Raw genomic sequence first — 144179 nt, 5'->3', positions numbered from 1 at the left:
TCTTAGGGACAGAAGCATTGATACTTTCTTTTGGAAGTTTTTATTCTAAAAACTAAAAGAAGACAGGAGTAAATTCATTACTCTTTATTTGTGGAAACAATTTGAGGACTAATTTAAAAAATAAAATTAGTCCTGATGTAGCTCCACATTTATAAGATCTTTCTTTTCTGTTTCTATCCTTTTCAAACTTGATGAAGCTGCCACCAGGTAAATTGTTCTCAAGATTAGTTGGTTGACTGATCTCAGCACAGAGCAGAAGCATTTTCCACCAGAAATATCTGAGTTGTAATAAAATTTTACTCTGAATGTACTAGGAGAGTCCCACTAGGACTCCCACTAGGGAGTGTTAACTAGACCAGGATTTCATATCAATTTTAATAACATCAATAAATGAGATATTCCTGGACAGTCTACAAGTCTAAAATCAGCCTCAATTAATTAACAGAAAGGGAGAATCAATAGTAAAATAAAGTGAGCTAAAGGATAACTATATTGAGAATAACTTTTGAAAGAACAAATGTATCTACAGAACTATCTGCTAATATTGTATCTGATTTTGAGGATGGTATGGGATTCCTTTATAGCCTTGCAGTTTATCTCAAAAAATTATAAGTAATCTGATGGTTTGGGCTGTAATATAATTAGCAATGTGGAATGAAACGATGGATGTTTTATTTTTGACAAATTTCTGAAACAGACTCCAGTGTGATGTATTAAAACATCTCCACAAGGCTTTATCTTCTTCTCATAAGGTAGCAGGACAAACCCACTGTCATGGAATATATGTTGTTTACAGGGCAATATTCTTCTACTTCTTTGAAAAGAGCTAATGAAGGCTGCAAATTCACAGTGATTTAATTACACTTTAAATGCACCAAAAAGCTGTAATGAAAAGATTTAAGCATCTTAATTATGCTATTAGTATTATCTAATGCAGAGAGAAAAAGAAAACCTACTAGGCAGTAAGTAACTTAAATGGCTGAAATCATGTGAAATATCCAAATATTATCTGATTGCACTGTCAGCTTCTAAAAAGTAACCATAGAAATTTTCACCTTAATATTCCCTATAGCAACATATATTTTAAATTTTCAGAAAAAGTCCTGGACAACATAGCTAAGAGCTCAGTATCACTTAACAATGTTACAATGGTAGCACAAATATAAGAATCCTTGGAATCCAAGGTGTAAAACCTCTGAACACCAAGTAAACTATTATATATTTTTATTTTTTAACCTGTTAGTCTGCATATGAAGAAATACCTACCTTCTTGGTTTCTGTCTGTTACTTTCCTGAAGGTTTTGTATTCCCTTCCTTTCTGTTTGTTTCTATCACACTTTCTCCAGTTGCAATGTACTTGTCCCTGGCTACTTTCTTTGAGGTAAGCATAGCTTAGTTTCTACCTAAAGTAATCAAAATTCAGAAAGACCAGTAGTTTTGTAGTTTTTTTGGTTTTTTTAGTTAATGAACCAGAAAGGTGACAGGAATAAAATAGACTAGTATGGGAAAAGCATCAAATACTTCAATGAGAAGTGTTTAAAAGTTTCATCTGCCAGAGGTACACGGCTCATCACTATGCAGCTCGTTCATTAATGGTGTGATTTTGGGATCCATCAAGAAAACAAAATCAAAGGTAGCAGGACAGTTCAGTCAACTGAAATAGGTGGTTTTAATCAGTCTGGGCTGGCTGGGTGTCCAAGCAGTTCATGGGAGACTCAACAGGACATTTCATGCCATGGGTTAAGCTGTGCCATCCAAGAGAAGGCCTGACCTCTGCCTGATGTTTTAAATGTCAAAAGGAAAGAATGTGTACAGGGAACAAGGGAGATGCTTTTGTGTGGAGACTAATACTCCTTGCTGTGTTACAGATCTAAAAATTCTCCTCATTACAGATGAACCAGTGTCAGTCTGGAGCTCTCAGTGTGCTGTGTGTGGACAGAAAGACATCAAGAGCCCATATGTGGGAATGCCAGCTCCTCTTCCCTTGTCACCAGCATGCCTCATTCCTCCATTTAGTCACTGCAGGTAGGTTCAGCTGTTATTTCCAGGCACTCATAGGACATTTCTTCAATATTAAATGTAGTTGGAGCTTTTAGGGGAAAAAAATTTGAAAAGCTCCTGGCAGCCAAAAGTAGTGTCAACCTACTACATGTCCTATGGAATTAGCACTTTCATGTGCTTTTATCTTGAAAGGTAGGGCAGAATTTGGAAACAAGGATTTATATTCAAGGTTTGCTGTAACAGGAGATGCAGTGCATCTGCAAAGCCCTGCACTTGTATATGCCTGCCAGGTGCAAACGTGGACTCGTGAGAATGTATCAAATGCTTCCTATTATTTGCCAGTTCAGTGTTTTTAGCTATATGCCAGGGCAAAACCACCTTTTATGCAGAGCTCAAAACTGCTGGTGTATATTCAAGGTTTTATTTTGGATTTGCATACCATTTTTTTAAAATGCAAAGTAGGAACATATGTGCCCCTAGAACATTTCTGCAAGCGCTCATAAACAGAACTAGCGAGTACACTCAACTCTTCTGCCAGTGAAAAACTGTTTTTCCTAATTTTCTATTTTTCCTATTCTTGTGGGGGTTTTTTTGTCTAAAGGCATTCTGAATTCCAGATAATGATTTATCCAGATAATGATTTATGTAGTATTCCATGTTTCTAACAAATAGCTAGATTTGTGGAATGTATTAAGGATGTAATCATGTTGGTATTACATTTCTTTCCACTTTCCATTATAATCAGGAAAAAATTCCCTTTGATTTCAAGGACAGTTCTATCAGACCAGGAGCACTTAATTTTTTAAAGCAATGTTAAGTGCTGCTGTTCGCTGACATTGTTTCCCAAACACCAGCGATTGTTCACTGACCCAGATGTGAACTTGGTTTTTTTCTGCCTCTGTTTATAGACATCCTTTCTCTGTTGTGCTTATCTACACTGCTCAGAGACCTATTTGACTTGCTGGGATGTTGTGATGGACCAAATTAGAAAGCCTGTGAAAATTGTTTATAGCTAAGTATGTGAAAATCACTATTTAAAAAGGCACAAAATTAATATTTACATAGATCGGGGACCTCTACTTTACATTCCTGACATTACTCAACTGTTGGAAAGAAGCATGGTACTTGAAAGAGGAAAAAACCAGCCTACTTTGTAATGCCCAGATTCAGGAATGGATGCCATTCTCTGCAGCTCAGTCCTTCAACGTGACAAGGCAATGCACTGAGTTTCAGGAAATCCACAGTCTTTTCCAAATGCCCAAAGTTCCCTCTTGCAGGACACAGAGACCCTCCTGCCTAGCAAACAAATATCTTTTTCCCCTTTTTCCTTTGTTTCATTGGGGTTTTTGTTTGTTTGTTTTTTCAAGCTGACAAACCTGTGAAAGCTGGAAACAGAAACAAAATAGAAAGAGAGGCATTCCTATCTGCAGTCTGCTTCAGATGTAATGATTATGATTATGATTATAATCAACAATGACTTTTCACAGTACAGTATTTTTGACCACAATTGGGTTCTACATGAACTTGCTCTTGCACACATAAACACTGCTAATGTGTGACAGGAAAGCTGCGTGATGTTTCAAACTTTCCATGCCAGATGTGTTTGCAACGCAGTCGCAACACTAAAAAAGTTAGGTATACAATGATACTAAAGACTTTTCGATTTCAGAAGAGTTATATTGCCTGTGTAAATGAGTGCATGTTTTTTCTTCTCTATTATTCATTTAATGAATGTTCAGAATAACTAGGGACAAATAACACTCTCAGGAAATAATCAGTTCAGAAACCAAAGAAATTCCCATTTCTTTTGTTCACACTTTAACTATTTTTAAATGATCTCTGAGCTTTCTAACTAAGTGAAAATTTCAGAAAACTCAGAGCTCACTACCAGATAAGCGCTTTTCAGTCCAAGCTCAGCGCAAAAGGTTTTATCAGGAATGAGATAACAGACAAAAAATATATACTCCCTAGTGATAGATGATATGATATCACCTTTGAGATCTGTCCTGTTTTCAGAATACTATAAAACTGATTATCATTGTGGTCAAAGCTCAACAGTTGTCTTGAATTTTTGGAGGGTTATCTTCAATTATGAGTGTTTTCCTGTGACACAAGGGACACAGAAACAGCCTCTTTGCCTTCATTACTGCATGTAGAGTAGCAGTGGAAATCAAATCGGTGAAGGGTTTCATGGCATATGTATGGACAAACATTTAGGGTTTCTTTTTTACCCTACAAATCTTTAGACCAGACTAGTGCACACCTGGTCCTGTATGTTCACCAAAATGTATGAGGAAAAGATCTGGTGACTGTGCCCTACGCTGGTTCTATGAAATTACCGCATTTAGCCAAAATATATTTACTGGGAACATATATTTTAAAACATGTTGAGCAAACAGTTGAGCTGACATATTCGGATAGTAATCTCCAGCAGGAGAAAGGAGCAGACTAGAGGTGAACACTGAGAGAAGACACCCTCTTGAACTGGGTCTGCCTTTACATCACAGCTCTTTTTGCAAATATCAAATCACATCCGTACTGGCAGCCAATGTACGTGACCAGCTTGGAAGCATAAAAACTACAAAATATAAAAATAAACCTGGTCGTTGTCCTGGTGCATTCACTGACGTAGAAATCTGTGCATTTAGAACACACTTGAAGGTACATCACAGCTTGTGAACTTCATAGAGAGTGTCCCACACTCACTCCATTTTCTGTAGACTGCTATTTATAACTTCAAATATCAAGAAAAAGAAATTTAAGAAGAGATTTGAGAGACAAACGTCTAAAGTAATTGGAATAATTTTAGTCCTGAAGTATATCAGAGTGAACTATTTTCAAGTTCAATATCAGTAAATTCTTTGCTGAAGTGTTCAATGCCTGATCATTGGTTGCCTCTGTAGTTAGCTTCTTGATAACAGCAGATTAAAATCTGACTGATTTGGCCTGACTTGGTGCTCAATTGATTATACTTATTGCCTGCTTCTTCCATCTTTTTGAGATTATTTCAGGCAGATCTACTCCCTGAAAAATACAGGCTCATACCACTGTCCAGACTGTGGGGACAGGGACAACTTAGAAAGCTATAGCTCTCTATCTTCATGCTCAGGAAGGCCAGCTGCAGAGAGAACCCTTACAGTTTCATGTTATAACTATTTAAGTTGTAGTGGATGGTCCTTCTCTTTTCTGTGTAGCATAAAATGCATTTGAATACCACAGGAGTTGCATCTCCCTAGTCTGTCTTGCACTCCAGTTTAGAATTCTGTTTCTCTCATTGACCACAGAGAGTACCTTTCCCCTCTGCTGAGAAGTACATAGATGAATTTAGTGCACAGCATCCCCCTTGCCCATCAGATATGTACTAATACACTTGTAGGCAGTCACTGCATGACACACAAGGTTTGACATTATACAGAGCTATCTGGAAGGGGGTTTTAGCCAGGAAAAAGAATGTTATAATGGATTTCCATAGCAACTTTCATGCACAAAGGCTATTCCATGTGTGAAAGTATTGTCTTTAAAGAATAGGCAGGCTTACATTATATTTAGACTAGGACAAAGATAAATGCACCAGAAAGGCAGCATGGCCTCTTGGAAATTGTTTCTGTGTAGGCAAGAGGAGAATGTCATGCAGTGTTGTGCAACTGGACATGGGCTGTGCTTTGTGCTGTGCAGAAAATTGATTGCAGTCTTATGAGTACATTTACAATAACATTTGCTGGTAAAACCATTGATCTGACTGTACTGACTATTGTGCAATGTCTACCTCTTCAACATCTGTGAACAACACATATCATTAAATTACCGTGCTGTAAGAAACACTGTTAAAAGCAAATTTTAATGGTTATTTCTTAGCAGCTCTGAGGGAGCACTGGCAATCATATTGCTTCTTCACAGGGACTAGATGGCTTGAATCACTCAGAGAGGCTTTGCAGCAGTGGAAGATAGGTTACTGAATTTAAATGATCCAGTACAATCATTAGAATTCTTGAAAATGTCTACAAGTCATTGCACACAGGTATTTTCAGATTACCCCTTGAATACAGGAAGATTGGCAATGAAAAAAAAGAGATGGATATGAAAAGACTGCTAGGCAGCCTTTCACTGTTGCAATAATAGACCCAGTTCTGGAGTTGCTAACTACTTTTTGCTGCTATTTAGCAGCTACAGCTTCAAGAGAAATAAACAGCACATACCAAGAAAAGCAAACCATTGTTGCATTCATGACCTTATACCAAACATCCTTCATACTCAGCTCGACTGACTGGCATGCAGATTTGTTTCATAAACAAAAAGTAGTGTTTTCTCTCTAAACAATTCATTGTGAGCAATTTGTCATTGCAAACAGCTTCTGGCAGTTGACCAACTCCTTTCAGATAATCCTTCTTTAAACCAACTGGCCATTAAAATCTTGCCTCCCAACAATGGCACCAATTAGTTCCTAATGAATAATTTGTCTGGATTACTGCATTTGCTGGATGAGATGGAATGAAGCTTGTATGTCATAAGCAAAATTGTTACCACTAATTTATCATTTAATTGCCTTTCTCCTCATCTAAATAATCCTGGGTCATTTTTAATTCTCGCTTTTTCATGGGGCAGCAACCCCATGCTGAACCCATAACATTTATAAGGCCAGAGGAATGTGTTTGATGAGAGCTATTGATTAAGTCATACATACATATACTTCAGATTTTAGGTCATTTTTTTCCTTTTATTGTGTGGGAAAAAAAGTAGTCCACAATAAAGTAAGTTCACAGAAGCAGTAAATAACTATGATTTAAATTTAGTACAAAACCAGGGAAAGAACATGCAAGCATTACAATAAATGTAACGTAATGAATGCTTGAAAACAGGTAAATAGACTTTATGAGTCTAATAAGTTAATATTTCTGGAATGTGGAACTATTAATTATAGCTTGGAACAAAACAATATGAATATTCACATTTACAATGCATTCTTTAAAATCTTACATTTCTTTCTTTTAGCCTGTTTTTCCTCTCAATCAGCAGATTTCTTGTTTTTCTTTTAATGGCTGTAGGTGTGTTGAGTGAAATCAATTTATATTAGCTGTATGTGTCAATTGTCTCTGAAAAAAGACTGTTAAAAAAAAGGAGTTGGATTAAAAAGTAGAACAACTGAAATTCAACTCATATTGTCATGGTGATCAATTTTTGTTTAGCTTCCTGTGCTCTCTGAGGTCTGAAAGAAGCCACATCTGCAAGGTGTGTCTCCATTTTCTCCTCTGAAAAATGAAGACACTAATCTTTCTGATCTCCCAGGTGATGTCTGATGCTAACCTCATTGGTTTCTATGAAAGCCACAGGTAATTTGGAGATGAGAGCAACAGAAAGGTCTATAAATAAGATAAAATAAAATTCTTGAAGGAAGCATTGATTTTAGCCAGGACTGATAATATTTCTTGTCAATACTGACATATCAGTTTCATTTTCCATTATTTCTAGATGTTTTAGTTAAGCTAAAAAAGTATAGCCTCTCAAACAGAGTTTGAGAGGTCTTATTTATTGGACTATAACTAAGTTCCAGTGGCTATGTAACTCCAGGGTAAGTCACAAAGCGTTATATAAATATATGCAAGAGGTGTCTTTTTCTGTTTCAGCCTTCTAGACTACAGAACCAAGAACACAAATATCATAACTAGTAGATGATGTGAACCAGAGACCTCCCCTTCTAGAGAAATATTCACCACTCACTGGTTGTCCATTCCCTTCCTCTGTGCTCCATGACACTACAGCTTTGTTTACATATTTTTAAAGAAGCAAAAATTCCATGAAAGGTATATTGCCTGAGACAATTAAGGCTGTTGTAATTTTCAGACTTCTCTTGCATTGAAGTCAATAAGATTTTGGAAGGCTAAAGGGCTGGAGATGAGGTCAAGCCCAATGTTAATAAGTGTTAACAAGTGTTTCCTTGTTCTTCTGGTTTCATAATTTGTTAATAATTACTATGGAATGGATCAAAGTACCTGAAAAGAATTGCATTCTCACTGCCAAATACTACAGCAGTGACTACAGGAAAAAAATTAGAGTATGGAAATGGAAAATGTTGGTCCAACAATTTGTCTTTCATATTACAAGCTTGCTCCTTGATACATTAGTGTGCCTGTACCACAGGGACTATATTTTTATCCATGTCCATAATCCTTTCTAGCAACTCCACAAGGTTTTTGTAGTAGAACAGTTAATCAAAAAAAGATCCAGAGAAAAACACTGCCTTAAAGTGCAAGACAGCCTTAACTCAGTTTCAACAAGTGCTAATTCTCAGACCAAAAGGCAACCACAAATCTGCTGGAACTGGCAGCAGGGCTCACCAGGAAGCCAGTTGGCTTCCATGTTAGCCACAGTATCACTGCTAGGTCCTGAGGAAAACAGAGGAGTTACAACTTCTTGGATTGAGTGGCACTAATGTATCTTCATGCATAAGTAGTCTGAAAATCTTTTTCACTAAAGCCAGTAAAATCTACTGTGTGACAAAACAAGTTGGGAGCATTTGATCCCAGAGGAATTGCACAGGTTCTCACCAGAATGAATATGTGCAAAGAAACATACAGTCTTGATGCATTTGTTCTACTTTTCAATTTTCTTATATATTCCTGAAATTAAAGTCCTTGTGATTAACTAGAAATAATGTCTGTGGATACGGATGCATAAATGCATATATATTATGTGTATATATGTATATATAAGAACATGCATACCTATACACATATACATAATTTATATTTATGCTTAACTACATATGTGGCTTCTTTCTGTTATCCAGATACCAATCCTGTAAGCAACAAGACTCCCAGAAAGACACTACAAGAATAATCCTCTAAGAAAAAATATCCAGGAGGCATATCCAGGGCTAATTTCTTTCCTTTTTTTCCTGAGAGTAGGATTTCTATGATTTTGTAAATACTGTAGAGAGTTTCCTCTTATTTACCTATGTTGTTAATGTTTATTCAAGGATAAAAAGTATGCGCTTTTATTGATATTTATGCAACGTCATTGAAGGTGACGGTTTACTTAAATGTTAAGGACAATTGAAAGCTTTTTATGAGAACAGTCCCTTTTAAAATAGAATGCGCTTATAACTATTATATCCAAACACAGTCAACTGACAATTCAGAAGCAATTAGCAATAAAAGCTGATTATCATATGGTTTGTATCATGTCTCTGTGTGTTTTAAATCTCCTACTTCCTTCAGTATGATCAGTCTTTGGGGCTAATCTCTCCCACGTGAGTAATGCTATAAAATTGCCTTCACTACAGAGCGAAAGAGAAATTGTTTAAGTAAAGGTAGAGACTGTGTAAATCATAAACCACTCTCTCAGATAAAGGCCATTAGGTAGGTCTGTGTACAAATTTGACACTTTGTTTCCCTGCCTTTGACAGCCGTTTAGAAAGGCTTAAATATACAAGATCTGACTAAAGCTTTCAAAAATTCATCACGGAATATTTGTTAACCTTGTTCTCCGCGATAGCTGTAGAACAAAGATAATACTCTTCAAATGGAGATAAATTACAGTCTTTCAAAAGATTATCACCAGTCTTAATCGAGTTTGCTCCTCCAGCTGAACGGTCAGCGACCTTGTTGCTCGCACAATAAACATACCTGCTGCCTCACAGGGAGCCGTGTGCTCCAGCCAGGGGCTCACGGCAGCTCCACAGGCTTGCTGTGGCTCTACCTTCTGCAGGTAAGTCAGGAAATTCAGCTGGCTGAAGGACAATCTTGCAATAACTCAAATGCCACGGCCCGTGAGAGATAGCTGAATTTCTAACGGAGGTGGTGTGTACAGACCGGCTGCTCTGCAGACATGCCGATGTGAACCAGCATGGCCCTGGAGATTTCCACACCACACCCACTCCCAGTTCAGCTGGGAGCCTGCTGCCCTTTCCTTCAGCAACAAAGGAGCTCTGCACAGACAGCGAGGGATCCCTACCACGCAGCCATGTGCCTTTTCAACGACCTCTTTTTGGTTTTGTTTTATTTCAGCTAAGAGTACTTGTACACCTCCTTATTTGACATAAGCATTTCAGCACCCATTTTTCATGTTATAACACAGTGGCTTGACAGAAGCTGCACTGCAGGGAGCTGGCACTCGAGCCAGTTATGCCCTGGCTCTCTTTCTTTGCAGCGGTGTTGGGGTGGAGATTAGATTTTCATTATCTCCTAACGGCATTAGATCCAACTGTATCAATTTGGGACTGTCCGTACTAGCCCATATTCAACAGAATCGAATTAAACAGCACAGGTTTAATATGCAGTTTTTGCAGAGAGAGCACATTTTTCCCCCCTATTAGTGACATGACCTTTATTGGAAACAGCACCTCTTGATGTTGCACAATGGCACAGCATGGTAAAGGATGAAGCTGAGGTGAAGGAACAGCTCTGTCTTCTCTGAAGCAGCCTGTGCACTAGTGGGCAGAGCTGTCTGAGCACAGTTCAGTCAGTCCTGACATCAAAGTTAAGCCAAGGCCACTGTAAGAGAAAGCGTTTGGCATTACAGCCACTACATACATTGGAGCTGTGAGACTCTCTGCTTTCTTCTCTTCTTTTTAGTTTAATAGCTATTGGGTTTACTGAGTATTTTTTTCATGCTTTCAGGGGGAAAAAAGGCCCAATGTGACTGCTGCCAAGTGCTTCGATGTCTAAGTGACAGTGGAGGTCACCCAGCACCACACAGAATCAGGCCATTAGCAAAGACATCCTCAACAATTGAAGAAAAACTCCAAAATCGCAACACCCCAAAAATATTTATTAAAAAAAAAAAAAAACAAAAAACCCAAACATTTCTTAAAACTGCAGCCAAGGGAATACTAATAATTTGCTCTCACACTAGAATTTCAGAAATATTTCAAGGACAATAAAAACAATAATAAAAATTAAATGTTGTCACATAGTCCGATGATGAACCTTTAAAAAAATCTGTAATCATGTTTTTGCTGTTTGACACTCCTCTGCCCTCTTTCATATCTAATTGGTCTTCTCCTTCTCATTATTTCGTTTGCTTCTGTAATTATTAAAGTGCCCCTACAACTTTTCCTTATGCACTTCTACAGCAGGCTTTGGATAAAAGAAATAAAAAATTCTTTGAAGCCTTTCACTCATTTACTCACCCTGCTGCTTCATGAGTGGATTATCCCAGGAAATGGTTAATAGTGCTAAGTGTTTTTATACACTACAGCAAACCCCAGGATTTGACTGTTGCTTTTGTAAGTGAGCTCATGTGATTTTATTTTTTTAGGGGAGAGGAAAGAGTCTGTTTTAATCATACAGCTATGAACTGAGCTTCATTTTCTAAGAAAACAGCATATGAGACTTCCTTCACAAAAACAACAGTAAAACCTTAGATCCACAGGGTGGGTTTTTTGTGGGTTTGACACAAAATTACTTTGCATAACCTCAAAATTATGCTTACAAGGCACAAATAAGACAAAGCTAAGCAGATTCCAGTATTTATCTTTTTTTAAGCTATGCCTTTGTTGGGTTCTGCTTTATGAAGAGATAGTTGTGCACCCTCCTTCCCTTGCTTGCTGTGTAAAACAGCCCAGGGCCCTTGGCAGGACTGCTGTACTTACAGAGGTCACCATTACTTTGACTTGTTTTGGTTTGTAATTCCCAGCAAACCCCACTAAGCTCTCTGGGTCTGAGGATCAGACTGGATTGCGTGGCACCCATGCAGCCACAACAGCTTCACTCCACCGGGATGCAGGGAGCCATGGCACCAGCCACAGGCCCCTGGTTCAGCTGCTTTCCCGAGCTCACAGCCCCATTCCCCAGGGTGAAAACCTGGAACACTCTGGAACACTCAGGAACTGCACTGGAGTCAAGCAGCCCATCCACAGCTAGCCTTTGCTGACCCTTTCAGGCCAGTGGCAAATCTCTGGTGTGCTACTTGAGGACTACAAAGCTGTCTTAACACAGGGCTTCTGAGGGCATCTTTTTGTAGATTTTGGCTAGCAGAATTAGCCTGGTGAGGCATGTTAACACTCACATTAGTCTGTGCAAACAGGAACTTGCAGACCCTAACTAGGCTTACTACACAAATTCTGCAGGTATCTGGAGGCACGCACGTACTTTGGATATGCATCCAAATCAGTTATGCTGACTGCTCTTTTATATATACTACAAAAGTCTTCTGAAATTAGGTCACTTAATTTTACAGAGTAAAAAAGCAGAGCATTTTCAATTTTCAACCGAAACCTTCAGAAGAGAATCTTGAAGAGATGCCTCACATTAATAAGGAGCTGCTAGAGAAAGCTTTGTTTTCTTTGCAGAGATAACTCAGAGGATTTCGTCAGAGTACATCCGGGCACTGTGATAGTACACTAACTAACAGAGGGAGCCAAAAGAAATTGTGAAATCCTGTGTAGTGGTGAGGCTTTTATTATGCTGCACATCTATTGCTTGTGACACCTGAATTTCTGCAGGCTTCCAACCAATACATTCTCTTAATCAGTAACCACAATAGTGCTATATGTTTGCACTCCCATATAAGAAATTGAAATGGAGACTAGAATTGGCTTTGATCTCCTTTACCCTTTTGCTGTAATTTATTCCTCCATTGTTATTCTGTATGAAAGGCTTTCTACCTTGCTATAGCAAAGTATTTTGGGGCAGGTCATACACATGAAGGGTAGGACTCAGTGCTTTTGTGTCACCTGTAACCCCAGTGGAGTAGGTGATGGCCCAGATTTCAAGTTCCTGCCACTTTCTGGACAAGCTCTTCCATGATAAAATACAAGCTGATTGTTTTAAAGAGTCAGAAATAAATTGCACATGCAAGCATGTATGTTCTCTAAAAAAAGACTGATCATGTTAATTTGATATTTGCAGGTGGGGAGTTACATAATTGTCAGGAGAAAACTGCATGCAGCAGGACTGATCCACTCTCAGCTGTGGCAACTCACAACAGGTTAGACAAGCTACCACGCACAAGATTTTCTGCATGATTGCACATTTGACCTTTCAAATTCCAGCCTGAAATGTCAGTGATAAATATTTTTGTTTGTTACACAACTCTAGCGGTGTAATTGTTTTTAGTACTATTCTTTGTTTTTATTATTATATGTGGTTAACCCCAGGATTCTAGAGGAACCTTTGCTTGTTGTATTACACATGTTAATTTTGCTTGTTGTGCACATTTTTCCCTTTGCATTACTCAAAAATAAGGCACAGTGAATCTGTGGCCAGTAGCCACAGTTAAGAAAGACTCTATGGCTCCACAGAGCTGTTTGTTCAAAGGATAGCCAGGACAACATTGGTTTGCAGAGTTTTTTCTTTGACAAGATAGCATTCTTTTACATAAGTATTCTTGAAACCTGGACTTTAATCTGTCTCACGGAAAATGCTTGTTTGCTTGCTTGTTTGGTTGGTTTTGCTTCCTCCTTTGCTGCTACCTTAATCTCTTTCCTTACTGTGTCTTCTGCTAAGGGAGAAAACCCTTAGCAGAAGGGTTTTACTTTCTGAGAAGGGAGAAAACCTCCTTTTCTTCACTGATCTTTTCATACTAGGACATCTGGACCACACTAGCTTTTGTGTAGCATTCAAGTGGCTAAATTAAAAATGAGCTGGAACTTGAGAGAAGTTATGTAGAAATGTTATAATTGCCCCTAGAACTTGGATAATATTTATTACAATTGTCTACTGTAACAAGCTATTTTAGGCCTCTCCCAGTCCTTCCAAAAGTCTGCAAAGCAAAATAAAATTATTTCAGTGCATCTGTGGGAAAATTTGACCATTGTTCACGAGTTTCTTCTCGAAGAGTACCAAAAAAATAAAATGACCATATCATGATCCTCGAGGACAGCTTCTCATCTGCAATGAGCATATCTAGCTAGACATAATTTTACATGAAGACACACCCTCAACATTCCCTGAATCCTTGCAAATGCAGATGATAAACCATTTACCTAACTAGCCAATAAAATTGGAATCCTCAATCGGAAACCTGAATTTATATCTATAACACAAGAATTTCTGTATGATTTATAGCAAATGCATAAATTGCATTTGGGATAGCCTCATTGGTCATGTTATATAAAACCTCCATATACTTAACACAGTGATTTACCCAATAAGTTTTTCCTGGGAAAATATTAACATTAGGGATTCCTTTCCTCCACTAGAGTCAGCAGTGTTCACCCCTACCTGCATTTGCTCATATGCAACTATATTAAATGTTGCAGAAGAGAACACAGTTCTAATACCAAAGAGAACTTGTCTCCTACTTCAGTGCTGCTGCAGTATTATATTAACACAATTCCTAAACGAAATATGCATTTTCATAACTATGACTACCACTCTAAGATCAACAGGTCAAGCATTTTATCAACAAACCAACAATGGAATATCAGTAGAATCTAATTCCCCAAGGTGGCAGAGTTTAAGAGCAGTATTCATTATATACTGTGGTTTATTTCTTCCAAAAGTGCGTAAACTGAATTGTTGGACTTCAGTGGGTAAATCAGCCTGTTTAAGTATCTGCTTTGTCAGGCAGAACCTAATTTTCTCTGTTAGCTTGGTAAGGAATGTAGAGAAAATACCCTTCCAAAACTAAGTGCTTTAATTCAGGTTTTTTCCCCAAATTTTATCATGACACCTCTTCCCCAGATTACTTATGGCCAGATTTTCCTAACAGCTCTAGCCACAGCAGACAGCTTTAAATTGCCCGGGTGCTAGAGAAAGATCCTTGAGTGAGCTGCATGGTGTGCTTTGGGGGGAGATAGGCACATCCCAAAAGGATGCAGCACAGCCAGCACACAGAGTACTGAGGTTACCATCCTAGCCAGAGAATTGGCACAGCATCCTTCTTCTGAATCTCCAGACTGGAACACCCTTCTGTGGAAGGCTATCTGAAATCTTTCCTTTGAGGATCATTTCTCTCTCCTTTAAATAGGAAGTGTAAAACTTGCACAGAAAGTAATCTCATCAGGCTTCTCTCCAGCCAGAGACAAATTAAACCATCACCTCCCTCTTCTTTTTCACAACCCAAATCACCAAATGGTGGGGCATTTATGGTCTGAGGCACTCATAAGCCTTTTTTGCTGCAGCTATTTTATTTAAAACAAAACAATATAAGATTACCAGGACCAAAAAGTGGGAACAGATTGCCTAGAATTTTTCTGGTTCTTTCTTCTATATGCTGTGCACATAGGCATGGAAGGGGACAGACACAATGCATCTTATTAAACAGACAATTTTGTTATATTAGTCCACAAAGGCAGAGTTAGAAGACTGCATGGGACTATGTAAGTGCATGAAATACTAATGTTAAAAAGGAGAAATATAAACAGACAAAGCTAATTGCAAACTGATAGAGTACCAGGGAGCATCAGAAGATATTTAGTCAGAAAGAAATGAGGACAAAGAAAAAGTAGAAAACTGAAAAGAAAACAGACAAGCAAAACTATAAAGGCTGAAAGCTGTAAACAGCTCTAAAGAGAATAGAAGGGTAATTAAAACATTTATGAAAAACTATCAGGCCATTAGTGATTTCGCTGTTAAAAGGATTGGTTTGTCTGATAAAATGAGGCTTACATCCACTTGTTAAGCAAAAGAGCAAATGTGGATCATAATGAAAATTACAATACTTACTCTGTGGACGGATAATGATTCATTTTTTTCAAAAGTTACAAGAAAATTGTTGAAAGAAATTGAAGGAATACTTTTTCTCTCAGTGATTGTTAAAACTGAAGTTTCTCTTCTTGTCTTTCTGTCTCTTATATACTGAAGGGGGAGGAAAATTACCATTCCAGGTCCTTAGACTGAATAGCATCCATCGTAGACAAGTCTGTCTATGATGCCATTGAATCCAGGAGGTGAGGAAATCATGCCACAAGCTTGAATTTCTAAAAGAGCAGACCAAGCTTCATTGCTCATTGTTTGGTGTATTTTCAATTCGACTTTTCCTCATGAGCAAAGCATGGAAAATTTGAAGATGGCAGATACACTCAGACATTAATTGCTGTTTCAATTTTTTCTTGTTCAAGATGTTTCAATAATATCTTGTAAACAGCAGTATGGAACACAAATTCAATTCAGGACATTTTATTGGGAAAAAAAATTGAGCAAATCAACATAATAAATTCTACTGCAGTATTTTCAGTCTCAAGAAATGCTTTAAAGAGCCACTGAGACTTTCTTCAGCTGATGTCTCCAGCATAGATTTATTTTCCAAAAAGCAAAATCTCCCAGATTATATTAACTAGTTTAATTATGGTTGATTATTTACATTTCTATTAAGTAATGAAAAATAATAACAAAAATACTTAACAAAAAGAAATTAAATATAGTTATATCAAAATATGACCTACAAAAAAACAGTAAAATGAAATATATTAGTATTTATATAAATTTTATCTTTGTGTTATTCACTCATTGGCTTAGGGATTAGATGAATGTCCATTGAGTCTGAGAAAACCTCCCCCTCACATTCTGGAAGGCTCAGGATTCAATGCCCAGCAGGATACTATTGCCTGACATCCAAGTCACACTTTTGAGGAGCCATGCTGAGAGGCACCTCTGGCCTTTGCACATAAAAAGTGAATTATATTATTCCTGGATTTTATAAAGTCTTCAGAGGGATTTCATTTGGGACTAAAGAATGCTGACTGAGAGAAACCAGGACAAAGAAGAAGCTGCAGAAGTTTCGTCAGCCATATAAGGAGTCACTGAAAAGACTTCAGCATCCTTGCTCACTCCCTCTGAAGCATTGGCATGCCTACATTTATTGGGAAAAAAAAATACTAGTGTCTGTTCTCATGCATATATGGTGTTCATCTGGACACCACTCTTGCATAGCTTTTGCATTTTCCCCAAGACTTTTCTGATTCACTGCTTTTATTTCTAATAAATTAAAATCTTTTGTCCTGACAGATATTTGAGGTAACTGCACTTCATGGTGTAATAACTGAGCTGTCACTTATTTCTGTGGACTTCCATAATAGCTCCTTCAGAATTCATAACAATATTTTATTCTATAATTTGGGGAAAACAACCATATATGGAAATCCATTTTTGAAAGGTCATAACTGTTTATTAAGCTGGGCAACACCACCAGAGAAAATTAATCCAAACTTTCCTTGATATGTCACTTGTGAATTAATTTATTTAAAATGTATATTGCTTTTCGTCAAACAGTCTTTAATTAATAAAGATCTTACAAAATATGCTGGGACACAATATGCAGATTTCCCCTACATGCATTTTCTTCTAGGTTTTCATGGCACTTTTTCTCAGCAGTTCTCCGGATTCTTCATCCCAAAGGTAATCACTGCTTCTTTTACAGCAATGAATCTAAAGGTAATTTATCATCTAAATATTAGACATGCCCTCTAAACAGTAATGCCCAGCTTGCTTTTTTTTTGTTTGTTTAGTTTTGGTTTGGTTTGGTTTTGTTATTATTGTTATTGTGATGTAATTTCCTGCTTGTGTGGAAGTACAAGCAAGTAGCCAAGGATAGATGGAGAGAAGAACATCTCAGTTTGTTTCACCATCAAACGTGCAATGTAATGACAAGCTGCAGTACTTGCAGGTTACCCTGTCTGTTAACTTCAGTGAGGCAAACATGAGAAGACATGAAGCTGTGACTTGAAGCACTGAAATAAATGTTGTGACAGCAGAAGCTGGCCCATTTTCTATTTTAGTCTGTACAGTAAAGGTGGCACTTTGCCTGCTGACAATATACAGGTGAAATGGCAGAGAAGGATCAGTGTGAGGATATGCTGTTTATTATAGTGCTTCCAGATGTGCATTCTTAGAAGCTGTGTTTTCTTCCATGTGATCAGAGGTCAGGAATATGTTCAAACCACAGCAGCGGGAAATAGCATTGTTAAAGCAAGTCTTGATGGAACTTATGGAGATTGAGGTACTGTTGGAAAGACATCATTGGAGATTTAGGGATTGCCTACACTAAGATGTTTTGGAGTTATCCTTAAGGAGAATTTCACATCCTAGTTTTCTATAAGTTGTCAAGTCAGGTAAAAACCTGAAAGGAAATAAGTTCAGTTTCAAGAGCAGTGTCTGAAAATAAAAGACCTGACTTTGCAGAATTTTAGCCTACTAGTTTCTTCTGCACCCCATACTGTGCAGTCACTGCTCTTTGGGGCATGCCACAAAGTCCTTCTTATCTTTTGTAGGTATTTAGCAAGTCTGCAAGTTTGTAAGAGAACAAGTTGAAGATTACAGGAGACTTTGTTGATTTTTTATGATGTGCTATTGCCAGACCTCCTACAGGAGCCTGTGAGAATCTGTTAACAGGAAAATTCATAATAGGCAATTTAAGGCAATTTAATGAATAAGAGGTTTTACTGGGAAATACTACATTTTCTGATTGAGTATTAAATTTTAGAGGATTCCAAGAAGTCTGGAGAGTTACCAGGAAATAAAATAAAATGAAATTAAATAAATAATTCCAATCAGTAAGAGATGAAGGTACAAAACGAGGTCAAGTCTGGATTGAAATGTTTAACATTTTTTTAAAGAGCTCCATCACTAACTCTTCCCTTGACAGGCTTATTTCTATAGCAAATATTTTTTTAAATATTTCTTTCCATGTGGCACTGCCATATGTTTTATATTGCTTAGTTTTCCATAAACAGAGCACATACACACATTTTAAAGACTATTGATCTTTTTCCTGTTCTGAACAATGTCAATGAGAGCTTTTTTCCTGACTTTTATGGGAAAGTTTTTGGGGTTTTTTTTGTTTGTTTGTTTGTTTGCTGTTTTGGGGGGTTTTTAAAAGACTGAACTATATCATGTGCTGTTGGAGAGATTATTACTTTTCTAAGCTATTCCTTATAGTGAAGTCTAATAGACTTTCTTCCTTGGAAGAAGTATTTCTGTCAGTCAGCTATCCAAATGCTCATTTCAGTAAATGAGGTCTACCCAGATCTCTGCTACAGTCACTGAGGTCAGCGGGGACACCTCACCTTTCTGTGGCTAGTCTCCACATCAAGGCCTTGCTCCTCATCTCTTTCTGCACTGAGACCACCAGTTTGAATGCTTCCACTTTTTCTAAGTAGGATGCGCTTTTCCAAAAATACATTTCGTAAGGGATGATGAATCACAGCCGTGAATGTGTCTCTGAGCAGTGCTAAGGCTGTTGTCAGATACACTTAGCCAATTAACCACTGGATTTTGTTTGCTGTAATGTCAGCTTCCCCTAAACAGGGAAGAGTTGAGGGAAGAGATCACAGAAGTATGTCACAAGGTTAAAGCTGTACTATGAGGTCCATATGCCACTCCTGCTGCTCCAGAGGTCTCTGCCCTCTTAGCTGCTGGCTGATCCTCTCCAGACTGGTGTCACCTTGCAGCCAGAGCCACCACAAGTGCTTATGTGCTTGTGCTGTGAGCTGGGATCAGGAAACTGATACAGCTCAGAGACAGCCCATGTCTGTCTCCATGCGTTTCAGATGGATCAGTTCCCTTATCTGCTTTTAGTCTCTGCCTCACAAGTGCTGCTTCTGGCAGGCTGCTGGTCAGCACATCGGAGGGAATGGGCAGCACGAGGTGTGCATGGGAATGGCTGTGATTTTGGCAGCACTGCCAGCTTACAGGTGCCTAATCCTGCAGCCTAAGACTGTCAATAAATGATGAGGTTTCATGACACAGGGGTTCCATGGATTCTTTTGTCTTATAAATTAGACATGACTGAAAAATTCTGTATACTACTGGTAGAGAACTTATAAATAAACTAGGAATGGAAACACACAGGCAATGCAGACTTAGCAATAATTTATCGAGCTGCATTTTTTCTCCTTTCTGTCTCTGTTCACAGCATTAAGTCATTCAGTTAAGCCCCCTCTTTATTTGAAGTAATCTCGTCTTCGTTGTACAGGATGGCCTTTTCTTATGAGCTGTTATAATTACAGAAACAATAGAGAATAAAGATCATATATGGATGCAGGATCTCTTTTGTGAAGATTATCCCAAGTAATGCAGGGGTGAGCAATCATTATACCTGTTCAACAGAGAAGATTTTCATCATGTAAATTTCTACTAATTCACAAAAAGTCATCATGGTAGGGAAACATCTTCAGAAAGGGAAAACATGTATCTTGTCATATTCTGAAAGGACTGCGTGCAATTAGTAGAACAGTAATGAGGAAGTTAACATTTATATTCCTGTATCTTTCTCCACACAGACTATCTAGCTGATTATAATTGGAGGATTGTTACAGTGGAACATTTTTACAAATGCCTTATTTCCCACGACCTGTCCAGGAAAGACCAACAAAGCTCATTTGTACTTAAGAGAAGGGAAAAGAACAGAATTTTCCATTACAATACCATCCTAAACCTTCCTTTTAAGGCCACGTCTTTCACTATAACACACCACAATGATACACATTACAGAACTCCCACTTCATAATTATTCTTCTAGCAAATGGTAGCCACTGGAAAACAAACAGACAGACCAACCCAACCAAACAAACAGAGAACAACACCACCCACAGTTGCAAAAGCTGATGTGAACCATTTGAATAGCATTTGTCTCTAGCAGATATCACTGAAGTGAAAGAAAAAATGGTGCCAATTCGTACAACTGATTTTAACCACTGTTCCCAATTGGTAAAATGTTGACATGGCCAGGGAGATGTCAGAGCTGGTAGGGCTAGAGCAGTGCAGTCCACTGGGGTGTGAACAGCTTCCACCATCTAAACAAATCCCTATTTCATGTTGATTCAGCTGCTCTTGAATCCTCAGTTTGTTTTGCCTTGGTAGAGCCTAAGCTTTAGGACCTTGCCTAGAGCAATACTTTACATGTGATTTTTAAATGTTGGCTACTAATTGTATTGTACTTGAAGAGACCTGAACTCAAAAGATCTTGAACAAAATTTTATCTCTCTTTTCATCTTGCCATGCAACAGTAACACCCCCCAAAAAAGAAAAAAAATAATAATTTAAAAATAGGGTCTTGCTGCTTGTCATGTTTGATAAAATAAATATGTTTTTCAATCCGTTAGTGATATAGTGCTTTCAACAGAGGAGTGAATAATACCAGGTGTTCTGTGGGATAGAGACATTGTACTCACATTTCGTTTCATAGGAAACCATGGAATAAAGCCATGTTTGCACTCTATAGCTGGAAACAAAGAAGTGTATACTCTTGAAGTGGCTGCCTTCAGTGTGAAATGTGGAATGAGAGAGTCTTTGTTTACTGTGAGGAATGTCACTACCAAGTTTCTTAATCCTTTGTCAACACCAAGCTAATTCAGCTTTCATAAAGACAGGGTAGGGCAATGAGTAAACGGATCAGTTACATTCTTCTACTATCACACTACACTAACATTAGAGTTTACAGGTTGCTCTGCTGTCTAAAATTTATGTTTCACAGGGATTTTTTTTTTTTGCTAAATCTTTGGCAGACTACGTTTTAGGAATACAAGCAACAAGCAAGCTACAGAAGATGTCTGTGAAACAAACATGATGATTTTGCAATTATCTCAGCTGTGCAGTAATAGCAATTAAAAGCTAAAATACCTCAATGGTCACTACAATTAATGCCATTAAAGTAATTAGGCCCAGCAGCTGTAGGGTCAAATAAAGACAGCTCTGTAAATGACAATATGGCAAATGAAAATTACTGACATTTTCATCTAAATTATATTCCCTAAATTATCATTTTAACACTAAATAAATAAAGCTATGATAATTCAAAGACAGATTACAGATGGAAACTAGTGTAACTGCTTGCTCCAGTGTTGGCTACTGTTAAAATTTAGATGTAATTAATAGCCTTTACTCAGTGTCTCTGGTTATACATGGTGTTTCTCATTTACATTCCTTTGCAAGATGCTGACAGCACTAAACATCTGAGAAGAAAGATCTCATCCACCGGAGGAAAGTGGTTCTTCATGTTATAGTGCTTATAATGGACATGGTTGCTGCACTGTTCCAATAATAATGACCAGGAAAAGGAATGTGGGAGAGGGAGGCTCTATGCTGTTTTCTTTTCAGTTTTGTGTTCCAAGCCTTTCCTGGAGTCAACGTGAAATGTAATTGCTCTTTTGACCTCTATCTTCTCTCTCCCCAGGTCTGAGGAAGAGCTACACTGGTTGATTATTGCAGGAATGAAAGGCACTCTGACCTTGCCGACCGAACGCCTTGCTGCTTTCAATGTTGCCCATTATGCTGAAGGCAGGCAGCTCCTGGAGAGAGGCTGAAATCTACAGGAGCGCTGCTCGCCGGGCAGGCTGCCAGCCAGGGCTCCAGCACACACGGGGAGCCAGCTGGGGGAGGAGAGGGGGAGGCTGTATCAAAACATTGTTAGCACAGGGCATAAAGAGCTCTCAGATGCTGATCACAGATCGCTTCTTCATTAATAAGACTTTACATCACCCACCTGAAATGAAAAGGAGCAGAGACGTAAGGGAGAAAGAAGAGTACAATGATAATGTTTTTGCTGTGGAATGTGGCAGTCATTAAATTAAAAAAAAAAAAAAAAAAATCAAAAGCCAACAAACCAAACAAAAAAACCTGAGCCCAAACCCACAATTTTCACGAGAATAGACAGATTGTTGCTGTATAGGGATTCATTGAAAATACTCCACCAAGGAAAACGGGTCAAATATTCAGTTGTTATAACGATGCTAAATTGGAAAGCATTCACCATAAAATCTTCCATAAAATATTTCAGGAGCTGTAAAAGACTGGAAAACATACCAAATGCTATGTTTGACAGATTCTCTCTCTTTTCATGTGCGCATGTTTTTATATTTACATATATTTCAGAAAACCAAAACCTCAGAATTCACAGAAGTAATAAGATATTATTTGAAATTATTTCCTATTACTTTGACTGTAACTTTCATTGCTCTAAGCCAGCCACCATGACTAGCTGAATGAGGTCTGTAATTTGACCTGAAGATAATATGGAGACTCAGGTGGAGCTCTTGAAGGGCACTGATAGTTTGAAGACAGCCCATTTTAAATGAAGCTGTCCAAAAGATGTTCAAATAACATGGGCATTTCATTTGGAAGCTGAGTTAACTCCAGCAGGTCACTAGTATTTCAATGTCATCATGACTTGAAGACTGCCTAGTGACTCATACAAAATGAATTGGTGCTCTTTTGTTTGGCGGTTTTTGCTTCCTTTTTTCTCAGTCATTTATCCCTATCACAGAAAAACTCAACTAAAATACAGGCAAAAAACACACGTGTTGTTTCCCCAGGCTGGTGCAAGGACTGGGTGATTGCTAGACCACTCTTACAGAAGCTAAAGCTGCTGGCCTTAGGGCGGGAGAGCTGCTGCCTAAGGATGGCAAGCACAGCACACACCACGGATGCAGCAGTCACGGCCACATCCCCCAGCCCTGCCAGGTCCCCCTGTGTACTGCCAGCCTGCTGCTCCTTCTGGCAGTGGGGCCAGAATGTGCTGGCAGCCTCTGCAATGCCCCTTGCCATTCCCCATCTCTTGCAGAAAGCAAGGCACGTGCTTTGTCTCCACTGGCACCTTGAGAAGGGGGTTTTATCAGGTCAGAAAGAGAAGCCATGCACCACCCTGACCACACTGCTGACCAAGAAGCCTGGAGGAAGAAAGCCAAATAAATTGGCTGTAAGTCATGACCAGAACTAGGAATATATTCTCCTCATTGCTTGGGCCAGAGTATTCGGACCAGCAAGAGGAATCCATCAACAGTCTGCATATGGTAAAAATATTCCTTTTTAGAAGGAATGCTGCCTATCAACATAGCACTGAGGTGATCTGGGTTTATCTAAGTTTATCACCAATACATTCTATGCAGTTATAGCTCTAATGGAGCTCCATATCATCAAATTTCTGATTCCTTATAGGAATTTGTGACTACAAATCAATGGTCTTATTCAACTTCCCTGTGATGAATAAAACTGACTACACACCCCAAAAATTTCACAATGAGGCTTGTTCTCCAGTCTTTCAATTTCTCTTCTAATTCTTTCTGCATTTTCTCTTGAATATCAACAGCTTACTTGAACATAGTGCTCCTATACAAACTATCCTACTAAAAATATCTTGAACCTTATTTGAGAATCACCCAGCCTTGTTATTCAGTTCACTATTCCCCATAGGCCTCCACTCATTTTCGGAGCTGCTGAAGTCTTCTACCCTGAAATACTGGCTTCTATTATTTGTTCCAAGCTGAATTGCTGTATGGTATGTCTGGTTCTTTTCTCCTCCCTTTTGTTGGAAAAAGAAAAGCCATAGTCTTGTGTCAAATTGAAATAAGCCGTGCTTTAAAATACTATGTGTAAAGAACCTGAGTGAGCAAATACAGGGGATCCTTTCATGCAGTTACCATACTTTTGACAGTTTTTCCCTTGAATAAATACAGATTATATTCTGTATTTATAGTGTTATATTAACACTTCACCTTACAGGAAAAGGGCATTCATACTGAATACTACTTTTGCTATTATTTTTATTAATGCCCTGTATATTTCAAGAAGCAGTTGCCAGAATTAGTGAGGGAAATGGGAGCATATTGTACAGGCAGAATTGACATAGCAACAACAATGAAGCCAGGTGAGCAGGAGTCTAACACACAAATGAGAGTAAATATATTTTCTTCAGCAGACTAAGGAGCCAAGTGACCTTTTTCCCCCATTCTTTACAGAGTTCAAACCCCTGGCAAATAGCTTGCTGCAGCTCAAGTTATTTTGTTTGGAAAAATCTAAAAAGGTTAAGCCAACTAACACCATGAAACAAATGGATCAGAGGTATTTGAGCTCTCAAAAGTCAAAGTATTAAATAAATTGTAAGTTCATACTGTGCCAGTTCTTAGTTTTCATTGCTTTAATTTGAAGGATGAAGCAAAATACAACTATGTTAGATAAAAACATAACAAAATAAAAAGGTAAGAGGAATGTGACATGACATATATAAAATAATGCATAATTGTTTTCACTCAGTCAGTTTACATAGAACCTCAGCAAATCAGTTTATTTTTCCTGAAAGCAGTTCAAAGAACACAAGCTGCCATTTGTACTCTGTGTTTTTTGCATCTTCCATGCTTGCTACCTAAATGCTTTGTACTGTAGATACAAAACAGGAGCTTTGACTGTGAACTTGACACATATTCATGTTTTTTGGCTGTCTTAATGGGTGCAGCTCTCCACAATACTAGTATCTGCTTAAAATAAATGGTTTATGAACATACTTTCAAAACTAAATATTTCTGAATATCGAGTGTGCTTTGCACACATTGGCTTGAGGCACAGATGCTTGTTCTGCCTGCAAATCAGGCCTAGAAGGTACTTAGCCTCGAAATTCATACATGCTACATCACATGCTCTCCTGCCCACCTGGTTCTTCACCCTATGAAAAAATAATAGTAGGTGTCATTTTTCTAAAATATGGTGGTATGTTCACCGTAAAATCACTAGTAGACTTAAAAAAACCCCTATAAATTGTCTAGTATAGCTCTAAAAACAACTTAAGCAAGACTTTGTCTTTGTCTAAAATTAAAAAGTGAATAATAACAAAATTGAAAAGATTCAAGTAATTTTCCAGTGTGCCTGTGCATTTTGGTGTATAGTCTATTTGGAATTATCTTTACATTTTGGGGGAGGTTTTTCCTCTTTGTTTTTATTGCCATTTTTCTTATACATATGACACTTTCTACACTTAAAGCTCAAGAGAAGAGGTGCTAGTGAACTTCATAAAGATGACGAGAGTGAAATCCCTGAAAAATACATAAAGATGTCGGTTCTTGTCCTATCTGTCAGATCCCACAAGATGCCAGAGTTTTACTGTTGTCATTGATCTGATCTGGGGCAGATGATAAACCCCTGGAAAAATCATGCATCACTGGGGCCCAAGTGTGTCTGTGGGTTCAACAACTGGGCTTGATGTAAAAGTGCAGTCTAATTCTTGCTCTTTGCTTTATTTTAAAGGTTGGAATGTGGCATTTCAAAAACATAATGTCAGATAAGTAATAAGTGTGAATGTTAAGGGTTTACTGAATATCCGAGGAGATGAGAAAGACATAATTTCTGCAATATTTGCTAGATTATGGCTTTTATTTTCGTAGGAAGGGTGGCTGGCAGCTCCTTGTCAGCAGATGGGTAGGAGTACAAGAAGCTTTCTTGTGCTCAGTATCAGCAACTCCTGTTTAATTTGCATTTGAGGGAGATTTTTCCATAGTGTATTCATTTGCCAGTGAGTTAATATGTCCCTGCATAATCAGATAAGAATGGAATAGAATTACTAATGATAAGAGGAGGTGGAATAAGGGCATGCCAGTAGAGCAGCCTTTCCTTCACCCACTTAATCTGAGTAGATCATAATTGCAACTATCTCAAGTTTAGGTTAGTCTTTTATTTTCCCAAGGTAGGAAGGTTTGTTGTTTGATATTTGTTTTTATGTTGGTTTTTTTCCTCTCAAAGGTGAGTTTAGAAAATTAAATGCTGTGGATTGTCAATGGCAGCAACAACTTCATTCTGTGAAGCTGGAGAATACAGAACTTATGCTTACAGCTAGAAAAATACATCATTTGCCTCCTAAACCAAATAGAAGAGCAAACTAATTAAAGCAGAGTCAAAAATATTGCCTGTGAAGCATGAAGTGGAAAGGCAAAAACCCCAGGAAAATGTCGGTCCAGCGCAACATATTCTCAATATATGCAAGTCAATAGCCACGCTTGCATTGGAGCGAATGCAAATGCCGTGAGGCTTTCGGGGGGCAGTGTGCCATGGCCGGGCAGCCTGCGGGGCGGGGGAAGGAGCCGTGCCAAGCAGCTCTGCCAGCCGCTGCCGTGCTCCAGGGGCTGGGGCTGGGGCCGGGACCATCCTCCGGCTGCCCCCAATGCACCTGCGGGCACCTGCAGCCTCCGGAAAGGCAAAGGCTGCACGGCGGAGCTGCAGCGTGTCCAAGCACCCCGCAACACACCGCGAATTTACCGCCAGGAAATCCATCCCTACTAGTGTCTCTTGGACAAAGCAGCAGTACAAACACCCTGGAGTTTTATGTTGCATTATTACTTCTAAGCTTCTGTAACTCCACATAGATTATCCCTTCCAGCTGAAATACTTTGTAATGTAGATGAAGCTACTTTTGAATCAAAGAGACAGGTGTTAATGGCCAAGATGCAGGAGGTCCAATTTTAAACTCGTGTATGATGTAATTTCATTTGGATTAACTCAACTGCTAATTTGGTTTTGTCTGTGCAAATTCTCAATGAACTCAGTGAGCTATGCCATTTAAACACAACAGCTAATGCAGAAAGTGGATACATCATATATTCACTAATTCTGCTTTACAAATTTCACTGGGATTTTAGCACAAAACTGTGAGTATATAAGCCGTGATATACTAAAAATGTTAGGAACATAGCAGTATATAAGCAGTTTGAAAGAAAAGGAGGGAGGAAGAAGAGGGAGAAAAAGAAAGTGAAAAAAAAAGAATAAAAGAAGTGCAGGGGTAAGGGAAGGAATGGAAGGGAAGGCAAAGCAGGGCAAAGGAAACAGTCTCTAAGCATGTATTACATGCCAAACCTTAAACAGTTTCTTCAGCCTAAAGCATTCCTGTGGATTTTGCTCAGGCCCCTTAAAATTCTTAGACATTTCCTATTTGAATATCATCTGCTCAGCAGGACAGATATGCCAACTATAAACTATTCTGCCTAAGTGACATAAACTGCATGACCTTGCACTGGCCTTTGCAAATGATTTGGACCAATGATGTGTTTAATTGGGAATTTAATGAGTGAAATAGATGTTCCTCTGCTCTTCCAATTCACAATTATGTTCTTCTGCTTTTACTTCCAGATAACTCTACTGACTTTGAAGAAGTTACAGTTAGAACACAAAAAGAAAAAAAAATGAAAAGGCAGAGCAACAGGCCCATGAGAACTTTGCTGCTGAAAACAAGCAGGATTTGTACACCACCATAGAGCAAGCAAATCGAGATGTAAAACAAGGCAAGTAACTATGGTGTCTGCTGAAACAGCCTCCTCAAAAGGAGCGCCAGATCACTGACAGATGTTTCAGCTACTGATACTAAAACTAAACTTTGAGATTGCAAAGCCTGTTGAGCATTGAAGAATGATTGATCCTGTCATTGAAATGACAAGCATCTCCCTCAACCAATACATCCCAAGAATCTTCTTAAAATTACAATACTGTAATCCTTTCTGAAGAAAGCCTACACTTGATGCTACCAAGTTCAGCATTTCTAGGTACTTTTCTTATAAACTCTTTTTTTTAGTAGCTTAATTGAGAAAAAATTATAGCTATCTCAGCTGAATGAGTTTTCTACACTTTGTCCATCACTGTAGGGCTTGAACATTTAGCACTGTCTTGAGAAACACAGCATGCAGAGTTATGAGTTTTCTCATTCATATAGAAATATGCTTCAGAAACCACACTCAGAATTCAGATTATATTTTAAAAGTCTAGCTCTGATTATCTTCAAAGTCACCTTATCACTAACAAACCACAGAGAAGATGCAATATGCAAGACAGGTGAAGGTCTGAGATCCACCACAGAACACAAAGCAAGAGGGCTCATCTCAGACATTATTTAATGCAGAAGTGCCAAGCTAAGGACATCTAGCATCTGAGGGAGATACTGACACAGGATGAACAAAGTCATTGTCCAAGACATGGACAATGTGTTCAGATCACAGGGACATCAGGAGGAAAGGGTTCTACTTCAAGTACAGTGTGCTGTGAACAGATTTTACTTTTCCACTGGCTTCTACTGGTGCCACTGAATTTCATTAAAAAAAAAAAAAAAGGCATGTGCTGGCTGTGCCCACACTAGTATGACAATGACTAATTGCTAGTTCTTCATTCCCTCATGGAGTTTATTTATGGTAGGCAACTGATAAAGTGACAAGAACTATATGCCTCTGATTTTTAAATATAATTTTGTTCCCTTTGTACTGAAGTTTCTTTTCAAGCACAATACATCACTTAGTGAATCACTAAATTTATAAGAACCTCGGGTCCAGACAAAATTTTCCAAAAATAGGTGCAACTAGCTTTCATACTTCAACTTTCCTTTAATCCCCTAAGGGACTCGTGCTGCCCTTCAGGTACCCAGACAATGTCTGGGAATGTCTCTGATCTCTAGAATATAAAACTCCAGCTCCGCTGTATTTGTACGAAAGCCAATTCTGCATTTTTCCCTAAGCCATAGAAAATGTCAAAAGCCGCAAGGCATAATGACAGAGTTAGAGTCCCTGCTGCATTATTTATACACATTAAGATATGTCACAGCAATTGTCCTACATAAAGAAGCCCAAGTAGCTTGTATTTTTAAAGGTCTTCAAGTGGCTATTTACATGACAATGCCTGTGAAGACCCAGTAGGTGTGTTCTGCTAGGAAAACCTCTGTGAGTCACTTGTTTCTGCAACTGGCAGGAGGTTGTTACAAAGTGCCGTAGGAATGTCTACAGAGCTGTTGTCAGCCAGAAAAAAAAAATTAAAATCTGCATTTTAAAAAGGATTTATTCATTCACATAACTAGACTTTAAAGCTATTAAGTGGCTGTTTGCTTCCATTCGTCCCAAAGCTGCTGCATGCACTCATTGAATTGGCCCCTTACAGTTTTTTGTGCTGGTCAGACCTGTCTACTTTTTAGTACAAAGCAGAACAATTAATTTTGTTTACCCAAACCACTAAGTTTACACAAACCACTAAGGTCCTAAATTCATGCGAGCACAGATCTGTGTTTAGGATCTATATTATCAAGTCTGTTCCCTAAACTCCATCAACAACATAAAGGCAATGAGACACAGAGTCTTCAAGAAAGTTATGCCGAAGCCTCTGAGCCACAAGGATTTTAATTCAGCAAGGAAGATGAACATCCATTCCTACCTATTCATAAGCCACCAGAAGGTTTCTATAACAGTGAACTTGCTTGGAGAAAAGCCACAGACTAACAAACTGGATCCTCTGTGGAAACAGGATAATCTCAAATAATTGGGCTACGGTTTCTGGGGCTGCACAGTGAGGTGGAAGGATCAGACTTCCAGTACGTGGGCAACCCTTTATTGCTTTGTATCTGATTGTTGCTGCCCAGGCAGCTTCAGGGACCTGCAGCGCTGCTGAGCAGCTCTGTAGAGATTGCACAATAGGTCCAACATTCCTGGGGTTGAGCTTCATGCACTGTTGGACCTGCAACTCCACGATCTCAGGTGATCGTGCACAGGAGCAGTAAAGAGTGAGGAGCACTCAGAAACAAGATTCATTACCCTTTTGTTTTGGTCAATTCTTACTGAGTCGTGAAAAACAAAGTGATCACTTTTACGCTTTTGAAATGTACGTGGTGATTAAAGACATACATAAATTCTGCCAACAAAGTTAATTTCTCTTTTTCTGCTTTAGTGTGTCATGGTGACCTATAAAAACATCCAATGAGCAACAGGGAAAACACTGTGAAGAAGAGGAGATGGTGTTAGCAATCAGGTGTTCAAACATTTGTTTTGCTTTTTTTTCCTTCTGCTTTTTGTCAAACAACTGCAACTCAAAATTAAAGTATTTGATTGCAAAGTCTTGTGTATCATTCTGTATTACTGGTTCTATTGTATTCCTTCAGCAGAGCACAACAGACATCAGCTACTATTTGTGGGTTTGGAGATGTATATATTTATTACATCTTTCCTGAAAGGCTTGAAAATAAAAGCATTTTCATTTAGCTTATTAACATTATGCAAATGACAACATAACTAGTCTTGATTTGCTGCCACTACCTTGGAAATATTTAAATATTATTATTACTGAGCTCAAGCTTTCAGCTTTATCTTGGAAATTTATGCTTTTAGGCTCAATTTATGCTTGTCAACAAATAATGATCATAGATGTGAGCTGGTTCATAATCCAGAGGTACTAGGTTACAATGTGTTGCCATGGAAACTGTGTTTTATTGCATTTTCTCTACTTGATTTAAGACGTTTGACAATCATAGCAACTCTTTGCCTGTCTTCCCATATCATAAAATATTCAAAAACACAAACAACCTATAGGAGACATTCACACATTTCTTAGACCTCACCATAAAAATATTTAAAAAAAAGAAATTACTACCTTATATTTAATAGGGACCTTTTCTGAATAGTTTATCTCACAGAATGTCAAAGAGTGTTGGAAAATTCAATCAGAGGTTAGTCATCGAATGGACCTGTCTTGCCTGTGGTTCATTTTGTTTATTGCATCATATATCTTTTATGATCACTGGGGCTTTAGCCTGAAACAGCATTTTCTTTAACAAGAGCCATGTTTCCTCTAACGTTGTTTATTGCATCTGAAACATTACTCTTTGAAACCACAGTACATTTTCAATTGAGCAAAGGTCTGTAACAGAATACAGCATGTCTGTGTTTATTCAGGATCGTGAGTAAAAAATATCCCAGTTCATGTAACATTAATCACTTTGCCAGTGTTCAGCTGAGGTCATTGCCACATTCCTAGCAGTATTAAGCCAAGTCAAGATTAATCACGTACATTAAACCCTGCAAGGAAAGCATGTGCAGCGGATCTGAAATTAGACATTTGGTGAAGGACTAAGAGAGCACTGTAACAAAATATGTTAGCAGTGTTGTAGCAACCTTCCGAACAATTTGAGATTTTTACCTCCTATGTTCCTGTCAGCTCTTCTATATTTAAGGCTTTGTTGCTGTCTCCTTCATTTAGCCCATTTTTAAGAAGTTCTAAATAAAACCACTAAAATCCTTTCTAGATTTCCCTCTTTTTTTACTCGTTCATATATTTTTAAAATGCATTAATGTATTCTTATGTGACTGAGATTTGGCTTCTGAGATTTTTAATAAAAGGTAGTAAAATGCTGAGATATTTTCAGAAAAGTTAATAACCAAATAGTACTTTGTATCAATTGTCCTTTCATACTTTCACTTCCTTTTGAATGTGCACACATCATTCCATAAAGCTTCACATTTTGTGCTGATGTTGCTGGAAGTGTAAAAGATGCATTTTACACTAGGCATTTATGTTCTACATGGTAGACAGTTAGAATTCCTTTGTCCACACTTGTAAACTTCCCTTAAACATTTGTTTCATTTTTTATGTCACACAATCATACAAAGGTAATTGAAGGACAAATAATTTCCACTGAAAATCTCAAGGATAAAACCCTGTTGTGACATGAAGTTTACAGTCAGTTATTTCTGTCTTGAGAATATAGTGACATGTCAAAAAGACCAGATTTGTGTTCTAAAAAAAATTTGGAAACTGGGCAATTCAGCAACATAAATGCAAACTAAACTGCTGAACTATAAAATTAAAGGAAGCAGATTAAAAGTATTTTGCCATTCTGCAATTGCTTAGCAATGGCCTTCAATACCAAATGTGCTTTTTTTTCCCAAGGATAACAGAAAGCTTTTTCATACAGAAAACATCCAAAATCTGAGCTTGCCATAACTGTAACTATGTATGGTTGTGTCCTTATACAGCAGTACAGGGTCACAGAAGTGTATAAAATGTGATCTCACACCACCAACTCATCCAAACACACAAAATGCTCCCAGCTGAGGATGGATGGACTGCACATTGAAGGCAATCCTTCTCTGCTTGGAAAGCTCTCTACTGCCTGCCTGACTTCTGTGATCAGCAGGAGCAACAACCCCACCTCAGAGTCCTCAAGAGAAAGGCTGTATTCTACAGGAAATGTAAGTGGCATCTCATCTTGTCAAAATCTCTCTGGAAAAGGTTGCCTAGCACCAGTTTCTGCAAAGGTTCAGACACTATAGCATTTTTTAATCTCCTTCTTTATGAACCTTCACTCAGCAAGAGTGGGCTAGACCAGCACAGAAAGCAGTGAGAAAGTTTAATGCTTCCCTGCACTTAGAGAATAACATTCCTCTTGTGGATCATCAGAGGCACTGGTCACAGCTGAAGGAGGAGACGCTTTAGTAGCAATGACATTTATGAGATATCTGTGTCATGTGTGTTTGCCACAACTTTATGCTAAACTGATGTCTGGAAGCAATCCTTATTCAGATCTAATTGGTATATATTCTTGATATTCTTCCATAGAATTAATCTTTTTCCAGTGGTTGTGTGTGAGGTTCTTCTCTGCTACAGAGGCTTACAACATAGGATAAAAAGTCTGCTGCTCTCCTTGGAAATACTATGGCTGTGTCCTTTCAAGTTTTTATATAGGTCTCATATTTGCTGTAGGACTTGGGAATGAATTCTGTGGCCTTTGACATTTCAGTAGTATGAAGAATATATATACTGTGAACCTCCTAAAATACTTATTGCAAGGTTTTCTGCAATGGCAGGGATTTGGATTTCTTATACAGTGTCCTCTCCAAACTCATACTCCAGGGATTCAGTGATTTTGACTGTTTTGCCACAGATGTCATACATGGCATTTGATCTTGTTCTTCCGTCTATCTAGCAGCTTGTCTACTAGGTGTCTGTATTATTTTGGCTTCTCCTTCATATGCTAAAAGAGTATTTATGAGAAATAAACACATCTTCTCGCTTTTGGCTTTGGTTTTTTTTTTTTGTTTTTTTTTTAACTCTTTGTAGAAAATAAAAGTTAAGAAAATTTACCCAAAAAAATCTAAAAGACAACTAAAAGGAAGTGCTGGTCTCTCTTGTTTTGTCTTTTGCTGCCAAAAACTTTATTATCACAAGTTAACTGAAAGTCAACTGAAAGGATCTTGCATGCTTTCAGTTTATCTAACTGCATATATTTTCCCTGAAAATCAGTTTACTACTGGCTTTATTCAACATCAATTTCATAACTCACAGAATATGCTGAGTTGGAAGGAAGCCATGAGGATCATTGCATTTAGCTTATTTTCTTATGCAAGACACCCCAGGAGTCACACCATGAGCCGGAGATCATTGTTCAAATGCTTCTTGAGTTCTGTCAGGCTGGAGCTGTGACCACTTCCTTGGGGAGCCTGCTCCAGTGCCCTCTGGGTGAATAATTTTGCTGACATCCAGCCTGAATCTCTCCTGTCACTGTCACCACAGAGCAGGGATCAGTGCCTGTCCCTCCTCTTCCCCTCCCAAGGAAGCTGTAACTGCAGTGAGGTCTCCCCTCAGGTGCCCCTTCTCCAGGCTGAACAGACCAAGTGCCCTCAGCCACTCCTCACACCTTTGGCTTCCCCACCAAACCCTTCCCCATCCTCATGGCCCTCCTTTGGACACTCTCCAACAGCTCAATGTCTTTTCTGTGTTGTGGCACCCAGACCTGCCCCCAGCACTGGAGGTGAGGCTGCCCCAGAGCAGAGCAGAGCAGAGCAGGACAATCCCCTCCCTTGCCCGGCTGTGATGCTGTGCCTGATGCCCCCCAGGACACTCTTGGCCCTCCTGGCTGCCAGGGCACTGCGGGCTCATGTTCAACTTTTATCGACCAGGAACCCCATTTGTACCAATATGTGTGCCAATGGTTTTAGGTAATGCCATAATATTATGCTAGAGTAAAAGTATTAACATAGTAAAAGTTTCATCACCATAACAACCTGAAAATATTTCTCTGAGTATTTTTTATTTTGTTTCATGTTTTTGGGTTTGTTTGTTTGTTTGTTTGTTTGGGATTTTGCTTTTTTATTTGATTCCTATTTTGTGGGAGGAAGTTGTTTGATTTTTGGTTGTTGTTTTTGGCTTGTTTTTGTTTGCTGCTGCTATTGCTGTTTTTGTTGATGGATTTTTTGTGGATTGGTTGGTTGGTTTTGTTTGTTGATTGATTGATTGATTGATTGATTGATTGATTGAATGAATGAATTACTGATACCCTATTACTGACTCGGAATGTATAGTAAATCTATTCCAGTCCTAAAAGTAGGGATGCCTCTTAGAGATAATTATCCATGCTCAACTTTAGAGCTGAAGAGACAAATTGAATGTGTCAACAATGTCACTAAGCAGTCCTAGGTTAGTTAAGTTCATCACAGCGAATCTTCTGTGAAAAAAATAATAAACTGTGGTTCATGTGTGTGCAGTGGATGCTCCCCAGATTGATGCATGGAATGCCAAGGGAGATACCATACAAAATATTCTTTATGGGTAAGTCTGATTAACAGGTAAATAGCCTGACTGAAAGCCAGTGGTTGTAACATAGCAAGAAATGAGGTCACTTTGCATTGAGCCCCTGTATCTGAAAGAAGTCACACGAGATTTACTTTGGATTTCTAAGATTTCTTACAAATTTGGAAGATTATTTTGTAGTCCATAGCCTGAATATTCTCTCTGACTTTTCCAAATCATTTGTCTTCCAAACCATTTACTGCCTTCAGTTCAGCTCATCATCTATTGCATACGTTGATCTCACAGCCAAATCTCCTTAGTCTGCTATGAAAGCAGGTTTATTTCTTCCCTTCATTTGTTTAGGATTTCCCATGTGTCTCCACGAGTTCCACATTGATTTCTTTGATATATTCTTTTCACTGAGAAAGCAACTGCAAAGTATACTGTTGTGAATTTATAACACAGTCGTTCTGCACTAAATCCCTCACAATACTGATGCACAAGGACCGAGGCAGATCATTTCTTCTTACTGCAGCTGTGCCAGAGGAAAATATTTCTATCTCTAGGTACCAAAACTTTTTAGCTGTTTCTCTGAATTAGGTGCTTTTATGAGTATGTCTTTGCCCGCACTTGGAAAAATGAATGAGAGTGGGTTATGTCTAAAATGTGGTTGTTTAGGGGCTTTTTTTTTTGCAATTGAACCCACAGATCTGGTTACGGTAGGTCTCTGTCCTTATGATACAGTTGTAGTAAATGGTATAACCCAATTTCATGGCTTACTGCAATTAAAAGGGGTCATCTTGCGCTTCTCAGGCGTCTATTTCCTTATTCTCACTCCCACCTCAACTGTATGCTACCACTGACCCCCTTAAGAGGTGACACATCTGGTCCTCTGACTGCAGAGCGCACTCATTCAGTTCAGTGAGCCAGCAGCAAACTAACCCCACAAAACAGTCAACAGTTTTTGTTGGCTTAACAAACTCCACCGACTCACTTAGGGGTCAAATGACTGCCAGATCTGTGCAATGGAGAGGATGAGACCACACAACTTGAAGCGCTGGAGAAAAAGTGGGAAAACGGGGCCTTAGAGAAAGGGACTTCCTCTTCTGGCAGCAGCAAGCTGTGAGAGCAGCTGAAGTGTCTGTCTGAACTGCACCCTCACCGTGCACAAAGGATGCCCATACCAGAAAGAGTGCAGCCGTGCGCTGTAAAGTCACACCCCTGCATACTTTGCAGTAACTTCACTTGAGCCATAACTCTTTTGTTCAGTGTTTGTTCTCTAAATTCCCTCCCTGCAGGCAGGTAAGGGAAGTAGCTTCAGCTAATCCCCTTAGCATATCTATTGTCTGTCTAAAGTACAGTCATTATGTTCAACAAGCCTCCATTGTAACGAGTCTGGGAGAGAGAAGACACAATCCACATTGAGTTGGATACCCATTTGCCAGGGCATTCAAAATACAGAAAACCTGTAAGCTCACCACACCAATCAGAAATCCTAAATCTTACGCGTTCACCCCATCGCTGCATTATGTCAGAGTTCGAATTACAAGACATTGATTAGGTGGGAGAAAGGTTTGCCAGAAAACTTTTCTGGCTGAATGCACATACATTGCACAGCAGAACATGTCGGGCCCCTTATCTAATTAATTCTGTAATTAACAGACATTGCCCTGTTTTGGAGAGATCAGCCTTTTTGTGTCCGTAAGTAATGACAATGACTGGGACAGAAAATGTGAGTTTGAATTAAATTTTCAGGGACCAGTTTTGACCTATTCCCTTCAGTAATTAGCAAGAATATTCTACTAGAATCAATGGCTTAACAACAATGGAGGCAGCTCCAGGATAAGACTATTGGGCTGTAAACAACCATTGCAGATGAAATAGAGCTATTTTCTAAGTCTATTGTGACTTGTTTATCACTGCACTCCCATGTCTCTTCCCAGAAGTAACTAAATATCATCTCTTCCAGGAAGAGCCCCCTCTAAATCACTTCTGCCGAAATGGGTTCGGCTACTTAAGCAGTGGGGAAAATAGTTTTGTTAATTTGCCTCATTTTAGTTGAAATGATCTAGAGTGCTCAGGTGGAGAGAATATGATGTACTGTCCCCAGGCAGATGATGAGCTGTACCTCTTCACTAGCACAGCTATTTGCTGAGTACATTGTTTATCTCTACTGCTGCAGTCTCCCAGGGAGACAGCCAGGGATATCTTCAGAGTAAAAAACTTTTAAGGTGCAATTAGATATATATGGGATAAACCATTAAAACATAATTTCATTTTAATGATTTGTATCTGCAAGAGGACATAAATTAGCAATGTCAAACTTTACAGTTAAAGTTATTTAAAAAGACTTCTGACTAGTAGCTGTTTAAAAAAACTCCATATATATATATATATATGTATACACATATAGACTCACATTGCTACAGAAAGAGCTGAAACCAGCTATTTTTCTGTCCCTCACAAAAGAAATGGTTCACACATGCTGTCCGGCTAGAAAGTTTTCAAGAGAGCTGATTGCCAGCAATTATTTCATATTTTATGATGCATTCTTTCACTCTGTATTTAGTTTTATTCATACGGAGTGCTCAGTGCAATTCAAAGGTTTGTATAGGTTTTACAGGTTTGTAATTCCTTGATTTCTCCTCAAAGCTTGCTGCTATTAACAGATTGCTTAAAAAAACCACTTTTCCATAGCTGTTGCTTGCTCCTGAAATGCATAAAGAGTTTTCAAGGAAAAAACCTCAACCTGTAAAGAGAAAAAAAAAATAATGAGAGGATACTAATTTTCCTCATTCTGAGTAGGAGGTATAATGTCTTTATAAGGTAATAATTAAAAAAATACAAAACAATGACTGGTGCCTTATCTGGACCTTCCAGCTGTACTACCCCCTTTTGCATTAGCAGTGTTTCTAAGGTTATGAAAAACCATGAAAATTGCATCTTAAGAGGAGTTTTATTCTTTTTCCTAGGATTTGATTGAAACAGACAGCTACATTTTGTGTATATATAATTAGGCAGTAAAATAGGCTTTGAAGGCAGATTTCTGTTTAGTATGTGAGTCACACACACAACAGTCTTTCATTCAGCAACGAAAGACTGATCTTTTTAATGCCTCAACTCGCTCAACATGTTTTCTGAATGCTACATCTTGCAGGAAAGAAAAAAAAAAAAGAGAGAAGGGAAGGAAAAAAAAACCAAAAACCAGACAACCCAAGCAGCTTTAAAGCCATATTTCTCTCTTTCTGTTTTTTTTCCTTGCTTCCCTAAATGAAAAACAATCTGAAAACCCAATCTAGCTAGTCTGTAGTGATTTAACCTTATGACAAACTGATTTTTATTGTCTTTCTTTCCAGATTGTTGTCCAGGGCAGCACTGAATGCTGCACCAGCTCTAGGCGTATCTAATCCCTCTTATAAAAGGCCATTGTGGTAGTAAAACTGAGACCAATGGCTTTTTCATTCTCCACATCTCAGCCCTCCAAAGTTATGGCAATGGGGTCTCCTCTTCATGTTTTTCTTTTCAGATGCATAATTTCTCCTTTTAATAAGGCTAAAATAGAGAGAAATAAAAGGAACACAATCACATTTTCCTCAAAGCTCTTTCTATAAATACCTTCTGGATAACTGAACTTAGGAACAATTATCTGTATTCTGAGTTGTGACACTGTGTGAATATAGCACACTATCCATGGAAGTTTCTGATCATTATAAAGTATGTGAACATATTCTAATTTTGGGCACTATGACTTAGGGCTTCATATTTTCTGCTTAAGGTCACACTGGTATTCTTCATCCTAAAGCCTAAGGATGCCATAAAGGCAGTGCTCAACACCAGGACAGTTCTTGTACTTATTTCTTGCAAAGTAATCATATAAAAGCAATTACCCACTTATTTTGTGCATTTGCAATGCATTCCTCTAAACAATATCTTCCCTAAATCATAATCCATATATTTTTACAAAGAAAACTAAGAAGGCTAGACAGCAAATATTCTCCGGAAAAGACAGCAAGTATTCTCTGGAAAGAAAAAGTGTATTTTCCTTTTTTTTTCCCCTCCTCCCAAAAGCCTTGACCTTGGTGCTAAATGTTTTCATTAACAATATGTTAAGAGATTATATTTCAGAACTAGTTCACTATTTGAAACAGAAGTATGAGAGAGTTGGTCTGCATTTGATTACAAATTTTTATTTGACCTCAGAGGAATGCTTTTAACCAGCAAAATGCAAAGTGCTAGATAAAAAGATTTAGAGCCATAAACAGTTCACATGAACTTATTTTTCCAAATAAAAAACACTGCATTTTCATGCACCTGATTAATATTGGTATACTTGCAGATATCTTTTTATATTACCATTAAAATTAAAACCCAACAAATCTGTTTAAATAACATAAAACTTTGATTCAGGCAAAATATTAATACTTTTTTTTTTTTTTTAATTCTAAGAGCATTATATTTGTGGCCTTAAAATTACAGAAGTGTAAAATGAAAAAGTAAAATTTGATAATAAGAAATAAATAATTTATTCTTAAATTTCAAATCTGGAGACAAAACGAAGGAGAGGTATTTAGTGTGCAAAATAATATTCCATGGAGCATGGAACAATTTGTAAGCATCTTTGTCTTTAAATACAAGGAATTTTCTGGGCATTCTTGATGAGTATGAGCTAGAATAAATTGTAGAACCAGTGACCCTCACAGGATTTCTTCCAGCTTCCTTGTGGGAAGATGGTTGAAACACTTCTGGCTCCAGGACACCACAGACAACCTTAGGCTCTAGAACAATTCCTAAACATCTCCTAAGGACTCAAGACTTCTTTCACAAGCATTGCAAAAAGTTCACTAGGTTTTTCTTTTTCCCACATCCCCCAGCAGCTCAGAGAACAAGAAAAAAAGTCTGCTTCCATCCCAGCTTAAAGGGTTTGAAAGCACAGAGCATCTTCACATAAGGCAGATAAAACTGAGACAGACCCCTGTGTGACTCTTGGGACTTGTCATTATTTCCTCTGGTCCCAAAGAAGACAGCAGTTGCAGTCACTGGAAGGTCTGCTTTAATAGCAGCTATTTGCAATCCAGGTCTAAATCTAATGCAGATGTTCTTAATCACATTACACTTGATCTCAATATGCTTAACAAACACAGTCCTCAGGGCACCCTGAAAGGTAAGTAATCACTGTTACACGAAATTACAAGTGAGGAAGCAGAAGCTTTGTGATGAGAAGACCTGCAGGTTTCAAAGTCCAGACTGTGCAAAGGCTCACTAGCTAAACAGACCACCTCTGCCTTCTCGCCTGACAAAAACAGTGCTACGTTTGAGCACACAACACTGCTTTAAAACAGACGCGAGGTGTTCAGTTTAGCTACAATCACAACTTATTCCATTAATAAGGAGAATGATCAGGCAGATATGACTATGTTACTTTTTTGTACCACAGCTGTGGTGTGTAACAAGACCTATGTTCCATGGCCCCTGCTGTGGTACAACTCCACATTTTATGTTGTATGTAAAAATATTGGAGTGTTATACACTTACCACATACTAACAGAGTAAGAACTCACTGAAATAACTTTGCATGTTGTATAATATATTCTAGATCCCCAGGTGTTTTACTGCCTTTAGTGGGAAATTCCCATTGCAAGGTTTGTTTGTTTTTGTTCTTGATATTCCTTACTTCTATCTTGGTACATTCCCTGGAGTTTTTTTTTTGTTTTGGTTTGTTGTTGGTTTGTTCTTCAGAACTTTTTCAGTTTTGGGAGTTTGGTTTTGTTTTGTGGTTTGTTGTTGTCGTTGTTTTTTGTTGTTGTTGGGGTTGGTTTTTTGTTTTGTTTTGTTTTTTTTCATTTTCTCTTTTATTTACCAGGCTTCTTTTTAAATTAAACTTTTGCAATCATACCTCTGAAGAAAATATCTAATAGCTAGATGGGTCATCTCCTCAAATGTCAACTGTGCAGCTCCGCAATGTTCCAGGTAGCTCCATGGAAATGTAAACCTTTGTAAACCTTGAAATGAGTAACGTCTCACCCGATTGTGTTTCATCATCCGCTAAAAAACATAGCTCTGTTACTTTTGGCTAAAGGAATCATTGATGTTTTTACATTCACTTGTTGCTTTAGTTACTATTTCAAGGCAAGATGGCCAAATTACAGAAGTTGTCCCATAATGATTGTGAAACAGCTGAGAACAGACTGCCCCAATTCCCCATCCTCTGTACTAAGCTTCCCTTTTTGTATTTACATTGTCTGTCGTCTTTACTGTCTCTCTCTCTTGGTCTCATAACCCCCTCTCCCTCTCTCCTACTATCTTGTTCCCTGTTTCCTCATGCTGCTTTTAGAGCAGTCCCTTCTTGTATAGCCGAGGGTACAAAGCTTTCTTTGTGCTTCTCTCCTGCCTCAATACAGCAAATGAAACAACAAAAGAGCAACAAGGACTGACAGGAAAACAAGAGGGCAGTTGCTTGCTCTGAGACACACAGAGAAGTTCTTAGTGTTATATTCTCTTCACTTGCAGCTCCGGTAGCTAACATACTTAGTTTGTTTAAATGCTTCTCATCCTGATTATCAAAATCTTCAATATTTGTCTTGTCCCAGAGCATAGGTTTTTCTCCTTCCACACCTCTGCAGTTTTTAAATCTACTGGGTTTAAACCTACACCTAAAGAGACTCTGATTCTTCTCTGGTGGATTTTCAAGGGTCATTTGTCTTCGAGCTCCTTTCTGTCAAAAACATGGCACCATGTTTTCCTCACTCTTCCCTTGAGGATGATTTACCTAACCTTGGCTCTGAAAACTTTCAGAGTCATTCCTCACTTTACTAGACAGTATGCATTCTGACCATTGGTCACTTTTATCTTGTTCCTGGTATATGCTATCTGATCTTATATCTGCCTATTCCTTCTGCTTATTCAACACCATGCTTCTTGCTTTCCTTTCACATTGGGAAAGTCCCTCTCAAACCCACTTCTGCTGCAGATTCCTTATGCTTAACTGGCTACTCCTCTGCCAATCCATTTCAAGCCTCATCTTCCCTCTCCCTGGCCTATGACTCCTAGCCTTTCCTCTAATAAAGCAATACTATCCTATTCACTGAGCCTCAGTTTCATTTCCGCATGCTCATTTGTTCTCTCTGAAAACATGAAGTATGGTACCCAGCCTTTTGTACGTTTTTCACCTTAGCAAGACTACAACATGGACACGCTGTCCTACTAAAATACTGAAACTGCATCTATCATTTCTATTACAAATTATAATCGACTGTGAAACATTAAGCTGAGGCTATGACAAGACTGTAACAGATTTCAACATTTACTGCTTGTTTCTCAGAACACACTCTCCATTATGAAAGAAATAAATGTATTTAACGTTATCTGAATGTTTACACAAAGCACTACGTAAATAAATATGCTGTTTAAATTACTTTAAAAATTGACTATCTATACAATGAACTAAAGGCTATACTCGTGTCTAGGTAAAAGGTTTGTAATTCAAACTGTACAGCAGAACTTCAGAGAGCTGTTAATTTACAAAAAGACTTACAGGGACATTCAGTCCATTCTAATGCCGAGATGGAGTAATCACCCATATTATTTATTTTCAGTGCTTTTTCCAGTCTAATTTTCAAGTCCTACACTACAGAAGTTAGGAACTTCCTCCTCATTTATTTCTACTGTACTTATTTCAATGATTAGCACCTTTCACTGCAAGGATTTTTATTTATTTATTTTGAACTGTTGCTTTTCTCATTTCCTCTTTTATTTATTTTCCTTTCTTTTTTTTCTTTTCTCCATTTTATTTCCCACTCTTTTTGTTTTGTTCTCTTTTGTTTTCTTTTTTTTTTTTTTGCTTTTCTTTCTCTGTGCTCTCAGAAGGATAGTTTTTATCCTGTTTCCCTTTTACACTCTCTCTGTACCCCCAAATAAATCCATATACACACAGAGGCTCTTTCATAAATCATTCCATCTAGTTGTCAGGTCATCTTTGTTGCTCTTCAATAAACAACATAGCAGCACTTTGTTTCCATATAGAACCTATATTTGCATGCTGAAACATCAGAGACATTGACCTCTAGATTAGGTATCAAACTGAGACTCCTTGTGAATATGCAGATAAATGTAAAAGAGCCTACAGGACTGTTCTAAAGAAGAAGGATACATTGTCAGCATTGCCTCTGGAAAAAAAAGGGAAAAAAAGGAAAAAAAAAAGGAAAAAAAAGTGGTATCTAACAGAAGTATTTGCCAAGTGTATAATGACTCTTCTGTAGTTTGCATCATCAGTTCCCACACTCTGCTCTGTGGATCACTGGCAGTCAGCAGTGCTATAATAAATTACCCACAACTAATCTGCAGAGCCAGTGGTTTGTGCACATCAATTGAAAGTTTGTCCGTAATACTGTGGGATATTCCGAGGGTTCTAAGGATGCGCTAACCCAACATTTTCGGATGAATACAATTTCCAGGGCACTGCTTTCAAATCTCATTATGAGAAAACTTTTATGTGCAAAACACTGTAGAGAAGAGAAACGCCACTCATTGTTTACATAATTAGTCTGACAAATAGGTCCTGATGAGAAATAGATTTTTGCCCTCTTTTTGGTCCAAAGTTGAAGAGAAAGAGAACGACGTGTTAATCTTTGCAGACATGCTGTCTATAATGCCAAGACAGGAGGCCCGGACGCGCACCCGTGCTCCTGCAACATGGAACGCGGGAACAAAGGGAGAAGTGCAGAGAGGCTGAATGAGGGGAGGCAGTCAAGGCTTTGCAGCAGATGACGGTAGGACTAGGTGGCATTACTGCAGTTTAGCCCGGCAGGTTTAACCCCAGCGATGTCAGCGGCAGTGGGCCGGGGCGCCTAGCCCACACCGCTCCCCTCACGCGCGACGCCGCCGCTCCCCCGGGGCGGCGCGCAGGGGCACGGCGGGCGCGCGGCCACCGTCCCGCCCCGCCCCGCCCCGCGCCCTGCCGGCCAATGGCAGGCCGCGAAAGAGATTTCTGGCGCGCTGATTGGGCGGCGGCCGCTCAGCGGCCGGGGCAGCGAGCAGCGCGCGGGGCCCGCGGCCGCGGGAGGGGCGGGAAGGAGCCTCTCTCCCCTTACGGCACACGCGGGCTGCCGCCGGCCCGGGGGCAGCGACACCGGCCTGGCGGGCCCTCCGCGAAACAAAGAGACCCGCCACGGTGATCTTTCCTAGCGTGTGCAGTGCATATGTCTGCGGAGTTAAAACAGAAACAAACAAAAAAATACACCAAAAACCAAAACCGACAAAAACCAAACAACCCTCACAACAAAACAAAATAAAAAAACCCCCAACCTGGTCAGGGACCAGGGCAGGCGAATTAGCTGAATCAATTAAACACGGATTTACTATTTTAGACAAACATCACTAATTTATTGGCCTTTTGTCTGTCTTGTAAAATGGGCAGAAATACAAAGTTGTAATTTAATTTGGTGAGCAGGTAGAAATTAAGGCGGAAAAGCCACTAAATCACCCGGTGGGCCCTGGCCGGTTTTTGAAATACTGACGTTCTCAACCTGACAAGACAATGTGAGTTAAGTGGTCCTTTTGCAGCCACTCATGGGAATCGGCTGCTGCAGATGCACCCACGGGCCGGTGAGCAGCCTTGCCGTAATTTCTGCCACAGAAATGGATAAATAAAACCCTGCTTCGGTAACCATGCGGTACGCTGGACAGGCTCCTTCCCTGTAGACTCATGCACAAAAGCCAGGGGCGAGAGGGGAGGCTGCTCTCTGAAATTTATGATCTGAGGAGGTTTTTAAGGATACTTTATGCATCAGATGGCCTCTGTGGTTGGAGAAATGGCTCTTTCACTGACCGTTGCTTTCAAAAATTAAAATGATGGTGTAAGGCAGATAAAGCAGAGGCATTTTTGCAATCTCTCCCAGTGACTGTTCCTTGGCTAGTTAACAGACCATCTATTCAGAAGTAATTTTCTTTGGGCTGAAATTATGTGCTGACCGTAGCAGATCACTTCCCATAATACCCCTTCCCCCACCCAACGCTAAATACAAACCGGCTCCTACTCACTGTATAATAATGTGAAAATGACTGTAATTTTGCAGACGAGAAGCAGCCCAAAGTGAAACGTGTCTAAACAGAGGTCGATACTGAAAAAATCAGGGCCATTACCTAAATCTGAAAAATACATACTGTAAGGAAACAGGAATAGTGATCCACGACTAAGTAGATCAAAAGCTTGGTGTTGCTGATCTTAGAATTCTGCTAAACAGTGAGTGACATCACTCTAGAGCTACCGCGGGGCAGCTGTGATTTTCGGTACCTTGTAACATTATGCATGCCCACTCCCCCACAGATTGCGAGTGCTGGGCACAAGTGTCCCGTCCGTGGGGGCAGGGCGGCAGCAGTGTCTCCAGCCGTCTGCGTGCCACACCGCCTGGGAAAGGGCCCGCTCGCTCGCAGGCCCTCCTTGCCATTATGTCTGCCTTGTCCCAACGCCTGGGCGGGAGGACAGGGATGTGTGGATGTGTTCACAGCTCAGCATTTCTTGTTTGTTCTACACACATGCCATGACTTTTTTTTTTTTTTTTTTTAATGCTTCCTCCCCCACCCCCCCTTTGTAATGGCTTAAGCATTTATTGTGATCAAGGGCCTCCTTGACAATGAACATATCCATGCTAATAAACCCTTCATTACCAGCCCCTGAAGGGGAAGTATTTTTACACAGGAGAAACGGAGGAGTCTCAGACCGGGCAGCCTCAAGGCCTCCCAAGGCAGCGTATGTTGGTGACCCCAATGGTCACCCCAATGGTGACCGCGCCGTGAGGGGCTCACAGGACCTGGAGGGCAGCCTTTTCTCCCAGGGCCTCTGGTCACGGTGACCTGGTGGCCATAGCTCGGCCGGGTGCCACGCCACGGGCGGTTTTTACCCCCGCAAGTCTTGTTTCACCTTCCGCAAAGCCCCCGCAGCAAAGCCGCGTCTGAGGGGGGTTTGCTCCTCTGGTACCTCTCCACTAATCGCTCCTTTGATGGGAAGCCTGCAACGTGGGGACGCTGATGCGCGTGATTTGCTCAGCTGGACGAAATCCAAAGAGGTATTTTGTCACCCTGTCATGGATGTGCAGGACATCGTAAATGCCACGCTTTGACTTCTTGCCGGAAATTTTGACTTGGGCGATGCGTACGTTTGGCAAGAAAAACATCCCGTATCGATTTTCACAGGGAGATCAGTCCCAGCGAGATCAAGGGGAAAAGGAAGGGGGGGAGGGGGGGAAGTCAAAGAGAGGAAAAAGGAAAAAAAAAAAAAAAGGAGAAACAAAAAAGAGGAGATCGTGCTTAAGGGCATTAAAAGGAACAGGGTGTCTGCGGGGCCAGGGGCAGTGCCCCCCACCTCCTCACTCCCCGGTGCCCGCGGGCGGCGGCCGCCGCCGCCCCCATCCCACCCCGCCGTCCGCGAAGGGTTAAACGCAATTTAACGCAGTGGTGTAGCATAATGGCTCCCAACGTAAACAAAAGGAATGATTAAGGGGGATATTTTCGAGCTACACAAAGCCCGATAGGGAAGATTTGTGTTACTAATTCCTGTGAAAGGATGTTCACGTGGTAGTTATAGGGTCGCTGGCATTCACACTTCAGTGCGTGCGGCAGTAAATCAGCAGTCTGGAAACAAAAGGGTTATTTTCTGCTCCCCTTCCTTCCGAAAAAAGAGGAAGAAAAAAAAAAAAAGGAAGAAAGAAAGAATAAACCCGACCTGTCTAACTTAAGCCATATTGTAAAAATGAACATGTAATAAAACACATGAGGAGCTGAAAAAGTGAATGCAAGGAGAGTTGATCCGAGAGCGAAGCAGCGCCTCGGTGACCCCCAAGCAGAGGTGGGGGTGCTGCCCTACCCTGAACCTCCCCTCAGCCCCTTCCTCCAGACACTGTTTGCTTTTCTCCTCCACTAAGCACGAAAATAATCGCACATGTGTATCAGCAACCCTCTCTCGCTGGCTTCAAGCTGTTATAATTTTGAATGAGGGGGCATTTAAAAATTATGACTAAGATTCTAAATTGCCTCTTTGAAACCAGCACAGAAAAATCATTCATCATGGCTTCGAAAACTGCCCTGAAATTAAATTAAAACGAAATGAGGGAGTCTTCCTCCCGACGTGTGAGTCTTGGCAGAGCTACACTCCACCTTGGTTTTCTATTTTTTTTTCCCTCCTCCCCCTCTCTTTTTTTTTTTTTCCCCTCTCATTTCTTTTCCTCTCCCTAAGCCTTAAATGTTATGTAGGATAATTGAAATGGGAAACACGATTTGTATCTGGCTGCAGCAAGGAGGCTCGGTGTAGACTGCGGGCTGCAGAGCGAGGGGCTTCGTGCGTGTGCGCAGTGTGAGTGTACAATGTGTGTATTGGGGGGGGTGTGAGGGTGCAGGGCGTCTGTGCGGGGGTGCCGTGTGTGTGCGGGGGTGCAGAGGGTGCCGTGCGGGGGTGCAGAGGGTGCCGTGTGTGTGAAGGGGTGCAGAGGGCACCGCGCGTGTGTGCGGGGTACAGGGCGCGAGTGCGAGCGGGCGCCGGGGGTGCGAGCGGGTGCGTGTTTGTGTCTCTCGCCCTCGCCGGCAGGCAGGAGGAGCGCGGGCCAATCGCAGGGCCCGGTTTCATAAAAGCTGGGTGCTGATTGGCCGACAGGGAAAGGGCATCGCGAACAAAGAAAAGTCCCTCTCAGGTACCGCGCGGAGCGAGGCTCCCACTCCCCCGCCTCGGCCGCTGCCGTGGGGGCAGCGCCCCTGTCCACTGTGCCTGTGTGTCAGCCTGTGAGGGGACAGACACACATGCCGGGTTTGCCTCCTCTGCCCAGCTTTTATTTTTATTTTATTTTGGTTTCCTTTCTTTTTTTCTTTTTTTATTTTTTGGTCGTTGTTTTAATTTTGTTTCTAGAAAGAAAGGAAGGTTCATGATATCTGGTGCTCTCTTCCTCCAAACACAATAAATCTGTTGAAGACATTAGAATTTTTTTTCCTAAAATAAAAAGCGGCTGCAACAAAAACACACTCAATGCAGTTAGAAGGAAAAGGTCAACTCGATCCAATACAGACCGTAAGTACGGTTGCGTGGTGTGTCTATAGCACTTAGAGGGGATTTTTTTTTTTTTCTCTGCAAACGGGAGTGTTAAAGAGTTTTGGGAGTTGAGATAACTAGGGTTCTTGGGGATTTTTAAAGGAGGAAAAAAACCCCAAAACAATCCCACAAACAGGGTGAGTTATTTGAGGGAAGTAAGAGGGTGAAAGCACTGTGGCCACACAAATCATACTTGACGGTGCACTTGGGGGGCGTTAAAGCATAGTGCCTTTTTTGGGTTTTAACTAACCCAGGGCGGGGGGAGGGGGGGGGGGATAAAAGTGACACCATTACAGCCAAGTCTGCATTGCTTCCCCGCCCCCCCGGCCCCGAGAGCACTGCGCTCGTTAGCAGAAGCGATGGGGCACCGACAGACCGGGAGGCACCTCGCTTGTCACACCGAGACACCAGAAACGCGAGGCTGGACTAGGGGGTGGGATCGTCCGTCGGCGGCTGATGCCTCGGCCGCTTCCACCTCCGTCTGCTTCTGCCGGCCCTGAGGCGCAGGGGAGGGAAAGCCCTGAGGTAAATGCGCCCCCCGGGGAGGTGGCGGGGTCTCGGCTAGGCGTTGCTGGGGGGCACCCGGGGGCTCCAGCCGAGGCGGCGCGGCCGGCGGCGCGGCGCGGCGCGGCGCGGCGCGGGGCCGGGGCAGGGCGCGGCCCGCCCCGCCGGGTGTGTGAGGGGCGGCCCCGGCCGCGCTCCGGCCCCGCGCCGCGGCGGCCAATGGAGCCCGGCGGCGTCACGTGACGCGGGCGGCGGGAGCCGCCGCGCCCCCCCTCCCCCCGCCCTTCCGCCACCGGCAATTCATTACGGCTTTTAGCTTCCCATCGCCGGCTAATTAAAAATACTAAGCTAAAGCTCCGAGACCGTCTGACTTGGGGAGGAAGGCATAGGGAAGGGGGAGGGGGTGATAACGGTAGACTGCGAGGTTTGCTGAGACAATAAGGTGGGAGCGATCTGTCCTGACAAAAAGGTCGTCTGCTTTATCTCCTCGGACTCTAATTACTGAATTACTTACCGCATGACTGACTAGCCCAAGCTCACGGGTTTTTCGTTGTTATTATTTTTTTTTCCCCCGAGACAGCAATTCGAAACTGATACGTGCCTATGCTGATTTTTTTTTTTTAATTCCTATTTTTAAAAAGCGCTGATCTAAGGCTGCTGGTGGGGGGGGAAGGGACGGACGGGGACAGGCACTCCCCTCCCCGAAATCTTACCCCTGGGAAAATTTAGTTCGTTTGAGAGCACGCAGTCCTTCCTCCACTCCCACAAAATGTTTTGATAACCGGTTTATCAGATCAGTGATTCCCCCCTCCCGCTCCTCCTCCTCTTCCTCGCCCCCCCTCTTCCCCCTCCCCCCGCCTCCCCCGCCCGTTTCCCCTCAAGTTACTTCAAGAAATCAGATCTGTCAGGACGGGCGAAAAAAATGCCACTTCCCAACTAACAGGCGGAATCCAGCCCAGATTTTCAGTCCTTTCTTCTTTTTTTCCTTCCTCCCTTTCACTAATTTATCCCGATGTTAGCACATTCTGTCTTGTAACACCCGGGCGCCTGTAGGTTTGTTTCGTGGGATCATTACTTACTGATCGGGATGGCTCCCAGGTCCGGGGCTGAAGACGGAGTGTGAAGTTGGGGAAACATTTTTTTTTTTCTTTCTTTCTTTCCTTTTTTAGTTTTCTTTTTTTTTTTGTTTTCTTTTTTTTTTTTTTTTTTTAAATTTTACTGTGATGATTATTACCTCTCCGTGCTTATTCAGGAAAGCAAACAAACAAAAATCTGGTCCTTGATGCTTCACTTCTGAATGTGAAATATTACCTCCCAGCTCGTAAAGTTGTGAGGCACAGCATTTTTTTTTCTTTTTTTCGTTTATTTTTTCTTTAAGCAAGGACGAAAAAAAACCTAAACAAACAAACAAAAAAAGGACTTCTGATCCGTATGCCAAAGTAGGGGGAGATATGTTATTGACCGATTTATACTGGCTGAGATGATACTTGCTTTCTACTTCTTGATCACTTGCTCTTTAAGTAAAATGAGGCACAGAGTTGTTGCTGAGACGAGTGGGAACAGCATTTTGATTTGCTGGTTTAATTAAAAATGATAAAGGATTAAAGGTAAGCATTATGCATATATATGTATAAGTATTTCGGCAGTTGACTGTAAAAGGGAGAGATCCCTTTAAAAATCGTTTTAACTAAGCTTTGTCAAACACACACTCATTTGCGGTCACTGAGGCCACCTTGGTGCAGATCACTTAAAGTGTATGTCTTAATCAGTTTCCTGTACAGTCAGTAATACTATATTTAACAGACCTAACAATTGTGTGACCTAGGAATACATTAGAGCTGCTTTTAGAACTGTTATCTTAAGGATATATTTTAAAGAAAAGAGAATTTTTATTTCTTCTCACTTTAAAAAAGAAATTTAACCTACAGACTTTAATATTTTCCAGTAAACATTTGAGTTTGTAGGTTGTTGTTTTTAACAGAAGGTGTATTGTGGTAGGGAAAATGAGGTTCCCCACTTCCCTTAGCACTCTCCTCCCCCACCTCCCCAAGAGATTAAGTGGAAGGGGGGGTAAAAGATAATACAGGAGAGTCCCAAAACTTCAAGGATCTGGTTTAAAGCCACAAAATCCATGGAATGCAGTGAAGAGTGAATCCGTGTCCTTCCTTTTCTCCTTTTCGTGCCTAGGTGGTGGTCCAAGGGCTTAGATTACAACATGTGCTCCAACAGCTAGGCACCACTTCTATGACTGTATTTCCTGAACTTTGTGGGTTTAAATCATGTAGATAATTTTTTCTTCAATTTTTTTTTCTTTCTTCTTTTTTATGGACACGGCTTTGTGGATGTTGCTATACAACTAGATTAAAAGAGCTTGTTATAAAAACACCACAGCCACTGCCTCTGGCTTAACAAATTTAAGAACGTGGCAATGGTGAATGTTTTTGCTCCCCCCTGCCTTGCCCCCTCTTTATTGAGTGACGTTATATTGTGGTAACACCCAGACAAGAAATACTTGACTATTTCCCTCCTCACAGGACAACGTGGATGTGGACTGCAGGTTGTGAGCCTAGACACACCTAGGGGAGGAAGACAAGAAGAGTTGAACTTAAGAGAGAGCCCAACGGAGATAAACGAATGTCCCCACATCTCCAAAGGAAAGTTCATCGGATTTTTACTCTAGAGATCTTATCTTCAGGATGTCATTGAACACTTCCACTGTAGGAAAAGGTGTGGATCCAAACGCAGTTGACACTTATGACAGTGGCGATGATTGGGAAATCGGTGTTGGGAATTTAATAATCGATTTGGACGCCGATTTAGAGAAGGACAGACAGAAATTTGAGATGAATAATTCTAATACCACCAGCAGCAGCAACACCAGCTCCAAGGATTGCGGGGGTCTGGCTTCCAGTGGGGCTAATGCTACCTCAGCCTTAGCTGATGGCCTAAAATTCGCTTCTGTTCAGCCCTCTGCTCCCCAGGGGAATTCCTCTCACAAAGAGACTAGCAAATCAAAAGTGAAAAGGAGTAAAACTTCTAAGGATGCTAATAAATCTCTGCCTTCTGCTGCCTTGTATGGGATTCCTGAGATCAGCAGTGCTGGCAAAAGGCAGGAAGTCCAAGGGCGCCCTGGAGAGGCAACTGGCATGAATTCAGCACTGGGTCAAAGTGTGAGCAGTAACCCAAACGGCAATAATAACAACACCAGCAACACCACCACCGTTGCCTCTTGTGGGAAAAACAAAGAGGAGAAACCAGGTAAAGCCCCAGGCAGCAGAGGCTCCAAGCGGGATAAGGATGCAGGAAAATCCAGAAAGGACAAGCAGCATGACCTGCAGCAGGGCCACCCCAATGGCAGTGGGGGTGGCAATAGCCAAATTCCCTCTGGGCACCTCTATGGCTTTGGGGCCAAGGGAGGCAGTGGTGGAAGCGGCAGCCCCTTCCACTGCACTTCCTCTGCTGTGGGGGAGGTGAGCAAAAGCACCCCGGATTCAGGGTTAATGGGGAACTCTGTTTTGGTAAAGAAGGAAGAGGAGGAGGAGGAGAGCCACAGGCGAATCAAGAAATTGAAAACAGAAAAGGTAGGACAAAGCTCCTCTCCACCTCTTCTGTGTTTCCCCATGTCTATAATGAGTGTCCCCTGAGTGTATGTCTGGCTCCTCTGTCCTCTTTGCTGTGTATTTGTGACATGCGTATGTCCTTCCTCCTTCCCTTACCAAAAAAAAAAAAAAAAAAAAAAGAGAAACTGACCTAGAGACCTCTTCCCTGTACGGAAGATACCATGTTTCCAGTGTGCTTCTCTTCCTTGTGATTTCCTCTCCCTGCCTTGAGACCTGGAGAACGTTTTTGTTTTGTCTGCTCGTTTTAACTGCATTGCCCAGAAGGAGAAATGCTCTGACTGAGCTGTCCCCAATTTTAGGAGAGGGCAGCAGTACCAGTGGGGATGGCATGTGTTCGCAGGCTGGGGGTGCATAGCTCAGGCTCCAGGCGCAGCAGGTCTTGTATGTGCTGACTCTTCCACAGCATCAGCAGGCATTTGTGGCCATTCCTCTCCCAAAGTCTAAAGGAACCCCTCTCCCTTCTCTGACCCACTGCCTAGGGCTGAGATTGTGCATGGGGGAGGAAACAGGAGCTATGGGTCGAGACTGGGGCTCCGCCGTTGCGCTTCCTGGAGACACAGGATACTTATTGTGCTGGGGGCTTCCATGGCACTGCAGCCCAGAGGCCCCAGAAGCTTGGAGTAGCGACTGGGAGGAAGGAGCCAGCAGACAGGCAGTGCTGTTGTCTTCCTGGAAGGAGGATGATTGGGGGAGGGAAATGCACCTTGTGCTGAGAATCGTGTGTGCAAAACAGCTTTTGGAACAGAGTGGATCAGTTTGTCTCCTGTCTGGGGGAGTTTTTCTCTCTGAGCCACGCTGCCTCGTGGATTTGAACTGCTTGTTTGTTGAGCGGTTGAAATGTGTGAAAGAAATCAGATGGGAGCGTGTGGTTTTATTCCTTTCTATTACAAGGATGCTTTCTGTATGAATAGATGGCTGCTACTCTATTCTTCGGGAAAGGTGGAGGGAGATCTTGTTGTCTTTTGTCAACTGCTGTTTCAAGGATGTTCTAGTGTTGGTGGGAGTTCTGTCCCTAGGGCAGAAGCCATCTTCTCGGGGTCCAGAGGGCGAGTGTTGGCCCAGGATTACAAGTACGGTAAATTCTACAGGTTGTTAAACAAAGAGAACCTGCTCTGCCTGAAAAATAAAGCAAACCAACACCCTCCAAATGAACAGTCTCGGGGTGTTAAATTGTGATTGTATTGTCAGCTGTTGGTCCTAAATTACCTGCTTTTACAACTTCCCCGAGTGAATGTTCAGCCATGGGGAAACTTTCAGGTCGGTTGGTGTTAACTGTATGGTCTGCAAGTGTCTGAGAGGGCTGAAGGTCTCAGGGAGCAGGGAGTTATGTCTTCTCATTACTGGCTACCAGCGTTTTGTATTTCATTCATGAAGCTTTTGTAATACTAAATCGACTGGAGGATTAGATTTGGGTGTTTGTGATACCAGATATTTGTTACTTCTGGAAGATAATTCCAAGGGATTCTGTTCAAGGCAAGGAACAAATTAAATTTCATACTGTATGCATATTATTGCTTTTAAGATAGCATATCTGTGGATGAATTTGAGTGAGCCTTATGACCTTGTCTAAATGCAGATGAGAAAACCAGATTGCTGTGTAATTCATGTGTATATGTTTGCATTTTGATTTATGAATAGTGCTGTTCACGGCAGAAAGGTGTTCAAAAATCTCATGGTCTCTTTATTAACTTAGTACAGTAGGCATTTACTTCTGTTGCCAATAGTCTTCAAATTGCAGTTCTCTAATCTGTTTTAACTATCTAGATAAATTGCCCTAATCCGGTCTTCACAATGGCTGTGGTTAAAGAGTCAGAGCCATTTGATTGGATTCAGTGGCTGCCTGGAATGTGGGAGGTACTGCCCTTTTGCAACCCCCTTAGCCTTTTAATCTCTCGCCAAATGTTCACATTCAACAATTTTGTTTAGCTGGCAATCTGAACATTTCAGTATCTCAAAGGCTGCTGCCATGGCAACGGAGATTAGAGGGTGGTGTGGTTTCTCCCGTTGTTGTGTTCTTTCAACTCTCCAGTCACACAGGAAATTGTATGAAGAATCTATATACGTACGAGTAATCTTATGTGCAATGTAAATGGGATGGCATGCAAATTCAGAGCAAACACGTATGGAGGAGTTCAGCGTCAGTGGCACATTCTGTGTGTTGTAGATGTTGCTCCAGGAGGAGATCTGGAGCTTGCATTTCCAGCAGCAGCCGCTGCTGTTGGCACACACACTTTAATACAGGCTCTGCACATCAGGCTCCTGCAGCCTTGGCCATTGTCTGGCACAATGGTGTGCTTGCTTGCTATCTTAAGTAACGTCCCCTTAGCGTTTTTTTAGCCAAGAATGTTCCCTTTAACAATAATAATAATAATAATAATAATAATAATAATAATAATAATAATAATAATAATAATAATAATAATGTAGCCTGTTGCTGATAATGGCTGATACTTTAAGTCCAGCCAGCGGCAATATTAGTAACATTCGAGCGTTTTATGTTTGTTTTTCTGCTTTTTTTTCCACCTCCTCAAATGATTAATCGTCATGGGAAAGAATTCTTTAAAGGTTTTAAATTGTTGAAGTGTTATTGCCTTGACTGTTTATATGCTAGAACATATATGCCATACTTGCACAAAGCAACCTGTATCTGTAGATAAATAGATAATTTTCAGCCTGCATTTTGAAATCAATGTTTAATTATCTTACTGTTGTGCAAGACATGCCTCATGAATTTGGAAGTTTCCTTTTAGAATCAAATGAGTTCATGACTGCTGATTCAAAATGTACATGCTTTTATATGTACTGTGGAATATAATACTGCATTTGTTTACTATTTGTGAAAAGCTTGGAGCAGATTCCCAGGAGTTGTAGTCACTGTTTAGCTTTCACAGCATGCTTCAATTCTATTTTTAGTCTATTTATTATGTTTCCTTGCTGCAGAGAGTCATGTAAAACATGATAAATTGGATCTTATGAAGCCTAATTAAATCAATGACTGTGTTCTGCTGGCTCTTTTATGCAGAAACCGCAAGTATGTTGTAAAAGTCGCCACTCCCCTAATATGTGGATAAAGTCAAAGTGTGCTGTAATTCTAAGATGTTTGAGCTATATTTGTGCAGTCCATTTTGTGGCTAAGCCACCAGTAACATGTCTGAATAAGTAGCTTTGACAGGTAGGCTAACCACTCCTAAGATTTTTGGTGTTAAAACCTGTCTCCATTTTCCATTTCTCATCCATACTGTTTTTAGCACAGTTACTGACTGTTTGTCAGCATGAACTCTTCATCTGTTCCAGCAAAGTTTTTTGTATTTTTAACCAGCTGTTATATTGAAAAGTGTTAAGAATAGCTACAAAATTTGCTTTGTGTGCATTGTGAGGAGATTTTGGAATTCATTCAGTCATAATTTACTCTGAGATATGGGAAAAATTTATTTGGTATGTGAAAATCAGTATGTTTACATGAAATTAATGCAGAAGATACAAAGCTGTAATCAGAAGGGTTTCATTACAGTTATAAATCTATCAGTCTAGTGATACTTCAGGATGGATTTTTTCTCTTTTTTTTTAGCTTATGCTTCTCATTAAGACTGCATTTCACATTTGAAAGTTGTCTTTAGTGAATTAACATGTTGCTAGTATTATTTATTTTATCTTCACTTTCTTTGTTGTGTTTTAGCATTAGGATTTGAGAGTGTTTTGTACGCCATCAGAAATCTCTGGGTGAATTTTACCTATTGATGTAAATCATTTAAGTACATGCTTTGATTAATGATGTTATGGAGATATGCTACTTCATGTACTTTTCTTGCCAGCCTTGTGTGTAGTTTATTCACTGTGAAATAAAAGGGCAGGGAGGTCACTTGCTGTAATTAAAGAACAAAGTCTATTGTTGTTTGACAGCAAACTGTTTTGAAAGCTACATAAGGGATTTAGCTGTTAAAAACATTGATAAGTGTGGGTGTCTAACAATAAGCACAGCTCAAGGTTCTTAAAGTTCTGTAGTGCTGTCTAGTAGTGTGACGGTGCTTTTTGAGCTGGGTGAAGAGGTGTTGCCCTTTGGCCGGGGAAAGCTTTCCGTGTGAACCTGCTGACCTCTGCCAATATGTATGACCAGATCTTCTATTGAATTCCTGTGCAAAGCAAGAGTTAGTGTAGCACAATGGAGGCTGGTCTAGAACATCTATCAAACAAAGTAGGGAAGCTGATAACCATATTCGGAACTACTGGAAAAATATTTCACTTTGGGCATTAGTAATTTTACAATTTTAATAACTTCATAAATACCCAGTAAAGAGGAAAGGATTGATTGTCCAGATGTCATGAGGTTAACCGTGTTCTCCATGTTAGCAGGCTTTCTTGCAAGACTGTTTTAATTATAGCTATATAAAGACTTGTTTTTCCAAAGTAGCATTTTATAGTCCAATAAATGAAATGTATGTTAACAGTGCTAAGCAAAATCTCCCGTAACCATAGAGGTGTTCAATAACCAGATTCAAGTAACATGGAAAGTACCATCTGTTTCTAGTTGTCAGCATGAGCCCAGGAATTGAAAAGCTGAGATTTGCTCGTATTTTTCCGACTCTCTTTCTTTTTTTAATTATTATTATCATTATTTTAAAAAGTTCACCTGGCACTTTATAGAAGCTTTCTGAAATGCAATAATACAGGAGAGACTGTGAAAACACATGTTCGTACATACAGTTAACCAGTTCCACTTTCATTTAAAGAGATTTCCAGAAGCCCAGTCATTGAAAAATTTTTAATAGTGGATCACCTCCTGCGGGCAAACACAATAAGGGTCAGTTCTTCAAAGATCTTACTATTGAGATAGGACCTGATTTACTTTGTCTTTCCTTAAGAAGTAAAACCAAGGACGAAAAACCCCACAACACCCCTCCCACAACAACAACAACCAAAAAAACCCACCCCAGCCTCTCAAAGGATAACTTCAGCAAGCTCTTATCAGACGCCTAATTGCAAATGATAAAACCATTGACTAAATTTTTCCATGCAGACTTTACTGCTGTTCAGAGAAGTGTTCTAGAATTGTTGATAGGGAGAAAATCACTCTTTTAAAGATAACTTGTTCTAAACTGTTAGGCAATGAGATTCTTGGCTGCAGCCTTATGAGCCCTGGATAAAACGCCATCCGGCCTTTGTTTGAGGTCTTTACTGAAGCTAATGACTGGTCTTGTGCCGCCCTGAGATAAATGACATTATCTCTGAGTGGTCTGACAGGAAACAGACATGTTAATGGTGAAGCTGCGGGGAGGATCTGCTGTAGTTCTGACAAAAGAGTAAAGCTTGGACCCCTGGTTGTGATCATTAACACAGAATGCATTCCTTCATAATTGGAAAGCTATTTTATCGACAACAACGTAAATCACAAATCTGAAGTCTGCAGGGGTTTTTTGCGTGCTAAACTTGGTGCCTTTTTTTTCCTCCACCTTATAAGAAGTAGGTTATCTGCACAGTATTGACATTAGTGGGAGAGCCTGGGGTCTGCTTTCTGTTAACTGGACACATCCTTTGCATGTTGAATGCAGATCCCCTTCATGTGCCCTGTGTTATCCATGCGATTTGCATTTCTAAAAGAATAAAAAAACCCTTGTGTTTCTTCACATCTTACACTCTAATTGATACATGTGATATTGAACATATTTTACAAGCATCATCAGGAGTATCATTGCAAAAGTACTAACATTTCAGCTATCCTTCACTTTCACTTCCATTTTGGATAAGGACATACGTATCTTTTGGATTTCTGTCACCCACTCTTGAAAAAGGTTAGATTTCTTCTGCAGTAGTTTAGGCAGTGTTGTGTTACTGTCACATGGTCTGTATTTCTCAAATACAGAATTCACTTTTTGAGTGGCATGTTCCAGATTTGTTCCATGGTATACAGTTGGAATTGCTGCATGTAACCAGGCTTTAGAGTCTACTGTGGTCTGAGCTAAGATACTTTGTACAAATGATCCAACAACTAGGTAATTGTTTTTATAGTATTTTTAATGTACCAGCTTTATATTGTACCTATATGATGTTCTAATGCACAAGGTGATATATTGCTATGTTCCCTGAATTGGCTGGAGATTGTCTGACTTCTTCACTATGCTTCATTTTTCACACCAGAAATACATCTTGCCCGAGTCCTCAGATAGGCTCACACGTGTGGATTTGTGGATTGCCTTCAACTGAAGGGCTGGACATATTTTTTGCTAAAAACTATTGGGATTTTTTCAGTGTGTTTACATATCAAGGAGTTATTTTTATTTCTTAACAATTACAGAATACATACGGATATTTAAAAAAAAAAGTGGTCTAGTACGTAGTCCTTCACCTAACATTTATGTTAGGTAAAAGACAGCAAAACAGTCTTTCATGAAAATTTCTGATGATGTCATAATTGCAAAAAGTAAATACCTTTTTAAAAATCAGAAAAGTTCATATATATATATGTATATGTTCTGTTTCATAAACCTTTTTTATTTTCTCTCTTTATATCACTATTTCTGCCTGGTGCAGCTCTTTTTCAGTGCAGCCTTTCACCAAAGTGAACAGTAACACAATATATCATTTTTTAATTTGCTTAAAAATATGTTTGAAATGTGATAATTTTAATAAATATAATTGCTAGCTGTTATAGCAGAATTTGAGGGCTTTTCTTAAATGAAATTTTAAATCACGATTTTTAAAAATCATTATGACATTCTTGATTTAATACCACAATTTACTAAAGGCAATGAGTAGCCATTTGGGGAAAGAGGAAGGTCAGAGAAAGACTTTTGGTTGTGCTGTAGGATTTCAGTAAGCACTCTCTGTTGTACTTTCTCTTTTAACTCTTACAAAAATGTTCTTGGCAATTGGAACAAAGCCTTTACATTTGAATGAAAGGTTGTAAAACTATTCAGAGTGACTTGACTGACAGGCAGGTTTTTTTGTAAAGTTTTTTTTCTTTTTTGAAAAAACTGAGAGAAACATCAAGGAGTGGAATAGGTAGCTTGGTCTGTACATGGAATGTACATGTATGCTTCCATAATATATATTCTTTTATATGTATAACACTGCTTGATTAAATAAGTGAGCGTTCAGGGCAAGTTCCATGCAATGAATTAGGAATCGCGTCTGTATAGACAGGTTTTTCCAGCTCTAGGGTCACCATGGTGTTGATTAAATTTTCTGAAATCTTAAGCCAACACTGCAAATAGGAAAGTTGCATTTAGTAGCAGAGATTTATAATATGTCTGCTTTTATCGTAAGTTGACAAATACTACCAAATCTCAAGGTGAAAGGATCAACTTCTCTAGCTTCTGCTTGTAATGCCTATTAGGAATTAAATATGAAGCTCTTTGTTTCACTAATTTTGAACTGAAATTGTGCTACATTCAATTGTATGTCCTTTATGATAAATTGTCAACCGTTCTTCAGAAAAAAATACCAAATATTTGGTTCCCTTATTTTCTCGCAGCTTCTGATTCTTCCTAGCTTAAATCTCACTTCTGAGCACAAGCACAGCTTGGCTGAGGTGTTTGTCTCCAGAGAAACTCCACCAAATAATACTGGAAGGAAAATGACCTCATGAGGATGTTTGAAGCATACGCCAATAGTGGCATGTGAACACAATTTTTGCAGTCAAAAGAGCAAACTAAAATCTATTGATTGTGGTTACTTGGTGTTTTCAAAACACTCACATACTAGTTGTTGAGTTGTCTTGTCATGTTAACCAAGAAGCAGATGGCATAACACCACAGAAGTGTATTTTTACTTAAAGAAACTTTAGAGGTTTTGATGTGTTTTCTTTTCCTCTTATTTCCCCAATGGCTTCTTTTTATTGAAGAGTAACATGAGGAGACCTGGTAGCAATTTTATTGCTTTCCCATAACAGTTTGAAATAATAGGTTGGTCTTTGGTTGCCAGTCAAATTTCTACCAGTCAGCTTGATTCTGTTTTTTATCATGTGGCAGTGGAATATAAAAAGTATATGTTTGTAGTTTGCCCTCAGAAACTGGCTTTTTTTTTTCCCATGCTTCAATTAGCAACAGAAGACTAAGCTCCAATTGGTCACACTTTCGTAAACTCTGAGAGCTTGCTTTCTTCATTCTGATAAAAGAAAGAGCCAAGTTTAGGCTGTGTTTCCCAGGAAATTTTGAGGCACATCTGGCCTCTTTAACTGTGTTCACTAGACGGTTTGATTTTGCACACATTTAGTCATTTGCATTATCCATTGAATTAATTCAGGGATTTTGTTAAGCCCATCCCCCCTGTAACACAAGTTCATGCTATTCAAATGCCACCTTTATTGATGAATTTCAGTGATGCTGTGCTGAACTCTGGTAGAAGTAGGTCTGTGGGTACCATAGTTGCTTGTTACATAAGCATAGCTTTCATAGTTTTCACCACTTCCCTCAACCAGTAAGAAGAGTGAAAAGCAAACTGTAATCTCCTTTCTCACAGTGCACAGGGCCAAACCAAATTATTTTTGGATTTCCTGTCACCTCCTTGGCTGATTTCTGTGGATGGCTTATGTTAAAAGCAACAATAATGTTTGAATTGGAAGAGTTTGGTCTTTGGGTTTTCATTCTTCATGGAGAACTGTTTATTTGAGTGTGGTTCGCCACACTACACGGATAGTACTATCAAATCTGTGCTTTATTATAGGCTTGTAGCAGTGAAGTAATGGCAGTATTTGCATGTTTCAGGGTTTCATGTTCTTGCCAATTCTTTGTTTCTGAAGGAGGGAAATGAAATTAGATCTGTATCTCTTCAACAAAAGGTAATAGTTAGAAGCAAATACAATTAGAAATGGACCGTGTTACTTCGCTGAACTTTGTTTTGCTGGTAGGAATTTTAAATCTGATTTAGTAAATGTTGAGGCATCTGTTTAGTTAGCTTGCACTGACTATAAGGATGTAATATTCCAGGAGTATTTATGGATATAATGAACATATTTGACATAAAGTTTGATGGTTAATTTTTGCTCTGGGTTTAATCTTGGGCACTATATGTTGTATTGCCCTGGAGTTCTGAAATTTGAAGGAGAAATAGTGCTGCATTTTGAGAACAATGAAGGTTGTTGTTCCACACCCCGTTTTACTGAAAACATAAATTGATGTTCTTGCCCACTTTAGCCAATAATAAGGTGCAATATTGTGTAATAGTGTTACTAGTTGCTGTTTAAGGAGAGGGTTATGCAAACATGTGTGTACATACATCAGTACAGATATTCACATATATGCTGGAGGTGTGTGTGTGCATATATATACACACAGACACACACATGCATGTAAGTACATACACAAGAAGAAAGAGCTGCTACTGTTTTATAAATACAACAACTGAGTTTTGGCTAATAGTTTTATTTACATTTCATGTCCAGATCTTTTAACAGTCTTTCCTGTGACGCTGCAATGGATGCCAAGCACTGAAGGAGAAAGCTAGCAGCTGTTTCCATTACATTACAGCATTGGTACATTAGCCTCTGCACTTTATTTTCATTTTATGATCTCCTCCAACCTTTCCTAATCACCCCCTAAAAAGGCTTTTCCCCTTCTGCCTCTGATTTATCTGTCTGCAGGGTTCTGTGTTTTTCTTAGCTTTAAAAATGTAAAATCTGTGTGGGTTTTTTTTTTCCTAAGAGCTTAATGCTTTGACTCTTGCTCATGCTGAGCAAGGGCTTACTGTCCTTTTTCAACTCAAGTAAGTAGTTCCTTGTGTTATGTCTCTGTAATCCCTTACTTGAGATGAGTCCAGGCTGCAGAACAGGACCTACTATGACCACTTATATTATTCTTGTAACAACTTGAGCCAGTGTATGATTTATAGGTTTTTTTGCACGCCACCTGAATGGTGTTTTGTTCGTTCTTACTCTTTCCTTCGCCATTTCTCTGAAAAGAATTGTTTCATGGCTGTATGCTCTTACTGCTGAGATATGACTGAAAACTGCATGCAGTACAGTGAAGCACATTCATTTTCATCTAGTACCCGTTTATTGCCTTGAGCACTGTAAATCTGTCAGCTCTTCACGATGCTTTCACCTCTTTCTTCATTTGCTCCAGCTTCTAGTTTGACAATGTTCCCCTGAGGCAGAATTCTAATCTGCTTCCAATTAGTTGCAAAATGTGACTCAAATTTCCACATTATGGCTGCTGTTTTACTTGCACGCACACATCTAGAAACAAATTATGCTCTTGAATATTTATTTTTGAGCCTTCAGATCTACTCTAGGTGGAAAAGTTGCCAACTACGTTCAAACTACATCCAAGATTTATATTTTTTCTCAAGCTGAAATATTTCTTAAAGGCTTCAAATGCCTCTTACTGTTAATTTTCACAAATCCTCTTGGTTGGTAATTATTGAGGGTACATTGTATTGCGATAAATTAAATAAGTTAACAATACACATAATTAACATTTAAATATGGATGTGATTGCTGTGTGAGTTCACGATTAGAGACATTTCTTTTCTGCAGGGTTAGCACGATTTTTTTTGGAACCTATAAGTAGTTTTTCAGTATGAGCATACATATCTGACAACTGTCTGACTGCCACCTATTATTTGCAACTTCAGAAGTTGTCATTTGGCTAGGGGGAGGGACAGACACTCATTTGATCTCTGGTGAGTCTTAATAGATACAGCTAATTAAAATTTTATTGTGTGTCCTTTTGTATGGGCCTGTGCTTGTGTATGCATCCATATGCATGAGTGTATGGGTGTACATTTAAAATATGATACTTTAAATTAAGAGGGGTTTCCTGTCGTGTTCATTCTCCTGTGAGTAGGTACAGTAGGAATATGTGGTATTCAGTAGGGAAGAAGTGAGATTTTTAGTGGAAAGTGTGGAAATCGGGACTAAAACCCTGGGGAGAGGGCTGGAATCTAATGAGAGTCAGAACTTCATTCATTATTCAGGCAAAACTAGCATTTGGTGGTCTGTGACAATTCTGCTCTATTGCCCATCCGCCTCTAATGTCTGTAGTTGCCTATACAGAGAAACAGAGAGTGTTTAATTCAAATATACCAGTAGCCAAACTTATAGGTGAAAATCTTCAGTGGAGATTAGCACTCTAAAGCCTGGCAGATTGATGTCAGCAGCTGTAATAGACTTTAAATAGGCTTGCAGAATTTCATTGGAAGTATATTGCTGAAATTGAAATGGCTAAGTACCTGTCATTTCTAAATGAGATTTACACCTGTAAATTTATCTATCCACTTACAATACTTTACTTTTTAAAGTATTTAGCATTAAAAGCATTTAGACACTTTTTAAAAAAATACTTAATTGTCCTTACTGTCACGCATTGAGGTGGTAGCCGTGTTGTATGTAGAAACATCTCCATTAAGGCAAATATATATATATATATGTTGTGTTCTGGATTTAATCCCTGAAAATTTATTTTCCAGAAAGAACAAAAGCTTAAAAATAGAGATAAAGGAAAATTTCTCTCGATGTTATTTTCTCTTGAGTCATCAGTGACTTTTAACTGCAGAGATGAAAACGCTAATGATATTTATTTCTCTGAAGGTTTCACTTACTCTAGTAGACTCCTGTGATTCACAACGTCGTTCTATAAAGAAACAATATTTGCAAACATTGTGAAGTGCTGCAGTAGCATGGCATTTTTTTTCTCATACAACATCAAAGTATTTGAGGTTCAGCTTTGTAGCCATGGTGAATCACAGTTCCTGTGATTGTCAGTTGTGGATAAAAAAGTACACAGTCAATTAAAATTCAAGTGAAACGTATGTATTTGTCGCTTACAATAACTGGCTTTTTAAAGACATGCAGAGTGAACAACCAGGCCAGTACATGAAAAAACCACCCCCATACATCATCCACATGTATGTGTACACACATGTAAATGTGCAACCACACATTATTAATTTTTTCAGGCAAAAATCACAGTGCTTCAGAGAAGCATTAAATGCTTTTGTTGATAGCTTATAGTTTTATAAACTCTAAATGAGCTTATTGCCTTTTAACCAGCACTAAATAATAGAAGAACCTATGAGCCTCCACACTGGACAGCAGCCAAGCAGCCAAAGAAAGAGAGGGAGGAAAAAAAAAAGAAGTGAATGGCTTAATTGTAGAGCAAATCATTTGTTTACAGATTAAGACCTATTTGGTAGCTAAATCCTATGGACAAGGAGGTGAAAGAATGAGGCACTAAGGTACAGGAAATGAGCTTTATATTTTGTGCCTAGGTCCTGCTATTTTTGCCTCCTCCTAAAGCGGAGGAGGCAAGGAAAAAATGACTTGTTTAACAGCAAAGGCTGCTGAACAAACTGCACATATTAAGTAGGAACAAAAGAGTGGGAGAAGGGAAGTGCACTTACGTGCTGACAGGAACCTGACAACTGAAGCTGCTTCCAGCTAAGGGGCACCAGTCTGTGGCAAGAAGAGCTGCCCTATTTTGTTTTCCCTTTGAATGGGGTGGGGGAGAAATGCTTCTGTTAATTTGAGCAAACATAATACATTTTCTTGAACCTCTCTCCCCAATATGCTGTTTGGTTTGCTCACTAGAAGAACTGCCTAACCCCCTTTTTTCTGTCTTGCCTTTTCTCCTCTCTCCTTTTTAAAAGCAAGGGTTTTTTTAATAGGCCTTTGTTTCAGTATCATAATTAATTAGTGACAGTTCAAATGGTTAAGAAGCGCTTGTGATTCGTGCTTTATTGTTGTACAACATTTTTTAAAGACCCATTTACTGGTGGCCTGTAAATTTGAAGATATCATTTTCATGAGTCATTGGTTTAAAGATCAAAGCCAAGAAAGCATTATAGGAGAAATGGAGTAACCTCTGCAGTAAATGTTGTTTAAGCTTCTTCAGTTAAAACTCACTTTTTCAGTAATTTAAAGCCTTTCAAAATACTTACTTTCTGAATTGAATTTTCTATGATTTCTTCTCTTCATCACTGCTGTGAAAATGAATTTACAAAGTCTGAATAAGGAAATAGGTCCATAGATCATGGAAAATAAAACATTTTTATTTTACAGAACATCCCTGCTGTCAGTATCCTGATTGTCAAAGCCTTCTGAGAAAACAAGTCATGATTATTTTAATTTGATCAGATTATAAACCGTTTGAGGAATATGTTTCGCCTATGTGAAACAACTATTCAACTTTCCATCTTCAGTGGCTGTAGTAATTTACAGGGGAAAAAGCATAGATAAAAGTTGAGTTTGGTAAGTTGTGTCTGGTCATCCCTAGTCATAAAATACATTTTTAGTTTTATCTCCTTAACTTATAATAAAATGGACATTTGTTTCCCCTTTGGCTAGTGGCAAGTTTGTGTAAAAAAAAAAAATCAAAAGATGCGTGGAAAAAAGACACAGAAAAACTTGTCAGTTGTTCTTATGTGAAATCCAGTATAAGAGCAGGAAAGTTTTTAGAGTGTAATTATACCCTGTGATTTTCATAAGGGGACAAGGAAAAAGTAATGAGCTTCCGGTGTGGCCTTTTAAATGCTTGGCAATGCTGTGCCTTGCTTCTTTACATATTGCTTGATTGAAATTTACTGATGTGGTATAAAATGTTGCTCTCTGCTTATGTATAAACAAATGCAGAATGTGTTGCCAGTAGGTTGTGCTATTAAGAATATATCTCCCTCAAACTAGAGACTACTAAGTAACAACCTCAAGAAAAATATTCTTAATAGGGTTTCTTAATATTCTTAACGGGGTTTCTTGCTTCAGATGTAGTTTCTGCTGTATTTCCTGATCACAAGAGTGAGAGATCGTGCACAGAGACGTGCTCCTAGCTGCATTCCCTAGTATAGGCCACTTCACCCATCCCATTTAGGCACAGAAGGCCATTGCTTCAAAATGAGCAGTGGCATGACCGCTGACATCTCTGCAAGGAGAAAGCTGCTGTGGAAGTTATGTAAGAATATAGCATTGTGTCTTTTATATGCAGACTAATTATAAACATATTTGTGTATGTTTACGCCCCTTTGTATTCTCCCTAAGCTCCGAAATAACTGTCTGTGGGAACATTAAACCAGGCTGTTATCTGTAATCTATTAGGTAAAATGAGCATTGACATATTTGAAGTGACTGAAAGCAGTGTTCTTAGTGACTATTAAAGAACTTTACATTATGCGCATGGTATTGTGATTTTGTTCACACTGTGCTTTAAAACCTGTATAATGTGACTGGCAGAACTATAAAACCAGTTTGTAATAAGAAATTTGCAGTAGGAAAATTTAAGGCAAAATGGTTATAATTTTTGCATCTACTTACATATATAATTTCCTTGCTATTATTGCTCCTAAGAGATCCACAGTTGGTCTTCAGACTGCAAAAATTAGCATTGAAGTAACAAGTGAAGTTCCATAGATTTTCAAAACAAAATTACTTTTTTTTATGTATGTATGTGAGTCTTAACTACCAGTAACAAATTCACTCCAGGGTAAGTCTTTCATTTTTGATCAATGCAGTGAAGTAGGACCATATTTTTTTTTTATTATTAGTACCTTACCAAGTGCTTGATGGACTTAATTAAACTTGTTTGTATCTTTGTCAGAGTAAAAACCAGTGATTAAGTAATGTTGCCCTGAATGGGGTCTCAGTGAGGTCAAAAGGAAATTTGCCTTCTAAATCAGCAGTTAGGTAAAGAAATCGTTTAATCTTAGGATTTGGGAACATTTGATAGAAATTAATTTTACTTTTTTGTTTTTGTTGTTCTTGTCCTGGAAGCCAAGGGGCGGGTAAAAAGGAGTTGCTGACACTTTAGCTCATTAGGATAACAATAGCTCTGGATAATATTTATCGTGTCACAAGAGCTCATCTTTCTTATAACTATATTTATCAACTTCTAATTCTTTCCAGAAGAGCCATGGTAATACAATATTACTTTCAAAATTGAATGGGAAGTGAGTGGTGTAACTTGCATTAAGAGATTTCAGTATTTTGTAGGGAACAAGCCTTTGGTAAGTTAACAAGTCTTTGATAAGTCAGATCACAGTTTTCTTTGTCTTTCCTATTTGGCTTGCCATTATTGCACAGTAAGTCACTGTGTTTGCATTCGTGAATAAAAATCAGCTCCATGGATGAGGAGTGTGACAGTTTTGTGTTTCATTCCTATAGTTTTAGGTGTTTTCAGTGTTTTGACGTTGATCTGGAAGCCTCAAGTCAGTATACCAGGTTTGTCAAGAAATTAGACTAATTTCTTTAGGTCAGTACTAAATTTGTAAAGCTTTTGCTAACAGACCAGGCTATGAGCAGAGAGGAAGTATTACTTAGAGGTCAAATGAATCTCCTTTTAAATCACGACTTTATTTAAAATCAAACTCGTCGCCCACTTTAGAGTTGAATTACTGCATATGTTGGTTTGGGGTAAGAGCAAATCATCATTACATATTTTTAGAGTAGGACAACGTGTTTCCTTTGCTAAGGCTGCACTTAGAGGAACCAGTATGTCCAAGACTAACTCTGCTTACAGCACTACAGAAGTTCTTCAATCTGGCTTTTCCACTGTGGAAGTGGGCTATGGTAAATCTTGTTTTCTTCAGTTCCAGACACAAAAAGTCATGGTTTTGCTCAGATTTCCCACAAAAGGTTTTGCCTAGTGTTTATGCAAGACTGTCTGCACAGGTCTTGGCTGTACCTTAGTCTTTGCATGTGGAAGAGCAGTGAAGCTGTATCTGTGACGTGGGAAGGAATGGAGCAGTGCCAAGACAAAACTGGAAGCTGGAGCATGCCTCAGCGTGCAGGTATCAGTGGAACAGTTTTGTTAGGTTTCTGAAAATGAAACTTTGGCTGTAATCCCATGTGGGGTTCTAACAGATCTACCCTGAGTACTATCAATACATATCACTGAGGAGTATTTCTACAAGGTGGAACATTCCCTAGCCTGCTTCAAAAAAAGGTTCAATTGATCCACAATAGTGTGCTTTTTCTAACCTAGTGTCCAAATTGACTAGGGTGAAAGGAGAGGGTACACAGACAATGTGAAGGGAAAGGCAGTGATCTCCAGATTAGGTGTGGTGGGGCTGATGATGAGTACCTGACTTTGATACCCTCATTTCTATTTATCTCAGCTGTAAAAGGATACGTGACTGCAGCCTAAATCTACTGAGTTTATTTGGGCGTTTAGACTGAGGTTTGGAATCGCCTGGATAAACAGAGCAATTTATTTTAAAAAGTAAGCATTACATCCCATGCTTTCTCTATGAAGGCTATCACTACTTTATGTATAATTCTTTCTCCTCCTTTCCATGAGATGAATGATTATTCAGACTTTTTCTTTAATTTGTGAGATACTTTTGTTCCTTGCACATTGTAGTAGTGCCTTTTAATATTTTTCCCATCTTACTCCACATTCAGTGTTAGTGGAAGAGGTGGAATATAAGAAGAAACGTTTCCTCAGGACTCCCCTGTTCATTTGACAGGTTGTATATGAAGTCAAGTTTCTGGTTCCATGGTGCACTGTGTCTGTCTCCCCTGTTGTTTCTGTGTACTTATCAGCTGGTTACTGAGAAAAGTATTTCCAAATTAATAGGAAAATGTGTTGTGAAACCGCAAGAATGTAGAGAAATCTCCAGGGTAGGCTGTGTATCTGGAACACTTTGTCAGGGCTTTCCTTTTTTAAAAGCTTTCATTAACCTGCAGGGACAGTGCTTGTAGAAACCTAACTGCTGAAATCCCTGTCTCTGCTGTTTGGAACTCTCCATCTCTTTAGAAATATTTGAAGTTCTTACCTGGCTGTCTGATGGCCAGGTGCTCTGGATATAACTAGGAAGGATATCATAGATGGTGAGAAGGACAGATTTTTGGGCATAATGGTCGAGGCTGGAAATGAGTCACTGATATAAATGAAGCTCACTTAGATGGAAATTCACACTTAAGTTCTTCAGGGGAAGATTTTTTTTTTTTTTTCTGGGGTGAGGTTGGGACGGGGTGGAGATTGGGTAACAGATGTTATTCATTCATGAGGAGTTTGGGGGTTTTTTTTGTTGGTGTTTGGTGTTTTGTTATGGTTTTTGTTGTTGTTTTGTTTTTGTTTTCTGGCCACTGTTTTCACACCACCAGACTATGGAAAACGTTTGCTGTAGCTGGCTCGAGATAAGAACAGCCTTGTCTTTATATTTAACAGTCTTTTGCTCCTTCATTGGTCTGTCGATTATCTTGTGTACCCAATGAATTAATTTATGATAACCTATGGAAATAGGTAAGCATACAATTCCTAATGCAAGTGATGCAATTTGACAGATTCTGTGTTTAAGTGCAAATCTCTGCTGTTAAGGGAGCTAGGTGTGCCATTCTTCTCCTCTGCATTTAATACACATTAGGTAGCTTTCCATAAGATATTCAATGATAAGGAGATTAAAAATCGCCTCTTCATAAAGGAATAGGAAGCCAGTGAGTGTAAGCCTTTGGCAAGGGAAAGACAGCCTCTCCACTGACTGTGTTTCCCATCTTGTAGCACAAAAGTTATTCGGCTTCTTTCTTTCTGTGGCCTAGGCCAGGTACTATTGATGGTGCTGTGTTTAATGTGAAATGTAGCTTCTCAGTAACCATTATAAATCAACAAACATTTGTAAGTTCCTTCCCATTAGATTTTCACAGTGCAGAAAAGGCTATGGCTCTAATTGCTGAGGAGTTAGTTTTTTGTTCAGTATGCCAGCATTTCCATAATGATGCTTATGTGTGCAGTTCCAGCTACCTTCATCAAGACAAGCCTAAGAAACGCAAGAGATGTATATTGACTGAGGGCTAAAATCAAAACACTTTCTTTTTTTGCTGGTTACAGTTAACCTCTGGTTGAACTCTTAAACTGGCACCAGCCCCATTTCTTCCAGAGCTTCCTCATCCAAATTTGTACATTCAGATATGTGGGAGTTACTGGGATGATGACAGATGCCATTTACAGGCCAGGGAGGGCTAGCGTGATTGACCTGATCTGAGAAAGGCGCTTTAAGTGTTGTAGAGACAAAGGTATTTAATGTGTGAGACAAACAACCCTAGTAATGACAGTAGCTTCCAGACTGTTCTCTTTTGTCTAGCCTAATTAAAGATCCAGTGAGTTGTTTTGTAAGCTATATATTGTGCAGAGAGCCATAGTTACTTCCATGAAACGAAGCTTAAAGAAATATGCATAATTGGAAGAAAGATTTTGGTGGGATGGGTGTGGCTGCAGATTTTGAGAAAGGGAGGCTGGCTGTGGTTTGTCCACAAAATCTGTGGTTAATCTAGGGGATAATAATACAGCCTTCGATTCTAAGTTTCAAAGTACGGTGATATACTGTTTGTTCCCAAGCTGTTAAGTTTCTGAAAAGTCACTTTATCTTAGTTAATTAATGATGTCTATAGGATCAGCATGTTGTACAATAAGCAAATCCTTCACATTAATTAAAATGTGAGTGTTATAATCTTAGAATGCAGTTACCTGACCTTTTAAAAGAACGGCTCGGTGTGCTACTCTGTGCCACTGTTATATTGAATTAGAAATAAAAATCTAATAATGAGTATGTTTTCTCTCTAGTGAAACTAAATGTGGAGCTCTTTTCCCTGTGTGTCACTGCTGTTACAGTCAAGGGTGTTGTCAGTATTAAAATTTAAATACCACCTCCTCCTCCTCAGTGTGATGACCCACCTTTAAGGGGAAGGTGGGTCATCATCACATTCACTCATCACCGCTGAATAAAGTTGGTTTTGATTGTAACTTCACATATTAGGAGTTCCTGAGTTCCCATACTGCTCTCCAAAGCACAGGGGTAGCCTAAAATGGCTGCAGATTATGATGTATGACTGCTCTTGTGAAGCTGCAGCTGTGAATCTCAAAGAGGATGTAACCATGCAGAATCGCTCTTTTAGATGGTCATTAGCGCTGCATAAGTACAAGCTTCTTTTTCAGACAGCATTTATTCTTCACGGTTCTTCTACTAGTATGTGATGGCAATGTCATTTGCCAAGCATTGAATAACAATGAATGTTTTATTGAAGTACAGTATTCTGAACCAGTGCTTTTTTAAGCTGTTTAAGTGCTTAATTTTCGTTTGACTGCTCCTTTTCATGCAAATGTGAGTGTAGCAGAAAAATCCAATACATCCTCCTCCCTTGTGCTTGTGCGATGTATTGGACTAAGCTGAAGACTTGTGTGTGGCAAAAGAAAACACAGCATAATTTATCAGTTATCTCCTGGCATCCTATTCTATTCCAGTTTTTGTTGTCTTTTCTTCATTTTGTTTAGAACAAACACGTGCAAAAAACCAAACCAAACAAAAAACACCCGACATTTTCCTCTGTGATACTAAGGAAAAAAAGAAGTCAAAACCCAGTCTTTTCCTTGCCCCTAAAATTTCCCTCAATCAGAGGAAAAATTAAGCACAATGTTCATTTTTTGTGAATGAAAAGCAGAATTTGTTCTAAATATTTCAATGCATGGTTGTTTCACTTATCTTCCAAGGACCAATTGCACTTGGAAGCATTATGACTTCATTTATGAAGGACAGGTTTTTAACGTGGTTGACACCTACAACTTTGGCGAGATTTTTTTGGACAGGCTAGCACCTCCTTTTCCCTTTATGAGGATCAGAGGGAAAGCTCATGCACCCAATGTGCTTTGTCCTTTTGAACATCTGGCCTCTTGTTTCAATTTGTGAGCTATCTTGAAAATCTGGCATCAGTTCTGGGGTTTAAGTTCTAATTAAATAAAGTACACCGTCTGGCCATAAGCTTTGCAATACACTGAGGAAAGGAAGAGGGGGGGAAAGCCATCTTCATTTTATAGTCAGTGAAATGACATGGTGAGTCCACGGAGTTATTGAAAACAGTCAATATATTTTGATACAGCGTATTTCCTTCAAAAGTTAGTGCTTACATACAGACCAAATGTGTCTGTGATCTCAGAATTCCTAGGTTTTAAGACCACAAAGCAAGTTCTGACATTATGGCGTGAAAATTACTCAGGCCATGCCGTACATGATTGTATCCATTTCTGCATTATCGTCAGACTCTTTACTGTGATTTGGGAATGCAAAGTAATTTTCAGTTGTTTGGGGGTCAGAACAACAGATACTGTGCTTGTTCTGTGGAACAGTAAACAAATACTCATCAGAATTCAAGTGCTGTGGCACTAATTTTAATAAAACACATGATTGTTCTAATTGTAAACAATATCGAAAACAAGTGGTCAGTCTTCAGGAGATACTCAAATTAATCTAGTCTAGGGTAGCTTAAATATTATTTCTTTGCTATGTAAGAGAGAAGAGCTTTCTGTATTATGCCAATTCAGATCAGAGAAGGTTGTGTTTATCAGATTCTTTTTGCCATTTTTTCCTCTATAGAAAAGTTAGGTTGAAATGTAAGAATGTGTATGAAGTTCTTTGCTTGTATTCAAAGATGCACTAAGTCTACCTCTGTATCTTGGGTATATGATTTTCCAGTGTTTATGTGTGTGTGCCTTCTTTCTCTATCCTCAAACAAGCAATGCACCTTCAGGTATCTTTGATCCAGTCTTTCCTGGTTGGCCATTAGTCAGACTGATTCTCTAGTGATAAAGGAAGCTTTGGTCTCAATGCAGTGTCAAGGTCTGTCACATGAACACTGTTGACATCAGAGAATTCACAAAAACATGTAATTTTGCAAAAATACGAACTCAGTTATATTTTGCCTTTTGTATTCGAGTTAAGGAAAGGAAAACTGAGCAGGTTGGTTTTAACGTCCAAGAGGAGGGAAATTCCAGAAGCAAATAAAAACGAAGCAGCTCCCACAAAATTGAAAAATAAACATATCCTCAATTTCAGTACCTGAAAGTAGTATTTTAATTACTTTGTTCGCAGGTAGGCTTTGAACTAATATACTGTTTACATACATACTGAGAACTGTTGTCAACTGGTGCACTTTTTATATTCTTGCTTTAATCCATTTAATCCATCCAAGAGCCAGTGCAATGAGAAGGAAAGGAAAGGCAGCCAGAGGTGTAATAAACACTGATTTAATTTTTACAGCACAGTACATTATAGAACTATAAAATTGTGTGATTAGCCAACTCATTAACACTGTCTTAAAGCAAATAAGTGTTTAGAGCTTGACACACTTAGTGCCGAAAACCTTTCTAATACTAAATTTGAAAAGTAACCAGTGTTGCTTGGAAAAAAGATTGTGCTGCTGTGCATCATCAGGAGCTCTGTATTAGGGCTGTCATCCAATTATTCCATTCTAATGCATTCTCTGTGTTACAGCACTCCTGTCTATACTGTTTTGACACTTCCTTGAGAGTGGAGCTGTGTAGAACCTGCAGAGCACTTTGTACAGGACTGCCACGAAAATAAGTTAATTGATTTAAGTACTGCCCTTCACTTTATAAAGGGGCTTCTTTTCACTTGCTCTTTTGTCCTGTGTTTATTAGTAGGGACTTAGGAGCCAATATAAGAGTCACTGCAGTCACCTGAAGTCTGCTGTTCTGGTAGAATCCTGTTGCTCCACATGATGTGTTAGCTGTTTATGCTCTTAACATTTTCAGTGATGATTTAAGAGATCTAATAATCTGTTATGAAACATCTGAAAATTCCCATGTTTTTGTACAAAGACGGCTCATGGAGTGCTTTCTCCATGATGTATTTGAGCTATAAATTTAGAAAGTCTTCACCCCTTTAGTGAGAGTCTAAAAATAGATAAACAGTGTCTTTTTAATTTGCTAGATACTGAGAGGCCACTTCTGTCAGACTAAACTCATGTCACTTGGTGCATTTACTTCAACATTTGCTATTAGTTTGTATTAGTTTATTCAAATTTGAAAACAATGCTAGAGAACTCCTGGAAAACAAATTTACTGTCTCAGCCAACTTAACAAAAACATGGCTCGTTAATAAATTTAACTTCTTTGAATCAGATTTTTTTGGTCATTATCAGTTATACAATGGTTCAGTCTCTTTCTTGTTTTAATGTTATGCTTATAAAGTTACTGCTTTGGGAGAGGTCTGCCTAATGAGTGTTTCCTCAGGTTAGCTTTCAAGCAATTGAATTGCAAGATCTCATCATAGAATGATAGAGAGAATACATGGAAATTAAAATCTTGAGATGTTTTAGGGTGAGGCTCAAAGCATGGTGTTCTTTTTTGGGTATATTTCAGAGATAACTTTTTAAAACAGATCTATTCCAAAAACACATTTAAGTCAAGATAAAATACATTTCTAAAATTGTGTCAGCCGTTAAGCTACAGGTGATCTATCTTTAAGGACCTGTTGTATTTGAGGCATTGCTTTTGCTATAGGAAAATAGAAAATTCACCTGAATGAGCAAGGGGACCCTCACACACAGCATTAAGCTATGTGATAAAGCTCATTGATGCTTAATCAAGCGAGTAGGATGTTATATTTCTGTATCAGCAGTTGCCATCTGCATGTGCTGCCAGAAGGATTGTGGGAGAGTTCTGTCCCCCGCTTTGGTGCAAGGCTCACGTGGAGGCTGTGGTTCCACCTCTGCAGAAGCTGATTTCAGACTGAGCTGTCACTGCCACACTTTGTCATGGACCTTATACAATGAACTGACACATCAAGATGAATACCACCAAAAGTATGAGATGGGTTTTGGGAATTAGGTCAGATCCTACACGATGCAAAACTGTACCCTTAGTTAAAATTGTCATTACAGGTGTCCCTGGAGCAGTAAAGCTGTGGAAGGTAGCATTGCCAAGGCTGCCTGAACAAACAGTCTGGGACTGATACCTCCTTAGTCCAGCTGTTTACTGAAGGAGGAGTTCCACAATGTCAATCTGTTGCTTGACATGCTTGGTTCCTTTATGTGCTTCCTCGAGTAGTTAAGGCCCTCTTAGTTGTGCCAATTTGACTAGCAGTATGCCATCCTGAAGTAGGATATGAGATGTGTGGTACTCCAGGTAAGAAACATGAAGGGAATGATTGTCTGGGAGACCACAGCAAAGTGGAAACCTTTGAAACTGGTTCATGTCAGAACAGAATATGTATTCTGGAGCTGTGCCTAAAGCTACTGGCTCTGGGACAAAGAAGAGTCAAAAAGGTTCCTGCTTCTTGCTTCCTCTTTGCTCAGAGGTTAATTACGGGCAGTAACTGAGATAGCTTTTATAAAGGTAGCTCTGGAAAATCCCCATAAATAAATTCTCTCTTCCCTTAAATACACAGTATTGGCAGCATTGGATTCAGATTGTTTGCAGCCATGCTGTGAAACCTCTCTATTTTTAGACCCTTGAGTAGAGTCCAAAGATAGGACTAAACCATCCAGCTAAAAGTGCTGCTTTTAAAATGTCAGCAACAAGTTGTTTGAGGTTCATCTTTATAGGCATGTTTACTTTTGTACAGAGGAATAATTGTTCCCTTTGGACTTACATTCTTGGCTTGTTTCCATTCATTTATATGGAAGAAGAGTAAACCTCTAGTCAACACACGCCATAAAAGTCAATAAGAAAGGCATAATTGTGGATTTTTTTCCCCCCACACGTTTGAAGACACACATAAACCTGAAAATGAGTTGGTAATATTTCTGCTTCAGCTTTTCAAAATTATTAGCAATACAGAGTAAATGCATCCCTTGAAGTCTGGTTAATTTGTATATAATGGTAAATAGATCTGTTTTTGAGGATGAAAAAAGTCATCACACACTTCTGTGTACGGATGTTCATTTCCAAATATCTGAATAATAGTTATAGAATTGATACATTCAGGAAAGGAACACAGAACTTGTCGCCTTTGTCCACCAAATAGAGCTTTTCCAGCCTTTCACAACTTCACATATGTTAATGAAAAACATTTTCTGAGAAATTGGCAGCTTCATGCTTTGTAGCTAATGCCAGCTTTTTTCATGGACCGGTTCAAGGCAGAGCAAAGGGAAAAAATGCCTTGTTTTAGTGCGTGAATTACTCTGACAAGCTTTCACATCGCCCCTCCTCTTATTAATATTCTTTTTGATGTGAGCTTGTAAAACAGAGGATTGGCTGTTAATCTCTGGGATCTCAAGGGCTTTTGGCAGTGGCCCATAATTGATGTGTTCACATGGCTGTTGTCTGACTACTAATGATTAGACAGCAGTGTTATCTCCCAGCTAAATCAGTGTTGCTTATAAATCACACTTGATAAAGTGCAGTTTCATTTCTTCAAAGGGTCTGTACATGTCTATTATAGTTTGATACAACCGCCAGAGCCATTTCATGATTTTGTGACAGCTTAGATTGGGTTTATTTTTACAAGCAAGATATTTGAATTTCTACCAAGCATTAAAAAATATTTCTTTCTGTTTGTTTTAAGCTTATTATGCAGTGGGTAGAATAAAAGGATATGCACCATTAGGGCAGATCATCCTAGAAGGCGGAAGTAAATGGAGAAAATAACATATGAAAAGTGGAATACTTGGACTGTCGATTTCTTTTGCTTTATTTGAACAGAAAGGGAGCTTTGTTTGTAGTATGTGTTTTTTCATGCTGTTACACTATAAAAATAGCCTATGAGAGTATGAGAAAAGACATATGGAAACACAAGACATTTCAACAATGGAGTCTGGGATTTTCTGGATGAAATTGAGTCATTTGCATGCCTCTCTTCTTTTTCAGCGGGACAGGAATGAAAAATCCTTACTAAAACTCTTCAAATGCAAACTTCTGTCTGTGTTTGGGTTCCGAGAAAACATGCTAACGAGGATCTTAAGCTGCTAAAGCAAAATTTATAGGTAACAATGTTGTTGAGATAGGGACATGAGAACAGAGATCTCAAGGTGACCTGAATTCTGAGCCACTGAAAGGACAAGATTTGTCTGTCTATTAGGTAATCTGTAGTCAGATTAATTTGGGTGCTGACAGTATAGATGTTCTCATGAAAAATAACTAAGAGAACACTAAATCTGCATTTGTCCTCTCTGCCCAAACTGAATGGCCTCAGAGTTGAGGCAAGTAGGTAAAAAATTTTTTTAAAGGTCTTTCTTGTTAACTCTGGTTCTTGTATTTTCCTTCACACTGTAAAATTAATCCCTCAGTCTCATTGTTAAGGGCTATTAGACACTTTGTGTCAGGAACTGGCACTATAATTGGCACAATAATTTGGAGGGAACAGATGTTAGTGGCTTCCTCCCTTCAAGGATAATTTTTCTTTAAAAAAATCCTTACTGTACATGTATTATTTTTGGATTTTTTAAAAGAGTTGTCTTATTTGAAGTGCTGTCTACTATTCTCCCTGCTAAAACAACCACTACAGTCGAGGCGCTGCCCACAGTTATGCTTCAGTGGACGTACTCTGGACTTACACCAGTGAAAGTGTACACCAGTTGAGAGGAAAAAAAAATCCAAAACACTTGTCATAAATTGGTTTTCCTGAAGACACTGTAAATAGATCAAACTGCATTTAAGAATAAAGATTTTAACTAGATTGCTAGCAGTGGGCAATTTCAAGGAGAGCTAAACAATAATGCTTCATCTCTTTCTTCAGCTGACCTGTCACAGTGAAAAGGAAAGCTGAAAAGTCATTTTAGAAGTTTTTCCTTTAGTGACTTGCTAAATAATCATGAATCTGAATGTCCCATTCCTGAAAGTAATAATACTGTCTTCTTCTTTAAATAAAATTAGGACACAGTATCCTACACTTGGTAGTGTTTGTAGCTAATACCATGAATATTTAAGGTCTAAGGAATACAGAAAAAACCTAACTGATATGGCTCCCACACCCTATCAAAAAGCACAAGATGGAGATCTCTAAGGCAATAATACAGGTTCATTATATTAGTAATTATATTATAATTATTCTATTCTATTCTATTCTATTCTATTCTATTCTATTCTATTCTATTCTATTCTATTCTATTCTAGTTAAAGACCCACATGTCTTACCTAAAAAGCCTAAAGGCTTTTTAAATTAAAAATTCTAGGTGTAGACACCAATAAATATGGAGCCATTAAGTCAAATGCTCAATTTTCAGAACATGCTAAAAATACCATCCATAAGAATGTAGTCAAGCCCATCAAGGCTTTTGGTATCCATACACCATCAAGGAATATCTGTTCTGTTCCTAAGGATTACAGAAGGTCCTTCACAAGATTTTGGAAGAGAAATTACTAATTTAGACAATTTTTCTTAACAAAAGTTTATTGAATTCAGGAAGCAACAGCCTCAGTCATAATGTGGACAACCTTGCACTTGCAAAGTGAGTGGTCAGCAAATGGGTAAAAGGAAGCAGTGGGCTATTGATGTGCAAGTGGACAAAAAAGTACAAGGAAGCCATTTCTGTTCTGAATTTTGTTGCCACTTTTTTTATATATTGTACTGGAGTCCTGGAAGAACTCACAATGTTTTGTTAAATGTCTTCTGTACTCCAGAATGGCTGAAATAGCTGTGCTTCCACCAGACTGTGGTTGCATCATCAGGTAACTGAAACCATCTTTTGGAACTGGAAGACTTCTGCTTTGGAGTCATAGGGTCACTATTTATAGGGACATTAAGAACTAAAATTTGCAGTGAAGGAGTTAAATGATGATGCAATCAAATTAAACATTATCTTCCTATATACAATTGAGAATGAGAAAATTTTCCTTGGTCAGTTGGAGTCTTGATGTGTTCACACTTCCTTTCTCAGGTTGAAGTCAGTTATTCAGTTGCATGACACTGACAGATACTGGACATCATTATGGACCCCCAGACAATAACAGAGAAATTTCTTCCTTTATTATTCAGAATGATTCCTTTCTTGATTGTGGAATACTGTACTTCTCTACACAGGATAGGTATCTTGAGTGAATTTTAATATTTGTTCATTTTGTCTTAAAGCTTAGAAAAGCTTACTGGCTGACTGAAGAAAAGTTTGTAAGTGCAGATTGACCAGGAGAAATCAAGATTCAATGCAGTAGGGTATTCTAGAGACAGTTAACTCAACGAATGTGATTTACATAGGCTGAATGAGGAGAAATGTCTCTACAAGAAATTTGCAGGTGGTGATCTGGGCATCCTCCCAGAACTCTGCCAAGCATTAGAGTTGACATAGAATTTTTCACAGACACAGCCTTGGCAAAAGGATATCGTTGGCAGCTGTCAAATGCTAATCTTTCTCGCAGTAAAATGGGTGAATTGCTTGGGAAATCCCACTCATCTGAACTAGAATAGGAGATCCAAGAGAGGACAAGGAAGTTTCCATGCCTGTTGTTCAGCACTGATGTGCTGCATTAGACCCTACTCTGAACTTTGACTTTTCATCATAGTCTTCATTAATATTCTTCTAAAAATAAAATACTAGCATTATCATGTCTGTGGAGGTACTGCAGATCCATAATGTCACATAGCAACGTAAGGTCTGAGGTGGTCTGGAGGTCATCATATAAAAACACCATGCAACTGTCAAAAGTTGAGTTTGCAGGACTCTGTGTGCTGGTTAATGTGGCCCATGCAAGAAGCAAAGAGTATCTTTAGTACAAGGGGAACTTTTTTTCCTTGTTCCCTCTACGGAAATCTTAGTAGCAGAGTAAGAGTTTTAAGTGGGTTTTTTTTTGTTTGTTTGGTTGGTTGGTTGGTTGGTTTGGTTTTTTTGTGTGTGTGGTGGTTTTTTTTTCTTAATAGAGACTGTTCAGAATATTCAAATAATTTCAAAAGTGAGTGATTTGCAGCTTCACTAGGAAAGAAAGTGACAGTTCTGTTAACGTCTTTTTGATCTCTCCAACTACTCAGTTGAAGTGGAGAAGATAATGTTAAGAGTAGAAAGTACTTGGAAACTGCAAGTAGATGCTACTTGTGCTACTCAGTTCAACACAATTATGCATCTGGTTTCTTGTTCATGGTATAATACTTGTAACGCACAAACGCTTTTTAAAGAAAAATATTATTCTCAAACAAATGTTTCAAAGTGTAAAATTTGGATGAAATGTAGGCAGTTTGAATCACCTTTGTCATTATTTTATATTTAAGCTCTTGTGATTCTCAACTAAGTTTACCAAAACAAGTAATTTTCTTAGTACCTCTGACCTTCCTGAGCTTTGCATGTAAAGTACGTAATAGATATGTGTGTCCTATGGCAGAAATTCCTTTCTACATCCCTACCTTACAGCATTTCTTTTTTTCTGTGCTGTCCTTTATGGCACTGACCTTTTTTCCCTCCAACAATTTGATGCAGAGTATTTGAAGAAAACCAAATATCAGTTCTGTTAAGCATTATGTCACAATGCTTCTGAGTTGGCCTCTGATACAATTTATTGGCAAGAAATACTGAACTGAGATTAAAATGAGATCTTTCAGACAAAATGGAGATTCTTCATAGTGATAATTCCTGTTACCTGGTAGAATATGAAGGAATAGCTCAAGGTTTTGAATGTGTAAATTCTGTATGGAGCAAGCTTTGTAGCAAGAGGAGAGTTAAAGATCAGTGAGATGTCTGGAAGTGCAGACATGCTTCTGAGCACACAGACATTTTTCTCATGTCACATTCTCCCATATTTCTTGTCTTCCAAAGCAGTTAGATTAATTTCATTAAAATTGCTTCTGATTCATGATGCTGTGCATGAGATTACAATGAGGTCTTCTCGAGTCACTGTTGCTTTAGAAAATTAAGATAGAGGCAAGTATACTTTATGTATAAACAAGTCTCCTTTTTACTATAAAATCTAAATAAAGCAGGATTGTAGGATTTTTTGTTAGGATTCAAAACTTCCAGATAGGGTTTAATTCCTTTATTTCCTGTTTTCCTTTCCAGACACAGTGATTCTGTGAAGTATTAATTCATAACTCCAAAGAACTTGTCAATGTAATTTTCAAGGTTGGAAGTTTCTTAGTCTTTTCTGTCTTTATGTTGCTTTCCTTTAGAGGGAGGATTTAGGTTTGCAAAGGGCCAGGCTTGGTTTTTTAGTTAGATCCTATAATAGGATTCAGATCTTCTTTTCACATTCTTTCTATTAGGGCAGACATTCCCACTGGGAATGCTTACAGTAGATTTTTCTTTTTTTCTCCATTTAAAAAGCAGTGCTTTCTGGGAAGAGCCTGTACTTAGCCTGAAAGCTGCTCCTCTGCCTTTCTCCTGGCTGTGTTGGTAGATGGATTAAATGGCTTTTGGCATGTACATTTCAAAATCACCTGGTGGATGATGCTGCAGTAGTGTATGACCCACTTCGGTCTTAGACAGGTAGACTATGTTATCCTTGAGATATATCTTCAAAGACATATCTTCATTAAATCAGGAAGGTGAATTTTGCTACACAGAACTTGATTCCAGTGTGTAAAGTGCCTGAGTAACTGAATGTGTTGGAAAGTCTTGCCTATTTCATGTTGATATTCCCTTTCTTTTCCATGTGTGTTTCTTCCTATTGATGAATGTTATGTGATCACCAAATAAGACTTTTTTTTTTTTTTTTTTTGGTTAATGTTCAGATAAAGGATTGCTCCAAGGAGCAGAGACTACATTGCTTGGCAGGCGGTCTTCATTTTCTGTGAGCTTTCTGCTACTAAGCATCATAGCTCCCTGATACGATCAAACACTTGGCAGTGGAAAACTGCCATGAATAACACTGCAGCTTTGTAGCCTTTGTCACCAATCAGCTCTCAAAAGCTCTTGGAATTAGGTGAAGAAAATATTGCTTGAATATTTCTGTCTTTTTGCACTCCTTTGATTATGTGTCTAAAGAGAGCATCTATGTAAATAACCTTCTTCAGATTCAGATTTTCAATCTCATATTGGAATCTCCTGTGTGATAAACAGCAAGGCTACTGCTCAGTATGTGCCAACACCTGGGAATAATAATGAAAAAATAACAGTGAGAAACTGCAGAGCATCTGTTCTTGACATTAACTTTCCTCAGTTTGACAGGCTGCCACCACCAGATGTTAGTCTTATGTGCTTTTTTTTCCACTGGAGATGGCGGCCTTCCTGCCTCTCTTTGCCTCTAATAGCTTACATCAGTGCCCTTTGGAGAATTCATGAAAACAATTGTGTCACCACAATGATCTCTAGGAACCACCACTTTGCAGTGCTGTTATGATTATCAAACAGGATGGGATAATTTTAAAACATGGAAATCTGGAGCAATGTTTAAGCTTAGTATATTTTTTTCTTGTGAATAAGGTCATGCTTTTGCAATGAATATGTACCTCAGTGACAGTAAGTGTCCACTTATTTCTCAGCCAAAGGTTTAGTGTTTGAATTCACAGAGAAACAGCCCCATTTAGTGCAAGCGCCCCAATTTGGCCTTGTCCTGAGTGAATGTTTCTAGTGGAAAACATGAACATTTATTAACAGGTCTAAATAAACCAGAACTGAGCACAAATATTTGTAACAAAGAACTTAATAGGATACACTGTCAGATCCATGCTTTCGTTAGCTCCCCCTCACTGTTTATAATACTAAAAAACAGAAAACACATCTGTCAATTTAGCCTACATTGATTTAAAACATTGGCTAGTTCAGCATGACCACAGAAAACACTTTGGATTTTTCTTCCTCTGGTTTTGTGATGAGTCTCTTTTATGGAAGAATGGTCTTGCATGTGTATTAGGAGGTTTTGCACAGCTTTAGAGAGCACCATGTAAACTGTAAAACAGGCTATACATCAGCATTTTTTGGGTTTATAATGTGATGTGTCTTAGCTTTTCCTAAGTGGTCGCTCCATTTACCTGCCAGTTACAGACCCCAGTTCTCTTCTGGTTGGGAGTAAGGTGTGTTAAGAGCTCCTAAATTATGGCTGGGGTAGACACTGACCCGGTTTCCCTGACAGAGCAGCATTACCCAGGCAGTGCAAGGGAGAGGGGCTCTGTGCCACCCAGCCAAGTGTGCCTCCACTTGGCATCAGCCAGCAGGAGCTGCAGAGAGGAGAATCAGGGTCTCCCCACGCACAGCACACACAGTTATGGTTCTGTGGGATGCTATTAGGTACTGCGGGTAACAGCTGCTGCTGGGGGTCACTTGGTATTTGGCTGTCCTGTGTGCATTCAGGTCTGCTCTGCAAAGCTTTCTGCCTGTGCTTGAACTCTGCAACTCTGTTGGCATAAGGAGAAGAATAAAGACATCATTGCTTGAGTGCATTATTCTATGCCACAGGAACTCTGCTTTAATCAGTAGAATTTTGATGGTATTCGTAGGTTTTTACTCCATAGGGATACTTTCAGTTTTATGTTTTGCTTCGTGTTTTGTGGGGGGTTTTTTGTGTTTGTTTGTGGTTTTGTTTGGTTGTTTTTGTTTTGTTACTTTGTTCTGGTTTTGTTTGGTTTATTGTGTTTGTTTGTTTGTTTACATCTAACCTGAAGATTTAACTCTCAATAAAAAGAATCCCCTCCAAATACTTTGGAGAAGACTGTGGTTATACATCCTTCCCCTCTCCTACTTAGTTCTAATCTAATTGAGATTAGAATCCAGGCTGGTCATACAAAGATCATGCAAAACATTTTTAAAAAGTTACTGAGAATTATGTTGCACATATAAGGCTTGCACGCATGATTAAAAGTCTTTGCTCTCAGTTTGCAGCTATGAATAATGTTAAAAACGACGTAATTGTTATGAAGGCCAGTGGTAACAATTGTTACAATTTTTAAAAAATTCTTCCTAATTTGTAATTTTTTTCCTCATTATGAGAAGTGTCCATTTGATGAAGTTATCTGATCTATGATACATATATAATACCATTTAGTCTGTCCTTTTCTTTGTATCCCCATTTTGCTTTACAAGAAGGCAGAATTAACTTTGATACATTATTTATTTGATACCTGAAGATATATTTGAGCAAAACCTAGATATTGAACAGTGAGTCATTATATCTTTTCTGTTGATTCTTCTTATGAGGTTCAAAATTAAAACCATCATAGTCTTGAAGATATTGATAATCTATTTCAATGCAGCTAAAAAGCAGCTATTTCTAAAAAATCATTCATTAGGTTGAAAAGTGATTTCTTTGTGTCATATCTGTGATCCAGTGGGCCAAATGAACATGAGTTCCAGGTGGTTTAGCTAGTTGACTGAACATGCTCATATCCTTACCTAGCTGTCTTTTATGGGATAAAGGGACCTTAGAGCCAGAGCGAAATACCACATGGATATTAGAATTGTTCCAACTACTAATTTCTGTATGATACACGTGAAAGAATATTTGTGTCTTTGTACCTGTCTTTATAAATGTTTTTCTTCAGATAGAAAATGAAGCGACCGGTTCACAAAATTAGTCTCCATCCACGAATCAGTCTCTGTCAGTGCCAAGAAAAAAGTAAACTTAATCCTTGTTTTAAAAACTTGTTATTATTTCATACTAACAGTCTATGACAACAGGGAATAGTCTAGTAGAAACTTAGCAAGTTGCCTTGTTTAGCATGTATGATAGATATTTCTGTAATTAATTTTTCCTGTGCAGCATTTGGGCTACCGTCAAAAAATTTGAGCTCATAAGGCTGAAATTACCTGTGATACACCAAATCCCTACATAAAGAAATGCAGTCTTGGCAAACTGGGCTGTCTATTACTTTTTTAAAAATTATTTATGTTTTTTGTTGCTTTTTTTTAAAATTATTATTTTTATTTTTTAACTCTCACAGCACCATTATAGTAAGTTTGTCTGTTGTTTTCAGGTTGATCCCCTGTTTACAGTGCCTGCACCTCCACCTCCGATTTCCAGCAGTATCACACCTCAGATTCTGCCCTCCTACTTTTCCCCATCTTCATCCAATATTGCAGCACCAGTCGAGCAGCTTTTGGTACGGACACGTTCAGTGGGTGTAAATACTTGCGAGGTTGGAGTAGTAACAGAACCCGAATGCCTTGGACCCTGTGAGCCTGGGACCAGCGTGAACTTGGAAGGAATTGTGTGGCATGAAACTGAAGAAGGTAAATTGTTTTTTCCATTAGGTTTGTCTCTGAGATATGTCAGCAAGGGGGTATATGCTGTATTGCCTGGGTGCTGGCTAAAGGCTTGCTAATCTGTTGGGGCACCATTATCTACTGTCACAGTCACAGCTTTACAGTTCAGCTAGTGAGCTTTTATTTTAAAAACAAATGGCAGGTCTTTCTATTATTTAAAGCAACTGTGTTTTCCAAATGACCTACCATGTAACCCCAGTTAATAATTGAATTGTTTCCTCTTGCTATATTAAGAAAAACGTATGAAGGAATTGCTAATAAAATAGCATAAATGTGCTATTTAAATGTACATCATGAGGGGGTGTTTGTGCAATGGGAGTGGATATATGAACAGTTTAGATGAAAACTTAGCTGAATATTTCAGCTGATAAGAAATGCCACCATTACATAACAATAGGGGCCCCAGAGACCCTGCAAAAATTCAATTTGATGTGATTATTTTTGCATTTTACTTATATAAAATATGCTTTAAGAGGAAAGCTTTCAGCCTTGAAGAAAAGTGTTCCATGTGGTGAAGAAGTGCTATCAAAACCAGATTGATTTCTTTAATATCCTTTGAAGACATTTGTCTGAGTAGGGATGTTGGAGAGCTTTGGGGAACACTAAACATTGATTTGCTATGACTTAGGACAAAGTAAGTAGGAAGAGGATTATGCTGTGATATGCAGATTTTTCCATTTTGGATTTCAAAAGCTCATTATTAAAATACCAGCTTTCTCCTGCTAAAAATACTGCTTGTGTACACTGAACTTCTGCAATTTTTCATTTAACAATAGCAGATGTTTTCATTTTTAGCTGTGTGAAAATCTTCCTGTGATAGTTCTTACATTTCTTTTGAGGGTAATTTAATTTTTAGTGATCTACCTTCCTCAACAGTGAAAATGAGATTATTTACAAAAATATATAATGACTGAATGCAGCAGTGCATCGCTTCATGATAAATCCTGACATGCTTCAGGCCGTATGCACAATGGCATTTCGTCCTTTGCAGTGATATATAAGACCTCACCAAAGTGCTCTACGCTGTCCTCTCAAAAATCAATAGAGAGAGTCAGATTTACTTGCTTTTATATGCTTTCATCCATCCATCTTTCTCTCTGTGTATGTCTACAGCAGATTCGTAAGGTAGATTGATCCTTTTAGATTGTTTTTAAAGCACAGTATAAATTCTGTTTTAAAATATCCCTGCAGAGATGACTGCCCTTAGCAACTCCAATCTTTCTTGACTGGCCTGTATTAACCAGAGTTGGAATGTGTGGGTGTTAACTGTGTTGACATGAAAGAGCAGTAGCTGTTAATAGTGTTATTCTTGCTGAATAAACTAAACTTCTGACCCCCACTGAATTTAAGAGGCCTTTCTTGTGAAACGTTTGGCACCAGAAATGAAGTATTAAAAAAAGTGCATTCTGGTCAGGGTGACATTCCATTTACCAGTATCTCAGCACTCTAATGGTTTAAAAACTCGTGTTAGTTAATGGAAATTTAAGTCCCTTGGCCTTTTCCTAGTTTGTCAAAAACAATTTTCTGAAACAAATCAATTCATTGATGGCATGTTTGAGCAAAACTGTTATGAGTGTGCCTGGTTTCATAGCTTTACACTCTTTGGGAACACTACAACTATGAGTGACTACAAATATAGATAAAACAGGATTCTAAAATACTCTGAAATTATAGCTAGAGTATAAATTAAGAGACTGAAGATAGTTGATATGATATCATATTGTGTGGTCTGTACTATGCTCTTCGTGTTTGAGTGTTTCAGACCCTGCTGACTGAAGAGAAAAATACAAATTTGGGCTGTTTGATCACAGAGTCCGCAATCAACACTGTATTAAGAAAAATGAATTCCTAATGATGATTTTTGCATTTTAATTAAGTTTTGATGTTTGGAGCACACATATATATTTACGTGTTTTCAAACTTTATGACATGTTCATGAAAGCAGCTATATAGAAGCTTCCAAATTCTAGGAAACAACAGACGACATGGGTCTTCTTTTTACTTTTAATAGGAAAAAAAATTTATCAGATACTCATTTTCTCAAGTTCTGATTTTGAATTTAGGGCAGAACACAACCTTTCCTAAACTGGTGTAAATTCAGCTTACTCTAACCAAAGTCTTTGTAACTAGGCACATCTAAAACCATGTTTGTTAAATTATGACATACAAATTTATTTTGATTTTCATATGTTTCTTCAGTTTTCACTCCCTTTACTGCTTTCAAAAACTTAATAAAAACACGCATGCAAACTGACATTTCTCTGGCTATATGTATATCCCATAGCTTCTTAACATAAAACAATTCAAAGAAGCTAAGGAAGGTATGAAAATTTCTAATCCTGGCTTGTGTTTTGCGATCTTTGAATTATTTTCTGTCTAGTTTAGTCACTCTGTAAAATGAGTTGTGAGGTGATAAAGATAGGCTTGTAGGCTGGCTGCATTCTCATAGGGACCAAATGTGCTGCTGAGCAGCCTTGGTGTGCTGCAGCAACTAGTTATGGGAATGCAAATACAGAAAGGATGTGGTGAATCACAGTTATTACAACAAGAATAGTAGCCTGAGTGGAGAAAGATAAAATCAAATAGTTTATGTAGAATTCATTATAAGCATAAATGTAATGCATGCTTTATAAAATAGAAGGTATATACTGAGAATTCCTGTTACGATGGTATCTGAAATAGCCAGTTTTCTTTTATGTATGTTGAGCAAGTTGTCACATTCTGTTGCATTTGTTCTTTGAGATCAGAAAAAGGATGATGTTGAAGCTTATGAGGCATATTTTTAAGATAATCACTCCAAGGGTGGGGGGCAAGGCAAGAAAGCAACACTGGATTTCAGACAAAATTCTGAAAGATCAACAAGGGCATTGTTACAGCTCTTTTCATTACTTCCACACCACTCTATTTAGTTGACTTGATTTAATAAATCAGACCATTTTTCCCAGTGTGTTTTAATCTTTAGAGGTGTAGAGGGAAGCTGGCATCTGAACTCTGTGATATTTAATTACAGGGGGTGGTAACTAACCGTGCAATTGACTGAGGCTGCTGGTTATCACAATGGGCATTTCTCAGTTACTCCACTAAGTTGTGTAGTGCTTAATTGCTATGTATTTATGCCATAGGCATGGTCATCTGCATTACAATCTTGTATGGATATAACTTGGTGGTGTGTCCAAAGTGGTGGTAATCGCTGTGAAACAGAGCACTGAAGGGACTAGCTGAGGCTAGCCTATGGGAGAGGAAAGAGAAATGGTTATGTGGGCAAGTCAACCTGAAACTGGCAGGTGATGTGGATATTTGACACCAGAAGCTATCTGCAGAAAAAATCCTTCGCAGAAAGCAGCTTGGTAGTGTTAACTAGAGTGTGTATTTTGGTTTGGTTTGTTATTCTGATGTTTTGGGAAACAGCTGCTGAAAGTCTCTATTGCTATAATGAGAAAAAAGTTTATCTTGAATCAGGTACTTGCTAAACTGTGTGATTATCTTCTGGGTAAACAATTTCTAAGCAAGCAATAATTTCTTCTTGCTGCCTGGAGGAAATAAAAATGACCCAGAAAAAAGGGAAACTGCCAACCAACTTTCTAAATTGCTTAGAGCTCGCGTTTTTGTTCAGCTTTTCACACGCAGTTGCCCTGGGTCACGTCCTGGTTTTGGTTCTGCATCTAGTAGTAGAGTCTGCCTTTAGGTGGGAACCAGTAGTACTGATGACGCCTTCTTTTCCTGAAAACTGTGTAGGAGACAGCCCTTGCTGCCTTCATGTGCAGAACGAGCTGTCTACATGTGGTGACATTCTTCCTCTTTGTGCAGATCAGGTGCGACCTGCTGTTCCGCAGTAAAAAATAATGGGGAAATGAGTTGTGTTTTTTAATCAGGGTTAGCTTCTTGGTCTTTATAACTTGAGACTGGTTGCCATATGGAAGAAACAGGAATCTGCTGGAGCTCAGAAACCTGATGGGATAATTTCTAGGGTATTCCAAATTTATCATAGTGTCAGTTCTGACACAATTTTGCAGAATTTTTAGAGAAATTTAGTAGAAAGGAGAAGGCTTAGATGACAAAGAGGCATGCTGGTGTTTGTTGTGTATAGGGTTTTCCACTGGCACTTCTGCAACTGATATGCATAGTTTGTTTTGAAAATGTTACCTATTGCACAGAGCTAGTGTAGATTCCTCTCTGCCTTACTATGTGGTCTTAGTTCTTCAAAGACTACTTTAAAAGAACAGTCTGTTTTAAATATATTTGGTTAGATATGTGTTTGTACGTGTGTATGTAAATAAGGGTGTGTATGTGTCAACAGAAATAGAAGAATGAATTGTCTGCTTGCCTGTTATTCCTGTTAGCAATTTTCGTGGTTTAACAACCACATTTTCTTACTTTGACAAATACAAAGGCATGATGAAACAATGAAACTTGTAATGGTGAAAGCCATGTCAAATATGTAAGGAAACAAATGTAGAAATTAGAGATTTTTATCAAAGAACATTACAACAATTCGTAAAAGTTTATAGAAATATGTTAAATCACACTGTTGTCTTGAGCTCAAGCAAGTTTTATTGAGAGAGGCAATATACTTTATTAAACCAAGTGATACAGTTGTAAAAAACAGGTTCACTTTTAGACTGGGTGCGTTTATATTTCTGTGTGATGTAGACCATTGACTTGCTGAGTACAGGGGTTAGGTATTGTTAACCATCATATTTAATTTAGAATTGTGGGTTTATATGACAGAAGCATAAAGATAACTACTCCTCAGAAATCAGGCTTTGTTATGTCCCCGTTACAGAGAAGTGGTTTGTGGAAATAAGTAGGGGTTTTGGCTAGCTACATTAACAGAACATCTAAAATCCAGCCGTTTCCTCCTGCTGCATGGGTCATCTGCTGACATCACCACTATCAAAATGCCATCTGTCAAGAATAAGCCTTTACATGTATTTATATTGTATATGTTATGTTTAATTTTTTATCTTTCTACTGTATGTGATGCCAGACCCAGTAAATCAGTAGATTTAAGGAAGCCTTAAATACATTTTTTTAATAGACTTTGGCTGTCTCATATTATCTCAGGCGCTTTTGGAGTCTGACACATATTGTGTGTTACATAGAAACTTGTAGCAGCAGAGATATGCTCTGCATCTCACAATGGAAAACCACAGTCTTGGATAAAAATGTTTGTGGTTTGTGGGAGCTCTACCTACTTTACAGACGGGATCTGGGATGTACACAGACTGAAACAAGTTTTAAGAGTTGTAGGATTCATACCACAAGATGGATTTAGCTGTAGTTGAACCAAAGTTTGTCGTGTCTGAAGGGGCCATTTTGATCATCTCAGCTGTTTAGCTGACCTTATCACAGTATGCACTTGTTTAGGGACATAAATTCTGGCATTGTCCTCTAACTGGCTTCTGCACTGTTTCTTGTGAACTTCCTTGAAACATAGAGTACTGGGCAATGTTAGAACTCTGTGCTCTAACTCCATTTCAGAGTATCCAAGACACCCCTCAATTGGTTTTAAACCATTGGGACTGACTCTATGAACCAGGTGCACATGGTTGTGATGTAGCTTCAGTGAGTTGCCCTGAATCAGCTGGGTCACAATAACCAAACCTTTGCAGGCTCTTTGTTCTCAGTAAACTGTACATAAATCATGTCAGTATAAACATCAGTGAAGCAGAAATTTAAAATACCTTATGGCTGATCTCTGCTGGTAGAGGAAGGGAGATGGGAGATACCCTGACTTTCTTGAGTTTTAGTTTTGATTCTGTTGCAAACAGCTCCTTTTCCAAAAGATTTCAATTATTTCTTCATATAAACATAAATGAAGCTGTTTGAAGCTGTTTGTCTAGGTGATGTAAAGCATCACAGAGTAATGAAGATCTGTAAAAGGAAAATAAAATGAGGTGAAAACAGAACCACTGTTAATTTCCAGGCTTTCTGAGTGCTGCAGAGAAGTTAAGATAGCTCATCACTCTTTTAATTTCTTCTCAATACCGTTGCTTCACATTTTTGAATACTGCAGACCAACACTGGAAGAAAGGCACTTAGGAAATTTGTGCTGTTAAATGTTAAATTCGGTATTTAAATGTTGAAAGTATTTGGCATTCCTCCTTGAATATAAACACCCCACAGGGTCTAGCCAGTGCTAGTCCTACAGATTTGTTTAGAGAGGCTGTATGCCTCTGTTGCATGGAGGAATGTGTGACTGCTTTACTGCCTAGTGCTTCTCTTGCTGGTTCACTCTTATTATACTGATGTAATGCTAAGCAAAGTGTAGCCACAATACAGCCACAATAACTGACCAGAAACATCAGAACTGTCTTACTAACCCTGAGTACTCACAGGCAGCTTATCTAAAGGGACCTGGCAAATGCTGTATTTTCCAACTGAGTGAGAATCTGGGTGTAATTCTCTTGGTATAACCCAAAGCAGAGAATGAAAAAAACTTAACAAATTCCAGACAGTGCTTACATAAAACTCTGCATATTGCCAGACTCCTACAGAGGAAGACTCCCTGTGCTGCTTGTACGTACATAGAAAATTATCCCTTTTACAAACAAGCATATGGGGGCAGGAGGGTGCCTAGAAAAAGGAAGGAGGATAATTGAGATTGGAAACATTTGCTTCGAGCTATTTGAACGTGCAACTGAGCTTGCTCAAGCAGTGAGGTTATGAACACTGAAGGAGTTGCTTCAAGAAAAGCAACAGTTTTGAGCATTTATTGCTCAAAAGCAACATCTCAGTAGCAGCAGATTGCTTACAAGTGAGACTGTTCCAGTACCAAATACTTGGAACACGTGATGTTTGGATTTGTAGATAGCAGGGGGAGAGATGACTGCTAATGAAGTGTGTGTGCATCCAAGTGTTTCCTTACTAAATAAATACCATTGGAGTAGGAAATGAAAGCACAACTGAAATGGCATCTTTAGTTAGTGTGCTTCGGGGATTAATATACTTACTTAAAGATGTTCTCTTGGTCACTATTAATTTTGTACATAGTTTAAACAGTTAGGACAAGCTGTTGTATTCCAGTTTTGCTACACTCCTAATCAGTGCCAATCTTGTGCAGTGGTAAATGAGAGGTTCTCTTGGTTGATAAGACTGTATGTTTTTACTAATACAGACTAATATAAATTTAAAAAATAATCCTTTTTTCACTGTTTGAGGCTACATCATGAGCTGCTTTTGGCATTGGGACTAACTTTCCAGTACAAGATCAGTGGCTGGCCTAACAAGCAGCTTTTCATTTTTTTAAGAAAAAAAAATTGGTATCCTGAGGCATATTTGTAATTCTTTCTAGTGGCTACTGATGTAGTAATAACTACCTACTAATCTGTAATTTTTGGTGGCAAGCAGTAATCCAAAAAGCAGAAGGAAAAACTCAAAATTTTTTTAACAGTCAAGAGCCCTCTGAGCTTCAGGGTTAATAAAAAATTACTGTTTATGTTTTTGTTCTAAAAGGGGCAGGAAACACAGAGGTTGAAAATTGAGGGAGAAGAGAAAGAATATATATAAAAAAGAAAAGCTCAAGGGAAATAGCTTTTTTGATTTAGTCTGAAAAAGTAGATCTGGATTTACAAAAGCTAGTGTTGCAATGGAAAGCACAATTGAAGTTCATCAATTTTATATCCCCAAGTGCCATGAAATTTAGGGTAATAAAACCCCCTAGAAACATCTGGGATGAAGAACAAAAGGCTAGTATTAGAGCACTTTGCTTTAATTTGAGTTTTCTGGGTTTTTTTGTTTGGTTGGGGTTTTTTTGTTTTTTTGTTTGTTTGGTTGGTTGGTTTTTGTTTGGTTTGGTTTTTTAGGGTTTTTTTGGGGGGTTGTTGTTGTTTTTTTCTTTTGTTGGGTTTTATTTTTTTTAAGGAGTATCAACTAAAGCAAAACCATTATACATCCATCAAAATTAGGACTGGTTTGTGTTTACTGGCCGTAAATTTAAAGCTCCATAGAATTTAAACCATCCTTGTTAAAGATTTAGTCAGAATAAAGAAGAATATTTAAGAAAAACTTTAAACGCCTTCTTTCCCCCTTTTTTTCTTTTTCCCCTGTTTTAAGATATCAGCTAAGTATATTTACTAGGCCTCCACTTGGGTCAGTACTATGTATATTTAAGGGATTTTGTTTTGTTTGAGTTTTGTTGTTGTTTCTGTTTGAGTGTTAGAGGCAGATCAGGCTATTTGCTATTTCGGTAGTAATTTAGCTAATAATAAAAGGATCCCCATTAATAAAATGGAACTGGACATTAGCTGTCAGGAGATGGCAATTCTGTACCCAGTCCCTAACACTGAGGGTAAGTGTTGTGGAAAATCAGTTTCAAGTGAGGGAAGTTCCAAATGTATTTTCAGTTAATCTAGAGGTGAGGTTTTTTTTCCCCCATCACTTAAAACTTCTTCATTTAAGTAGGTTGAAGCAAGTAATTATGTTTTACTGCCTGTTTACTTTCCCCTGCAGTGACCGAACCTGTACTTCTTAACCTTGCATTCATATGGAGCTGGCTTTTGTGGATCTTTGAAAGCCCTGAGGCAATGTGACCTGCTCTAGCTGGGATTTAGAAACAGTAAGATGAGTCTCAGGTTTCACTAAAGGAGCAGTTTTCCTTAGAGAAGAGAGACACTGATGGCAGTTTTTAGCAGAGTATGATTTCTAGTGTGTTACAGATTCTAAAAAGAAGAAGGTTACTTTATAGGTTATTCTCTACAATTTTATTTTACAAGTTAAGAGTGTAGGTTCTGTGGAGAAAGTTTTGCAATAAATTAATACTGCTTCTTGAGAGATTTTGTTCAAATGTCGCTCTTGGCTTTGACAGTGAAGGCACTACAAGTTTGTCTGCATCCAGGCCAGTTTCATCCAGAAGAATCACTAGGTGTTGGTAAATTTCATGTAGCTTCAGACTAGGAAGAATCACTGGTTACAAGACTGAGCAATTAAAAAAAGTTATAAAAAAAATAAAAGGCTCTTGGGTTCCAGCAATTTCCAGCCAGACACCTCTATTTAGATGTGACACAACCAGAAGGCCAACAGATGCTACTGTTTATTACTTTAATGAAGATCAGATGAATTTTGCTGAATGCTGAAGAGAGAATGGCATCTCCACATAGTTGCCCACATTTGAAAGTCTTTCATTTTTCTGTTATGGTGTGAAAGAAAAAAATTTCCTTGATAGTCTTAAAAAAATTTAAAATTCAGCATTTTTAAGCACATGTGACTCTTAAGTGGAAAAAATTCAGTCCTTTGACAGTATCCCATTTCTGAGCTTTTTCAACTTTTATCAGTTTTTTTGCAAACCCCGTCTGTGCCTCATTTCTTTCAGGGTATGGGCTACTTAAGATGGGAGTGAAAGATCTGGGGTCTGAAACATAATTACATAGAAGTTTATTTTTCATTAATCTGCATAGTCAAGATGGTTAAAAACAGATTTATCTGGGAAAATGTCCAAACACACTTCAGGGGCAGGAGAAAGGGCAGCAGCAGTGTTGGTGGTGGAAGTGTTGCTGGAGAGATCTCCACATACAGCGAGGTGCACACTTTCTCTGGCCAGTGAGCACATCCTGTTTGAGAGCAGTCTCCTAGATTTCTTTTTTTTTTTTTCCTTTTTCTTTTCTTTTTGGGGGTGAGGGGTGGGGGATTGCAGGGCTATATCCCAAAAGCTGGACAGACAGGTTTCCATCAGCTTTCCTTATTCCAGCACCTCAACTCCTGTGGGCCTCAGCCACAGCGCTGTTGTGCCAAGGTGCTGCCCCTTGGTGAACAAGGAGGCTGTTGGTGCAGACTTGGGATGGCTGTGAACGACTGCACCTCCCCTGCTAACACCTTCCTGTTGACAGTGGGGGTGGAGTTGTTAACATTTTAGGAATTTATTTCATGATACTCACTGAAGGTTCTTCTGCAGGAACTGACAGTCAGTTTTTCCTTCGGATAAAGATTAAAGGCAGCACAGAGGTCCAGATTTATTAACTGATGCATTTTCATATGAAATATGAATGGATAGGCTAATGCCATTTCTTTTTACTTTGATTCTGCCCACACAAGTGGCACATGAAATTAGTATAAATGAGGGGGAAGAGGTACTCTTGAGGGGCAGGAGTAAATCTGTACTTGGTTTTGCTTCAAGGCAGTAGGTGGTGATTGCATTACAAATGATTCTGTTGGTCTAGACAAGCAAGTGACAGAAAATAACTTAGAGAAAATGTTTTTGTATCCGCAAAGCATTATCTTTGAGAAGCACAGTTAGTAATGCTGTTGTGAAAAGAAGCCTCCATTTGGACAGACAGCTTGATGCGGTCAAAGCTGCTAATTTGTTTTCAGCTTCAAGGAGATTTAGAGTCTTTTCGTCTCTGGCAGTAACACACAATGTAATTGTCTCCTGTCCCCTTAATCTTCAGTCTAGATGCATTGGTTTAATGTGGCTAGGAGAGGGCTGGAATGCTGACTGAATTAGCTGCAACAGATAGCTTACCGTAACAGGTGAGGAGAAGTTATTCCAGCACTCTTGACTGTAGTGTGAGAGGAGAACACTGGCTGTTCTTTTCATCATTGCATCTAGTGGCAGAAACACTTTTAAGCAGAATGGAAAATAAATTGTGGAGTATGAAAAGGAGGTGACAGAACTAATGTTCTTGCACTGGCAACATTACTCAGCTATTAGGGGCTCTCTGTAAATAACAGCTTTGCTTTCATCTATTTTCTGCCTCTTTCTTTCACAGAAGTAATTTTGTAACACTACAGTTTTTAAGTACTGCAAAAAAAGCTAACTGTGTACCGGGAGATTTGTTTGCATTCCTATTATTCAGTTTGGCATTGTTGGTGGGCAGCAGCTGCTTACACTTTTGGCATATGTGCCATTAATTTACCACTGGTTTAAAGCTAGCTCAATTCAGCAAAACGACAATCTTCAGTAAAGGGATATAGCACATCATTGAGCAATTAAATTATTTAGTCAATCCAGTGGTTAATCTAGGGTCAGCTTTGAAGGGTAAATTTCATTGCTGGGATACATTCTTGGCTACGAATGAATGCATGAATAATCTGTCTTTGAACCTTAAGATGCACAATAGACACAATAACTCTTGAGTTGAACTCTTGAGAGTGGGCTGATTTATGGGCAGCTGTTGAAAGTGCTCCTAGTCAAATTATTTTTTAATCTGTGATGTAGAAACCTGTAGTATATTAATTACTGTATACCATTCCAGTGGTAGATGGAAGAAAGCCGTGCAAGTTTTTACGACGGGTTTTTAATTTATAAATTAAAGATTAAAAGGAAAAAGTAATGATTTTGACATGGTACATTGCAATAAAATGAAAATCACTTGTCAGGGCTCCAGCAGACAAATAGCTGAAGGCGCTGTTGACCTCAGCTGCTCAGCCAGTTGATCTGTGTAAGCCGCCTCCCGTTTAGCAGCGCGCACTGTGCGCGCTCCCAGCGCCAGCAAGTTCACAAAGCCGCCTAAAGCCAGGCTGGCTTCATTTGCATTAGGGCTGGGATTGCAGGTGACCGAGGATCTGACACACTTTTATTTCTACCTTCCCTGTTTCAAGGTCCATAGCCTCAAGCAGAGGGCGGGAGTTGATGTACAGGGGGGTGTAACATTCCCAACACGGAGATTGGGTCTGCTGGAGGGCACGGTTTGCTGGAAGGGTCAAGAGGTCACTTTTGTGATCAGCAGCGGTGGCTTGGCACAGCACTTTTTCAATGCTGGGGAGGAGAGAACTCTTCTTGTCTCAGTACCCCTTTCTGAGCTATTGTGTCTACATTGCACAGTGCTAAGAAGGTTTTACTGATTGTTGTAAGGCGTTCTGAGTTATTAAAATTGTGTCATGGAAGTCGGGTTTTTTTGGGAATTCTGAGAATTAGTTACAGCAGGAGCAATTTGATTTTATTTTCTTTCAGCTAACAGGCCAAACAGATGGGGAAGCAGACCTGGAGTAGTTTTGCTGGCTGGCTGCCACGATTCTGTAAATTTTGATTTGTATGGATATGTAACAGTTTTATTTTTCCCTTTTTGGAAATGTATGCCTGTAAGTCTTTGGGAAATTAATCACTGGCTTCCTGTGAAACGTGCACTTGTAAAACAAATGTTGTAGCAGTGTGCCATGCAGACCCTGTGTTGTGTCAATTAGGAAATGTGACATCAGCAAACTCCATAGACTGTCAAAGGCTAAAGCACTTTTCAAAGCATCGTTCATTCACAGCTCTCCAGAGAAAGAATTAAAAAATGGCAGAAATTTGAACTGCAGTTCAGTACAATTTTATTGTTTTTCTTTGCCATTCAAAAGGCACAGGGCTTGTAATTGTGCCAGAATGAGATTTTTAATACCATTTGACCTTGCACTGTTTCGTATTTGAAATTAACAAGACATTCATATTTTCAAAATCTGTAGTAATACCCAAGTGTGAGTTGATCAAAACTTGGAAATCCTAAATTTAAAGTTCCAAGGGAGAAAGAAGAAACATACAACCCAAAAATACAACCTTTAGTCTGTCTCCCATCACTTCATGCTACTCTCTGCACCTCCACACCAAAACAACCTACAATCAAAAGTTACTAAAGCTTTGTTTAACGGTGGTATTGATGATGATGTAGCCACTAATTACTCACCAAGAGGGCTACATTTAACAATAAAAAATGCTAGAAATTTAAGCACATGACTGACAGCCTGGGTCATAGTCCTTTTATTTTTGCTTCTTATTCCCTGGAAATTTAAGGAACTGAGTTTCTTACTCCTTTCCAAATGCTCACTCAGCATTTGGATCTTCAAGATCAAAAGGCCTTTCCTTCAAAGAGTTTCATGTTATTATTTAAATGGTAATTGGATCTATCCTCAGTTCAACTGTGAGCATTTTCACTTCAGTAGACTTGGGGTTTTCATTATTTTCAGTTCTGTGCTTCTAATGGAGGAGGTGATTTGGGCAATGACAAAGATTAGTTGCAAATTTGGAAACTAGTTACTAGTGACAAAAGTTTATGAAGTCACATAGCCTATTTGAGCAACATGTGCTCCATAATGAATGATTTTGCTGCTCTAATAGTTTGTCCCTTCTTTGCTGGTTACTTTTGTATATAGAGTAGCTCCTTACTGACAGATTCATATTTATGTACAGTGTGGACTGTTGAAGTATACATAAATTATGGGATTTGTTAAACTATTTGCCTGCAAACTTTTGGTCTAAATACTGTACACTCTCAAGAAAATGTCATGGCCATGAAATGCTGATCTTCAAGAGGCAGTGCTTGAAGACTAGAAAGCTTTGGTGTATACCTTCTACTGTAATCTTCAATACTTTCCATCATGTCTTTGGGAGACAGAGCCAACTTTGCTTTAATTCCTACTCTAAGCTGAACTGGACTTCAGTTCCTCTCTTGTGAAGCCTTACCACCTTCAGCTGTCAGTGTGATGAAGCAGCATGAGAATTGCTTTCATTGTTATCCAGGAAAGACACTTTCCCGAGGAGACATATTGCCATATGATATCACTACCATCGTAGTAAGTAAAGTACTGCTGAAGAACATGATGAGGCACAACTTTATTTCCTGTGCTTGGTGTCTTGGTTTTCATTTTTCTCTGGGGAGACCCCAAAACACCCTCAGGTATATATACTGTTAAACTGTATTCAGAATTAAAATGTCCTTGTGCCAAACATTACACAAGAACTTGCAGACCTGAGTCAGAGAAACTGATAGGTGAATGTGACAGTTTTCAAAATGCAACAGTACAACTTCCATGTGTAAAGGAAAGAGGCATCTGCAGAGTCAGCAGTGGGGTCTTTGTATTAGTGGCATAGCACCAAGGACTGTGTTAAAAACCTCTGCTGTTTTCTAATAATATTAGATGTACCTTCCCATTGACAAGCTCATTTTCTTTAGACCACCCAAACATCACATCTAACCTGCAGCCTTTTCTCCCCTGCAGTTTCCTTCCTACCCTCCCCCAAATGTATGGTGCATGTGTATTCATGTTTTTGCTTTCTGTTCACGGAGATACCCAGCTGGGAAAATACAGTGTGTACAATACTTTCTGCCTTCAACTGACATTTCTCATAAATTGCAACAGAAACACTGCTATAAGCAGCTAAATAGCAGGTAAAATACAGCTCTACATAGCAAGTCTCAGCAGGACACAGAAACTATGGTTACCAAATTTCCAAAGAGAAAGGGTTGGGAGGGAGAGTTTTTATATGAGAATAACTGGGGAAGGGGAATGAGAAACATTTAAAATAGATTCATTGAAAGCTGCCTTTTCCTTAAAAAAAAAAAAAAAAAAAAGGCTTATAAGGGCTGACTCAGTGGCTTCACATTCACTTTTTGCTGAATTGTTATTTTAGAAGACCTCACAAGAGGTTTCTATTATAAGCAATGCAAAACAGTCTTTCCTAGTTGGTCCTTAAAAACACCCCTACCCTCCACACACATTCCTTGAAATACTTTTTTGGAAAATATGTAATACTTAGCTGCTGCTGTAGTATGAAGTGTTTATGACAGAATGCCTCGGTCAGCCACAGTGCGTTTATGGTTTGGTGGAAATAGACTAGTAAATATCATTATGTTCCTAATCACAGGATTTAATAAGTTTCATTTTGCCCTCAGCTCTATTCAAACTCAAATCTTGACCAGAAAAGGCTAGGAAACAACCTCACAGCATAGGTTAGAAAGGGTATTTATTGGCATAGGATTTTTTAGGCTTTTTCATGTCTGGGGTTTTTTGTTGGTTTTTTTTTTGAGGTTTAGTTGTTTTGCGAGTTTTTTTAGTTGGTTTGGAGAGGGTATTAAGTCAGATGAGACCTCGTTTATCACAGGTTGGTCTGTTCCTTGTGATCACGGTAGAAAGGACAGGAAACAATGTTCTTAAGTTGTGGCAAAGGAGATTCAAGTGAGGCATTGGAAATTTTTTTTATTAAAAAAACTGTTTCTAACAGCAAGGATAATGAGGCTGTGGCGTAGGTTGTCTAGCAGCTTGTGGAGTCTTCCATTAAAGAAAAACCTGTATGAACATTTTTCAGGATAGATGCTGATACTGCTTCAGAAGTAGGAGGGGGGGTTGACTGGACAACTTCTGAAATCCTCTTCGCTCTGTAATATAGTTCTGAAAGCACGATAGTTCATATTTGGGTCTAGTTTTCATTTTGGGTTTTTGTTATATTGTATTGGTTTGGGGTTTTTTACTTCTCACATGGAGAATTCCTAGGAAATTAGAACATGGTGTGTCACCTTCTTCCTTTTTTTTCCCCCCTTAGATTAAAAATTAGTTGGACAGCATTATTGAAATATTTTTAAAAGGCCATAAAAAGGAAATGGTTCTGCCTAAACAAGGACTATATATAAATTATATAAATATAAATATATAAATTATATCGATATATATTTATATATTATATGTATAATATATTTATATGTAATTTATATATTATAGAATATATATTATATAATTATTATTATATTAGATATTATATAGTTTATATATTATATATATAATGTATATATTATAAATATATAAATTATAGCAGACAGCTATCAAGGGCTCATTGGAACCAAATATGGAAAAGAGAAAACTGTCTTATGGACAGCCTAGCAATGAAGACCCACTGTTGAATCCATGCAGCTAAAGGAAGAATAAGGAGAGAGTGCAGGTACTCTTTATTGGAAAGTTACCCCTGTGCTTGGCTTCAGCTTTAATTTTTCGTACCAGCTAGTAAATACCTCATCATTTTGAAGGATGCTCCTCCAGTAACCTTTGCATTTGTGCAACATAATCTTTTAAAGATGTCTTATGAGGAATGAGGGAGGGCAGTGTTGCAAACATAGTACAGCATATTGAGATCCAAGAATGCCATCAAATCTGAGGGAGGCACGTAAATAACACTAATCTTCCTTCTGTGAGGACAGCTATTGGGTTCAGTTTGGAGAGTAATGAGGATGTACTGCTCTTCTTCAGTTTTTCAAACTATTTTCAATGGAATGTTTTTCTAGCAGTAAGTCTTCATCAGCATTTTTGTTTGTTTCTTCAAGTGGTATTGGTTGTATGCTGAGTTTTGCTTGGAGAGAGCTAAAAAAAACAACTCTTCAAGGTCCCAAAGATAAGGCTATTTTATTTATGCCATCCATAAGACAGCCTTCAACAGACAGTTTCACTCTTAGTCTTCCCACTGTTTTCTTTCTTCATACTATGCAACAGTAATAGTATTTAAGGTTTTCCTAGTTTTGATTTGTTTTCCCTGTAGCTGATTTTCCTGTGAGAGAGAAAGAGTAATAGTGAACTTTATCACTGATGTTCTCTTGATTCATCCTTCATTTGGGTTCTTTCACAGTCTTCCCTTGCACTACTGAAGTTTTATGAAGTAAATATCTCATATGAATTTCTCAGTTGGTCAGCCATATAGTTTTGTTAAAGAGCAGTCATTATCCATTTCTTTATCTAACCACAAATCTCCTTGGCAGTGAGCAATTAGCTTACAAATGCATTAGATTTCTCTCTCTCTCTGTAAAAGAAAGAGGATGTTATCTCACAGACATCAAGAGAAAGCACCATCCTTCTCTAATCAGGTAGGCAGATAGTTCACTAATTTCCCATTGGGAAGACCTTTAAGACAAACATTTTTAACCAATAACCACATAACTTTTGATTGTGCCTGCTGCATTCTCTAGGTAGGACAGGTGAAATGTAGAGTTCAGAAAAGTAAGTTTAAAGCTGTTTAGAATCTATTTCTAATTTCATCCTTTATGTCTGCATTGACTATCACTATGAATCTCTGAAATCCGAATAAATTGGGAAGGTTCTTTATGAAATGCCTTTGCTTTCAAAAGCAAGACCAAAATTGGCTTAAATATTATTAGAAGCATTCTTCCTTGACTCTCCTGTGATGGTTAAATATTGGAGAGAATAAATTATCTTTCTACTCTCTGAATGTTTCTGACAGCCTTCTGTAGAGTACAGCCTCCTATCCTTGGAGGTCTATGGGCTCATTTTCAGCAATTCCCAAATATATTGGGAGTGGGTATATTACACCCCTAAAGAAAGACATAACAGAGAAAAGTTAGGTTTTATTTTTTCTAAAACACTAGCTGTTGCCTTGTGAAATTTAAAAGGACTTGAAATACCAGTGGATGTAGCTTTACATGGAATTATTTCTGAACTGCCTTAGTCTAGCAACTGAAATAATCACTTTGCAGTGTTTTGGTTTAAGGATGTTTTACTTCCAGTTGCCAGCTTTTCAAATTTACCAGATTTCCTTTTGTCTTTTTTTTTTGTCTGAAGTAGAGTCAAGTGTTTGGACGAGTCTATAGGCAATCAAAAATAATAAAAAAATTCAGAAAAAGAACATGAAACTTTTTGAAAGGAATAGTTGCTAAATTCATATTTAGCCAATGCAGATTGTTTCATGGGCGTGTTTATATCTTCAGGATCCTGTCAGTGTAAACAACATAGGTATTATAGTCCTTATGAACTCTTTGGTCAAGTTTGCATTTCTGATGGAACAAGTGCAGATTTTGGTGTTTTTAAGAATAGTTCTTAGTCACTCTCCAGTTTTATCAAAGGAAAAAAGGCCTTTTCAGAGGATAGAAGGTAAAATTGCAAATCTTACAGAAAAGTTAGAATGCATCTGTTGGGCAACAGAGGTTCTTTGCCCTAGAGTTTTTTCAACAGAATCCTGCTGTTTTTTCGAAACATTCAGATGAAAGGTAAAGGTAGCAACTTTCTACCAGTCTACCAAACCTCTCAGCTGGAAAGAGATCACAAAAACTTGATGTGGATTTCTTTTGGTGTAGCTCTTGTGTGTCCTCCAGCCTTCTTCCTTGGAATCTGATTCAGTTCACCAAGCAGTCTGTTTATCTGTCTGTCCCCAAAAGGCTTTCTACTAAAAAGCAAATGTTTCTGATTGTGCATGGGTCTCTGCAAAATGAAATAAGGCTTCGCAAAAGTAAGATGCTAGCTGGGTTTGGGCTGTCTGAAGTATGATGAAGGGAAAAAGACAAACCCTCTGTAAATGTATTCCATAAACACATTAAAATCCTAGTTCACTTCCCTTTTTTTTTTTTTTTTGAGTAGTCTGGTAGCCATTATTTGTAGTTTCAGATCTTTGTTAGCGAGAATGTATCAGTTCCTATTATTAAATCTGCAGTCTTCAAATCTTTACTGGTGTTCCTTGTTTCAAAGGCAAGTTTCTTCCTTCTGTAGAGTTTTCATAGATAAGTGCAATTTTCTTTCACAAAATGACCTTTATAGAAGATTTTCAACCAGAATTGGAAAGGTCTTCCAGGAGGAAAGATTCCCTTACCAGTGGACACCAGACCTAATTTTGTTCAGTTCCTGAAAGAGGCAAAAAGACCTCTATATGCTTGTGACCTTGAACAGTTGAAACAAATGTATGGCCTTCCCTTGATCTCTAGTACTCTTCTCTGTCTCTGTCACCGGGGAAAGTCTATGAGAAGAAATGCAGCCTCTGCAATCTAAGCAATTATTTGAATAAAATACTCAAAGATCATTGAAAGCACCTCTGAACACAGTGAAACTGTGAGGAAAAGATGCCACAGCCTTGGCTGCCTTCTGGGTGAGGAGGGAGGCTTCTGCCAGAGATTTGAAAAAGGCAGCCAACTGTCATTCCTTTCACACCTTCCTGAAGTGTTACAAACTTCTTCTTGTGGCATCTGTTGTTTCTGCATTTGGTTGTCTACTGTTCAGAGATGCGGTTCATCAGCAGGGGACCATGGGTGGAGACATACGGAGGTCTGACTTCTTTTCCCCCCCATTACCACCCTTCCTTTGTCAGTGCTGCTTGTTTTACCTGATGAAATGCCCTGAATCTGAGAGATTCTACTTTATCCTTCCTTTTAAGTGGCCTTAATCTGATGGTGAATATTGCACAGGAAGCATAAGAGAACAAAAAGCACGTGCAGTATCGCTTTTTGATGATTACTTTTGTGATTTCACGTGGTCATTTTCATAAAATCATAGAATATGCTGAGTTGGGACCCACAAGGATCATCCAGTCCAACTCCTGACCTTATGCAGGACACCCCAAGAGTTACACCATGTGCCCAAAAGCATTGTCCAGGTATTTCTTAAGCTCTGTCAGGCTGGTGCTGTGACCACTTCCCTGGGGAGCCTGTTCAGTGCCCAGCCACATTCTGGATGAAGAACTCTTTTCTAATATTGAACCTAAACTTCCCCTGGTTCAACAGGCCACTCCCTCATGTTCTATCACTGGTCACCACAGAGCAGAGATCAGTGCCTGCCCCTCCTCTTCCCCTCCCAAGGAAGCTGTAACTGCAGTGAGGTCTCCCCTCAGGTGCCCCTTCTCCAGGCTGAACAGACCAAGTGCCCTCAGCCACTCCTCACACCTTTGGCTTCCCCACCAAACCCTTCCCCATCCTCATGGCCCTCCTTTGGACACTCTCCAACAGCTCAATGTCTTTTCTGTGTTGTGGCACCCAGACCTGCCCCCAGCACTGGAGGTGAGGCTGCCCCAGAGCAGAGCAGAGCAGGACAATCCCCTCCCTTGCCCGGCTGTGATGCTGTGCCTGATGCCCCCCAGGACACTCTTGGCCCTCCTGGCTGCCAGGGCACTGCGGGCTCATGTTCAGTTTGCCATCACCCAGGACCCCCAGACACAGAGCCCTTCCTGCACTCATTCCCTCTCTCTCCGCAGTTTGTCTGTGCATCCAGGGTTGTCCTGTCCCAGATGCAGAATCTGGCACTTTGCCCTGTTAAACTTTTTATGTTGGGTGATTACCCATCTCTTAGGCAACCTTGTCTCCTGAAATACCAGACTCCTCTTCATAAGGTAGGTAGGTGAGTTGAAAGAGTCTAACTATATAAGTAGAGAGCCAAGAGCAGAAGAGTTGTCTTACTGTGGAGGTGTCTCCCAGCCAGTAGCAGATTGATTATCCACCCCAGAGAACCCCCACCATCTCTAGGAGTATAAGGAAAAATGCATTGGCAAAATGTATTTATGAAACCATATTCAAAGGTTAGGACTGAGGGAGGTAGATTTTATAAGGGTTTGATACATCACACTGGCATTTCACGAAAGGAGAGGTCCATTTGAGATATGCAGATTATTCCATGTAGTAAATGATGGCATCATTTCCCTTGCTTCCATCCTGACAGAAACCATTAGCTGTAGTGGATTAGCTGCTGTCTGAGTGGAAGTTGTTCTGACAAAGATGATCATGTAAAGAGTGAGCTGTAGTTTTATATTAGGAGGGAGATCAGAAAACTAATGCATCAGAAGATTTGAAGAGAAAGAACAAAACACTCCCAGAAGCCTTGCTTTTGTGGCCTGTCAGAAACAGCTTTCTTCGTGTGGCCAGAAAGAGCATAAATGACAATAAAACATGGAGTGAGGAGTTGTACTTAATCTGACCAAATGCTGTACATAAAGTCTTTATCAGTCTTTTTTGCTCCTGTGTTACAGGCATCTATTTTCAGGCATTCAGTTAATTTCCCCCTCCTTCTTACTCCTAGGCTGGGGTTGCAAAAATTCAAATTTGTTGATATTTTCAGTATCATAAATAGAGAGTACAAGATAATACCAGTATGACCCTAGTTCAGACATGATCTTTCTTTCCTCCCCCCGCCCCCCATGAGTTATTACTGCATTATTAAGCACAATTTGCAGTGTAGTGGAGATCGAGTTTACAAGCACTACCATCACAAAGGTGGGAAATGAAAATGTTTCTTGCCAAAATTTATGAAGAAGTAGCAGGTGAGGCGTGGAAATCAGAATTAGGCCCTTGGGGCTTTTGGTCAGCGTATAGTGTGCTCTCCAGCACAAATCTGCATAAAAGAATGAAGGGAAGGATTTTCCTCATTAATTCATGTGACAAGGAAGTGAAACAAACCACACAGCTTGTACTACAAAGTTTTTATTGCTTCATAAATTTTATTGAGAGAAATTACCCAGTTTCCTCAGTGTTTTAAACAGAATGAGTTTGTGTTTATTGACACAGGGTAAGCTCATCTATGTTTGAGAATAGATCTGTTTTCTATTAGAAATGCTCCATTTCAGAGAATTTTTAATGGTATAATGTATTAGCTTGACACACTATGCTTGAGAATCTGTGGTTTGATATTTTTAATATAACAACAACAGCTTTTTCTACCTGATTGGTTTTATGATAAGCAGTGACGTATCATGAAAGAGGTACTGAATTATAAGAATAGCACTCTGAGCTGGAACAGATGTGCCAAAGTCAAAAAATATTTCTCTGCTTTTCCTAAAGTTTTTCAGCACTGCATCCACATTAGGTCTTCTGCCATGTTTATTGAAGCATTTGAACTGTTTTCCTGCTCATTTAGGGAGGACTGTTTAGTCATGGGCATCTTATGTTGTGGCAAACATATTCAGGATTGTCTTTCATTTAAGCTGTATTATTCATTAAGAGTTTCAATGCCCTAATACAGGCAGAACTTACAGAGCTTTATTTGGGTGCTTCAATACAGACATGTCTAAATTTGAAATGGAAACTTAATGATCTGTGACTATCTGAAAAATGAAAACGTATAGGCAGAGCCCTTGAAACGTCACCCATCTTTTTTTCTCTTATTTTTACAGTAATGATTGTACAAGATGGGATTTGCATCTCTGAGCAATGAGTTAAATACTTCCAAATCTCCTTGAAATCAATCTTGTGTGTTCATGCACGCAGATTGAAAACCATGACTTTGAGATTTACGTTCTGTGAATAAAATTTACGTTCCCTGGAAAGCAAAGAAGGCTGTCATTTCATGCTTCCTAACCCTCATTGTCTATTTCACTTCAGCAGAAGCCCCATGCACCTGCGCACAGTCTTGAAGAACAGCTTTCTGCTCTGTCGATTTTTGTTTTATAAAAGCCCTGTTTTCTTTATTGCATTTACCTGTTACATCTGTAAAATTTATTTAAGCTATGACGAATTTCTCTTTCGGGCCCAGAATCCGAAGGAACAACAGCCATCAGGCTGTTGGTGAAAGATTTGTTGGCTATGATTGTTCATTAAATGGTAAGGGTCTGTGGGTGAGGCTAGCTGTCTAAAGCTGCTCTGAGTAGGCAGGTTATGGGCTGTACTTAGTGAATATACATCATCAGGGAGATAAATGTGCTTCAGCAGCCTTTTGTTTTGTTCAGCTAAAATGGGTGTTGATTTTGGAAAGCTCAGCAAAATCACTGTCATTTTTCTAAATTAGATATCATTCAGAGTACCCATGAAAAACAGCATTTAGGTTAAATATAGCAGCATTACTTGTCAGCTTTGTAAGTTGACAAGAATAGCATTACATTTATTTCCCTTAAAAAAAATGCTCAAGCTGAACACAGTGCCTGGGAGTGAGAGTTAATTGACAGCACTGTAAACAGGAATCCTTGCACTCTACAAGTCCTGTACAGTCCCAGGTCCTGCAGTGCTTACCTTTTCACACTGCTTGACCAGTTTTTTTCAGTCATGTTTTATGTCCCTGTAGGGACAAGAAATTTAATGTTGGTGCTAGTTAAAATAAAGGAAATAAAAGAACATTCATAAAGATAAAAATTTGAGTTACTAATACTGTGACTGTTTGATCTACAGTGTCTCAATAAATAAATAAATAAATAGAAAGGCCTGCTGTATTTTTACTTTTAATTATGCTGTTCATGCACCACCAGTGCTTACTGCTCTGTTTATTCAGATGTTCACCAAAATAAGTGTAAAATTTCATCTTCACCACAATCTGAAAACAAGCTATTTGATGGACTATGAATTATGAGTTCTTCTCATTCTTCAGGGCATAAATATCCTTTCAGTTGAAAGCCGGGGAGGGAGGGGAATACATTTGAAACAAGCTTTTAGTCTGCACTTGATCTCCTCTGGTTTTGTATGAAAAGCCACATTGGACTGAATGACAGCTGAAAAGGCAAGCTGCTGTGTCAGAGGATTTAGCAGAAGGAAACTGCTGTTCTTTCAGCCAGCACCTTCCCAGAAAGCTCTCTGGGTCTTATATCAGTTCAGTGCACTTGTGAAATCGGAGCACTAAAAATATGTGGATGAAACAGTTTAATTGAAAATACATCTCACTGCCTTACTACTGCTATTTAGGTTTAACAAAATAATTCTTCGCTTATGGCAATTTCTTGTCTATAATTTAAAATGAGATGATCCTTTCCTAAAAGCTGAAGTCACAATGGCAGAATCATCGAAGGCTACAGCCAAATTAATTTAAAAATACCCACCACCACCACCCCCCCAAAAAAAAACCCCAAAACCCCCCTACAAAAAACCCAAAAAGATAAGGAAGACTTGGCTAACTGCAAAATCTAGTGATGTTACACAATTGTTGAAATTCTTACACGAAAAAGGTTTTGTGTATGTGGCAACAGCACCTGTTGGTGGTATTAATATTTATGCATGCAGCTGAAATCATACAGCGTTGTTTCAAATAAATAGTAATAATGAATGGCAAATGTTTTCTAAGACAAGTCAGTGTTCCTCCATGTCACACATGCAGAAGTCCCACTTAAATGATCTTCAGACCTCAGAACAGCACTAGGAAAAAATAATGACATCGTGATTAGTTCTGAAAGTGTTTTTCCATTTTGAGCCCAATGTGATATTGATCTTGAAATACTATAGGGTGACTAAATTAGAAAATACCCATTGGTCCACAGTTAGCATGGCACAACTCCACTAGGGATATTTTTAATTAAATTGGTCATGGTCACTGGTTTTCTAATACACAAGCTATATTATGGTACATGGCAACATATGTATAACAGTTCTGTGTGACTGAAAGCTTATCCTTCTTGATGTGCATAAAATTATCTTCCAAATTCTTTCATATTATGTAAAGATAACAATTCTGTCTGTTTTGGTGTTACACCTTTCTTTCACATAAGTCTGAGTCTAAGAACTGATCTTTGTTACCTATGATTATTAGCAATTAGGAATGTGTTGCTTTCAAGGAAAAGGCTTTGGGGCCATTGTTGTACAGCTCAGAGTCAATAAAATCTGAGCTGTTCATAATAGCCTTTCTTTCTCATTGAAGCCTTGGGCTTGCTCTAACTTCATCAGAGCAGAGGAAGAAAAGAATAATGTGAACAATAGGAGCCCTGGAGTTTGACTTAGGCCTAATGTGAGGAGGCTGTAAAAGCTGTCAGGGAGCTTGATTGATTGGCTCGGGCTGCAGTCCTCAGTGCAAAGCAATAATGTTCCTGCCTCTTGTGAGAGGGCTGGATGTGTCACCTGGGGTCAGAGCTTATCAGCCTCAGGGGCCAACATTTCAGATGAGGCCAAAGTGCAGTCAATAATTTATACAGAAATTTGTGTGTAGATTCTGGAGTAAAGCAAGCTTTATCGTGAAGCTGTTTGTCTGACCAAAGAAATAATTAAGTAATGTCTGAAAGTCCAGTCCTTTTTTTTTTCCCCCTTAGTGACATGGGAAAACAGTCTCCCAGGAGAGAAATATGTGTTTCTGTCATTATGCTGGTTGTACTTTTGATGAGGGAGAGCATGCCTATGATAATCCTTTTAGGGATGTTACACTGCCAAAAGAAACACAGAGATTTTTAGCTGATTATATTAGGTTTCCTAGCATCCTGAGTTTTTGCCTACATTTTATGCAACACTGAGCTGTCTTCAGTGTCTAAATAGTTTTGTTTCTAAACCTATGAGGGTCAAAGGTTGATCAGGTCCAGTGCATAAAAAACCAAAAGAAGCTGTAGCAGAGGCATAGATCACAGCAGGCCTGGTAAACTAGCCAGGCTGCTATTAATACATGGAGAAATTGGGACAGCATGCACAAAGGATACTTACAGGAAAATTGTCCAACCAATTGCTGGCAAGAGAAGGAAAGTCTCACAGAAAGTATTCTCATCTCTAGTGGGTCCTCATTTTGCTGGTAGCTTGCCTTTGCATTGCATCAGTATTGTTGAGCACCTGGAGTAAGCCAGTGGGTTAACTAGATGTTTTACTAGTTTACCCACTTGGAAGGTAATTTAAAACATAGGAGAGAAAAGAGTGAACTTCTCTGCAGAATTTTGACACCATTGAAGTAGGTTAGCTGACAAGTAGCTCACTTGTTCTGTCTCAGCAAAATGACTACTTCACTTCAGTAGATGCTAACAAAAGCCCTTTTACCTTACTTCTGCTCAAGGAGAACACTATTAGTCACAGTTCATTAGGCTTGTTTACAAAACTGAACTGGTATCTTAAGTGGGTAACTGAAACATTTTTGACTGCTAGGGGCATCTTTCCACCACAAAACTGCAAGAATTTTGTAATGGGAAGGATAGCACTGCTTACTCTTTTTCAAAGAAAATAACTAGTTTGTGATGTAAGAATGGCAAAAAATACGTAGCATATAGCTTTGACAATGTATAATATTTGTTTCATGGTTTTCAAATCTAGAAGGTGAAATTTCAAGCGCAGTTTGGTTTATAATCTGTTAGCTATAGTAACAAAAGACCTTAAAATTAGGCTACACGAAATCCTAAACTGAAGCAATTATGTAGGAAGAAGAGGCCCAGATTTCTAAGGTTCTTGATCTGCTTTTTTTAGACAGAGGAAAAATGGGAGTGTTGGGCCTGGCCACACTAAATTGATTCCTTTTTGGTGCATGAGTGGGAAAGAGTTAAAGAGAATTCATCATTCACACTTGGAGTTTTCATAGGATTCCTGTGTACACCTAGTGCTTGGACTATACACCACTTTCATCTTTATGTACTTTGCCATGGGGTTTCTTGGTGGCATATTACTGTATTAAGATCTTAAATAGAGTTAATATCCCCAAATATAAAGGATATGTCCCTGTGAGTCCCAAAAAATAAGGAAGAGTTTTTTGTCTCCTGTTAGCTGTTGCAAGAAAACCTGAGGGAGTTCTGCAGAAGAAATCCTGGATGTTTTTATTTCCCTCTCCTTTGTCTTGGATGTGTCTGTCTTAGGTGTTTACTTACCCTTTCCCCAGGCTGAAGACAATGAAGTCTTCATGAAATCAGTGAAGCTTAATGCAAAGAGAGAGAAAGAGAGAGATGTAAAATGCAGTGCAGTAGATTTCAATGTTTTCAGCCACTGCTTTAAATTGCTATTTTAAATTCTAGTGAGTGGAATAATAGAGAAGTTATCATGTCTACTAACTGCAGTTGGCCTCAGTAAAGAATGACTCGTTAGGAGGCTTTATGATTTACCGAGGCCCACAGCTGGCTGCCAGCAGAGCTACAGGAGTGTGTTCTCTCTCGGGCCTGGAAGCTAGAGATGAAAAGAATCCAAAGCTGGCACAAAAGCAAATAAATGCTTTGACTTCAAATAAAGCATCATAATTTATAAGGGGCTCTGCTTCTCAGTCCCAATGAGGTACATGGATCAACAGCAGCTCTTTGAGGTTGAGCAGAATTGTCTGTCTGGCTCGACTGCAATTCTGGTATCTGCAGTCTACAGATTTGGAAGAATTTTCATGGTTTGGGATTGGAATTGTTTCTTTATTCATGCAGTTTCTTTTCCATAAATTGTCTCTCTTCTGTCTTCCATGTCTTTATGTTTCATTAGCTACTCTACTGTTTGATAAATAATTGTACCAGTGTTTGCACCTGGCAGCTCTTTATCATGATATACAGCGCTGGGAAACAAATCATCAAAGACACCTGAAGGTTTATAGGTGCATTTTGTCATCTGTTTACTTGCTCATCAAGTTCCTGCGGTAGCAGAGTTCTGAGCTGGGAGACAAACTTCTATAGAGATGCCCTAATACATGCCTTAAGAAGAAAAAAAAGTGTCTGAGCTCTTTAAGAGGTTTTGGGGGTTTTGTCAGGTTTTTTTAATAGATACACACACACATGCATACACGCATAAATTTATACCAGCTTCCCCATTTCTGCAGCTGTTTCTCAACAGTCTGCTGATGAAAACAGTATTTTTGTGGTCTGGTGTCTGAGAAGAAGAATAGAAATGAGGCAGATAATTCTTGAAAGGAACTCCTGAATGCTTGTCTGGGTGAGAAAAAATTGTTTTGGTTTTCCCTTTTTTTTTGGCCCTACTTCTTGTGTTGAAACAATAGCTCTTTCCCCCATGCTCCAGATTTGTTTTGCTTTGCTATTTACTTGCTTTTAACGGAGAGTTTGGGAGAGAAGTAAGTAGCTGAAGAGTTCCTGTAATTAATATAAAGTGCAGGAAGCAAGTGTGACAGATTAGTTGAAAAGCCCTGTTCTGTTGCTTATCTCAAGTGACATATGGTCCTGAAGTGCAAGCAAAGGCAGTGGATTGTGGGGCTTCTTTTTCTTTTGCTCTACAAGAAGTCAGAAGAGTGTCCATGTGTTCAACAGGCCAGCAACATAGGAGCTGAAATAATACTCCTTGAGAAGTGAGTGGGAAACTCAGGGGATTACAAAACAGCATTTCCTTCTTCTAAAATTGAGACTATGACACTTTTCAGTGTCAGGCTATGTGAATCACAGTTATGATTACTGAAGTAAAAAAGAAAAAAAATCTGCTAGAAACAGAAAACTGTATTTCTGAAACAGATACGGTTTTCTTCAGAACACACAGATGTTAAATTCTTTTCAACTTGCATTTTTAGTATCAGCTGAAATAAAGTAAGACTGCAGTTTTATTCTCAAGCTATAGTGAAGTTGCTCAGTTACTCTGGCCAAGGCCAAAGGAAAGGTAATGGCTGCACAAAAACTAACTCTTTAGTTGTACTCCAGAGGTCAGAAGCCTATGGTTAGTTTATAATAACATTAATTGGACATTTTCTTGTAAACACTGCAATCATGTGGTCTGACATTCAATAGGTGTAACAGCAGTTTATCCAAAAGTTTTCCTAGTCCTGCCAAATTCTAATCACTTTGATATAAATCTGGCAGGAGAAAATTATGTGGGTTGCTGTGGCTTCATAGTTTTCAAAATCACCACTCTAAGTAGCTCATATTTTAGTTGAACTATTTAGTTGTGGATAAATCAACAAGCCATTTGGGACCCAATCTGATGCAATTTCTGGGGTATTACCCAGTTTTCATTGAGTCTTTTATTGGTCTTTTAATGAGTGTGAAATTTAGCCTTTTATTTGATTAAGACCATTCAGATTTCTTTTGGCTTTCCATTTGCATTTAGACGTTGGTCACTGGTTATTTGTTAGGCAGACCAGCTTTAGAAGAAATATATGCACTGAAAAAAAAAATAGCAGTTATCCTTATAACTAATAAGGGACATGAGCTCTTTGATTAGGCACTGTCCTGATTTCCAGAACCATCCTGCCCCCATTTCAATCATAGCTTTGTCCAAAGAAGCTATCATTTCAGCTAACTCAGCTACATGTCTTCCTAATATGCTGGGTTTTTTTGTACTAAAGCTGGAAAAGGGCAATGTTGCTAGGGAGGCAGGAAAAAGAAATGAAACCAGAGCTTCTTTTAGCTGACCGTTCAACTGAATATTGACCAGCTGTCTTCATGAGAAAGAAATAGATGGTGGTGGATAAGCTAGAGTCTAGTTTTCCAAGAAGTTCAATGATTTTCCCAAATCAATACAGCCCATCAAGGCTTCAGAACAAAGGATGCAGGAGACATGACAGTGATGGAAGTAGCTGGTCTTCTTTTGTGTATTAAGCACATGGGCTCATGGGGAAACAACTTCTTCAGTTATTGCAGTGTTTATACTTTTATATGTACTGGGATAAACTTCTAGATTAAGAAAATCTATTACAGTAATTATTAGGTGGGATTAAAAAGTTGTCTGCTTGATAGCCCAGCTCCATGTTTCCAGTAGCTACTCCTCACTGTATAATTGCTTCTTCTCTTTTGGATGCAAATGGGATTATGGAATGCAAGTCCAAGGAATAGGTTCTATAAAACAGCTATTTTTAAACTAAGGTGGTGGTTCCTACTTTCAATATTACCTTTATTTTACCAATGACTTCATAATGAAAAGAAAAGAAAGAGTATGACATTCAAATAAAGTATCCATGAAATTTAGATTTTCATTACCCAGAACTTACTGAAAATCACACAGATGTGATCTTACTCCGTTAGGCTGCTGCAGAAGCTACTGTAGTTTGTAGCCCAGCTTTAGCCACCAGCAGGGTGACATTAACTAAAATAGCAGGGTTTTGCCACTCAGCCCTATAACCTTTAAACTTGCTATGCTTTCCTAAAGTACAGAATACAAAATTAACACCACAGCTAAGCGCCTCAGTGGTTTATAACTGCACCAGCAGTATTTCATTATGCTTCTTTTCCTTGATGCTATCCAATCTTCTCATCTTCATTGCCGTACAGTATTTGTTCAGATAATGTCCAGTGCCCAGGATGACTAATTGCAGATCTGTGCTCCAGATGGTCTGATTACAGGATGTGGTTAAAGTGACTTTTCATTCTGTGTTGCAATAGAGTTCTTGGAAAGAAAAAAAAAATTTAAAAAAATTTTAAAAAGCCCACCAGCAAATTAAAACAAAAAAGTCAGCCCACCAATCTTGCATTTTCAGGCCACCTGACAATCATTACATTCTCAGGCTGGCTGATGTTGATGCCTGTTACATGTGCACCTGCTGTAGATGTAGTTAAGTTCTTGTGCCATGCTAGACAGAGAGTGTGATTAAAGTAGTAAATAAACTGTACGTCTCCCAGATCAGCGTTCACTGTATAAGATGTGGCTTCATACACAGGGCGTTTACTTTTAATTTTAGATTACTTTCTGGATGGAAGCAATCAGGGAGAAGTAAGCCATTTACATTGCAAGTCTAATATAAAAATTATTCTGTGTTTTTTATGCCTGGATGAATTGCAGGTGTATATGTGGATGTGGGGTTGATGATGATGTGGCAGATATGGTGGTTGTGAGGCAAATGAGTTGTACTGCTTTTACTAAACCAGTGTCAACAAAAAAGCTTGAGATAATCCTAAGAATATAGATTTTCATCTTGCAGCTTTTTACATTTAATATACTTTAGCTATTGTTAGAAAGTGATGTCAAATAGATACATATCGGACCAAAAAATTCAGTGCAGATGTGGAATAAAATGTATTTAATCATTGGTGGTGGTGTACTCACTGATAGGCCACGATATGCCATGGTTTGGCTATACCAGGCATATCTGTATTATTTGTATTTGGCATGGCAGGGACAAAAGGCAAATCAAATTTGACTTGCAAACAAATTTGGATTCACTAATCCTAAAGATACAAGGAATTGATTATGCTGCAGCGTTACATCAAGTAAAGATGTGATGCTTCTCTATACCAAGGATTGCATCTCAGTCTTGAAGAACTGCTATGCCACAGATTTTTGCTACAAGAATTTATCATATTAACCTTTTAAAGAAGTAATCTTACTAAAAAAGTTCTGCAAAGTATAGTACACTTTAGAGATCTTCCTCTGACATTAGCAAAAGTTGTGTTAAAATGATACTCAGGATAATAAAGTTAGGTAGGCAGAACTGTTAATTTTGGAATTTTGAGCACAGAGGAATCTTATACGCTTGTGTTTAAGTGTGACTTATGTGACTTCTAAAATATACATGACTTTTTAAACATACATGACTTTTGATGACTGAAAAGTAGGCAAATCGTTCCTAGTTTTGAAAGATTATTTAAATATTCTTCAACGGTTCAGTTACAGAAGTGTTCAGAAGGACTTTGTGCAGATCTGGTTTCTGCAGAATTTTACAGATACTTTTGGCCAGATTCTCTACTAAGAACAGAGGGAGCAGCTCCTTTTACAAGAATGAAGGCTTACCCACTCAGATAACTGGTCTGCTGAGTTCCCTGGTAAAATAATCAGTTTGCACTAAACCAGGATTTTGTGGCATTTGCTGTGATCTGAACACAAAAGCAACCTATGCTATAAAAATTAAGTCAGGACTTTCCCATCTGTTTAATTGAGTAGCATCTACTTGTATTGGAATTTGAACATGTTTGTTTTCTAAGGCCAGTATTTTTAAAAGCTGGGGCCCACATTTAAGGTAGTGATGTGGTAATTTGATTCTACACCACATGATCTCATTTTCAAAGTTTTGAATACAAACATAAAAATTCTTGGCTTATGTTCATTGAAGAAAACAGAGTCAAGAAAGCAAAGAGATAAGTATCTGTTTTAGACTAGGTACTTCAGGGTTTTTTTGTCTTTAAATGGAGGAACATCTGCAAGAGTGTAGATGTGTCTGCTAAACGTGCAGGGCCAAAGTAATCCATATGAACAACACCCTTACTTGGGTACTGAAAATGCCTTTGATTGTGATGTTTTTATGTCAAAATAGCATATCTGCATTTCTTAGCAACAAGTTTAGTTACTTCATTTCCAATTTCTGATGACATACTTCATTCTATGAGATATAGTTAATAGTAAATAGCAGATTTTGGTTCTGGTCTCTATTATGCAGTGCTGAAAAGAAGGAGGAAGGGACAGGGGAAGAAGAGATACATCATATCCATAGAATTCATAAAAAGTGAGGTTTTTTCTGTAGGCTTTTGAAATTATTTTCTTACATACCACTTTTGTGACACATGACCTTTCATTCCACAGTAAAATTCAAGTACAAATTTCACAGTTGTTTTGTACGTGTTACCTATGAGAAGTGCTTATGGAAAATGGTTTTCTGCTCCTATAGACATGCATTTGTTTTTCCTGCCCGAAAATTTTTTGCCATTAACATTGTGGTTATGATTGTGATGAGTAAAGAAAAAGAGCTCATAATAGGACACATATTGTGAAGGAAAACAGCAAAATACAAAATCTTGTCTTGTTCCTGAAAGGCTGGAAGCATTCAGTATTGAAGGAGGAGGTTCTATTGACAGTGGTGGGCACCAGACAACATCCTGGGTGTACCATTGTCATACATTAATGCTTTTGGGTATGATCCTGCCTTGGTTAATAATGGATTTTGGCAGAAAAACTACAGTAGGTGAACTGTAAAACTTCGGGGTAATATGACCTCATTTTCTTACATTATAACACCATTTTGTAATTTCCACACATAAAACATTCTTTACTTAGTGTGTCTACTCTTTAATGATAAAGAGTAGCATGGGTAGTAACTTCAGAACTTTTAATTTTCATATTCTTGTTTTCTTTAATGTGATGAATGCGTTTGCTTTAATATGACACTGAAGACTGCAGAAAATATTGCTAATTTCATGTATACTGTAACTGTGAATAGTTACATAGTTTGCAAATAGAATGATCAACCAAGTTAAACCAAGAAATTTTTGTCCGTATTTTGGGGAGATGAGTTTTTCTCTATGACATTCAATTCTTGAGAACTGTGCTCTGGTAATTGGTCAAACTCTTGAAGATGACACCCTTAGTTGCTGGAAGAAGCATTTGTGTGTAGTATATATTCACTTTTGTTTGATCCAACCTCACAAGAACAGAATTAGATATTTGGCTAAGTTTCCTCCTGAATTAGAATCTTAGAGAGTCCAAATACCCTCAGGTATATTTCATTACAAGCACCCGATTTTTTTCCCATTCTTCAGTAATGGGTATTTTAAAAAGTTTAACCTCTTGAGCTTTTAAGGTGAAAATGCATCTCTGTGTTCAGATAGTATGAAACCTGTGCATTCCTCAGATTGTCTTTGCATTTTCTCTCTTGTTCAGACAATGTTATATAAATTATTTCTACATGATATGCAGTCTATTGTAATAGGAAGTCTCATTACGAGGGCTTCTTATGATTTAACAGAGCCCCTGAGAGGTCTGTGTGTGTGCTATGTTCCTTCACAAGATGGAGAGGGTGTGTGAGCATGCAGGTGCCCAGGGAGGAGCTGGGGTGACCCAGAGAAGGGTTATTGCATCCCTGAGTGCATGGCCAGTGTACTCAGAGTGACACTGGCAGGTGAGCTGGACACTGCTCTAGCATTGCTTCTGGGGCTCAGCAGGCTCAGCAGAGGTTCTTGGTTTGAGCTTGAACTGTGCCAGGACAAACAGTACACCCTGATTTAGAAAAATAATCCTTTCTCTTCAGCACTGCATCAAGTACAATGTGTGGATTACCAGCTCAGTCATATCTATTCTCATCTGCTTTGGCCTAGTAAGCCTCTACCAGCTGGCCATTTCCTTAGATCAGTTCTACCTCCCATGTTACTTATATTCTCCTCACCCGTTTCTGTGATAATCTTATAAGAGTGAGTTATCTTCCTGCCAGTTCTGTGGAATCTTACGTGTGGCTGAGCAATGTGCTGCCCATTAGGGAAAGGAAATGTATTCCTTGTCACAGCTACTCTAACACAGCGTGGAGATTAATATTCTCTCCTACTTGCACAGGAGCTTTGCTAAATCTAACAAATTTAATGAGATGCTATATGTAGCAGACTTTAAGGGAGGAACTTACTTGTGTTTGCTTTTGAAATACTTTCTTACACTGGAAGGAAGATCATTTATATGTCTTCTTAGAATTACTGAAATATGTATTGATTTCAGGGGCTTTTATTATTTTCAGTATTCTGTGCCTTCTACCTTGCCCTCTTTTCTGTCAATGACAAAATAACAAACTATCCCTAGGTCTGCTATATAAATAAGTTAATAAAGTGCATGTAGAGATAGGAAAGATTACAAATAGCAAGGAAGATGAAGGCGTAGGTCAGAATTAACCTTAAATAATTAACACACCCCCCAAAATAAACCCAAAAAAACCCCAAACAAAACAAAACGAACAAACCAACCAACCACCCCCCCCCCCCCCCCAAAAAAAAAGAGACCCAAACATCCCCACAAAAATAACAATTACTTTTTAGGAAAAAGGTAAAGGTGAACTAGCTGGGGAAGAATAAAAGACAAAGATAGTTCTTCAGTAATATTCCGTGGGATGTCAGAGAGCTGTCTTTGCTTGTTGCTTTTAGGATATTGGACAAACACTGGTATGTGGGCTGGAAGGATCAACTGTGCTGCTTGCAGATAGATGGGCTGCATGCTGTAATACAATTTACCAGTGGAAAATACTCATGATTATCACTTGAAGCCTTACAGAGTCACAGATGAACAAGCTGTTATAGTGGAAGAAAGGCATCAAGGCTGCCAGAGAAGCACCTTTACAATCTCGTTTCTCTAGGGTGTGAATGGCAAGTGGGAGCATAGCTTGGAGCTGCTCATTGTAAGAAATCCCATTTCCACCAACAGATTTCCTTTTGGATGTACTGGGTTGTTCTCCTCTTCCTCCTCCCCTAACCCCAGCACTCCCTGGCTGCCTCCATACCTAAGCAAGGGGCAATGTAAAGCAGCCTTGGTGTCTTTGCAGGCTGCCTAGTTTGTATAAATCATAAAAATACATAAAAATTTTAACCCTGATCACAGGATCAGTTAGGTTGGGAAGGATGTCTGAGATCATTGAGTCAAACCTATGACTCAACACCACCCTGTCAAGTAGACCATGAGAGTAAGTCAAGCAACATCAAGTCTCTCCTTAAACACCTTCACATGGCCCTTCTAGGTACTGAAAGCCTGACTCGGACACTGGCTGGAAGTGCAGTTTGTCTTTCATGCTTCAGATGCTTAAGATCAGTTCCCCCCAGTGTGCAAAGTTCCAGTTGCCTAATCATAATGAAAAACCATATGGGGGATAAATTTCAAATCTGTTACAGAGAATTTTCAAGGAAATCCCTTCTTCCTTGGTACCTCTGCTAACAGCATTTAAAATACTTCCCTGCTGCTAAAAAATCCCTGAGGAAATAAGCTGCTGCTTGCATGTTAACTTCACCTCAGTGCAGCAGAGAGGGATGGTTTTAGTGCAATTGCACTGGTAAGACAAAGCAAAAAGATGGGCTGGAAACATTCTGGCACAATGCCATAATTGTATCTGTTACAGAGACGCTGCAGATAGAATAAGGGAAGTGTAGAGGAAAAGCAAGGCTGTCAGCTGCGAGTTGGTGTCTTCACGCCTCTCATAAATTGGGAACATTTTGTATTGTGCCCTTTTTTGTTAGATAAAATGTATTTCTTATTTCAGTGTGTGTTCTAATGAGAAGAGATGTCTGGTTCAATAACACTACCTTCTGTTTATCTCTGGCAGTTAATGAATTAAAGGGGTCATTATACTGGCTAGTCCATAAACATGATGATAAATGATGTGAAGAAGCATTTGAGGACAACCTCAAAACATTTGAATGACATCCCCCACATTTATTTTCTTGTTACTTACAATAACCTTATCATTCACAAATTTTACAGGGATAATTCAAATAAAACGATATTAGAATTCTGCTTTAGGCAGGCAAATTTGCATTTAATAAAAGTCATAAATGGAAAAGCAATTAAGTTACAGTAGGTTTTTTGAAGGATCCCTCTTCCTATATAAATATATATTGTAATTGCTCCTACCTTCACTGCTGTATGGTTGCTAGTCCTTCACTTTCCATAGAAGGAAAAGCAAGGCAAATAATACACTTTTTTCCAGCTATATCTGCTAAACAAAACTTTCAGTGCATACATGTGTATGTTTGTGTGTTTGTGTATGAGTAATTTCAAGTAAATAGAAACATCATTATCATATTGTTTAAAGCAAAGCAGATTATTCTTCTCAGTCACCTTCTGATTTAAACACTGTAACTGGTGCTTAGTTTATGCTGGCTGGCTGCCAAGTGAAAGCAATTATGGACAATAATAGCAAAATTAAGAGGTGAGTGTTGCTGTTTTACAGCAGGACATGGCAAAACCCATTTCCTTCTGTCAGCTGTATCTTGATTACACACACACAGTCACACAGGCAAGCTGTCTTACACATACACACACATGTGTGCACACATTCTTGTTCTTTGTCGTTTGCAGTCTTTCCTGTGGGTTTTAACTTGAGGTCACCGAAACCAGAAAAGAGGAAGAATATAGACCAGAGTGTTTGAAAGCAAATGAGAGTAAATGTCTCACTTTGTGGGGGAAACGATAGAAAAAAATAAAGGAGCAAAATAAAAAGCCTATCCCAGTTATTGTTCTAACTGTGATAATACTTTATTTTTCACTCACTGACAGGTGTCCTGGTGGTAAATGTTACATGGAGGAACAAGACTTACGTGGGAACACTGTTGGACTGCACAAAGCATGACTGGGCCCCTCCTAGGTAGGCAAACATTCTGAGTCTGTTTTTTCTCTGCTGTATTTTAACTCCTAATCTCAAGCAAGAGACTGTACAGAGATTAATAAAGCACAACTGGTTATAATTGAAAACACGCACCAGTGAAATTAGTAGTTCTCTCTCCCAGAATGAAACATGGGGTGGAAGCTCTTCTTTATTTTGATTTTGTATTTTTGAGAGGCAAGGGGAAATACATGGGATTTGGTCAGAGAGCAGTTAATTTCAAAATGCATTTCTGAAGTTAGCAAAAATTTTTGCTCCGTTGTTCTAACCAGGTGGATATGTCCTTACCATTTTTGTCCTTTTTTGGTGACTTTGACAAATTCTCATTTGTCAGAAGGACATCTTTCCTTTTACATGTGTGAAGGTTCTGTTACGGGACGTGGTGATGGTTTTTGTTTTCTTAGTTCATGGCTCCTTCTGATGAAATCTATTGTTTGTACAGGTTTTGTGAATCGCCAACAAGTGACCTGGAAATGCGCGGAGGTCGGGGCAGGGGAAAGCGGGCAAGGTCCGCTGCGGCTGCGGCTGTACCTGGGAATGATGCGAGTTTTGCAGAGTCCAGAGGACTTCAGAATAAAAATCGAGGCGGTGCCAATGGCAAGGGGAGGAGGGGCAGCCTTAACTCAAGTGGGCGCAGAACACCCCCGAACTGTGCCATGGATGAAGTCAAAGCCAGCCCTTCATCCACAAACAAGAGGAAAACTAAGCCTCCTATGGAGCTGGATTTGAACTCTAGTTCAGAGGACAATAAGTCTGGAAAACGCATTCGTACTAACTCTAGAAGCACTCCCACCACCCCACAGGGGAAACCTGAGACTACTTTTTTGGACCAAGGCTGCTCTTCCCCAGTGCTGATTGACTGTCCTCACCCCAACTGCAACAAGAAGTACAAGCACATTAATGGATTACGTTACCATCAGGCTCATGCACACTTAGACCCAGAAAACAAACTGGAGTTTGAGCCTGACAGTGAAGACAAAATTTCAGACTGCGAGGAAGCACTGAGTAATGTGGCACTTGAATGCAGTGAGCAAAGCACAAATTTGCCAGGCTTTGATCCACTAAAAGCACCGACATCTCCATCCTCCATTGCTACCCCAGGGACCCCCAAGGGAAAGAGGGAACTGACCAGCAATGGCTGTGGTTCAGTTATCAGTTCCAAAACTGGCAAGAATTCTGGCAAAAAGAAGGGTCTGAACAGTGAATTGAACAGCCTTCCAGTAATTTCTAACATGGCAGCCACACTGGATAATTGCTCAGTAGCAGATGGCAATTTGCAAACTGAAATGCCGAAATTGGAGGCTGAAGGGTTAATTGACAAGAAGAGTTTGGGTGATAAAGGCAAGAAATCGAACAATTGCAAAGTGGATAAAAACCTTTCCAAGCTGAAAACAGCCAGGCCCATTGCCCCAGCACCGGCACCAACTCCTCCCCAGTTAATAGCTATACCTACTACAGCCTTTACAACCACCACTACAGGGACAATTCCGGGACTGCCCTCTCTAACAACTACTATTGTTCAGGCTACACCAAAGAGCCCTCCACTGAAACCCATTCAACCAAAGCCCACAATTATGGGAGAGCCAAGCACTGTAAACCCAGCTCTCACATCACTCAAAGACAAAAAGAAAAAGGAGAAGCGAAAGCTGAAGGACAAAGAAAGCAAAGAGACAGGCAGCCCCAAGATGGATTCTAAGCTGGGGAAGCTGGAGGATTCAAAAGGGTCTGGAAAAGATTTATCTGGACATTTTTTAAAGGACCATCTCAACAAGAATGAAGTGCTAGCTAATGGACTGTCAGAATCTCAAGAGAGCAGGATGGCAAGTATTAAGGCTGAAGCTGATAAAGTTTACACATTCACAGACAATGCGCCCAGCCCTTCCATAGGGAGTGCCTCCAGGATGGAATGCAGCACTTTGGTGAATGGACAATCTGCCATGGCCCCACTGCACGTGTTGACACAGAATGGCGCAGACAGCACGGCCACTAAAACCAACAGCCCTGCTTACTCAGATATTTCTGATGCAGCTGATGATGGTGGCTCTGACAGCAGGTCAGAGGGCATGAGGTCAAAGGCCAGCTCTCCGTCAGATATTATTTCTAATAAAGATGGTGTTGTAAAAGGACATTCTTCAACCACAGCACAATCAGCTCAAGCAAAAGAGTCTCATTCTCCCTATTACCATGGCTACGATCCTTACTATTCCCCAAGTTACTTGCACTCTGGACAGGTCAGTGCCCCAGCTGCTGGGAACAGCAGTACCCCACAGGGGCTGAAGATTAAAAAAGAGGCTGAGGAAGAGGCTGAAAAGAAAGAGAAGGCAGAATCATCAGATGCCAAGAAAAGCGAAAGCACTTCCTCCAATTTGCAGCCGCAACATCAGTCAGTAATAACTCAAAGACACCCTGCACTTGCTCAGTCACTTTATTATGGACAGTATGCCTATGGACTCTATATGGACCAAAAGTCCTTAATGGCCTCCAACCCTGCTTACAGGCAACAGTATGAAAAATACTACGAGGACCAGAGACTAGCAGAACAGAAAATGGCACAAAGTGGGAGGGACTGTGAAAGGAAGAGTGACCCCCCCTTGAAGGAGATTGGGAAGGATGACAACAAACAGAAGAATATTCCATCTGCCACTATTTCAAAGGCCCCTTCAACTCCAGAGTCCAGCAAAAATAACACTAAAATAGGGTCATCAGTTCCTAACAAAGGTGAGGAGACAAGCAAGTCACAGATCCTTTCCAATCACCAGCAGCAGCTTCAGTCTGACACTTTCAAAGCTAAACAAATGGAAAACCACCAGCTTATAAAGGAGGCAGTGGAGATGAAATCTGTTATGGACTCAATGAAGCAAACAGGAGTAGATCCAACCACAAGATTTAAACAGGTGAGATCACAGGAAATGGAACAAGAGTGTCTTGGTTTATCTTTTATGTCGTGAGATTTTCTTTCTAATTCTGTTACGTTCTTCTACCTCTGCAGCCAAACAAGCTCCACCATCCTTTTTTTATGCTGGATGGTATTGTAGTCTGTGAATAGACTAATAAACCTTCCAGTTGAGCTGTTTGAAAATAACAAAAAAATAAATTAAAACGTCTGGTAAGATGGTGATAGAGCACAGGCTTAAGACCTGAACAGACTTTTTAAAATTATATTCATGAATAAAATAGAATTAGATTTCTCTTTTAGATGTAAATTCTAAGCAGTTTGCTTAGTTCAGAAATGAGAAATTTCAAGCAAAATAAGCAGCTTTCATTGTGAGAGGACTTAAAGTAGATTTGAAACATGGTTTGAAGTGTTTCCTTTTTTTGTTAAATGACAGTTGGCATTTACTAAAGATGGGTGAGCTGGTTCTTTGAAGAGTTGGCTTAAAGCACAGCTCTTTATCTTAACCCAAAGTGACCTTTCTGAAGCAGTTAAGTTCCCCTTCTCTCCTCAACCAACCTCAAGCCCCTACAGACCTGCACAATGGATGAAATCCTCTCTCCATTGAAGTCAGCAATAGTTTTGCCATTGACTTCAGTGGAACCAGAATTTTATCCAGTGGCTTCATGCTGACCCTCGTAGATGTCACATTGCCTTCATTTGAGGCAATGCAACTGTCTCTGTGCTCTGAACTGGAGCCTCAATGCTTGATGCTTTCATGTTCTGGTGCATGGTACATCCCAGACTTCACCCTTACAGGCTGTCTTTCAAGGTACAGTGGGATCAGGGGAGTGGGAGTAGAGAGCTCTAAAGGAAGTGGGATAGTACAGCCCTAAGTAGGAGATTTCTGCTGATTCAAGTGAGTATTTGAAACAGACTGTCCAAGTGTTTAGTTGCCTGCTTATATTTCTGTGGCATGTGCCATAAATGTCTGTCAGTTGGAGAAAATGTTGACAATTAGCTCTTGCATAACCTGTATTAGAAAAAGAAGTCTTCCTATTGCTTCTCCATGCCGATTTGGTGTGGTGTTGCAAAGAACTCCCTTCTCTAGTTGTGAAACATGTTTATAAACTGGTCTGTGTAATACATTATGTCCAAAAGCATTTGCAGTGCTGAGTACGTGTTCTTTAAACCGTGTGGACCTGGTCCAATAAGTACTTGCCCCTCTGTAACTTTACAAAGCTAAAATAAGATAGTCAGCTGAAAGTCTGCTTTAGTGTTTGATTTCCACTGATTTCTGGATGTTTGTAATACCAGAGGCAGCATTAGAATCTTGCCAGATAGATCAGCTTTTCATGTGCATTGTTCCAGGTATTCTAAGTGCTCTGGCATATCATTAGCCAGCTCTAATTTTGTGCTTCCCAGATACTTTTTGCTCTCTAGTGGGAAAAATCTCTCTGTGGGCTTTAATTAAAATGTTTTATGAATAACATGATCTCAGAACTTCATTACATTGCACATGTATTTCATGATTAAACTAGTTAAAGGCATGAAGAAGGATATAAGATGAAGCAATTGAATTAAATTTTGATAATAGACTCTTGCTCCTTCATGGGAATATTGGTTTGACTTTGAGCTCGAGGCACTCTGTGGCAAGCAAACCTCTCCTCTATGTAATGGGGATATGGTATTAAAACAGCTATTAAAAATACATTAACTGAAATGTGGGAAATATCAATAACAAACTTAGTTCTACGTCTAAGATCAGAACAATTTTTTTCTCCTCTGTATTAGGATCCAGATTCACGAACATGGCATCATTATGTCTACCAGCCCAAATACCTTGATCAGCAAAAATCAGAAGAACTTGATCGTGAGAAAAAGTTGAAAGAAGACAGCCCTAGAAAAACACCTAACAAGGAAAGTTCCCTGCCTAACCTTCCTGTCTCATTAGCAAGCATTAAAGAGGAGCCTAAAGAGGTCAAGCGTTCTGATTCTCAATCAGTGGATGAGAGCAAGATAAAAAACGATGATCAAAAGACTCCTGTAAATTGGAAGGACTCTCGGGGTGCTAGAGTAGCAGTTTCCTCACCAATGAGCCAGCATCAGTCATACATCCAGTACTTGCATGCTTATCCGTATCCGCAGATGTACGATCCCAACCATCCAGCCTATCGCGCAGTCTCTCCTGTCCTAATGCACAGCTATCCTGGTATGTATTCCCAAACCTGCCTTGTGTGCTAGTTAAGATTTGCACCCTCAGGTTCAGTAAAGTTTAGTATTATGTGTTTTGGTATTTCTATTAGTAGCTAGGCTAAATTAGAAGCTTCGTGGGTGACATTGTGTTGCTTGTGCTTCCTCTGGGGAAAGTTCTGTAGATGAAACTGATTTAATACAAGATGTTCCTTTTATGAACTCTCAAGTTTCTGAACACTTGACAGTCTGCTGTTGCTGTTAGACTGACAGATAGTTTATTGCCTATAAAAATATTCTAAGCACTTACTGTCAGAACCATTATAGTTACTATTCCTTTTACTTAAAGAGGACCCATAAATGTCTGAAATGGCTATCAACTCAATCCTCTTTATAACCTCCATTCATCAGGGTAAATTAGGTGGTGAAATTGAAGAGCAGTGTGCCATTTGGTAGTCATGTGATCTACTTTTGATGTAATTCTCAGTTCTGACATTGTCTCCTCCTACCCTGATATAATCAAAATGTAAAAACAGTAACTTGATATGGTATTTATTGTTTACCCGCAGGGGCCTATCTCTCTCCAGGATTTCATTATCCAGTTTATGGGAAGATGTCAGGGAGAGAAGAGGCAGAGAAGGTCAATACCAGCCCGAGCATCAATGCAAAATCAACCACTGAGTCCAAAGCACTGGATTTGCTCCAGCAGCATGCCAGCCAGTACCGCAGCAAGTCACCTGTTGTAAGGCATCCTCTGTTCTTACTGAAGAGTGTCACATACAGGAAGGGGTAGAGGAGTAACATAATGGTGGGAAGCACACAACCTGGCATCAAGCTATGAGTGCATGATTCTTCTTTATAGTACTGCTTACAATAAAAGCAATTTATAGTCAGAATGCTTCTGTGGCATAAACTGGAAATAATACATGTAACACAGTTCTATGCTGAGGTTTCCTGTCTTGAATGGGGTCATAGAAATACAGATTCAGAGATACCTCCTGGTTGCACATATTTTTGCAGTTAAACAGGAACCTCCTGTTTGTAAACATAATGAAATAAGAAGCTGGGCTATGGGATTTGATAAGATCCTCTCTTTGTATTTGCCAAGAATCCACATCTTCCAAGTAGCTGATTACCAGCCCCTATTTCTGAAGACTTACAAACACAATTTACAAAGTTGGAACAAATATTTTCAGATTTCACTTTCAGATAAGTTGATGCTGGTTTTAATTATGAGCAAGTCATTGACTCTCTAAAAGGTTTTTCTGCTGTTCAGTCAAACTTGATCCCCAGAGAGTTTTAGGAGGTTGAGGATTAATTAACACCCATTTTCAGCAGCTTACCTAGGTTATTCTGGCAAGCCAGCCGTGCTTCCAGGACCCCAAAACTAGAAGTCACTGTGGAGTCTTCAAGATGCAGTGTGTTGCCTCACAATCCTTGTGCCTTGAGAAATCTTCCATTAACCAGAAAGATTAGCTTTAGATTAGAATCAGATGCAAATATTCCAGTAGAGATACTTCTTCAGAAAAAGTTAGCTTCATCATCTGTATTCAAAAAGTTTTTGACAGGTCATAGCACATGGTTTTGTTGTGATTTCATCCCTTTTAAAATTCTCACATCAGTTTTCTTTCACTTTCTGTTATTAGCCTGTGGAAAAGTCACCAGCTGAGCGTGAACGGGAAGCAGAGAGAGAACGAGATCGCCATTCTCCTTTCAGCCAGAGGCATCTTCACACACACCACCACACACACGTTGGAATGGGCTACCCCCTTATACCTGGACAGTATGACCCATTTCAAGGTGAGCAGAAAATTGTCAGCGGGTAGGATTAGCTTGCCTCATGGAATTGTTGCCTTGACACTGGAAATTGTGCCAACAATTTTTAGCATTTTGAATAGAGGTCTCTTTGTTAGAACAGAAATGCTTTACATTTAGGAAGAAGGCTTGAAAATTCGCAGCGTATAGTAGCAATAAATTGATACATTCATGCCTGAGAAACTCCAAGTTTTGTTTCCAAAACTGAGTGTCAGAGCATTATTAAAGATGTACCAGTTAGGCTGTCATCCACATGAATGTTTTGATTCCTCCTGCAAACTGACATTAACTGGCTGAAAGGCAGTAAAATATCCAAACCAAACAACCTCCTTTTTGTATAATTAGGGTTGTGTAAGCAATGGAGGAAGTGTAGCAAAGACAAAAGCTTTTTATACTGAACATATTTTATGTACAAGGCTTTGCAGTCACAAGGGTTTGTGCTTGTTATAATTTGACTGTTTGAAAGAGGACTCTTTGTATTTTGGCAAGTGCCGTGTGCAGAGTTGCAGTCAGGAAAAAAAGCAGCACCAGTGAGATACAATTTATTCTCCCTAGGTTTAATACCAGTCTTTGAATGTTTTTTTCTCTAACTATGGACTCTAGCTGAATTAAAAGGAGGTTTCCTCCCATGCAGCAAAGTATGTGCTACCACGGTTGGTGGCTAAATGACATTTCTTCTTTACATTGACTTGGTGCCTCAGCACTTACTTTTCCTGTGTAAAAGTCTTGACATTTCTCAGTGTGATTCAGTGAGTCCATATGCCTTTTGGGATGCATTATGCTTGTTCAGTAGCAAAACTGTAAAAATGGTAAGTTATTATGAAAGTATTGTACCCTGAGCAGCTGGCATGTAGTTTCTGTAATTCACTGTGACTTTTGATTCTTGTTGTTTCCTGATACCTATTATTTCTACTGAGCTTCCTATTCATGAACTCTCATACAAACCACTTAGCATGACGCAGTGCAGTATTTGGAAAGGAATGCAATAAGTAGAAATGCTGTAATTTCTTATAGAATATCTATCAAAGACAATTCAGTTTATTACAGAAAGGTATATTGATCATACTGGGCAGACTGTCTTAACAATGTTGCCTGCAATATTTGTCATTTATATAGTGTTAACCCCCTCACACACATTTTCTGGTTGTTTTCTTTAGAGATCCTTCCTACTATTTCTTTGACCACAAAAATCCATTAAAACCAGAAGTACATCAACATTCCTTTGTTTCTTCTTTCCCTCAGGATTGACCTCAGCTGCCCTTGTTGCCACTCAGCAGGTGGCTGCACAGGCATCTGCATCTGGTATGTTTCCTGCACAAAGAAGGTAAATAGCCAATAAATTATATATTGCAACATAGAGATGAAAAGGCAAATCAGAGATTTTTTAGCCTGATGGTGTGCATTTCCTTGTATGTCACAGTTTTGAAGGCTGAGGAAAAAACTTGGTACTTTGGGTTAATTGCAATTTTGTTCTGCTTAGAATAACATTTTGTCCTTAGTTGTGTTCTTTAATTATAACACAGGTCATTAAGAAAGAACTAGTAGTCTGTCTTCTGAGATTTTCTTCTGACACGTAGTCTGTCTTCTGAGTGTGTTTAAGGATTAGTATTAAGATAAAACAAGAGATTATTAAATATAATTTAAGATCCAAATTTTTAATCAAATGAGTTTAAAATTAACGTTTGTTTGGCTCCATGCATGACCAGAAAACTTAGCATTTTATCTGTTCTGCAAGTCTGCCTGGCTTGCTGATCTTGCTTTTAGAGAGGTTTGTTTGGGAGCCCGTTAGAGATGGCTTCGTATTTGAGTTGCACACCCATTCTGAAAGCCTCTCTGTTATTTATTAGGTTGTCAAGAGCAAAACTTCTGTATTATGATCATCCCATATGAAGTGAAAATTCCAAAGTATCTTTTAACATTAGAGTTTTGTTCATTGCTGGCATGTTAAAACTCAGAGTTTAATGTATCAAGTAGAACCGTGAAGTTCCGTATTACAGGTGTCTGTCTGACAGCTGATGCTGAAACAAGCAAACATTAGCTAGAATTATTTGAGTAAGAAAGGTTTGTAGCCCTGGAAGAGCTGATGGATGATAGGGTATGAGAACCCAGAAGAAAAATCTTGGCACAGATTACTTCTTAGGATGTTGTTCCTGGCAGGGGAGGGATGAGGACAGGGCTTGCTGTCTTTTCTTCTTGGCTTTGAGAGTACTTGTTGAGATTTCATTTCATGATATGTTCAAGGTACAGGGAAAAAAAGTGTGAGGAAAGGATGCTGCTTACTAAAACCTTCTTCTTTCTCTTTTCAGAGAATGATGAATTTGGGGATGAACATTGTCATGTGACTGGATCACATGAGGAAGCGCTTTATTACAGACATCAGTTCCATGGTGTTAATTTGAAATGCCTTAATGGCAGGCAAAAACCAGTCATTTCATTTTTGTAAATTGCAGATTTTATCACAGAGTAACAAATGTTGCTGTAATTAGACTTCTGTTTTTATATATATATATATGCGTATATATATATATACATATATATATAAAAATATATATATATTCTTTACTTTTTTTGTATCAGTACCAAGGCTCGCACACAGGGTCTGCTGCTAAGTTGCGAACCACACACTAAATGGAGATATGTATTTGTCATGTTTAGGAGGCGTTAACCGCAAAAGGCTGTTTGTTTCTTTTCTTTTCTTTTCTTTTCTTTTCTTTTCTTTTCTTTTCTTTTCTTTTCTTTTCTTTTCTTTTCTTTTCTTTTCTTTTCTTTTCTTTTCTTTTCTTTTCTTTTCTTTTCTTTTCTTTTCTTTTCTTTTCTTTTCTTTTCTTTTCTTTTCTTTTCTTTTCTTTTCTTTTCTTTTCTTCTTCTTCTTCTTCTTCTTCTTCTTCTTCTTCTTCCTCTTCTTCTTCCTCTTCTTCTTCCTCTTCTTCTTCTTTTCCTTTTTCTTCTCTCTTTTTTCCTTTCCAGTTGTAAATAAATAATGTTATGTATCAGTGTGCCTGAACCTTGCATACCCTTCTGGTATTTCCCACAAGCTCTCAGAGAGGCTAACTGTGATGACACTTTGGTACAATGTAGATGTCTATTTGGTGGTTCCTATTAAGATGCATCAGTGTAAAATGTTACTGTATTCACTGTTTCATTGTAATTGTGTATTGTGAAAAATATACCTTTGGAAGGCATGGGGATTCTAGTACCACAAAAACTGTGTTGTATATAATGTATAGATTTTAAATGGAGATAATGAGCATCTGTGAATAATGAAATGTCTTTTTTGATAATCTTGAATGGCAGATAACCTAATAGCCTGCATATGAGAAGACATCTGTGATTGTTCTATTACTTGAATAGTCCTGCAGTCTTTTTTTTAATGTTTACAATTACCCAGATTTAGAGGAGAGACTTTAATGCCATTACCTGTTTACTTGTTTTATGCTGTAACCTAGTTTATTTTATGTAAAACCTATATCAAATGCTTTCATTTTTTTACTTGCCTTAAATAATTTGGCAATCAGAATAATGAAAAACTTTGATCTTTTTTTTTTTTTTTAATTTTTCTTTTGATTTCTGGGTGTTCTTGAGCCACTTTGAAAGATGTGTCATAGCTGTAGATAGCAGAGGGTGCAGCGATGGCACAGCTCCTAGTTGTGCTCCTGTTGGGCCTGTGTCAGCAGGCAGTGCAGAGTCCAAGCCAGATGGCAGATGGACCTCTTTCTGTTGACCCTGATAGGCTCAAAAAAGGCCCATGGTAACACTTTAGCTGGTATTAGTGGAACTGAAGTCTCTAATACCAGTTTTAGAGCAGCTCTGTATGCTATAAATTACAGGCAAATTTTTCCTATTATATCTGTATTGCCCTTCCCCCCAGAAATGAATAGATGCCTAAAAACAGAGGACCTGACAATTAAAAAAAGTAAAATTCCTTTGCTGTGTCTAACCTGCATCTCCACAAGATAAATATTTTATGTGGCTATACCACCTGTTTTGTTACAACGCAGTTGACAGAGTACACAGTAACATGAAATTGCTCATTGTGATGTGAAAAAAAATCAGATTTACTGGTCAGGTTTTTGAGGCTTTAACTTTTTTCCTTTTCTACATATCCCGGTTACATTGATTGTCAAAACTGGTTTTTAAAGTTTTACTGTTTTTTATCATTTTGTGTTTGTTGGGGTTTTTTTTGACAGGGTGAATTACTGCAAGTTAAAGGTTGTTCTTGAAGTTGGTTCCATTTCTTCTACCTTGTGAATACTTAATACAGAAGGATGAATTAAAGATTCCCAACAGACAAGCACACTTGGACTTTTATATTACTATGATATCTATGAATCTGCCATTAATGTTGCTATAATTGTTTTATTTTTATAGGCATAAAATCAGTTCCCTTAGTGAATAGTTATAAGGTTTATTGATTTTTACTACACATCATTCATCTGTGGCTTACTATTATTGTCTTGTTCTGAACACATTCAGAAGTCTCACAGTGGTGACATACTACAAGTTAGCCTCATAAAAAAATGGGAAGGAAGGGGTGTTTTCTTTGAAAAAGGGGATATTGTGAATGCAGGGCTCTTGAAATAATAAATGCCTTATTACTTCTATAGTAAAGGCTCAGATGGCTTTTGTGTTGAAACGTACCATTGACTTTTGTTTTTTTCCGTCTAAACCATTAATGCTACCACAGCAAAACAGATCTTACAAATTCACACTGTTGGTGATTTTCATTTAGTGTGGTTTGAGTGTCATAAGTAACTGGAATTAATTACTCTGATTGATACAGGGTAAGCAAGAGTTAAAAGTACAATTAATGTTACAGTTTTATTGTATCCTTGAAGTCCATAAGAGTGGCTAACATCTGTTGCCATTTATTGTCTTTTTCCACTTAAGATTAATATGTCTTCCATCCAGCTTCATACCCACCTTCTAGCTTTTTGGTTTAACACTCTCCATACTGACCTCCCTAAAGGCTGTGCCACAGTCAGTGTTACTGTGGTTCAGCACTCCCCGAAGCCCAAGGGTATTCACCCACATGTCTGAGCACTGATGTGCTGCTGCCAGGGTCATCTCACCACTGTGATGTGACCTGTTTCCAAAGGAAAAGCAAACTGAAGCAAGAAGACAGTTTATACACCTGGGAGCTAAGAGCTGCAGAGGCTGGTCACTGAAAAGGGGCAGCAGAAGCATCATGATACAGATACATTTGCACTCTGTTTTCCACGAGATGGGAAACATTTTGCTACCTCTAGCTGACCTCTACCACCCTGCCCTTCCAACAGCAGCTAACCGTGACCTTGCTTCTGTCTTTCATCCAGATATTGCTGGATGTCTTGCAAAGGTGAAGCAGGGCTTATACAGTACACTCCTTTGAGTTTCTACGTCTGTCCATGTAAATATGGGTAGAGAAATGAAAGGTCTGTCAGTGCAAGCTCATCACACAGGCTCAAAAACCCAGCCAGGGAGCTACTGTCTGTGATGCTTGCAGTGAAAAAAAATGGCTGTGAACAGCAAAAGAGGGTGGGGTGCTTTTTGATCCTGGCTGGCTACGGGGGCTAGCCTAGAGCTCGTCAAAATGGGGGCTAAGAGAAACATAACTTCAGTTTTGTAATTTTAGAATTTCCTGGTGGCCTTGGGGAATACCTGAGAAGTCACAGAGCTAATTCTGTCCATGCATCCCCTCCGTGATTCTGGTTGGTGCACTGGTTGGGCTTAACCATTTGGTCTCGAGTCACGCTTGAAAGGTGACTTGAAACGCTTGTTCTGCTGTCAGAACAAGGACCACGAAAGGATATGAATTCAGAGAATCCCTGAATCCATCCTAAAACACACACAAGGGATTGTTGATACCATAAGAATTGGCATAAACAAAGGACACTACAGTGCCCTTCTACAGCTCTCCACCCTGTCTCTTCTCAGAGAATCAGTGAGAGTCAGGCAGGGAGTCTAATTCATATTTTGTTCCTGGCATCAGAGTCTTGTCACTGTCACAGCTCACAGAAGTACTGTCCTCATGTTTCTGTCTCAGAATCTCACTTGTGTTTGCTTGCCACACTCTCTTTTCTCCTCTCCCTTCTCTGTGCCACTTGCCAGCTTAATGAGTCCTCTTACATCCATCTGATACCATCAAAACTCTATTTGCACATCTAAAAGCTTTTTGCATACATTTGTGAGCTTGACCCTTAATTAGTTCTCTCTCTTTCATCACAATTGTCTGTTGACCTGCACCTTTATCTTTAGACTGTGTTAATGTATCCTGCCTCTCTTTAGCCTACAGTGTTTGGGACAGAACATGTTTCATATCAAATTCATATAACACGGTTCATATTTATAGCTACCTCTTACTAATAGCTACAGCCCCTCCTCGATGATAGCACAAGATGCCATGAGTAGCTAGGACAGACCACTGTTAATAAGGAGCTTAAGGTAACTGACAAAAAACATTACAGTTTTCAAAGGTATTTTGAAACCATCCAATGACTCTAAATTCTGAATGATACGAAGCCCAGATAGGAAGTCTGAGCCTTTATCTTGCTGCATCAGAGGGAACTGGAGACATGCAGTCATTACTTAATGTGCCAGCTTTGTTCTGCTTTAGAAAGAGAGCTCTGATTTCACTTTTAGCACTTTATGTAGCTCTCTGCACTAAACACCCTATAGCAGTACTGTGAACTACAGTTCTCCCTCGGGAAGTTTTCTTTTTTCTCGGTCAGTATTTCCTAAGTTCTCATAGCTTCAGCCTTTTTTCCAAGGTTGGCTTTTCTTTTCTCTTTTCTTTTTTTTTTTTTTTTCCATTCTTTTTTCTTTTCTTTTGGAGGGAGGGGGTCGAATCTTACTGAGAAATGCAAGAGGTTTTAATTAAGGAGAGGAGACATCAGCTGAAGTTGTGCATGTGCCCGTGGTGGGGAACCATTAAAATTCTTCCACAGTTAGTAATTTCTGTGCAACATATGCTAAATAGGGCTTTCAACTTCAGTTGCAACTCTGAAATTTCTCATCTGAACTGATAAATTAGCAAACTTAAAGGTTTAGCAAAGGTAATTATTACTTGCAGGCTAGAAATATTTGTCATGAAGAAAACTTAATCTCCACCTTAAAATGATAGAAAATATGCTAGGGCTATGAAAGTAGGTTTTGTTATAAACAAATGAACTTCAGCAGACCCAGCTGATATCTGTGGTTCAGTTTCAGTAGCCTCACAGATGTTTCATCAGCATTCTATAATCATTTTGGGTGGTACAGTGGTGTATGTTAATTAATTATATGGTATCTATCATTTGAGTTCACTGACAGTAGGATACCACTTGCTTACTGATTTGGGCATAATGCTACAGGATTTCCTCATGAAACAGTGCAGTAATGCCTGATAAAAAGTAGAATTAGATCAGTAGGCAAAGGCTCTCTGAAAGTTTATTTAAACCCTTAATACAGGAGTCTAATTTTAAAGCATCCATCTTGACAAGTAAATGACTTTGGTTCTTTTAATTGTTTCCATTGCCCTGAGGGTATTACCAGTGCTTGCTTTCCCTGCCCAGCCTCCCACGGCGCTTCCTCTCCCCAGCCCTTTTCAGTGGTCCAGGACTCCCATTTCAGTCCAGGCTGTTAATCTCTGACTCAGGAATACGGATGCCTCGGGCTACAGCTGTGCCTTAGTTGTCTTGCCCGTTTTCTGGCACCAGTGGGGTGGGACCTCCCCGCCTCCAGGAGCCCCCAGCCCTGGCTGCATCTTTAGAATGACTAACAATGTGCAATTTCTGCTCTTAAGGGATTTGTGTTTAGGCTGTTTCTTACAGAATGTTATGCAGGGAAAGGGCTTCAGTAAGACCCCCTGCTAATGTTTTCTTAAATAGATAAATATAAGGTTGAAGAGGAATTTTGTCTTTATATGTTTCAAATCAAACAGTGGAAATGAGGTGTGGAATAAAAAGCCCCAGATTGAAGAGCCCCCTGCATAGCTAACAGCCACCATGAAAAAACAGTCCTTTTTTTCATTATTTTTGAAATCCTTTTTTCCTCAACAGTATAAACTTGTATTTGAGAGTCCAAGTGACACTAGAAATAACCTGAGGGTACAGGAGCATTTTTTCTCCTCTCTCCTTCCAGTGAGAGTGACTGAAAGGGACAATTAGCTGTAAAAGGAGCTGGCTCTTAATACATGTACTCAAACTAGGCACCTTCTGTATACAGAACATGTTTCTCATTAATGAGCTCCCTATTCAGCAGTGGTCAGCTCTGCTGCCTGCTTCAGCAAGCTGACTTTCTTCTTCCTTTGGGGCTCTCTGTTCCCCAGAAGAGAGTGGGAGGAACCACATCAAGGGCTACATGGACTGCAAAACCAGCTGAAATTTCTGCTCTTCCTTTGCTTATAAAAGCCAGAGCAAGGGCTTGCTTTTTATAATTTCCTTTTGTTCATACCTTTCCCCACTCTGTCACTAAGTCAGCTTAAGTATTTGCAGTGATGAGCCTCATCAAGCTGCTGATTTTCAAGTAGAGCTGCAGACAGAGAAGGTCGTTAAAATGTCAATGACAACGTTCCATGCCGTGCATTGGAACGTAACAATTTAATACCAAGCTATGCCACAAGTATCTGCAGTCCTAATTCATTATCTTCCTGATTGAAATGAAGCTGATTTCCTTGAACAGAGAAATCGCCAAATCCTCAGGCTCGAAGTGACTTGTGGCTTTCCTGAAACCAGTTGGCCATTTTCCGTTCGGTCTGTCAGGAGTCTGTCCCCATGTTTGGATTTATTTCTCCAAAGAAGGTGTAGAAGAAACTACTAGAGAAAGAAAATACCAAAAACAGCAAGATAGAGCCCAGTTCTTCATGCTAGAACACCTCTCATTAGGCTTAGGCAGGCTCTTCTGCAACTCACATAAGGATTTGGTCCCTTGTGGCAGAGGAAATAATTGCTGTTTGGTATAGCTCCTTCCTTCTTCCTTGAGTACATGCACATGTACTCTCTCAGATGCTCAGGTAATCACTCTCCCCTTTGTTACAGGGTCACATATAAATGCTATATGCGTGATTTGATACCAATTTGCTTAGGGGTTTATTTTGTAGCCCACTGGCAATAAAATAGCTCTCCAATAGCAATGACTACTCAGCTTTGGAGTTTTGTATCTGTACTTCACACCAGGTCACAAGCTTTTAAAATCTGTCCTACTTCTAAAAGGATTAGTGAACATATACTAAAACCCATGCTAATAGTTGTATTAAAGGAGAGCAGGATGTGTAAATGAGTGTATTGGCTTGACAAATCACTCAATGTGCACCCAGAAAGGAGAGGGAACGACTAAATCTGGCCCTGATATGTAGGAGGACAGGAGGCATTGGCATAAGAGTCTGCTCTAGAGACTTTGGTGCTGTGCTCTGTAGTGAAATACATGGCTTTGGAGAGTTAGGGGCCCAGCAAGGTCACCCAAACAGCACAAGGAGCGGTGGTGTCACATAAGTCACTGAGCAGGAGCAGGCGAGTGCCCAGACACTGACACTGCAAACTTCAGTGAGTCATAGTAAAGAAAGCTCTGGCATTGGACAGGCAGACCTTCACTGTGGAATTAACATGGAACAAATGCCCTCAGGGCAGATCTGGATGTTCTGAAGCTGTTGAGTGCTTGCTACATGCCACAGGCTTATGAGCTGCCCTGTCAGAGTCCTCTGCATTCCTCAGTGGCACAGGACTGCAGCATCCAGGGACAGGGTGCTTACAGTCCAAAGAAAGGCGAGTGTCCCTAATACATCTGAGCAATTTACAGAGGATAAGGTGGGATAAAGCATGGGTCAGTCTTAAAGTTCAAGCACGGCCTGACAAAAAGTTGTGTTTAGAGAGCTCTGCACCTGTCGCCTTACTGACGTGCAACTGTCCTGCCCCAAAGGACATGAGTTCTGCTGTGCAGCAAGAATACACCTTCTCTGTCTGCCATCTGAAGGCAGGAGTAAATTACAGAGAAAAAGAACCTTAGTTATTGCAGAGTAGAAAATTATCAGTCAAGGGACTGTATGTGGCAAACCAGAAGCGTGTCTCCAGTTACACTTCCTCTCATGGCAGTAAATTGAAACTTTTGGTACGGTTCTCTTTCATTGTTTGTTATCAATTCTTTCATTCTTTTGGGCCCTGTTAAATGACAGTATTAGATTACTAGTCACCAGTGTAAAGGGCCCATATCTCCTCATTAACAGGCTGATGTGTGTTTGAGAAGAGATTTTGAGTATTTTTCGCTGTAAGAAGGATATTTTCATCATGGGATGTGATCATTTTGTACTTGCTTTTGTTTTGGCTGCTGTTTTTAAATATTAGCACTTCAGTGTGCAGCTTAGATGAACTCAGCTGAATTTTCAGGATGCAGTATTTCATATGTTCCTAAGCTCAAAATTGGTACTGTACTTTCATATTAAGTACCCTATATATAAAAATGCTTTATAATCTTACGATTTTGTTCCTTGTTGTGGTTTTGTTTGTTTGCTTGTTTGTTTGTGTGTTTTAATCCTTTTTCAATTGAAAGAGGAAAAGAAGCCTGCAGGAATTCAACTTTGACAGTTTTAGGCCTTTCCCCTCATTTTTATAAAAGGACAAAATTAATTCCCAAACCATTCAGAGTCTTGGTAGGATCTGGTAACCGATAGTGAAAACAAATTTCAAAACAAGTCATTGATTTAACGAAGACAACATTTATCAATAATATTATTACGCCTCTGACTCGTGCTAAGACTCATTTGACTAGTAGACAACGATCAGTAAGATGAGAATTGAAAACCTTCAAGATTTTGAGTCTGCCAGGCAGACACAGGACAGTTTTCAGGAGGCTTTATCAGGGTGGCTAAAGAGCACTTAGGGATGCAGACCAGACTGCCATCTCCCTTTCACAAACCCCACACCCCGTTGAGATTATTCTTTGCCCCTAGGTTGTTGCTTAAATTTGCTATGCATTAGTTCCTAGTGATAGCATCAAGGTCGGATGCTCTACTCGAATCAGCAGCTGAATTACCCGTATCTTCTGACACCATCAAGAGCAAATTGCTAGTTAATCACTAAGGAAAGGAGACAACAGTAAATAGTTCTGTGACCAGTGAGGTGAATAAAGACCAGTTTTCGGTGGATCTCTTTTCTCTTTAGACCCTCAGATGCTCAGATGCTAAAGTGTGATCTTCTTAATTTTTCCTACACGAGGCTGCTAACAGGCCATCTCTGCTTTGCCTTTTTAGCAATACTTGTCAAAGTAGAGACTGTCTTCGAGTATTCTGTTTATTTGCAACAATGGTCTCAAATGTTTTGTGCTAGAGAAAGGTTGTAGGCTTGGTGTGGTCACAGGAACTGTAAACGAGGGCTTTGCAAGGGTCTCCTCTGTGTGGCCTTGTGTGTTTCTCCTCAGCAGTTAAAAACCTGAAAGGTGGCAATGTGTTTGAGAGCATCTTTTCCCCTCACAAAGATGGGAGGCATGCAAGGCCAGGCCATGGACCTTTTCTGTGAAATAACTCCTCTCCACCTGTAAGGTGCAGAACATCTCTGGCTTAACAGCTATTGTAAACAAAAGTAGCTGGTTCAGAATTTATTTAGTCTTAGGGTAAAGTTATGAACAAGGGAAACTGAAAAAAGCCTAGGTCATGGCTTTGAGTCTTAAATCCATCGATAATCATGAGAATATATAACTTGGAAATAGTCCATTATATTTATGTATTTAGCTATAAGCTTTTTGTGTCATTATTATATACACATAGGCAAAAAAGGAGCTTAGATTTAAGAAAAGCTGTAGTCTCTTTTAAATTATTTTGGGTGCCAGCAAACAATGAATTTTTCTAGGTTAATAATAAGCTAGTTAAGATACGAAAAAAAAGAACAAAGTTATTTTTGAAAGCTCTGGGTAATAAGGACATAATGGTTTCATTATCTAAAGTTCAGTCACAACAAGGACAAAGAAATCCCTCTTATGTATGCTGAAGAGCTTTTCAGTTTTGAAAAAAAAATCAATACTATATTCACACTAATGTTGGCTTGCATAAAATATTGACTGTAGTCACACTAGTAGTTTTACATAAAGACTTAAAAGCAATTTTGGTCGTCTGAGAGATTCTAATTGTTTTTTCCCTTTCCTGAAAGAGTAATGAAAGGACGACTAAAAAGCAGAACTATATAGTTATTTTATAACTGGCACTAACAAATTTCACCAATTACAGAGTCCATTCTGTAAGCAATGAATGTGTGGCTCCCAATTAATCTAGTATACCTCCAGGCAAGGTCTAAATCAGCTGGATACAGCTAAAGCAATTTGCACACAGCTAAAAGCAAATTGGAAAATAAGTGTTCCACACTACTGCCTATCTTTTCAAGCCAAATACACAATCAGTATTCTGGCAGCAGCACTCTGTCATGTTATTTGCAACTATCAATTTTAATTATAACAATTATTGATTAGTTGGGAAAGTGAATAATCTAATGTTCAAATGAGGTTGGCGCGGCTGCTGGGGATCATTTTTCGCTTTCATGCACTTGTACATTCAGAGTTAGGAAATACTATGCAAAGAATATACACGTAAAGAATATACATGCACCACTGTGATGAGCTCAGATAACTACCATTAAAGGGGCAGCTGTGATTTCTTTTTTTTTTTCAATTTGTTTACAACCAGTATCCAGTTTTAGGATTCACCATTCTGCTGTATAGAAAGGGTAATGTGAATTGAATTAGGGTGTGAGACGAGTCAGTGAGTAACATAGGCAAATACTTTCAAACTTGGGCATCTAAAATCAAACTCCAATTTTCTTACTTAACCACTCAGAATGCTCCTGCTGCCCATTGGCACGGGCTATTTTTCTAACCTATTTACTTTTAGAGTCAAGCTGTTCCTTTGTAGATCAATGCTTCTCTTGGAACAGAGAAAAAAGAAATATCCAGCCCTAGCTGAACTAACAAGAACATTATGTGTTTCAGCTAAATAAATAGCTGGGGGAAGAGGGCATCCTGACTTGAGCAGTTACAGTCACAAAGGCTGAACATGAGTTCTCTGAATCTGAGTTCCTGGTACAGGTTCATCTCCACTGCTAATCAAATGCCCTGTGTAATGTTTCTGAAGACATTCTGTTTCCATTTGAAGTGACCCAGTAAACACTCCACTAATAATTACTGTGCTCCAGAGGAGGCTTTCGAGTGCACTGCAGCCTGCCTCTGCAGGGGCTGGGGGAGAGCAGGGAGTTTGCCATCGCACGTGCTCTGCTTGCCTCGTGGCTGCAGGGATGGGGACACGTCCTGGCACACAGCTGGCACCTACCCCTCCTGTGGAGCAGGTGGCCACAGCCACAACACCTGCCTGGCTGCTGCTCACACAAACATGGTTTTTGTGATTTGAAAAGGTAACGAGGGTAACCGGTGGACACAATATCCCAAAGCTCTGGGCCACCACTGAGGTCAGAAGAGAGGGATCAAATCCGGGATCACAACACTGCCCATTTACCTGCTTTTGAATTTAAAGCAGTGTACTATGTAAACGTTTTTTGTGCAGTTTTGCAAATAATGGTCAGTGGATAACTGGCATAGTAGGTGGTACATTGCACTGTTGCTGGGAAACTGGATGGATGTGAAACTGGGAAGGTCAGCTGCTGCAATTAGTTATCAAGAGAGAATAATTTCAAAAAGACTTGCACAAAGATTTAGCTATGCAACACCCTCTGTCTTGGCAAAGCCTAGTACAGCTAATCATCCGCTTTGAAAATGCAAGGGAATGCATCCTTGAGTTGGACAGGAAGATCTCTCTGCCTATTCACCAGCCAAAAAAAGTGCTTACAATGCCTTATACTGAAATAGAAAACAAGAAAGGGAAAAAAAAGCAAAGGCATAGAAATGAGTCCTGAGTGTGCCAAACATGGGAATGTCAGTGTCTGATAACAAAAGTGCTCTCGGAGAAAAAAAAGTGAGATGCTTAAATAAGTATGCATACATGTGAGATCATCTGGTGATCAGGTACAGCTTTGGCACACATGCACACACAGAGAGTGTAATACTGTTCTCTGACGTGCTTCCTGCTCAGTCTTTTGTCTTTCTGAACTCTTTTGTTTGGAGTTTAAGTTATTTTATTCTGCCCACCAAAGCTTCCAACCTGCTCAGCTTAATGCTCCACAAATACAATTGCAGGGAGAGGTCTGTCCCCAACATTTTCATTCTTCTTTTCTTTCTCTTTTGTTTTGTTGAGGAAAAAAGCGCCCCACATATGGAAATTTCCTGTCTCATAGTATTTACCACTGTAAGTATTCTTATAATAGGGAATCATGAAAAGTTATAGACTGTGGTCCTTTAACCTGATGTAAAACAATGTGATTTGTATTTTGTTAAGCCATAAATTGATAATGTCACACCTTCTCTATTATTTAAAACATGGTATTAATATTAAAATTGCTGTGCCTGTCTATAACTTTGGGAACAGGCATGTACCTCAAGGGATCCCGCTCCATCTGCAATAGGTGCTTTTCACTTCAGATTAATATATTTTCATTTGCCCTGTCAGACTATGCAGATGCAGCAGGCCTCAAACCACACAGGGTCAAGCAGGAGCCCAATTAGGCAGGGTTATTTTTAAGTTCTGGAGGGCACAGAGCCAGCACACTGGAGAGATTTAAGCACCTAAAGATGTAGATAGGTGTCTCATGTATTTTCAGAAGTGCTATCACTCTGCAGTCAAGGGGAGCTAGGCATCTGGTAACTATCTTGAAAAGCACGTTTTGAGATTCCTGCAAAGAGCTTGAATCTTTTTGGACATCCAGCTTCTCCTGCCATAGGGAGGTTCAGGCCACGTAGTTGTGGCCATCAGTGGTTTCATGCTGCCAGTCTCATCATCTCAGGTCTGCTGTGGTTTATCCCCATGGCCAGGGCTCCTGCAGCAGCCCCTGGACGTGCTTGTGTTGTTCAGGAACTCACGGGTGCACCGGCCGTCCGGGAGCCCAGGGCACTGCGTGGGAACTCCTCAGGAAACCGGGAAGCCAGCAGCCATGGGTGAGTCAGCTGCACTCAGGCACAGCATGGGGATCCCTGATGGATCTCCTGCCTGGCCAAAGGAAGGTCGGAGAACATAAACTCAACCACTTTCCAGCTAGTCCAGTCATCAGAAGAGGCCATGATTAAATGCCTGGAGAAGAGCAAGAGTAGGGAATGTTTCAATGCTAATGCTCCTCTGTCTTCTGACAATTTTCAGTCAGGGGTTCCTAGTGTAGTTTCTCTATGCAATAATTAACAAACATTTTTTCTTTTTTTTACTGCCAAAGGGCTTTTTCAATCTGCTCTTGAATTCAGTATGAGCGATGTTTCTTCTTTCCCAAGGATTTTGCTACACACAAAGACCCTCTCTGTGTCCTGGATACAGTCCTTCTTACCTTTTTTGATGACCAAGGATTCTTGTACTGGAAGTAACAGCAAAATAAGTTCTTTCCTAGTCATCCCTCTATACCTATCATGATTTTATAGTGTCCAACATACTCCACCTTAAATCATCTCTGTTCGACACTAAAGACTCCCAGCCTCATTTTTTTCTTTTTCCTATACAGAACTTATTAAACATCCTTGCCATTCTTGTTTGAAACTTTTATATTTATATCCTCTGTAGATGCAGGGATTCATATCTATCTTTCTGCTGTAGAATAGCCCACTTATTCCTGCCTTTAACTTCCTAATTTTAGCTGGTTAATCTTTCCTATGTGTGTTTTTACACTTCTCTAAAAGGCATGGTGAAGGTGCCCATTAAAATCTTTGTGGAAAGCCAAATAAGAGCAGGTTGCTTGAATCACCGTTTTTCATATACACGAGTCCCCTGACTGTCAACAGGTTTGTGAGGCAGGACTTCATTTGCCAGAAATGTAATATAGGAACCAAGCTTAAAACGTTTCCAGCATGAAAGAGAAGTAGTTACATCTCTACTTACTTAGAGCTAGAGGCACTTTGACATTTTAATCTTATGCAGTGAATTGTCCTGGGATTTTACACACGCTTGGAATACAGCAGATGACACACAGTCCTTAGGATTCCTTTTAGGAAACAACTTAGGAAAATGAGAAACATATACCCTCAGCCATATTTTATTAAATCTACCTCCTTATTTTGCTCTTAGAATCACAGAATAATTTCTCCTGGAAGACACCTGTGAAGGTGTGTAGTCCAGCATCTAGCTCAAAAAAGTTTTGATTAGAAGAGGTTGGTCAGGGTGAAGAAATTTGTCTTTAAGCATGGAAATCCCACTTCCCCTCCTCTCTAGGCTTCTGTTCCAATATTTCACCACCTTCATGGTGAAAATTACCTTGTTGAAATTTCCCATGTTCCATCTCATATCTTTCGTCTTTTCTCCCACCCATGTCTAGCTTTGGGAAGGATCTGGCTGCCCTTTCTCCTTATCCTTACACCAGGTAGCTCTAGCCAGCAAATCTGCCTTCCTCCTTCCTTTCTC

The 144179-nt window shown here is 39.1% G+C and overlaps 1 protein-coding gene across 4 annotated transcripts; it reads left to right on the top strand.

The window, feature by feature from the left end:
• Nucleotides 1-47672: 47672 nt before the first annotated feature.
• Nucleotides 47673-132368, top strand: ZNF608 (zinc finger protein 608). 4 transcript variants are annotated; one of them, XM_088156014.1, is made up of 10 exons: nucleotides 47673-47991; nucleotides 51051-52097; nucleotides 84612-84867; nucleotides 120780-120867; nucleotides 121328-123779; nucleotides 125552-125969; nucleotides 126520-126692; nucleotides 127597-127750; nucleotides 129008-129067; nucleotides 130072-132368. In XM_088156014.1, the coding sequence occupies exons 2-10, from the start codon at nucleotides 51213-51215 to the stop codon at nucleotides 130206-130208; spliced, it is 4623 nt and encodes a 1540-aa protein (XP_088012140.1). In that variant the 5' UTR covers nucleotides 47673-47991; nucleotides 51051-51212; the 3' UTR covers nucleotides 130209-132368. The 4 variants fall into 4 exon arrangements, with proteins under 4 accessions (XP_088012140.1, XP_088012137.1, XP_088012136.1 ...); XM_088156011.1 differs by having other exon boundaries at nucleotides 129008-129089; XM_088156010.1 differs by lacking the exon at nucleotides 47673-47991 and adding an exon at nucleotides 49755-50123 and having other exon boundaries at nucleotides 129008-129089.
• The last annotated feature ends 11811 nt before the right edge of the window (nucleotides 132369-144179 follow it).

The sequence above is a fragment of the Sturnus vulgaris genome, chromosome Z (genome assembly GCF_052056855.1).
Source record: "Sturnus vulgaris isolate bStuVul1 chromosome Z, bStuVul1.hap1, whole genome shotgun sequence".
NCBI classification, from domain to species: Eukaryota; Metazoa; Chordata; class Aves; order Passeriformes; family Sturnidae; genus Sturnus; species Sturnus vulgaris.
The sequence above is the reverse complement of the archived record's forward strand: the minus strand, read 5'-3'. Positions and strand labels throughout refer to the sequence as shown.

What these genes read in the sequence shown, in the direction of transcription:
- ZNF608 (XM_088156014.1), top strand. Translation starts at nt 51,213, where the DNA reads ATGTCATTGAACACTTCCACTGTAGGAAAAGGTGTGGATCCAAACGCA. An exon ending in GTGGCATGAAACTGAAGAAG is followed by an intron (nt 84,868 to 120,779) that starts GTAAATTGTTTT and finishes ACTCACTGACAG; the next exon opens with GTGTCCTGGTGGTAAATGTT. An exon ending in CCTAATGCACAGCTATCCTG is followed by an intron (nt 125,970 to 126,519) that starts GTATGTATTCCC and finishes GTTTACCCGCAG; the next exon opens with GGGCCTATCTCTCTCCAGGA.